We start from the raw sequence: 140,362 nt of genomic DNA, 5'->3' as shown, positions 1-140,362 counted from the left end.
TATCTGGAGGTTTTGATTCACACTGTATTGTATTGGTTACTCCACAGATCTTTTCCTTTTTAAAAAAAAATTATTTTTAATGTTTATTCTTGAGAGAGACGGACAGACAGAACATGAGCAGGGGAGGGGCAGAGAGAGAGGGGGAGACACAGAATCTGAAGCAGGCTCCAGGCTTCAAGCTATCAGCACAGAGCCTGATGAGGGGCTTGAACTCATGAACCACTGTGGGAGATGCAGGAGAGAAGCATCAAAGGAAAAGACTTCCAAAGGGAAGAGCTGGAGAAGGTGCAAGGCCTTAGGACATGTTTACACAGCTGAACATGGCTGCGGCTCATAAGGAATGCCTAGAGCTATTAACATTGTCCAGGGCCGGATCCTTCTTCACACCTGACCCTTTCTAGTGTTATAGAAACCAATTAACTCAAAATTCAACCTTGAAAAGCTAAACCATTAGATTGATTAACACACTTGCTTAGCTGACTTTATGCACATAGTCTTTAGCAATTATCCTAATAAAAAGAAGTTTCATTCTGGAGTCGGGGTCTCATTCCGACTCGAGTATGAGGACCTTCACTAACTGTATTTTGTTTGTGGACTCATCTTTTGCGACTCTCGCCATACTCCCTGCGACAAACCACGAGATCATGACCTGAGCCAAAGTCGAATGCTTAACAGACTGAACCACCCAGGTGCCCAAATCTTTTCCTTTTTTAAGTAATTCTTTAAAATGCCTGATCAATGATGACATTATTTCTGATTTTCAGGATTATTGTAGAGTGATAACATTTCTTATTCAGCCATCTTGATCCAATACAGCTTTAATTTGTATAACAATGTAATAATTGACACCATATGTCAGCCAAGTATTTGAATTTTTATTTTGAATTTTCATTAACTTTCAAGTTAATTAATCGTATTCTATAAAGAAAGGGTCCAAAAAGATTCAAAGGACAGAAAAGGGATTTTAAAATTTCTGAACACATGAGACTGGCATATCATTTGAATATATTTATATTTGAATATATATTAAATATGTCTTTGAATATATTTTGAATATATTCAATAGTCAAATGATATGCTCGTACTCGTGTGTTTAGATACCATATTAAAATACATATTACAAAAATAATGTTAACTGACCTATTCCTATACTATGCTATGCAGTTAAAATGCATCCGTGTGCTTATTTAAATACATTCTAACAACACTGTGCATCAAATATTAATGGTGCCTAGCAATATTTAATGTCCTTCTAGAGAGCCTACTGCTAGTGATTGAACTGGGAGTCCAGCCCAGGTTTTCTGAACACACATCCAGCACCACTTCTGTACAAACCTACCCTTTTCCATTTGCCCTCTATGTAACCCTATTTAGGGTTTAGCCATCACCTTGGGCTATTTACTGATAATACCAGGATTTATTTTCTCTTAATCCTGAAGCTACATACTCCTCTGGGCTCTGCCTTAAAACAAACAAACTCTACTGCTAACAATCTTACAACTCTTGCCTCATTAAAGAGTTTCTAATGAGCTAATTAAACAGGAATGTAGTTTGGCAAGGAAAGGCCCCCAGACAATGTGAATTCTGAGGCAGGGAGAGTAGGGATTTAACCCTCTGGAGAGCTCAGCCTAATAACCTAGGATCCTAATGAGCCTGGTGTGGCTCCCAACTAGCTCCCAGGAAGCCCATCTGATCAAACTGCATATCATAATGAATATGGTCTCCTGACCCCAGCCTCTAGTGAGCCAGCTTGGCAAGCTGCATCTTCTAAGGTATTTGCCAAATCAACACATCCAAAGTTAAGTCTCACAATCCATCTGTCCTGCTGAGCAACCCGTCCTCACACAAAGACTTCTTACCTGTCAAAAGTCTCAAAACACTGGGTTTTAAATAGTTCAGTATCTCATGGATCCAGAGTGGAAGAACATGGAACTACCCAAAATCTCATTTGGTCAAACCCCATCCTTTCATGAAGGAAGGATATGAGACCTAGACAATATGGGATCTGACTTGCTGTAGAAATTCAGAAAGCAAGCAGAAGGTGCAAAAGTAACAAAGAATACTAAATAGGCATGAAAAAGAGTAATAAATAGGCATTTTTTTCAGCCAGATGTTAACATTTATTTTAAAAGTAATGGTCTCTTATATGTTTTGCCTTGATGAACAGCCATTTTCTCTGTTAGCTGCCTGTTTGCATAGCTACCCACCCATAACAGACTGAAAATACCAGATATTAGCTTTCTTAGTGTCTCACAGCTAGTCTAGTTGTGACCAACAACACATGAAGGGAAACATCTAGAAAATACTCATGAACAAAAGAAGGGGGACATATACTCTTTGAAGAAGACTGATAATGCCTTTCAACATCCAATTCCTTTTATTATATTGTAATAGAATCCTTATTATTATCCTTATTATGATCGCTCAGAATAAAGACAGTAATTTTCATCCTCTCTTGCAATGTGTGTGGCCATATAACCAAGTCCTGATAAATGTAATACAGCAACAATTTTATTAAAGAAAAATTACTGAACTTTGATAAGAACAGCAAAGGCTATGTCATATTGACCTGGGCTTCTCCCAATCTCCCCTTTCTGGCCACCACGGGTTGGCAGCCTTGAAAGGCAGCCTTGCAGATACCAGAAGGGGAAGAGTGATTTTACAGGTTGTCAAAAAAACTTGTCCCTAGAGCAGTGTCACTGTTTCACCCAATCTGCCATCTCCTGGAAAGGCCACATTCACGTGGTAGCTATTTGGTCTGACCTAGAGCCCAGTTCTACCCCCAGAGAATCATTGGCATCACCAGCAATGAAGCAGATGCCAGACGCTTCAGTACCAGCATTACTGGGATAAAGAAGTGCTCAGTCAAAATCTAAAAGGAAGACCTGGGCAATAAGAGGTCTGGCGGGGGGAGGGGTTTGAAAAGCTCACACCTATCACTGGGGTCCTATAAGGCTGTATGCATCATATGGCCATGTGCATGCCCAAGGACGATTAGAGGGCCCCAGTCACTTGTCAGTGGTCTTGAGGTTCTGCACAAGCAGGAAGTGAAGGCTAAGACAGATGAGATGTGTCAGTTGCCTGAGCTTTGAAGGAATGCCTCAACACAGACAGATCTTAGCACAGGTTGGAAGATTTACTGGCTGAAGACATTTAAGAAAATCTGAGCAATCATTGACTATTAAGTTAGTCTGAGCAAGTATTGCATTGTTATATTATCCAAATTGTTAATTTATCAATGAAAAATTATGAAACACCCAAAGAAAGAGGAAAGTATGGCCACATTCAAAAATAAGGCAGTCAATTGAAACTGTCCTTAATGGGGACTAGATGGTTGGCTTACTAGACAAACATTCATGTTTTTGTAAATATATTTACATTATTTTGTAAATATATTTACATATAATTACATACAAAAAACATTCAGTTTTTGCAAATATATTCAAAGAACGGAAGGAAATCATATTTAAAGAATTCAAGTAAAGTATGACAACTGTGTTTTATCAAATAGAAAATACCAATAGAGGAAAAAATTATATATATTTATTTATAATTTTAATGTATATTTAATATATAATATATAATTTTAATATATATTTAAATATATAATATATGTTTATACTTTATATATATAAATTATATATTTTTCAAATAGAAATTCTAAGATAGAAAGTATAATAACTGTAATGAAACTTCACTAGAGGAGCTTAACTGTAGGAGAAAGAATCAACTGGAAGAAGAAAAACTCAGTGAACTTGAAGATAAGTCAATAGAGGTGATTCAGTCTGAGGAACAGAAAAAGAATGACTAAAAATGAGCAGAGCTTCAGAGACCTGTGGGACATTATCAAGCATACCATCATACACATAGTAGAATCCCAGGAGGAGAAAAGACAGAGAATGGAGCTGAGAAAAGATTTGAAAAAATAATGGCGGAAAATTTCCCAAACTGGATGAAAACATTAATCTGTACATACTGGAAGCTCAATGAATTCCAGTACATAAATCTGAAGATATCCCCACCTAAAAGCATCATAGTCAAAGGGTAGGAAGTCAAAGACGAAAAGAAAACATTGAAAGAAGAAAGATTAAAAATAACTTATCACATAAAATGAATCCTCGATCAGATTAACAGCTGACACCAGGGGCACCTTGGTGGCTCAGTTGGTTAAGCATCTGAATCTTGATTTCAGCTCAGGTCATGGTCTCATGGTTCCTGAGTTCAAGCCTTGCATTGGGCTCTGTGCTGACAGGACAGAGCCTGCTTTGGATCCTGTTTCCCTCTCTGGGGCACCTGGGTGGCTCAGTCGGTTAAGAGTCTGACTTTGGCTGAGGTTATGATCTCGAGGTTCTGAGTTTAAGCCCTGTGTGGGGCTCTGTGCTGACAGTTCAGAGCCTTGAGCCTGCTTCGGATTCTCTATCTCCGTCTCTCTGCCCCTCCCCTTCTCATGCTCTGTCTCTCTCTCTCTCTCTCTCAAAAATAAACACTAAAAAAATTGTTATAAAAAAACCTGACATCAGAAAATGTGGAAGTCAGAAATTAGTGGGATGACATCATCAAACTGCTGAAAGAAAGGCTCATTGACCAAGAATCAATATAGAGCGATCAATAAGGATACTTTGAATATTCTTCAAAAATGAAGAATAAGACATTTCCAGATTGAAAAAAATAATGTCACTGGCCTCTATGAGATATACTAAAAAGTGTCTTTCTGGTTGAAAAGAAAGAACACTAGATGGTAATTGAAATCATGAAGAAATAAAGAGTACTAGTAAAGGTAATTACATAAGTAAATATAAGGACAATATAAATGTATGGTAACACTTTTTTTTTCTCTTAATTTAAAATATAACTGCATAAAACAGTAATTATAAAACTGTTGATTGGCTTATAACATACAAAAATATAATTTGTGTGACAGTAGTAGGGAACTATAGGAAGGGAACTATATTGTAATAAAGGTTCTATATGCTATTGAAATTAAATCAGTATTTACCCAAACTGTGTTATTCTAACTTGAGATCTTAATCTAAATTACCATGGGAACCACTAAGAAAATTACTCTGAAAACATACTAAAGAGAAGGAACTAAAAGGGTACACTAGAAAATATTTATAAACATAAAGAAAAAAAAAATGGAGTGATAGAAGAGCCAAAACAAAAAACAAAAAAACAAAAAAACAAAAAACAAAAGACATACAGAAAACCAATGTCCCAGAGCACCTGGGTGGCTCAGTTGGTTAAGCATCCAACTTTTGATTTCAGCTCAGGTCATGATCCCATGGTTCAAGCCCTGTGTTGGACTCTGTGCTAAAAGTGTGAAGCCTGCTTGGGATTTTTTCTCTCCCTCTCTCTCTGCCCCTCCCCCCCATGTTATCTACCCCCCCTAAAAATAAATAAACAAACATTAAAAAAAGAAAAAAAGAAAATTAATGGCCCAATGGTAAGCATAAATTCTACCATATTAGTAATTACACTAAATGTAATAGATCAAACAAAAGCAAAGATTAGTAGAATGGGTTTTTATTTTTTATTTTTTTTATTAAAAAAAATTTTTTTTTCAACGTTTATTTATTTTTGGGACAGAGAGAGACAGAGCATGAACGGGGGAGGGGCAGAGAGAGAGGGAGACACAGAATCGGAAACAGGCTCCAGGCTCTGAGCCATCAGCCCAGAGCCTGATGCGGGGCTCGAACTCACCGACCGCGAGATCGTGACCTGGTTGAAGTCCGACGCTTAACCGACTGCGCCACCCAGGCGCCCCAGTAGAATGGGTTTTTAAAACACAGGATCTAATGAATGTACTGTCTATATAAGACACACTTTACATTCAAAGACACAAATGGATTAAAAATTTAAAAATGGAAAAAAGATGAAACATACAAACAGAAAACAAAGGAGAGCTGGATTAGCTATACTAATATCAAACAAAAAAGGCTTTAAAATGAACATTCTTACTACATATAAAGAAGATTCTATACTAAAAGATGGGTTAATTCAACAGTAAGATACAACAATTATAAATATAAACATACCTAAGAATTGAGCCCCCAAACACATGAAACTAAGAATGATAGAATTGTAGGAGACATAGCTCAACAATAATAGTTGGAGATTTTAATATTCTCAATAATTGATAGGACAAATGGACAAACAATTAAGCAAAGATAGAAAAGACTTGAACAACACTATCAACCAACTTGACCTAACAGACATTTATAAAACACTCCACCTAATCACAGAGTGCATATTTTTTTCAAGCCCACATGGAACATTCTTCAGGATACACCAATGCTGAGCCATAAAAAAAGTCTTAGTAAATGTAAAAGAATTGAGATCATACAAAATAGATTCTCTGACCATATTAGAAGTAAATTAGAAATGAATAACAGAATAAAAATTGGGAAATCCACAAGTATATGGAAATTAACAACATAGTTATAAATAGTCCATGTGTCAAAAGAGAATTTGTTGCAAGATAAATTAGAAAGCATCTTGAAGGGGCGCCTGGGTGGCGCAGTCGGTTAAGCGTCCGACTTCAGCCAGGTCACGATCTCGCGGTCCGTGAGTTCGAGCCCCGCGTCGGGCTCTGGGCTGATGGCTCAGAGCCTGGAGCCTGTTTCCGATTCTGTGTCTCCCTCTCTCTCTGCCCCTCCCCCGTTCATGCTCTGTCTCTCTCTGTCCCAAAAAATAAATAAACGTTAAAAAAAAAAAAAAAGAAAGCATTTTGAACTCAGTGAAAATGAAAATACAGCTTATCAAAATTTATCGGATGCAGCTAAAAAAGTACTTATAGGTAAATTTATAGCTTTAAATGCCTGTCTTAGAAAAGAAGAAAGATCTCAGATAAAAAGTCCTAAACTTCTACTTTAAAAATCTGGGAGAGAAAAAAGAAAGCAAATTTAACCAAAGGTAAACAGGAGGAAGGAAATAATAAAGATTAGAGTGGAAATTGGTGGACTACACAGCAGAACAATGACAGAGAAAATCAATTAAACCAAAAGCTGGCTCTTGGAAAAGATCAATGAAATTGTAAGACCTTTAGCTAGACTAACAAACAAACAAGATGAGAGGGGATACATAGTTCCATAAAAAGTGGGAGTGAAATGGGGTCAATTAGCATGGGCCCTTCAGAAATCAAAAGGATTATAAGGAAGTACCATAAACAACTTGATGCTAAAAATTTGAAAGCTTCAATAAAATGGACAATTTCCCAGAAAGTCACAAATTACCAAGTGGACTCAAGGAAAAAAATGTAAAATCTGGATAGACCTACTACAAGTAAATAAGTTAAATTAGTAACTTTACTTTTTGCCACACACAAAAAAAGGCCCAGGCCTAACTACCTTAGCTGGTCAATTTTATCGAACGTTTAGAGAAAAAATAATGCCAATTCTCCAAAGCCCCAGGAATATGCCCATGCTGACATGACCAACTGATTATTGAAAAGGGGGCAAAAGCAATTCAGTGGAGTGAAGATAGACTTTCAACAAGTGGAGCTGGAGCCATCGGACATCCAGAGAGAAAAGCAAACAGATCAGCAAAACAACTCCACCTGAATTTCCCACCTTATATAAAAATGACCACAAATGGATCATGAGCCTAAATGGAAAACTTAGAACTATAAACCCTGTGCATTATTTCTTACAGCGACATGCAAACCCACAGTTATCTCAAGGTAAAAACGTAATTGGAAACACTCCTCAGTGGGCTTGAGGACCAAACAAAACCTAGGTGCCAAACACCTCATAGGATAAAAAAATTCTACAGCTGTTCACGTCCTTGGCATAACTCTGTAAGGAAAAGGAATCCATTGCAGGGTTGCGTTGGGGGAGGAGCACACAGGCAAGCTTTCCCTGAACTTTTAGTCCTCTCATCTCGCTGGCATGGGAAAGTGGAACCTGGTCCCACCAAAAGTGGAGTTGCAGCCATCTGGAAACTTGTACTCAGGGGTCTTCACCTGCTGCAGGGGCCAGATGGCAATAGGCGAGGGGTGGGCAGAGAACAAGTTGAGAGACATCGGTCCTGCAAAGGGATGTACATGTGTGGGGCAGTGGGGCGTTGCTCAGAGGAACCCATCAAGAGGCACTCATGGCTCTTGGCCACAGAAGCTCAGAGTGTGCAGCTCAACTTGAACTCTGCAGATTCTTTCGTGTTGCAGCTAGGAAAGGCCGAGGGTGGGGCAGGGAAACTAAGAGATACCCCTCCAAGTCATTGCTGACGTTCCCAGAATGGACCACAGCACTCTGCCCTGCAGAGCTCCTTGGCACATTAAATATCCTTCGCTGGAGGATTTTTTAATTTTTTTAAATTTTTATTTAAATTTTACTTAGTTAACATACAGTGCAATGTTGGTTTCAGGAGTAGAATTCAGTGATCCATCACTTACATACAACACCCAGTGCTCATCACAAGTGCTCTCCTTAGTACCAATCACCCATCTAGCCCATCCCCCACTCTCCTCCTCCATCAACCCTCAGTTTGTTCTCTATCCTTAAGAGTCCCTGATGGCTTGGGGAGCCTGAGTGGCCTCGGTGGCATCTGTCTTCAGCTCAGGTCATGATTTCGCAGTTCACAGGTTTGAGCTCCATAACAGGCTCTCTGCTGTCAGCGTGGAACCTGTTTTGGATCCTCTGTCCTCCTCTCTCTCTGCCCCTCTCTTGCTTGCATGCACGTTCTCTCTCTGTCTCTCTCTCTCTCTCTCTCTCTCTCTCTTTCTCTCTCTCTCAAAACTAAATAAACATTAAAAAAAGAGTCTCTTATAGTTTGCTTCCCTCTCTCATTCTCCTGACTCCCATGTGCTCATCTGTTTTGTTTCTTAAATTCCACATTTGAGTGAAATCACAAGTATTTTGCTTTCTTTGATGACTTATTTCACTTAGCAGGATACATTCTAGCTCCATCCCTGTCATTGCAAATGGCAGGATTTCATTCTTTTTGATGGCTGAATAATAATTTGATGGCTGAATATCCATTCATCAGTCGACGGACGTTCCATAGCTTGGCTATTGTTGATAATGTTGCTACAAATGTTGGGGTGCAGTACCCCTTCAAATCTGTATTTTTGTGTCCTTTGGGTAAATACCTAGTTATGCAATTGCTGGATCATAGGGTAGTTCTAGTTTTTAGTTTTCTGAGGAACCTCCATACTGTTCTCCAGAGTGGCCGCACCAGTTTGCATTCCCACCAACAATGCAAGAGGGTTCCCCTTTCTCCTCATCCTCACCAACACCTATTTCTTGTAATTTTAGCCATTCTGACAGGTGTCAGATGGTATCTCAATGTGGTTTTGATTTGTATTTCCCTGATAATGAGTGATGTTGAGCATCTTTTCATGTGCCTGTTAGCCATCTGGATGTCTTCTTTCAAAAAGTGTCTATTCATGTCTTCTCCTTTCTTAACTGGGTTATTTTTTGGGGGTGTTGAGTTTGTTAAGTTCTTTATAGATTTTGGATACTAACCCTCTATCCGATATGTCATTTGCAAATATTTTCTCCCATTCCGTAGGCTACCTTTTAGTGTTGCTGATTGTTACCTTCACTGTGCAGAAGCTTTGTATCTTGATGAGGTCCCAATAGTTCATTTTTGCTTTTGTTTCCCTTCTCTCTGGTGACATGCCTACTAAGAAGTCTCTATGGCAAAGGTCAAAGATGTCACTGCCCATGTTCTTCTCCAGGATTCTGATGGTTTCTTATCTCACATTTCGGTCTTTCATCCATTTTGAAGTTATTTTTATGTATGGTGCAAGAAAGTGCTACAGTTTCATTCTACTGCACGTTGCTGTCCAATTTCCCCAACACCATTTGTCGAAGAGACTCTTTTTTTTCCATTCTTTCCTGCTTTGTCAAAGATTAGTTGACCATGTAGTTGTGGGTCCATTTCTGGGTTTTCTGTTCTGTTCCATTGATCTATGTGCCTGAGTTTGTGGTAGTACCATACTGACTCAAGGACTATAGCTTTGTAGTATAGTTTGAAATCCAGAATCATGATGCCTCTGGTTTTGTTTTCCTTTTTCAGAATTACTTTGGCTATTTGGGGTCTTTTGTGGTTCCATGCAAATTTTAGGATTGTTTGTTCTAGCTCTGTGAAAAATGTTGGTGGTATTTTGATAGGAATTGCATTAAATGTGTAGATTGCTTTGGGTAGCATAGACATTTTAATAATATTTGTTCTCCCAATCCATGAACATGGAATGCTTTTCCATTTCCTTATATCCTCTTCAATTTCTTTCATAAGTGTTCAATAGTTTTCAGAGTACAGATCTTTTGCCTCTGATTTATTTCTAGGTATCTCACTGCTTTTGATGCAATTACAAATGGGATCGATTTTTTAATTTCTTTTTCTGCTGCTGCATTATTGGTGTATAGAAATGCAACAGATTTCTGCACATTGGCTTTATATCTTGTGACTTTGCTGAATTCATGTATCGGTTCTGGCAATTTTTTGGTGGAGTCTTTTGGATTTTCTACATAGAGTATCATGTCATCTGGAAATACTGAAAGTTTGGCTTCTGCCTTGCTGATTTGGATGCCTTTTATTTCTTTTTGTTATCTGATTGCCGAGGCTAAGCTGAAAGATTTTTTTAAAATTTTTTAATGTTTATTCATTTTTTGATAGAGAGACAGAGTGGGAGTGGGGGAGGGGTGGGGAGAGAGGGAGACACAGAGTCCGAAGCAGGCTCCAGGCTCTGAGCTGTCAGCACAGAGCCCAACGCGGGGCTCGAACTCACACTGTGAGATCGTGACCTGAGCCGAAGTCGGACGCTCAACCGACTGAGCCCCACAGGTGCCCCTGAAGGATTTGTTTTTTTAATGGCAAAGGCAGGAAGGTCTCTGATAGCCCCTCCTCACCCTTCTCCCCTGAAACAGGTCAGAAGACATCCATGTGTGAGTTTCCCTCCCTGTAGCAGGAGGAGGGAAGACATTCTTTTCACCAGAGGTGAGGAATCAGGGGCCAAGAAATCTGTACAAACAAACCTCGTTAAAAGCACCCTTATCTTCCTACTTACTTTTTCACCATTTACATTTGCCCAAATCTTCACAAATTTCCCGTTTCCTTTACTGTCTAAATGCTTAAAAGCTGCAGGCTCTGGGCACTTGTTTGGGTCTTCTTTCTGTCACGAAGGTTCCCACGTGAAAATTCTATAAAGTCTGTCTGCTTTTCTCCTGTTAATCTTTGTCAGTTCACCTTTCAGACCCAGCCAACGACCCTAACAGGTGGCAGTGAATGCCACTGAAGCTCTCTCTTGTGGCACAGAAAACAGGCATGTGACCAGAGAACAAAGAGAAAAGTCCTCCATAACCCAGAATCCTGGGTGCTATGGTATAAAGCGGGAGGAGACTTCCCACAGTTTCTAAAGAAGGTGCCGACTGCAGGCCCCCGAGATCTTGCTAACACACAGACCCTAGATGCCGCTACCACCCTTAAACCATTTAAAGCCCGTGGGGAAGTGGATCAAACTAAAGCTGCCACAGGACCCACAGCTTGCCCATTTGCAGCCACACTGGCTCACACCCCACTTCGATACACCCCAGTGAAACTGCTGGAAAACAAAAACCAACAGCAGATCTGACAGCATCAGAGAGAAAAGACACATAACATAGTTGGAATGACGGCAAACGTTTATCTGGCTTCTTGTAAAAGACAGGTTCTAAAGACAGTGGAACAGCATCTTCAAGTTGTTGAAAGGAAAACACTGTCGGTGTAAAATTCTATATCCAGCAAAGCTATCTTTCAAAATGAATGAGGAAATGAAGACATTCTCAGGCAGAGGGAAGCTGAGATAATTTGGGAGTCTGCAGACCTGCACTATGAGAAATTCTAAAAGAATATCTCCTGGCAGAAAGAAAATGAAATGATGTAGAGCCCTGAGTCTTCAGGGAAGGAATAAAGATGGCTGAAAGAGTAAGAGTGAGCATATGGGAAAGATAAAGCCGAGTCTTAGAAAATATAAGATAACGAGAGCAAGACGTTCAGGAGGGGAGTGAATGGGGTCAGACAGATGGAGTGTGCATACTGCTTATGTAATAGGGTGGGATTGATTGGAGATAGATATGCTATATTAAAGAGACATGTTTCAATTTCTAGAATAATCCCTGAAGCTAACCATATTAGCTTCCTGTTGCTGCTGTAACAAATTAACACACCCTTAGTGGCTTGAACCAACATAAAACTAGTATCTTATGATTTTGGAAGTCAGACATCCAAAATCGGTCTGACGGGGGTAAAATCCAGGAGTACAAATGCCGTGCTCCCTCTGGAGACTCCAGGAAAGAATCAATGCCTTGCCTTTTCCTGCTTCTGGAGGTCACTGGCATCTGTGGCTTATGCTTCATGGCTCCTGCTGGTGACACTCTGATCTATGCCTCTAATCAGTAATCTTCCTCTCCTTCTGTCTTTGAAGCATCTAAGCATCCTAGTGATTATGTGGGACCCACGCAGATAATCCAGGATAATCTCCCTATCAAAAGAGATCCTTATCTTAATCAGATCTGCAAAGTCCCTTTGCAGTATAAGGTAATATTCACAGATCCTGGGAATTAGGATGTGGGCACAGTTGCGGGGGGGGGGGGGGGAGGGGGTGCATCATGTGGAAAACATCACTGTTATTCTGTCTACGACACTAACCAAGGAAGTAGAGCTAAAATATCCATACGGACTTCAAAATGAAACACTAAAAAATGCACACTTTGCCCAAAAGAGAAGAAGAGAGAAACAGAGAAATAAAGATGAAAGGGAATAGATAGAAAACATGATACTAATGTGGGACACTTAGAAAAGATCATGCACGTAATTATATTAAGTGTAAATGGAGCAAATGCTTGAGATAAAGTACAGAAAGTTGCCTTTGTTTTTAAAACACACGTCTAATTTCTAAATCAATAACCTTTAGAAAGGAAGAACTGTTTTGAAAGTGCTGTTCACTCAGTTTTGCTGTGCTTGTCCAAGAATTGCAAGATGCCTGTCTCCTTTGCTTAGTGGTTTCCTGAGCTCTGGCATATGGGGCCAGCATCTTTCTCCTCAAATAAATATCCACCGCAAAGACTGATGAGCGTTTAATTAGCATTTTCCTTTTTGGAGAAGGAAGGGGGAACATAGGCCAAGTAAAGTAAAAACTCTCTCCAAACATCCCTGACTGTGAAATTCTCAGCCCAACACAGGTTGAACTGCCAACAATTTCCATCCTGCCATTAGCTTCCAAACTCAAAGACTCTGCAGCCAAACCTAATGTGACCTGCGTGGTTAGATTCATATCACGTTGTTTCGAAAGGGAGCTGTTCCAGTAGGGCTGTCTCGTCTTCTAAGTCCCAGGAACCTAACATTGAAAGTTGATAGAAAGTAGTTTCCAAGGAAACTACCTGGACACTTTGCGGCACTCACCCATGTTCCTCAGTTTGGCATGCCTTTCCTTGTTGAAAACATGCACCCATGAGTGTGTGCTTTGAATGAATGCTGTCACTCTCTCGCATGTTCAGGATCTTGCTCACTCTTGTTTTGTTGGGGGAAGGCACTGAGGAGAAGTTGGGACTATCAGAAGGCTTCCCCAGGATTCTAAAAAACAGCCTTAGACAGGGGCGTTTGGGTTGATCAGTCGGTTGAGCATCTGACTCTTGATTTTGGCTCAGGTTGTGACACTAGGGTCATGGGATAGAGCCCTGTGTAGGGCTCCATGCTGAGTATGGAGCCTGCTTGGGATTCTCTCTCTCCCCCTCTCTGTGCCCTCTCCCCACTTGCTTCACTCTCTCTCTCTCAAAAAGAAAATTAAAAATAAACAAAATATCTTTAGACAGACCAGAAGAGTAACTCACAACTCCCCAGAGAGGTGAAATAAGAGATGTGGAGCATGGAATGTGTTGGCAGCGGTTTTCTGTTGTGCAGACAAAGACTCTGGCCAAAAAAGGTCATGGGCGGAGGAAAGCAAAGTCAGGAAATTGTGAGAACATCCCTGAGCCCTGGAACCCCTGAGACCAGCTGATCGTCTGCTCTGCCTGTTCTTCCATGAATGATCCCATGAATTTCCATTCTTCAATGTCTTAGCTACAGTTGAACTCCCAGCTTTTCGAGGTATAACCGCCCCCCACTCTCTCTTGTTTTTTTCCCTCATGGGACAGTCTTCTCCAAGCCACCACTGAATTTTCTCCAGCTAGCAGAGATTCTCCTCCAAGGAACACACAGTTATTCCAATTAGAGCTGATGGTCTCAAGCTGTAATTTGGTTTTTTTTTTTTCAATGTAATATAAACTTTCTAGCTTCTGAGCTTATAATCAACAATAATATTGCTTTCATTTACAGCAGGACTTCTAGATGTGGCAAAAAATGTTATTTTTTTATTAAGGCAATTTTAAAAAGTAAAATAAATATTTTCTATATATATGCATATATATTTTTATCTGTCTAAGTATATATATATATATATATATATATATATATATATATATATATATCCATCTATTTTACTGTATCAGTGACAGCTATTCTTGAAGATGTTTGGAATTGTAAGAATATTGTGCCAACAAATTTGACAATTCAGATGAGAAGTCCACATACTTAAAGATGCACCTTATCAAATCTGACACAAGGCATAATAGAAAATCTCAGTAGTCCTATTTCAATTAAATAATAGAATTTGTAAGCAAAAATCTTCCTACAAAGAAAATTCTATGGTTTCACAGAAATTGCTATCGAAACATAAAGAAGACATAAATAGAAAAGAAGACTGCAGACTAATCCCTCATTAACATACTCAGAGAAGTTTCTAAAAATATTAGACAAGAGACGCCTGGGTGGCTCAGTCGGTTGAGCGTCCAACTTTGGCTCGGGACATGATCTCACTGCTCATGAGTTCGAGCCCCACATCAGGCTCTGTGTTGACAGCTCAGAGCCTGGAGCCTGCTTCACATTCTGCGTCTCCCTCTCTCTCTGCCCCTTGTCCACTCATGGTCTGTCTCTCTCTCTTTCTCAAAAATAAATAAACTTAAAAAAAAAATTAAAAAAACTTATTAGATAAAATATCCGGAAATACAAAAAGTATCAAATCATGATCAAATAGGATTTATTCCATGAATTCAAGATTACAGAACATTAAAAAATTCACTACTTTAATTCACCGTATTAATAGAATTAAAAGGGGAAAATGTATGGTCTTCTCAATAAATGCATAAAAATAAATCTTTGACCAAAAAAATCAACACCCACTCAGAGTTAATATCTCAGAAAGTAGGAATACTCACTTGAGCTGAAAAGGGCATCTTTAAACTTATAGCTAAGATTATACATGATGGCAAAAAATGAAATGTTTTCCCCTAAGATTGGGAATGAGGCAGGGATATCTGCTCTCACTGCTTCCATTTAACACTGTGCTAGAGGTTTTAGCAAGGTCAAGAAGACAAGGAATAGAAATACAAGACACAGAAAATGAAGAAGAAATAATTAAAATGCTTATTCACAAATAGCATGAGTTTCTGTGTATACAAATATTCAGGAATCTACAATCCAGCTATTCAATTGAATAAGTGAACTTGGTTAGGCCACAAGATATACATATGCAAAAGTAACCATTTTCCTATACACTAGCAACAAATAACAGGAAAATAAAAAATTTAAAAGTCATTTAGAATACAACCATCAAAAATAAGGAGTACATTTAGTAAAAGTACCAGATGTCTGCACTAGAAACTGTAAAACCTTGAGAAAGGAAATTAAGAAAGTCTTAAGTCAATAGAGCCATGTACCAGACCAATACCATTCAAACGTCAGTTCCTTTAAATGATCCCAGATGGAAACATCAAAATATAAAAATTGATGAAGAGTAACGGAAGTGTAAGTGGGAGGATAAATATTACTTATTTTGGGTTGTGTTAAATAAGAGTAACAGCATGTAGACATTAAGATTTATGCAGAATTTTGGAAAAGTTGGGAGAGACTAAATGAATTTAGACTTTTAAAGATGTGGCAGTTTTCATGAAGCTATGAAAAGAGAATAATGCACGTTGGCTTGCACTGAATAAAGAAAAAAATAATAGTTAAGGAGCGTGTAATAATGTGGTAAAAGTAAAAATGAAAAACTGAAAATTTAATTCATTCAATGGCAAGTAGATAAAAGTAAACACAAACGGGGGTCAAATGAAAAACCAGCAATAGATGTCAAAGAAATGTTATCATTTACATTAAATGTGAGTGGACTAAACACCTATTTAAAAGACTCAAATTATCAGATTGGCTAAATAAAAACCCTATATGCTTTTTACAAGAGATCTACCATAAATGTAAGGATACAGAAAAGATGAGAGCAAGAGTGAGGGGAAAATGTACATCATGTAAAGTTAAACGAAAGAAATCTTGTGTAGTTATACTAGTATCAGGTAAGTGTACTTTAAGCAATTCAATAAAAAAAAAAGAGAGATTTTAAAATGATAAAGGCAGCTTTGTGTGGTGTGGAACCTGGGCAAGTTTACCCGCAGCCCCTTCTGAAAGATGGGGGTCTTAGTAGTTTCGTGGTAGTGGTAGAAACTCAGTTTGACCGCAATATCCACCTGGGCCACTCAATATCATCCCTGTGGTACTGGAGAGTGGACAAGGGGAAACTGATGCAAGTAAAAAAATCATTCTGCCTGCTGTGTCAAGAGTAATGAAAGTCTTTGTCTCTGATCCAGGAGCCTTGTGTTTTCTGCCAGCCTCCATGAAACCACGGCGGACCTAACTGTTCGCTTATAAGCTGGTAAAACCTCAGGTCCTTCAGTTCTCGACACATAAGGAGTGTCAACAAGCACGTGAAAAGATGTTCAACATTATCAGTAATTAAAGAAATGCAAATTAAAACCACAATAAAATACCTCCCACAGTCACTAGAATGGCTAATATTTAAAAGAATGGTGTTACTGTTTTCGTGCCAATACCACACTGTCTTGATGATTACAGCTTTGCAATACAGCTTGAAGTCAGGAATTGTGATGCCTCCAGCTTTGGCTTTCTTTTTCAACACTACTTTGGCCATTTGGGGTCGGTTCTGGTTCCATACAAATTTTGGGATTGTTTGTTCTAGGTCTGTGAAGAATGCTGATGTCATTTTGATAGGAGTTACATTGAATATGTAGGTTGCTTTGGGTAGTATCGACATTTTAACAATATTTGTTCTTCCGATCCAGGAGCATGGAATGTTTTTCCATTTCTTTGTGTCTTCCCCAATTTCTTTCATAAGCTTTCTAAGGTTTTCAGCATACAGATCTTTTACCTCTTCGGTTAGGTTTATTATTAGATATCTTACGGGTTTTGTGCAATTGTAAATGGGATCAATTCTTTGAGATCCCTTTCTGCTGCTTCATTACTGATGTATAGAAATGCAACTGATTCTGGACATTGATTCTATTCCTGGGATTTTGCTGAACTGTTTGGATGCAGGAGGCTGCACATCCCGTATCAGGGAGTATTGCTAACTTCTATGCATATCCAAAAGGAGACCATCCATTTTTGAAGAGGGGTCTGGACAACAGTAGGCTGTGTCTGAATTCCAAAAAAACAGTAGCTCGGTGGTTGCCCTTGGCCCTAATGATTCAGTCACACATGATTCTGGAAGGATCTGCGGCTCACACTCTCCCAAAGGAGCTCACGGCTAAAGCCCGTGAGTGCCGCCTAGCGGCAAACACTGGAACTTGGGACCAGAACGTTTCCAGATACCGCGATATGGTGTATGCCTTCTGAGAGACAATTACTAGGGTGATAGTGGCATTAGCTAAGAGCTAAGGCTGAGGATACAAAACAAACTCGAAACCCGAAATACCCATAATATCTTAGGTGGTGCCAGAGAAACGGTGATAAGAAGAGGAGTGCCCAGAAGAGTTCCACGACGGAATGGAAATGGTTATTCCGGAGCACGTTGTCCGGGGAGCGTGAGGAGGGCCTCGCATTCAGGAGCAGGGAGCCTGTTCCTCTGTGGCTTTAGAGCCACCCGATGAGATTCCAGATCCTACAGCCATATGGCCAGAGTCCTGTGAGCGCCTCTTTATTGGCCGGCCATGAGCCGATTAGGTTTAGTTCAAGGTGGGCAGACAGCATCCTGTTTCAAAGTTCAGCCACCCTTTGACCAACTGATGGAAAAGCCCTGATTGAGGAAGGTGAGAACCAGTCTGCTCCAAAGGCTGCAGAACATGCCACTTTCTTTGCAGGGATGGAAGGACTGAACAAGAAAGATCCGTGTTTGGGTGTTTACTCTCTCAGGGGCTGTGTGGCCAGCAGACGGGTGATGGGGACACTGGGCTAATTAACTGTGCAGGGCACAGTTCTACAGAAATCTCTACGGTGACCTGGGGGCCCATGAAAGTGGGGCATGTCGGCGCCCGTCACAAGAATCCCTCCAGGGTCGGAGGGCGATTGCAAACCAAATGGATATCCTGGTGTGTTCACTGGAGGGGCCAGTGGGGCCCATGGGACGAGTGGACATGGGGCCGCAGCAGTGCAGAGATGGGCTGACCGTCAACATATCCCTCTCACGCCCTCCGAGGCGCAAAATGCTGAGCAGAACTGACTGCAGATGGTTGTGGGGCAAGCAGACCACGACGGCCCACCGCCCGTCGCCCCAGGACCCCGATGGCCTGCTGCCCGTCACTCCAGGAGCCTTCAGAGGGGCCCTGAGGGGAGCAGACGCTTACTCGGACCAAGCTTTGCACACCGATGGTGGGTGAAAATGCCCAAGATGGTGTAGAAGGACTGGAGGAAGATGCTGTACCCATTTGGGCCCCAGAGTACATTTCTTACAGCCCGTGGTGTCCACAAGGGGCAGAGAGAGAACACATCACACGGACCTGTGTTTGCGCTCAGAGTGGTGGTTTGACAGGACTGGAGCAGGCAATGGTGGAGGATAAAGGACATTAGGGGTTGGCTCACACGCCTTCGTGAGTGTGGGCTCACACTCAAAATGAGGGACGCCAAGAGAGGATCTCCACCAGGTAGACCCCCCCCCACCTTTGCTGGGGAGTCACGGGGAGAGGGGTTGGGGAAGATGCATTTCTCAGCTTCCCTTTTCCCTACTGGGTGGTGGTCCGGGAAGCAGGGCTGGGTGACCGGAGGCATGAGAGGTAGGGACAGGAACTGGAAATGTGCTTGAAGTTGTTATGCCAGAATTTGTGAAGGCTGATGGGGTGGGTTGGGCCTCCATCCCTTCTGGAAACCTTGGAGCTGGTGGGGAAGGCAGCTGGGCCGACCCCTGGCTCTGCACCCGCGTGTCCCCACCCACGTGAGGGGAGACCCTCGCGGGACCACTGTCTTGCTACCAGCAATGTGGACCAGCTCAGAGGCCGAACCTACTGTCTCTGCCCAAGGTGGGAAAGTTTATGCATCAAGGGGATCCAGCCAGCCTTCGAGACAAGACATGGCAGATGTCTTTACGGCTTCTGAGAAGGCAGATGTCTCTTAAACAGGATGTTACAAAGTGCTGGCCTAAAGGAACAAATGAACCAATGAGACCGTTAACGGACCGTTAACTCCCTATTAGTGAGACCAGCTCAGGTCACACGTCTACCCAAAACTGAATTTCCAAGGCAATGCCAGGAGCCGGTTTTCTTAATTCTGGGTTCCTGTGGGTCCGTCAGGGCAAAGGGATGTGATAACCACCCATGGCGTAGAGGCTGGGATTGGTTAATACTTCTCCCAGGATGTAGGGATGGGCCACTTTGGTGTGAGCCCCACGGACCGGGTGGGGAAGGGGTGCACGCCCAGACAAGTCGGTGCCCGGGGTGGGGTTGCTCCTGTGCACCACAAGGAATTAGTGAGAGGGTGGACAGGCAAGACACGGGCCGGGAGAACGTACTTGTAATACGTACAAGCTCCAGAAAGACATCTGACGAAGTCAGTGAGGTGAGGAATTGCTACAGATTAGTGACAAAAGTACAGTGAACCCAGTTAAAACAAGGAAATGACTTGTATCCTCCTTGCGTCCCAAGGAGGACAGCTGATTGGCCCGCAAGTGTCTGAATGGGGTCCAGTTTTACCAGCGATTAGGGAAATGCGTACCGAAACCGTAAGATACGCAAGTGGACAGCAGGCACCTGCAAATGTGGGTTTCGTGCACACCGTGTTGCCGCATAGGATGCCAGCGGACGGCAGCACGGCCGCTTGCTTATCCGTTCACTTGTCGAAGGGCTCTGGGTCATCTCCAGCTTCCGGCGATTATGGACACGGCCGCCGTAAACCTTCGCGTCCCGGTTGCCCTGGGAACAGACCTGTCACTTTATAACATTGTAAGAAAGCGCTAAGCTGTCTTCCGGCCGGGCAGGACCGTCTCGAACCCAAGCTGCGGAGGGTGGGATCCCCTTGCCCGCTCGCTCCCCGGCCCCGGGTGAGGCCCTGATTTTATTTTAGCCATTCTGACGGTGTGCAGGTGTGTCTGCGGGTCTGATCTGCATTTTCCTGATGCTTGCGGCCACAGTTTTCTCGTTCTTGTTTGTCATCCCTTTATCTTTCTTGATGAAGTGTCTACCCATCTGCCTGTGTTGTGACTGGGCCATCCTTTTCTTCCTTCCTTCCTTCCTTCCTTCCTTTCTCTCTCTCTTTCTTTCTTTCTTTCTTTCTTTCTTTCTTTCTTTCTTTCTTTCTTATGTTTATTTAATATTTAGAGAGAAAGCGGGGGGGGGGGGGGCAGAGACAGAGGGAGAGGATCCCAAGCAGGCTCCGCGCTGTCCGCACAGAGCCCAACGTGGGGCTTGAACCCACAAACTTCGAGATCATGACCTGAGCTGGAGTCCGATGCTCAACCCCTGAGACCCCCTGGGCACCCCATCCTTTGCCCTTTCTATTGGCTGCTCTCCTGAGAGGAGGGGAAATGTGGGTGAGCTGGAATATTTGTTTATAAGAAGACACACGCTGCCACTGCGTCCTCCCCTGTGCCTGAGCTCCCTGACTCTTAGGACCCCGGGCCCCCTCGACGGCTCCCGTGTCTTCCGCTGCCCTGGGAAAGGTTTACAAGACAGACCTCTTTTGGCTTAGACTGGTCAGTGCTGTTCGGTTGGTTATATTTGCGGGAAAAGTTCTTGTCTTAGGCCAGCGCTTGAAGTTCTCTGTCCCCTTGTGAATAATAAGGTGAGGCAGTGTCTCCCAGAGTCCCTCTCCCTGGACCGGGCCATGGTCACTGCATCCAGAAGAGTCCTCTGTCCCCAAGCGGGACCTGAACCCCCCATCCCTGAAGGGAGGGGTGCCGGAGGCCCTGGTGGGGACAGTGCTGTGTGGCCAGAGACTGAGTGGACAGGGGAGGATGTTTGGTCCAGAGGCCTGGACCCTGGACAGCATGTGGGGGATGTTTGGACAGGCTCTGCCCCTCAGCCAGAGGCCGTCATCTGGGCCCAGGGGCCCGCGGACATGAGGTTCTGTGCTAATTGGCAGTGTGGGGCAGTCACGTCTCCGTGGCACAGTAATTGGACCCTGGGGTCCCCACATCTGTGCATCGGGGGAAGGCAGCCAACAGCCCCTTCGCCCTGGCACCTCCTTTATACCAGCAGTCACTCGGGGGCTGGCCAGGTGTCGCCAGGGGCTGCCCACTCAGGGTGTCAGGGAGCAGGGTGGCCAGTGACACCTGCAGCTGCCCCAGTAGGTCCCCCCGACACCCTTCCTGTCAGCGAGCTGGCCGTCTGGGTGGCCTCTGGACCTGGTCCCTCAAGGGCGGCGGCTGGAGGGAGGCCGAGCCCCTCACCGGCACTGGCCCCTGGCCCCTGAGCGGGCAGTGTGGGGACTTCGTCCCGCAGCGCCAGGGTGTGCCCACGCCCGCCTCACACCCACCCTGTGTCTCCAGCGCCCCCATCTCCCTCTGAGCTCAGAAATCCGCCACCGAGGGCCACGTTCTGCTGTGTCCGCCGGCTGCTTTCCTGCCCCTCCCGTGGTGGTGCCCGCCTGCCTGCTCCAGGATCGGAGACACGCCCCAGGCCTGCCTGGTCAGCAGCCCCAAGTGGACGCCACACAGGTGATGCCAGCGCTCTGCCCTCCGGCCCCTCAGCCTGCCCTGCCTGTCCCCCTCTGTCCCCTTGGTCCTTGTAAGGAGCCCGTGGTCTGCTGAACGCGAGCATTTCAGAAGGGGCCACCTTTTCTGTGGCTGTCAACAAAGCCAGGTCCCAGTAAAGCCAGAGCCGGGGGACCTGGCCGGTGGGAGAGGCAGGGTGGCATCTGGGGCTCCCTCAGAGCCCCGCCCCCCCCCGCCTTTGCCCCCAGTCGGGGTGCTGATGGGCTCCAGCTTCAGGGGAGGACTGCCCTGCCCACCTGCCCCTCGCCTCCCCTGCTCAGTCTCCCCTGCACCGCCCCCACGTCCGCCTCTCAGTCATCAGACCTCCGCTTACCCCGTCTTTGACGAGGCCAGAAGTGCACACGTTCGCTTTAAAATTGGGAAACTTGGGAGCTGCGAGAGGTGCGAAAGAAACACCGAGAGTCGCGTCTCTTAAACGCTCTGCCTGGCCAGGTGGGCTAAGGGTCAGGGGAGGTGACGCGGGACCGTTTCCCTGGCGCTGCCCCAGGCGTGCTGTGACCAGTGCACCTGAGCGGTGGCCTCCGGCGGGTCCAGCCCTAACTGGTAATGAGGGCTGAACACCCGTGCCAAGCTCGAATCCGGGACAAACTCCTAAACTAGCAGTTGGACAGAGCCCCCAACCCCACTCATCAGGTCAGGGGGTGACTCCGCAGGTCTGGGATTCGGGGAGGGGTGTGGAGAGGGAGGGGGCACGTTCGCAGACTCGAAGCCCCCAGACCTCTGTCTGCTCCCTCTGCCCTGCGGACTCTTCCCCGAATGGCTCGTGGCTGGGGGCCCGAGCACGTGGCCCTGACGCCCTCCCTGACCTGCCCCAGATCACCTTCCAGAATCACCTTCCAGAGGACCCTTGTTGAAGGGCTGGTGTTTAGATTCTTGCTCTGTTCAGTCCCATGCTGCCCCCCCAGGCGCTCCAGACACGCCCACTATGACCCCACGACAGCCACGCGGCTGGCACCCACCTCCTTCCAGACTGTGCCCCAGAGTCGCCTTCTCACCCCGGCCATGCCCACCCCGACCCCTCTGCCCCCATCCCCCTGCCTGCTCAGGAGTTACCTCGATGGTCAGCATTATCGTCCGTCTTGTCTGCCTTCGCAAAGGCAGAAGGTTTAGACTGCTTTCTCTCCCGATTTATCTGGGCTGCCTTGAAGCGGTGATGACCACATAGTAGGCGGTCGGGACACAGGACGGATGAATAAAGGGCGAGCCTCTTCCTCACGCCCTGCACCTCTCCCTGAGTCCGGGCACCACAGGCTCCTCGGGAGGCCCGCACAGGCCAGTCCACAGATGCCTCAAATCCAGCACATCCGAAACCACACTCCCCACCTTCCTCTCTTTCCGAGAATGTGCTTTTCCGTCTACACCCAAAGCCTAAGGAAGGCAGATGCCTGGAAGCCACCCTGGAATTCCCCACTTCTGGGGCATCTAGCGGCAGTGCTGGGGGCTCGAGGGACGAGGTGGGCTCCCTAGGAGGAGGTGGCGTCTGGACCAGGTCCTTCCCGGGGACGGGACAGCAGGGCACTTGGTCAGCGAGCTGCTCTGGGGGCCGGGCAGTGACTCCCCAGGGCGTGCCTGAGGGTGTGGCATTGATGGGAAGGACGCCGGATGGATGTGGCGGGACGGCGCTCCACGTGCCCTTCTCTGCCATGCGGACAACGGACCGGTCAGCGGCGGGAAAGACCGCATGAAGTTGGAGGCAGTGGCAGTAATCAGGTTGGGGACATGGAGCCTGGACGGGGGCAGGGAGTGGAGGAAGCCCGCAGTGTGGAGACGAGAGAACGGGTTCTGGGAACATGCGCAGGGGGTAGGACTCGTGCCCGCTTAGCTGACGGCAGGGAAGGGGGGAGCAGAAGCTCAGTTTCTGGCCTGGACAGCGGGGTAGACCGTGCTGCCATTTCCTGGGACAGAGAACCCAAGACGGATGTCAACGCCGTGGCCAGTGCAGGCGGCCTGTGGATGGCCGGACGCCGGGTGGAGTCTGCAGACAGACAAGGGAGGACTGAGGGGCGCCAGTGACCCTTGAAGATGGGGGCTGGGTGTTTGCTCTGAGCGTGGACAGTGAGAACACAAGGCTGGGGCCACACTGCCGAGTGCGGAAGAAGGTGCAGGGAGTGAAACACGGAAACCAGCGACAGGTGGGTCCCTGGCATCTGCAGGACAGGCAGACCGAGGTGCATGGGGACAGAATCGAGGCGGCAGGTCGGTGGCGGGGGTGGGGGGGAGGCAGGAACCAGGCCGTGGCAGGAGGTGAGCATTTATGTAAAAGAGGAGACTTCTTTTTTCCTGTAAGACACAAAGTCCCAGCAGAGCCAACAGAAAGGAGAGAAGGGGTCCAAGAGGAGGGTTAGAGGTGAGCGCCTGGGGAGTGCCGGGAGCAGGATCCGGTATCCTTACCATCAACGCCACACCCCTGCATCAGTGGCCGGGGAGCCGACAGGTGCCGCCCATGGAGGGAGGCAGGGGCTCCCGCGTGGGCCAGAGGGTCCTGCCCATTGTGGGCACACAGCGGTGCACGGCCACGTTGCCCCACATCTTCCAGAATTCTGTGCTTTTACGGTCCGATTTTCCTGCACGGCTCTTCCCATCTGTTCGTATTTTCAGACGATTTTAAGAATCATTTTGTCCCGTTTTAAGAAAAGTAAGATCTGGTGAGATTTCAGTGATAATTGAGTGAAATTTTGAAATCTATTTGTCCTGGGTTTTCTAGCCACCTTACGTGCAACAGTGACAGTTTGGTCTGTTTCTTTACCCCCTTTGCGGAGCGGGGGGTGACATGTTGTTTACCCTGTGGCGGCTTTCACGAGGACCCGGCTGCCTCTGTGACTCTCGTCTGTGGCTGCCGGGATGGGGTAGGCTGTTGGCTGAGACGGGGATTACTAATCACATTAAGTCAAATCACTTCTCCGGGGTGACAAATGTATAAACAATGGAATAGGTTTCCATCAAAGCTTTTCAGCATCGGCTGGGCTGTGGCTGTGATCACTGGAATAGATTTGCTGCCCATGATCCCCCCTTGCAGCCCGGAAACAAATCACGATCAGGATGTGGCATGTGCCTTTTTAATATATTCTTGGGCTCCATTTGCTGGCGGTTCATTGGAATTTTGTAACTGTACTAAACACAAAATTTAAATCGTGGACATCAGCTTTCCTTTTGTGCAGTGCTGGCCGGGTTTTCGTGGTATCAGGAAGCTTCGACTCCATACGACGGGTTGGGAAGTGCTTCCCCTGCCCGTGATGGTTTACAGAGCACGGCAAAGCCCAGCCCCCCACAGAACTGGAGATTCGGGCAGGGAAGGAGCATCTTCGAAACCTCTCCGGCAACTCCCAAAGTTCTGTTGTGATGACGGTGAGTTGTCTGTTTCAGGTCTCTCGGAAGGTCGCGTCTCTGCTCCAGAGTCGGACCTTTACTGTTCCACAGCTGCTTTCAGGAGCCGGGAAGCTGCGGGGGCGGGGGGGGGGGCACCACACGGTGGTCACATGGCGGGGACTTCAGAGACACGGCTGATCAGCCTTGTGGAATCTCTGTCTTCGGGGGGTCCTTTCTCTCATCATTAAAACGGTGCCTGTATTTCCTGTTTATTAGACTAGCTGGGGTTTGTCTGTCCCTGTCCGCCCCCCGGAGGCTGCCTCCGGGCCAGTTCTTGCCTCTATGGCTCAGTTCTATGCTTCTTCCTGATTAAAATAGCTGCTGTTCCCTTTTCGTTCCTCTACTTGTCCTCAGATTGGCTTAATGCATTTTCTGACTTTTTCAGGTGACCACGTATTAATTTTTTCCCTTCTTTCCGACTAAAAAGTGAAAGCACTTGGAAGCACAAAGTCGCCCACGCGCAGAGCCTGGCCGCGTTGGACACGCGCGGTGTAGTCGGCATTCTTTTCTGCACGGGTTGTGACTGCGGCTCTGATCTCCTCGCTGCCTTAGGAGTCCCCTAGCGGGGTGCTCCCTTCTTTTCCACGTGCTTGGGGTCGCATTTAGTCTGACGTTAACTAATCTCAATTTTTGTCCCTTCACTTTTAAGAAATTGGGGAAACCATGATGTCTGCTTTGGAGATATCGTGAATTTTTTATGTTATTCCGGATTATTTTTTCCACATTCTCTGTGGGCAGTTCCGCTTTTCCAAGGCACTGAACCAATAGCTCTCAAATCAGCCTGTAGGTCACATTATTCTGACGTTCAATCCTCACTCCCTCTTGCCGTCTTGCCGTGCGGGTTCTGTTGAGGTGTCGGCGGCGTGTGCTGAGGCCTGCTGCCTCCCTCCTTCTGGCTACCTCACTGCTGACTCTGTGTTGATGTCATACTGTGCGCTACAAGGGCCGTAAATAGGACCGACCATTCGAGGTCCCGAATGTTACCTGACCAGGTATTAATTCTGAAATCCTGTCTCCTCCTTGTTTGTTTGACATGCCTGAGCTACGCCTGTAACTTCAACCTTCCTGGGTGTTTCATTCTGCAGAGTACACACGCTGATTCCTTTCTCATACACGGAGAGTCCTCTCCTTTTGCCAAATTTTATGACGTTTACGTTTATTGTCACGACTGATGCATTTCTTTTCCTGTCACTGTCACACTTTATTTGTGCGCTCTCTTGGTGTTTCCTTTACTTCTCATTATAAACTCCAAGAATGAGGCACACCCGGGGCGCCTGGGTGGCTCAGTTGGTTGGGCGTCCGACTTCGGCTCAGGTCATGATCTCAAGCTTGTGGGTTTGAGCCCCGCGTCGGGCTCTGTGCTGGCAGCTCGGGGCCTGGAGCCTGCTTTGGACTCTGGGTCTCCCTCTCTCTCTGCCCCTCCCCCACTCATGCTCTGTCTCTCTCTCTCTCTCTCTCTCTCTCTCTCTCTCTCTCTCTCTCAAAAATAAATAAACATAAATAATGAGACACACTCATTTGGTGTCCTGCTCTGAAAAACAAGGCAAATAATACAGTTTTTCCCCATTATAATCATTGCCTCTCTTGGGTTTTCCCTGATGTGCGTCAACCCAGTTTCTGTCTCTTTTTTCCAAGGAACCGTGGCTATTATTCTGCTTTATATATCTTTTCGGTCCACAAGGACTGACATTCGCATTTGGTTCTGTAACTGTGTTGACCGCGGCTGCCGGGGGAAGTGCCGTGCTGTGTGTGTGTGTGTTGGCTCTCCTTCCCCGCCCGTCTCTGTGTGTGGAGAGCTGTGGCAGGGGTCGCCACTCGCAGGTGGACAGCTGTGACATGTGAGCTGCATGTGGAGGAGGGGTGGGTCAGCCCCACGTTCAGAACTGGCTTGTTCTGAGGGAGAACGCCTCGTGCGATGGTCTGGACACAGCATTCTCGCCCGCACCCTCTGTCCCTCTGTTGGGTCGACCGGCTGTCCCAGGCATGTGTTCGGGTTTTTCCATTGTTTTCTGGGCTCCAGTGACCTGGGGAAAAGTAAAGCTAACCCCGCCGATCTTCGATTTTATAAAAGTTATTTTATTCTGTCTAGATGCCTTTAGGATTCTTTTTCCTTGAATTTCCAAAACCGGTCTCTCCTGCGACCTGGGGTTGCCGGCACCCCGCCCTGTTACAAACTCCCGCACCCCCAGCCAGCTGCCACACTCGTGTGAGTCCTGCTCGTTTGCAGTGGCAACGAGTCCCCCACGAGCCGTACTGCTCGCTCTGTCCGGCCCTCCTAGTCAGAGAACCGGGGTCACGTTCCCGTCGTCGCCGTGTCCTCTGGGCTGTATCGCTCCCACACGCTCTGCAGGTAAGTCGACTTCATCAGTGCTTTCTCCTCTTCCACGTGCAGGGGTCTGGCGGCATACTCCAGACGTCAGGCGCGTGGCCTTCTGTCCTCCCCAACTTCTACATCAGAGGGTTTCTCTATTTCTGCATTTTCGAAGAAAAGTCTCTGGGATTCGAGGACCAGGAGGAGAGGCGAGGGGAGCAGCTGTCTGGGGGGGTCCCCACCTCTCCCTCGGCACTTTTGGCCGAGCTGCATGGGCTGCCACTCCTATCCGTCCCGGGCTTCACGTCTCCGTCCACTCCCCTAAGGTTCGGGGACCCCCCCTTCGGGTCCCACAACCGTGCTTGTGGCCGGGCCACTGGTGAGCGAGGGGGCAGCTCCTGCCTGGGGAAGTGAGGCCGTCAGAGACCAGGATGGCAGGCAGAGGCAAACAGAGGGAGTAGAGCCTCCATGCGGGGGGGGGGGGGGGTGTGGGGTGATGGGCCACCCCATCAGGGTGGCAGGCTGGCAGGACCAGCCAGAGCTGAGGGTGGGCCGGGGGCACCCCAGACATCAGGAACGTATGTGAGAGGCTGGGGGCTCTCTTTACACGGTGTTCCCCTGGGCTCCATTATGGTTTATATTTGGGTTTAACCAGTATATGGACGGGAGAACTATTTTATTATATTTCATGAATTCAGCTCCTGTGCACGTTACTACCACCATTTATGAAGTGCTCACTGCAAGCCAGGCCCTGACCTGGTATTTCCTATGCATTTTTCTCTAAAGATCTGTTAACTTCGTGTTCGTTATTTAGATTCTTAATAATGGACCTACTTATTCGTGCCCTGACAGATGCCATTAATGTACGGTTGACCTTTGAACAACACAAGTTTGAATCGCATGGGTCCACTTATATGTGGATTTTTTCCCCCATAAATACACTACAGTTCTGTAAATGTACCTTCTCTTCCTAATGATTTTCTTAATAGCATCTTTTCTCTAGCTGACTCTATCATAAGAATACGGTATGTAATACATACAACATACAAAATACGTGTTCATCAACTGTTCGTGTTATTGGTAAGGCTCCCAGTCACCAGTGGTCCATCGTAGTTAGGTTTTTGGGGTGTCAGAAGTTCTAATGTGGATTTTCGACTGCACAGGCGTCAGCACCCCTCACCCCATGTTGTGCAAGGGTCAGCTGTATTTCCATGACGTGTCCGGGGTTTCTTTTCTGTGTTTTAATTACTCTATTATTTTGGGAGGACCGATGCTTTTGTTGTGATCCTGTGGTTTTTCACTCAACCTCCTTGTTTTCGCCACGATGCTGTGTGATCCCGGATTTGAGGGTTTTGCCACGTTAGAGGCACACGACACCTTGTCTGATACGTTTTGCTCCCAGTGACCCGTTCAGTGTGTGGGTTTTCTGTATGGATGGAGAACTGTGGCTTAGGGAAATACCTACTTGCTGAATGTTTAATCCAGCCCGTAACACTTTCTTTTTAAAGGAGAGTTTGAGAATTCAAAAATATACCTATTTTTGAATCACTGTTTTGAATAAATAATACATTTACAGGAAACAAAATGAAAAAAGCAGCAAAAGTCTACGCTGTGTCCCTCCACCTCTGTGTCCCAGCCACCTGCTTCCCCCCTCCTGGGGCAGCGGGCACACCAGTCCCCCGCGTGACCGTCACACACGCTCCGCTCACATATGTGCCCTTACTTACACCGGGGAGGCGCATTGTACACGCTGCTAAGAATATCTAGAAAATGTAACTGTGTATCTCGGAATCACTCCATACCTACGGAGAGACGTGTCCCTTCTTGTCAGTGACCACACGGTGTTCCAGCACAGATGTGACAAAGCTTATGTAGCCAGCATTTCTTCCTTAAAGGGCATCGTCTGCCTCTTCCTTCTGAAAAATATTTTTATTTTGTGATCTCGGTTCATATAAACTATTAGGGTCTCGTGTCAGAAGGCAACTCCATCTTCGTTCTTGACAACTCCGGACTTCTAACCCAGGACCAGATGGCTTTGTTTTCTCTCTTGCTGCTCTCTGGGGGGAGGGGCTGCAGCCGTGGGGGGCGGAGGACCGGGGCTTGCGTCCTGGTTCTGCCTCGGTGTCGGGTAAGCCCGTGAGCATTTCGATTTGGGTCTGACTTCATTTGAACCTGGAGATGCCAGCCTTGTTTTCCTAGGGCCCTGGTGACGATGGTGGGACGTGTTTCATGTTACAATACTTGGTTCGTGATGAGGGTGATGAGGGTGACGTGGTCCTTTGTCCCATCAAGGCCGGCTCTGGGGACCCACACAGGGGATGGGGAGAGCCGTGCAAGGGCAGCCACTAGACTTTTCTGGAAGCAGACCGCATGTAGGAGCCCTGTTTTCACCGCCTCCACCTCCTCCCGTCACACCTGTCAGGTGCTGGGAAGATACAGGCCCTTGAGAAGATTCTAGATTCCTCTACCCTTGCTGCCCCGGGCACTTTCTGCCATCTGCTTTCTTCCTTCCAGAGTTGGGTGGAAATCTTTCCCTTGCTGATATTCCCCTCCTGGTCTCTTTTGCTGTCTCGATGTTACGGGTTTTTATCTTTTTACTGCTTTGTCATACTTTTAGGGGTTTCGAGATGGCACAAAGATAGACATGTGACTGCCCTCCCTCTCAGCCTGGGAGATGCCTGCTGCTCCCTAAGACCCCCAGCCCCGTGGGTGTGCCTGGGTCTGGGGTCTGGCTAACCTGGGGCACCATATCCCACCATCCCATGAGCCCCGCTGGTGTCCCTTCCTCTTATGAAATCAACTCTGAAACCAGGCGGAAGGTTCGGTATCTACTGATTTAGAGAGAAGGTGCGAGATGACGAACAGCGGACCAGGCGACCGTGGCGGGACCCTGGCTGCAGAGAACTGTGGATCTCCTTACTGGGATTAGAGTCTTTGGAGAACTCCAGGTTGTAGGGAAACGACACCCCGTGGGACAGGGGGGACGACGTGGGCGGGCACTGCAGGGCCCCCTCCTTAGCATGACTGGCCCCAAGGACACCGGGAACCTCGTGATGGGAAAGGCTTCATGTGGGGACTGTTTCTGTTCCCCCAGCTGCTCGTGGAGCGCGGCATCCGCTCTTGGGGCTGAACCTCTCCTGCGGGGGGAGCTCTGCCTTCTCCCGAGTGGCCCCGAGGCCCCTCACCCTGGAACGATGGTGTTTTGCAGGCCTGGGCTCCCGGCACACGGGAATGAGGGGACAGAACGGCAGCACGGTCAGCGCGTTCGTCCTGCTGGGCTTCCCCACGGCCCCTGGGCTGCAGCCTGTGCTGTTCCTCCTCTTCCTGCTCACCTACCTCTTCGTCCTGGCGGAGAACCTGGCCGTCCTGCTCGCCGTCCGGAGCAGCTCCTCCCTGCACAGGCCCATGTACTACTTCCTGGGCGCCCTGTCCGCACTGGAGATCTGCTACGTGTCTGCCATCGTCCCCAAGATGCTGGACGGTCTCCTCCTGCAGCGGAAGCGCATCTCCTTTGTCGGATGCATGACCCAGCTCTGTTTCTTCAGCTCCTCGGTGTGCACCGAGTGCGTGCTCCTGGCCTCCATGGCCTACGACCGCCACGTGGCCATCTGCCACCCCCTGCGCTACCACGCCATCATGACCACGGGGCTCTGCGTCCGGCTGGTGGCCTTCTCCTTCGTGTGCGGCTTCTCCGTCTCCGTGATCAAGGTGTACTTTATCTCTAGCGCCACGTTCTGTGGCTCCAACGTCCTGAACCACTTCTTCTGTGACATCTCCCCCATCCTCAAACTGGCCTGCACAGACTTCTCGACCGCAGAGCTGGTGGACTTCGTCCTGGCCTTCGTCATCCTGGTGCTGCCGCTCGTGGCCACCGTGCTGTCGTACGGGCACATCGCCCTGGCCGTCCTGCGCATCCCCTCGGCCACTGGCCGCTGGAGGGCCTTCTCCACCTGTGCGTCCCACCTCACCGTGGTCACCATCTTCTATACGGCCTTGCTTTTCATGTACGTCCGGCCCCAGGCCATTGACTCCCGGAGCTCCAACAAGCTCGTCTCTGCTGTGTACACGGTCCTCACCCCAATAATCAACCCCTTGATCTACTGCCTGAGGAACAAAGAATTTAAGGCTGCCTTGAAAAAGGTCTTGGGCTAGGTCGATTTTCACAGTAGGACAATCAGATGTCCTAAAGTCTCATGCATAGTGATAACAAAATGCTATCTCATGTCACACTTTATGCTTTCGACAGTCAATTTGCAAGTGAAATTTAGCAAACTGCAGAACCGTGCACAAATCATAAAGCTTCATCTGCTTTCGTTTTCACGAAAGGACAGCAGGCGGTTTGGTATTTTTGAGCTTTTTATGAACGCGGTCACGAAGATGCCGCTAAGTTCCTTTCATTTGCTAGGACGCTTGGGTGAATCCTTTGTGTTTTTGCAGGTAGCAGTGACTCGTGCGGATCGCCTGTAATATCGCCTTGCATAAACGTATCACAACACACCTATGCATTGACTGCATGGGCGGTGCTGTAGATGCTGTCTCTTACGGGCAGTGCCCCTGCGCGCATTCTGGGTCATTTCTTCTCAATATACATTCACTCTCCTGGGGTCATGCTGGGAATCTCACTGTACTTCAGTCTGTAGTTCCCCAGTGACAAACGCAGTGTCCCCGTGAGGTTAGCGGTCGGCTGTCCTGGAGGTGCACCTGCCCAGGTGCCCCTCACCATGTCTTCCCCTAGCTGCATATCTACTCGCTGCTTCTTTTCAACGTGCGGGCATTCTTCCACGTTCTGGGCACGTGCCTCCGTCGATGCATTTATTGCAAAAATGTCCTAGTTTCTGGGCTTCTGGGTTTGCCTTTTCCTTCTCTTACGGTGTCTTCCCAATAAGGAGGACCTGCTTTATTTTCACGTCCAGTTTGTCCGTTTGCTCCCTTTACAGTCAAGTTACTTCCCACTTAAGAAATGCTTGCCCGTTCCAAGCCATAAAGATATTCTCCTGTTTAATTCTAGGAGCTTTATTGTTTAAATTTTCATGTTTAGATTTACAACCCACCTGAAGTGGATTTTAATTTACGGTATGTGATACCGGCTAAAGTTCCTGCTTTTCTATCTGGATATCAAATTGACTCAGCACCTGCCATTAAAAACATTTTTTTTTAATGTTTATTTATTTTTGAGAGAGACAGAGACAGAACGTGAGTGGGTTAGGGGCAGAGAGAGGGAGACACAGAATCCGAAGCAGGCTCCGGGCTCCGAGCTGTCAGCACTCAGAGCCTGACGCGGGGCTTAAATCACGAACCGTGAGATCATGACCTGGGCCGAAGTTGGACGCTCAACCGCCTGAGCCACCCAGGTGCCCGGCACTTGCCATTTATTGAGAAGACCATGTCTTCCCCACTGTACTGTCACCCTTTCCATAAACCAAATTATCTATCATCTATCTATTATCTATTGTCTATCAATCATCTATCTATATATATATCTATTATATATCTTTCATCTATCTATCTATTATCTATCTATCATCTATCTTTCTATCAATTATCTATTATATATCTATCTATCATCTATCTATCATCTATGATCTATGTATCATCTATCTGTCAATCATCTATCTATCATCTATCTATCTATCATCTATCTATCTATCATCTATTATCTATCTATCTATCTATCTATCTATCTATCTATCTATCACCTATCTATCCATTCATCCATTCACCCAGCCATCCATCTCCCTGTCTGTCCATCCTCCTCTCTTTTTGGACTCCTAATTCTGTTCCACTTGTCTATGTGTCTATTCCTGCACTGGCCATGCAGTTGTAGTTACTATGGCTTTTTACAATCTTGACGTCTGGTAGTAAGCCCAGCATCTCTGTTCTTGTTTTTCAAGATTGCCTTGGTTATCTTTAGCCCTTCCCAAATGGGTGGTGGGGGATACATATTTGAGAATCAGCTTGTCAATTTCAACAAAATAAAAATTTGTTGGATTTTTATTGGGATTATACTGAATCTATATAGATCGATCTGGAGAGAACTGTCATCTTTAGAATTTTGAGACTCTTAATCCAAGAGCAAGGCACACCCCTCTGTTCACTTACAACTTCTCAATACTGTTTGTCATTTTCAGTGTATTCATCTTTCACATCTTTCTGGGCATATTTTAGTTTTGGGTTTTTAAAACTAACACAAATGGGGGCACCTGGATGGCTCAGTCGGTTAAGTGTCTGACTTCAGCTCAGGCCATTATCTCGAGGTCAGTGAGTTTGAGCGCCGGGTCGGGCTCTGGGCTGATGGCTCGGAGCCCGGAGCCTGCTTCCGATTCTGTGTCTCCCTCTCTCTCTGCCCTTCCCCCATTCATGCTCTGTCTCTCTCTGTCTCAAAAATAAATAAACGTTAAAAAAAAAACTAACACAAATGGTAACTTTAAAAATTTTTACTTTTTTAATTAAAAAAAATTAATCTCTATTCCTTTGTTGCTGGCACCTAGAACACAATTTTTAGAACTTTCTTTAAAAAAATTTTTTTTAACGTTTATTTATTTTTGAGAGACAGAGAGAGACACAGCACAAGTAGGGGAGGGGCAGAGAGAGAGGGAGACGCAGAATCCGAAGCAGCCTCCAGGCTCTGAGCAGTCAGCACAGAGCCTGACACGGGGCTTGAACTCATGAATCATGAGATCATGACCTGAGCCAAAGTCAGATGCTCAACCGACTGAGGCACCCAAGCACCCCCTTTTTTTAAAAATTGTTTTTAGTGTTTTTATTTATTTTTGAGACAAAGAGAGACAGAGTATGAGCAGGGGAGGCACAGAGAGAGAGGGAGACACAGAATCCTAAACAGGCTCTGGGCTCCGAGCTGTCAGCACAGAGCCTGACACGGGGCTTGAACTCATGAATCATGAGATCATGACCTGAGCCAAAGTCAGATGCTCAACCGACTGAGGCACCCAAGCACCCCCTTTTTTTAAAAATTGTTTTTAGTGTTTTTATTTATTTTTGAGACAAAGAGAGACAGAGTATGAGCAGGGGAGGCACAGAGAGAGAGGGAGACACAGAATCCTAAACAGGCTCTGGGCTCCGAGCTGTCAGCACAGAGCCCGATGCGGGGCTCGAACTCATGAGCCGTGAGATCATGACCCGAGCCAAAGTCGGACGCTTAACTGACTCAGCCACCCAGGCGCCCCTAGAACTTTCTTTTTGAAATAATTATAGATTTACAGGAGGTCGCAGGGAGACATAGAGGGAGGCTCTCTGCATCCTTCGCTCAGGCTTCCCTGATGACACCATCTAGTGTGACGAGTTCAGCATGAATAGCAGGGCATTGACTTCAGTGCAATCCACAGAAGGTATCTGGGTTCCCACCAATTCTGCGTGCACTCATGTGTGTGTGTGTGTGTGTGTGTGTGTGTGTGCGTGCGTGTGTGCACACACACGTGTACCTCTGTAGTTTTATTGCCTGTGTGGCTTCGTGGACGGCCACCTTCTAGGATGTGGAATGTTTCCGTCACCACAGGGGGCACACTCCATGCCCTGGCCTCTGGCAAGCGCTGATCTGTTCCATCTCTGTAACTGTGCCTTCAAGGATGTTATACAAACGGAATCACACCGGGCATGATCTTTTGAGATCGGCTTTTCCCGTTCAGCCTGATTCCCCTGCGGTCCACCCACAGTCTGTTTTTATTGCCGACCAGTGCTCTGTAGCAGGGGTGCCCCAGCGCGGAAGGACAAGCGGGGGGGGGGGGGGGGGGGGGGAGGGGCAGCGGCTGGCTGCGTGCGAGGCACGAGGGTGCGGTAAACAGTCAAGCACAAGCACAAGTCTCTCTGTGAACCTGTTTTCACTTCTCCGCAGACCAAGGGCCGGGTTGGATCTCAGCCCGTTTTTTAGCGCCAAAGGCACCTGCCGACTCTCCAGCAGAGCGGCCGCGCCGCTTCCCGTCCCCCCCCCCCCCCCCCCCCCCCGGCGGCGACCACGTGACCAGGTTCTGCGTCTTCTCCAGCGCGAGGGTCACGGCCGCGTCTCACTCCGCCCCTCCGGCAAGTGCGCGGCGGCGCCTCCTTGGGCTTTAATTTACCTTTTTCCGACGGCTAGCGATGCGGAACGTCTTCTAGCGTGCTTGGTGGCCATCGTGCGTCCTCTTCCGGGAAGTGTCTGTTCACATCTTTTCCCCGTTTTCTAGCTGGGCTGTTTCTGAATGTTCAGCTTTGAGAGTTCCTTATGGGTCCCGAACGCAAGGCCTTTGTCAGGCTGCGCGCCGCTTCTCCCCCTCTGCCGCTGCCCTTCCGTCCGCGTAGGGTCCCCGACGGAACAAACCTTTTTGATTTTGTGGGGTTCCATGAACCACCTTTCCCTTCCGTGCATCACGCTCTTGAGGTCAAGTCCAAGAAGTCCTTCCCTGGTCCTCGGTCCTGAAGGTAATTCTATCACTAGTGTCTATGACTTTGTAGGTGTACATTTACCTCCGTGATCATTTTGAGTTAATTTTCGCGTGTGGGGTGAGGGGCACATCCACGTTCAGTTTTTTGGGCCCATGGACGTCCGACTTCCGCAACACCGTTGTGTAAGAAGCCCCCCCTTCCTTCGCTGAATTGCATTTGTACCCGTGTCAAGTATGGGTTGAGAATATTTGTGTTGGTTTATTTATGATCCTCTGTTTTGTTTCGTTGATCTGTGTGTCTGTCCCTCCACCGAGACCACAGGGTCTTGAGAAACGTAGCTAATTGGTAAATCCCTAACATTGCAGGGATGATTGGCTCCTCCCACTTTCTTCTTCTTTTTCGAAATGATTGAAGGGCCTGTATGTTTCCTTATAAATTTTATAATAAGCTTCTTCATCTGCACAAAAAAATCTTGATGGGATTTTGTTGGGAAGTGCATTAAACTTACAGATCATTTAGAGGAGAACCGACATTATCGCTTTGCTGAGCCTTAAAGTCCGGGAACCGCAGCAAATCTCTCTGACGATTGATGTTTTCTCTGACTTCTTTCTCTGGTGGTTTGTTCCCAGCGTGCAGATCCTGGACGTGCTTTGCTAGAGTATCCCTAAGTATTACACTTTTATTCTGGAGAAATTATTAACGCTATTGCATTTTTAGGTTTCAGCTTCCACTTGTTGTTAGTATATAGGAATATGCAGATTTTGTGTGGACCTTGTAACCTGCAACCTTGCAGACCTCGTTTGTTACTTCTAGGGACATGTTTTGGTGTCTGGCTCTGGATTTTCTACATAGCCAGTCGTGCGATCTATGAATAAAGGTAGTCTGGTGTCTTCCTTTCCAATCGTATGCCTTTCATATCCTTTTTATTCCTACTTTGCTGTATTGTTTAGGACTTTCAAGGCTCTGCTGAACGAATGGGGAGAGCAGGTATCTTCCCAGGAAGTGTGATGTCAGCTGTATGGTTTGTACATAGATGTTCTGGGGGCACCTGGGGGGCTCAGTCGGTTGAGTGTCCGGCTTCAGCTCGGGTCTTGATCTCACGGTTCGTGGGTTCGAGCCCCGCGTCGGGCTCTGTTCCGACAGCTCGGAGCCTGGAGCCTGCTTCCGATTCTGTGTCTCCTCACTCTCTGCCCCTCCCCTGCTCATGCTGTGTCTCTCTCTGTCTCAAAAATAAATAAACAGTAAAAAAAAAAATTAAAAAAACATCTATCAGTGTCATATTTTGTCAAATGCTTCTTCTACCGCAGATGTTTTGATCACTGGTTTTCCTTATCTGTTAAGGGGAATCGCAGTGATCGATTTTTGAATATCAGATCAGCCTTCCAGCCTTTAAACAGATCCCATGGTGGTGGGGTCTTCACTATACATACTGCTGTACAGTATTCAATATGCTAACATTTTGATGAGGATGTTTGTGTCTAAGATCATGAGAGATATTGGTCTAACTGTTTTTTTCCCCCATTTTTTTGTGTATGTGCTTTGTCTGGGTAGCACAGACTGGGCTCAAGGGTGTTCCCTCTTCTATTTTCCGGAGGAGACTATATACAGTTAAATCTTTAAATGTTTGGCTGAATTCTCCAGTGAACGAGAGGGCCTGGCAATTTCCCTTTTTTGGGAGGTGGGGGAAATTTTTAATTTTTTTTAATGTTTATTTATTTTTGACAGAGAGAGACAGAGCATGAGCAGGAGAGAGGCAGAGAGAGAGGGAGACACAGAATCCGAAGCAGGCTACAGGCCCTGAGCTGTCAGCACAGAGCCCAACGCGGGGCTTGAACTCATGGACCGCGAGATCACGACGTGAGCCAAAGTCAGACGCTCAACCTCCTGAGTCACCCAGGTGCTCCCTAAATTACAAATTCAATTTGGATAATTTAGGTTAGCAAATCATTATTAGGGCTGATGTCTGGTTTTTTTTTCTTTCTTTCTTTCCTTTGCTCCTTTTTTCTTACCTTCTGGTTGGAAAGTTTTACATTCTTTAGAGAGCCATCTTGATTTAGATGTAATATAATAATAACAATTCAGCTTACTTCTGAGGTGATGTTTTGGGCAGTACGGTTCTGTATCGTGTGGTTTCCTTAGCGCTTGCTCTAGATATCACAGCAAGTGCTCGTGACTTAACCTGTCATATCACTGCTTTATCGTTTCTGGTGGGAGAGCGAAATGCTACTTTCACTGAAGTCCTTGCACCACCACCACCCCCCAGTTTCTAAATGTGCTTGTTTGAGTGTTTCCTCCACATACATTAAACACCATACCAAATGATGTTACAATTTTTGCTTCAACCATCCAATGTGATCTGAGAAACTCCCAAGGTGAAGGATGGTCTATTATATTTACCCCCATCTCACCCATGCCATGGTCATCCCTTCTTTCCGAAGCCCCCAGCCTCCTCTTGTTACTGTTTTCTCTCTGTTTGGAGGGCTCCTTTAGCCAGACTTTAGGGGTGGGGGCCTGCTGGAAACAGAGTCTCTCCGTTTTCCTTCACCCCAGAGTGTCTCTGTTTCCCCTTTCACATCTGAAGGACAGCTTTGCTGGGTGCAGGAGTCCCGGCCCAGGGGCTCATTCTTCCTCTGCGTTGTCGGACAGTCCCTCCAATACCGCAGGTGAGTCCGCTTGTGAAACAGGTTTCAGGGCCTGTCCCCGATCTCCTAAGGCAGACGCTCTGGCTTTGCGGAGTAGGACTCTGCACTGTGGATAAGCAGGATTCTCGCATCGGAGAAGCATCCATTGGCCGACCTTCGTGTTCACAACGGCATTCCCACTCGGGCATGCAATTCCACGATCGTTCCGAAAAGCCGAAGCCGAGAGGAGGTTAAACGATAGAAACGTCCGGGTGTTGAGAACAAGCCCGAGAGATGGGAGATTCGGACACCTTTCCGAACGGCAGGCGGGAAAGGTATTTCACGTGGAAGTCAACTCGTGCTAACCGGGGAGGCGAGCACCCGGACCCTCGAAAGGACTGCGGTGATGGAGCACCCACAGCGCGCGCGTGTTCCAGTGTCGTCCGAGGTGCCGCACGCCCTGCCAGACCCCGGGTCCCTCGGGGCCCGGCCTGGAGGACGAGGACGCCGGAAAGGTTCCTGGGGCGGCCAGGTCCGCCCGCAGCCCCTCTCCCTGCCCCGCCCCAGTCCTGGGCCACCTTCCCGGCCTCGGACTGGCTTCCGGCTCCGGGGGGGGGGGGGGGGGCGCCGGGGAGACCCGGGTGATTTGCAGGTCCGCCCGGGGCCGGCCTCGGGGCCGCGGGCGGGAGGGGGGAGTCCCGGGCGCAGCATCTGCCAGCGCCAGGGCGGCCTCGGGACCCCGGCGGAGTCCCCCCGACGCTCTCCAGCGTCTCTGTCGCAGCCGCAGGCCCAGGTCGGGCGGCCGGACCCTGCGAAGGCCGAGCGAGGCGCAGGCGCAGGCGCAGGGGGAGCCCAGCCGGGGCGGCCGCCCAACGGGAGCCCACACCCCGTCGCCCTGCGCCTGCGCCTCGCGCCCGGACGCTCCTGACAGGCGGCGCGCGGGCACCCCGGCCGTGACGTCACGGCGGCGCGCCGGCCGCGGAAGAGGACCCCGCCGCGACCGCGTCCCCTCGGGTCCTTGAGCCGGTGCGGACCGCGGAGCCATGGCCTTGAGGCTGCTGAGAGGGCTCCCCGCGTCGGCGGCGGCGCGGGGCCTGGCGGCGGTCGTCCAGCGCGTGGTGAGCGGCAAGCGGCGGGCGGGGGGAGGTGCCGGCCTGTCCTCCGGCGCCGACTCCCTCACCTCCCCGCGCCTCGGGGCCGCGGCTGCCGGGGTCACTCGCGGGGGGACACCCGCGGCCCCCGGAGTATTCGGTCCTGAGTCGCGGGCAGGTTTGCTGGGGGCCGGGAGCTTCTCCAGGCCGTGTCGCCTGAGCTCCAAGCACAAGGCTTGGAGGGGAGCGGAGGTGACTCGGCCGCCGGGCCGCCGTGGCGTGGGAGGCCAGCCTGCAGGTGCCCCGGGGGGGCCGGACGACGGGCGCACGAGCAGGTGCGGCCGAGCCTAGGAGAGCCCGGGGCCCGCGCTCCTCATCCACTAAGTAAGCGGCATCCACCGCTGCTCGGTGAAGCCCAGTTGGGGCCCAGCCCTTGCTGGGCGCCGCGGGGATGCGACTGTGGAGCAGAAAGCGAAGAGAAGGCGTTCGGTTAGATCTGAAGGGATTAGGACTCCCTATGGCTGAGAACAGTGGGATGACGTTGACGCAGAGAGAACCAAGGAAGCAAAAGAACTTAGGGAACCTAAGGGAACCTTAGGGAACTTTCTTTTGTAACTGTGGTCGCAGAGTAGCGTCTTTGCTTGCTGAAGGCTGGAGCTACATTGGTGTCAAATTGTAAAGGGACTTGCTTGACCTCCTTCCTAAAGATTTTGATGAGAGGATTTTAGATAGAACAGTGCAGCTGTCTTATCAAAGTCATATACGTGTTTTTAGGCGATAACTCAGGCCGCCAAAGAAAAGTGGTTATCTTTTTAATATCTGGTGTCCTGGGAATTGCGATAGCGGAAGTGAGGGACCCAGAATAAAGGAGGTGCTATTTTGCTGTTTTGCTGCAGTACACGCACTAGACAGATTGCTCCCCCCCCTCCCCCCGCCCCATAACCGTTCACTTCCTGGTGCTTCCCTGTACCACTTCCTGGTACAGCGGATATAGATGAACTTCAGTAAGTGGAGAAAAATGAGTAAGATGAAAAGGTGCACACCTTGTAACTTGAATACGCAAAGGAATGGGAAATGTGTCACGAAAGATCAGTTATTCCGTATGATTGTAGAGAGCAGTAAACGGGACTGAGGATGGGGAATTGTAGAGAGTACTACTGTAACTCTACCAAAAAAGCACTTCCTAAAGATTTTGAAGTCGGGAAATGGCTGATTGCTTGACCAGACATTACCGCGCACCTGCTTTGTGCCACATCGGTGCTATGTTCAAGTTGTGGACGCAAATGGAAACAGTTTGCGCATGGCTCATACGTAGCCTGGAGGAGGGGGTGATTAATGTCTAGGGTTCAAGGTACAATATGATCAACATCTCCTTATCATCTCCTCTGCTTTTGCCTGGTCCACTTGGCATGGGCGAGCCTGGCCCTGCTGGCTTTGCAGCACTCTGGCCTCCGGACATTTGTGCGAACAGTTTCCTCTGCCTGAAAGACCCTCTTCCACATGTCCACTTGGCCAGTTCCCTCAGCACCTTCCAGTCTTTGCTCAAATGTTACTCTTTCTTCAGAGGCTCCGTAGCCACCTGTTGTAACACACAGCCCGGCCCATGTGCCATGCTGCCCTCCACAGCACTTCATATGTTGTTGACAGTTGAGTCCTGAACAACACAGGTCTGAACCGCGTGGGTCCGCTTATTTGCGATTTTTTTTTTTATAAGTACAGTGTTGTGAATGTAGTTTGTTTTCCTTATGATTTTCTTGGTAATTTCTTTTCTGGCTTGCTTAATTTAAGAATACGGTGTATGATACATGTACAAAGTGTGTGTTCATCAACTTTCTGTGTTACCGGTAAGGCTTCTAGTCAACAGTAGGCTATTAATAGTCAAGTTTTTAGGGAGTCAGAAGTTGTATGTGGATTTTCAACTGCATGGGGGGGGGTGTCGGCACCACAAACTCCTGTACTGTTCAAAGGTCAGCTGTAACTTCTTCTCTGTTTTGTTGTCCTGTGGAACCCTTTTGCTCATATCCACATCCCCAGTTGTCTAGAAAAAGCGCACTGCATCGTGTGGGCTCCTAGTAAATACTTGCTGAATGAATAACTAAGTGAATGAACATTTTTTCATACAGTTTTTGGCTATTTTTAATACTTTGAAAATAAGCTGTGAGTTCCTATTCTTCCTTATTCTGTCACTATTCCTTATTGATCTACACAACTTTTATATACACTAAGGATTTTCTTAGTTGCTTGCCTTTTGATTGTGTTACTTTCTGTGAGCATGTGTTGTGTGCTGTGGAGAGTAGATCATGTGGCTTTTGAGCAGAGAACGGGTGTGTTGGAGACAGGAGACGAGAACGTTGCTCCGTAGATGAGAGATGTGAAGATGTCTGCACAGTCAGTGCAGTGGGGACAGGGGCAGGACAGTTCACTCCTGAGAGGTTTAAGAGTTAAGGTCAATAGGATTTTGTGAGTGCCTGTAGGGTCAGAAGGAGGAGGAGGCTATCCAGGGTGATCCTGTGTTTGCTTGGTTTTGCTGGTGGATAGCGGATAGGGAACTTGGGAAGGAAAGCAGACTTGGGGGGTAGGGTATGGATGTTAAATTTCGGTTTTAAGCCTGTTAGTTGTCAGATACCTTCAGGACTTCTGGATGGAGCTGTTTAAAGGCAGGTAGCCAGGTCCAGAGCTCAGGACAGGAATCTGGACTAGAAAAATGCTCTGTTCCCTTACTCCTGTCTTCCCTTCGCCTCCTCCTCCCTTCCTTCCTTCCTTTCTTCCTTCCATCCATCCATCCATCCATCCATCCAGCTTATATTGAACATGGTAAGCATATTCTGTTTCAGGCACTGTTCCAGGCCCTGAGGATTTAACAGTGAACAAAACCAACAACCCCCCTGTACTTATGAACTTATGCTGGGGGGTGGAGCAGGGAGACCGGTAATTAAATAACTAGGTAATAAAAATGTAGATGTTGGCTTTTTTTCAAGTTTATTTATTTTGAGAGAGCGTGCATGAGCGGGGGGCGGGGCAGAGAGCTAAGGGAGAGAGAGAATCCCAAGCAGGCTCTGCACTGTCCGTGCAGAGTTTTGAAACAGTTCCATCCTGCAGACCATGAGATCATGACCTGAGTCGAAACCAAGAGCTGGATACTTAACTTACTGAGCCACCCAGGTGCCCCTAGATGTTGGGTTGTTTTTCTTTTTTTTTTTTTTTTTAACGTTTGTTTATTTTTGAGAGAGAGAGGGAGACACAGAATCCGAAGCAGGCTCCAGGCTCTGAGCTGTCAGCACAGAGCCCGACGTGGGGCTCAAACTCATGAACTGTGAGGTCATGACCTGAGCCAAAGTTGGATAGATGTTGGTATTTTTATCACCAGAGGTCTTCTTGGCATTTTTACCTAATAGCTGCTGGTGCCTGTGGGAAGTGGAATGCTCACTCACGTCATGCTGTTGTGTTTTCCAGGAAGGAATTCATACAGGCGCCCAGTGCAGGCTACAGTATGGCCCTTTGGCATACATACTCGGCGAAAGAACAACCAAAAAATTCACAGAATACAGCAAAGTGATCACTGTAGACGGCAATATATGTTCTGGAAAAGGCGAGCTTGCAAAACAAATAGCAGAGAAACTAGGTACGGATGTATGTCACGTGGAGTTCCTTTCTCTCAGGTGCATCGTTGCTTGTTTGAGTTTGATTTTCCTTTCATATAGACTGGGTGGAATTGGGCCCGGGGTAGGTATTTTACATTTTTAAAATACACTAAAATCTATTTTTAATCTTTCGGATTTGGAAACATTTTTAAATCCATACTGGCTGTCAGTTTGCGTTGGAACTTTTTCTTGATAATGTCAGCAGAGCACGTTCACGTGAGCGGTCTCACCCGAGCTCTGTGACGGTCCTCCGGGGTGGGGCCCTGATCACTGCTGTCACTTGCAGACGGGTGAGCTCCGGAGGGGGCTGCTGTCGCGCAGCTGGTGAGTGCGGAGCTGGGACCCGAACCACATCTCCTGACTCCCGGTGAAGATGCCGTCGTACTTCCCGTGGTAGCTGACGGGCTGGTGCCCAGTCGCACGTTGGGGGCTCCCCGCGGTCGTGGGCCGCTCTCCTTTTCGGGAGGAACTCCCGCGAGGGTACCAGGGACACGCTGTAGGCCGGCCCTTTCGCTGACACACTGGTCTTCCACGAGTGCTCTGGACACGTCGTCTTTAGTGTCCAGTGTGGACGCAGGCGTGAGGGTAACTTGCCCGGGTCCTGTGCCACCGGCCTCCGCCCTGTATTCAGATGGGGCTTGCTTTCTGTGAGTCCCTGCTGCCCGCCGATGGCGGGGGAGGCGTTCGCATCACATTGCTTCTTCTCAGGCTTGAAGCACTTCCCCGAAGCCGGGATCCACTACGCGGACGGCGCGACGGGAGACGGGAGGCCCCTGGACGTGGAGCTTAGCGGCAGCTGCAGCGTGGAGAAGTTTTACGAGGACCCGAGAAGTAACGACGGCAACAGCTACCGCCTGCAGTCCTGGCTGTACGCCAGCCGCCTCCTGCAGTACGCGGACGCCCTGGAGCACTTGCTGAGCACGGGTACGGTGTCCGGGCGGCGCCCGGGCGTGTCCTGCACGGGAACCCCTTCTGCAATCGCCGTTGTAGACTGCCACGAAGCAGAGCTTTTCTTTAAGGGCGTTTGCGGGGGCAGGTTCTGTTTTTTTAACAGGATCATAAATTCCCTGAGACCCACGCTGCTATTGCTTCGGAATGAAAGTCCCCGACTTGTGTTTCATTTTCGCGTGCTGGAGTGAGGGGTATGGGTTGTGTGGAATTTCTGTGCCGCCGGTGTAGACATGGCGGTGAAATGTATCAAAGCCGTGGAAGAAAGAGAGAGCCTCTAAAGGGCTGTGAGGAAGTGGAGTCAGACTCCTGCACACGGAGCTGTGAGTCACACAGAGATGTGACACACAAAGTAAGCTCGTCCCTAGGGCCCAGAGATGGGCTGGGATCCGCCATCAGTCCACTGGGGAGCAGCTAAACCTGGAGGAAGTGCAGCGGTGGTGGAGGCAGAACACGCAAGGCCCCAAGGGCCCGGACGATTGGAAGGGGGGTGTGTTTCTGGAAGTCACTGGAAGCCGGCAAGAGATGGACGAGGACTGTATGTTGGGGCGGGTACCGTTTGGAGTCTGGGAGACCAGCAGCAGGGCTCAGGACATAAGGTTAGCACAGAGCAGGGTCCAGTCCAGGAGGGACTGCGTTATCCTGGGCACCAGCAGCGGGGGTGACGCTCGGCCCCTACCCCAGCGTGCCTTAAGAATCGGTAACAGACGCCGGGGTGCTCGGGCATAGCTCCCAAGCCTTGGTGGTGCTGAGTTCGCGGGTGGAGATGACGTGTGTGCACGTGAGAGAGGGGGTGCAGGTTGTATGAGCCCTGTGTCCGCCTCCTACGGCAGCGGTGGCCACGCCCGGTCGCCAGTTACCTGGTGAGCCATTTGCAGACCGCTCAGCTGCCGCCTGGAGGGCGTGCTTCGTGGGGTGTGAGGACGAGGAGGTACGGCATGTTTGACGGGGACCCCAGGTGACTGACGGAACTGGTTTGCAAAGCGGCATTTGGGAACCACTGCCAGGAGGGTTCCACGTATACGACACAGGCCAGGAGGTGCAGGATGCGGTCTTGACCGAAACGGTTACAGAGGAGTCTAGTTTTTGTCTTGGGTCTTCAGAACGTCGTTAGTGGTACTTTTCCTTCTATGACCGGAAGCCCTGATTTTCGTTGGTGCTGCTCCTAAGAAAAGATGCGGTCACCTCGTGATGTTCTGTACCAGGACCTGGCTCACGGGAACTGGTTGGTGGCTTGGGATTAACGCTGACACTTGGCTCATTCCAGATTCTTTCTGAAGCATACTTCACCTCTTGGGACTCTCCCTTTCTTAAAGTTAAGAAGAATCGCTTTAAACAAAAACTTACTCATCTCTGTCTGTGTTGTACTAACCGGTAAATGTTTTGTGAGTGCCCGTTGCGTGAGGTGCATTCTAGGAGCTGGGGTTCAGAAAGTGAAGCCCGCACCCTCCCGGAGCTTACGTTTTCCTGGGGAGACGAACAGTAAATGTGGGGGAGTTCAGTGCCACGTCAGGTCGTGAGAAGCTGAGGAGGGGTTTGCCGTGGGGCCGGGGCCCTGCTTGCAGGTGGGAAGGTTGGGGAAGGCCTCTATCCTGGCACTGCAGGGCTGAGCCCGGGGGGACCGGTGCTCGGAGTGGCTGTAGTCACAGGAGGCCCCTGTGACAGGAGTGCAGTGAGTGAGGCCGGAAGTGGACGGGATGAGGTCAGAGAAGTTGGCTGGGCAAGATGGGTTTTCCTCTGGAGGAGAGAGGAAGCCACTAGCAGATTTGAGCGGAGGAGTAACGCAGTCTGGCTTGAGTTTTGCAAATGCCCCTGTGTTGCTGTGAGAGCAGCCGGGAGCGAGCACGGAGGCAGGGCCTACTTGGTGGCGGTGGCGGGAACCTTGCCAGCAGTGAGGAGGCCTGGCTGCAGGGAGGCAGCTGTGGCAGAAAGGTCAGGTTCTGGATGTGCTTGGGAGGACGCCGGTGGTTTGCTGATGAACTGGGCACGGGGGGGGGGGGGTGGGGGGGGCGGGGAGAGTGGTGGGTGCCGCTGGGGTCTGGCACAGCAGTCGGGGTGTGTCGGGATTGCAGTGAGCAGGTGGGGTGGGAAAGCTACAGAAGCTGTGAAGCGCCTTCCTCGTAACTGGGGGTTTCTGCTGCAGCCGGCGGAATGAGATGAATGTTACGTTGCCCGAACCAGAAATGTTCTAGTTCTTGAAAACAGTCTCTCACTTACGAGCACACATACGTACGTTTGAACGGTATGGTAGAGAACTTGTCTCTTTGTAAAGTGAAGTTACTCGTTTCTGGGGCCTTGGGTTTTTTATGTGTCTGAACTTTGAATCTTGTTTCCCTGTTTTTAACCAGGACAAGGTGTCGTATTGGAACGTTCCATCTTCAGCGACTTTGTTTTCTTGGACGCGATGTATAACCAAGGATTCATCCGGAAGCAGTGTGAGTCGGCGTTGCGCTCAGGCCTTCCTGGACACGCTGCGTAGCTTCGCGAAGGCTCTGGTAGACTCCCCACGCGGTCCCTGCTCTTTCCGTGCACGTCTGTTAGGCAGACGGATAGAAGCTAGTACTTGTTAAATTTCCACAGGAAGAAAGCGGGTTCCTTCCACCCTCTTCTCCTCCTAAATTCCCATCTCCCAGTGGAAGCAGGGAAGCGTTCTGGATCCTTGAACAGCTCAGCTCCCGGATTCCACCCAACCTTCCTGAGCTGCCCTGACCCTCTTCGGTCTTGCAGGGTACCGCAGCCACTTTCTCTGATCCGTGGTTTAATTTCCCCGAACTGGCCAGTTTTTTAGTGTATCATCTTGGACATAATCGGGATGTCTTCTTTTCCTTGCGGCTGCACCTGCATGCCGGCGACACCATCATCCTTTCCCTCTGTCTGATGTGCTGCTGGTCTGCCGCGTCCAGGGACGGTAGCCCCGGTAGGGTGTTGTGGAAGGTCTGACGGTGGCAGACGGACAGGAGTGAAGGCCTCTTGGTTCAAGGTGGCCTGACTGAGCGGTTACGGAACCACGTCAGGGTGGGGCCAGGACGTGTAAGCAGGAGTGCGCCAGGGCGGGGCCGGGAGAGCCTGTGCCGTCTGCCTGTGGCCGTGTCCACCTGAGCGCTCGGCTGGCTGGAGCGGTGGTGGCTCACGCCTGGAGGGCAGAGCGAGAGCGCTCGGTGAGTGACTGTGGAGAGCGAAGCAGGCCAGGAGACGGCCTGGGATGGAGGCACCCGGCCGTTGGTCCGCCTGCCCGTTCTGCGGTTGGGGTGCCCGCCCGTGCTCGCGGGAGGGGCCGCGGCGCCCTTGCTTCTGGCCATGGACCTCACAGGCTATCCGAGCAGCAGCTGCGGGCAGTCAGACAGCCTTTCTGGGACGTGGGCTGCGTGCCGGGCTCCGTTTTAGGCATCGGGGATCTGGGGCGAGGAGACGGGGAAGCTCCTGCCGTCCTGGCCAGGGCGGGGCCGGCATTGAAGCAACGTGGACGCCGTTACTCCGTGACCCTGTGGAAGCACCCAGAACTCTGGCTGGGAGACGGGGTGCGGTCCGGGACGGCGTCCTGGGTGAGCCCGGAGCAGGCTGGCAGCAGGGCAGCGGGTGAGCGAGGTGCAGCGTAGCAGGGAGGCCAGCGCGGGCGGAGGACGGCCCGGGAGAGGCAGGTAGGGCGGGAGGAGGGGAGGCTCGCGCCCTGGCGGGGGGGCTTGGCTGTTTCCCGAAAGTGGCGAGGAGCCACCCAAGGTGTCGGGTGTGGGAAGGATGTGGTTGCATTGCGTTCGTTCGTCTGAAGTACGTGTTCGGTGAGGGGACATCCGAGGACAGGAGGCCAGAGGTGGGGATGTCAGAGCAGGATGGCACGCCGAGGCCACAGTGGGCAGGGCACAGACCCGGCGGGGCAGGGCGGGGCAGGGGCAGGCCCGGCGATCGGCCTTGTGAGCAGGAGGCCGGGGAGTAACTGGGCTCAGCAGGCTCCTTGCCACGTGAAGAGGACGGGGCGTGGCAGCGGGCCGAGGAGCAGGTGTCCCACACGGGCGTGTGAGCTGGGGACCCCTGAGGTGGCCAGGTGGTTGCGTGTCCTAGACGCGGTCTGGGGGATTGACGCAGACAGAGGATGCACTTATCCCGGGAGAGTCGGGAGAGGGAGTGAGGACCGAGGCCAGGGTCCTTGGGGCTGGCTTCCGGCTCTCTGGGGAGGGAAGCCCGCTGCGGAATTGCACCCAAACGGGGTCGGTGAGGTGGCAGGGGCACGGTCGTCACCGAGTGTGTGGGATCTCGTGGGACGAGAGCGGAGAAGTGACCCGGGGTGGGGGGCAGTGGCTTTCGTGAGTCAGTTCTGTGTTAGGCTGGGAGAACAGATTCCTTTGGGGTGGACGGCGCACGCACAGCCAGGGGTAGGGTCCCCTCAGCCGTGGGGACTCCCAGAACACGCCCAAGGAGGGGCACTTGGTGGAGGAAGCGGGAGGACGGACATCTTGCCTGGGGGTGGGCAGGACCAGACAGGAAGCCGGGATGAGGCCGAGTGTTAGAACGGTGCCCACGGTCCCGTGAGGTCCCGTGAGTAAGAGTCCCCACGGTCACTTACTTGGAGTGCACCACCGTCGTAGCCTGTCCCTCCAGCCCAGACCCTTGTGACCTTGGGTCAGAGGTCCGCCTGAATCGCCCCCAAAGCAGGCGTCGCTAGCAGTGGTCACCGGGACTTTTCTTTACAGCAAAGTAGTTGTCTTTCTGTGGCCCTTCGTGTGATCGCTTCTGGAAGTTTCTGCCATGTGAAAATCTGCAGATGGTCGTTTCTTGACATTGCTGCCGTGGCGGGTGAGGGTGGTGGTTTCGTTCCAGCGACCCAGACTGTGCTCTGGCTGCCTTTCCAGTGGCGTCATTGTGCGCCAGAGGACGTCCAGGTGCAGGGTGTTCTTGGAAACGGCGCGGATGGGGTTCGGCATCACCGGCCGTGCGTGGCTGTTGTGCGTACGGCTTGCTCGGTACGGCGACAGCTTCAGGAGGGTTTCCCCCAGCCTTCACTGCTTGCTGCTTTGTTTTCTCATTACTAAATCTGCTTCAGAAGGTCGGTCTGCGTAGCTGATTAAATTTACTGAAGTAGGTTGAACCCGAGTAAATGTAATCAGATGTTTTTCAGTTGAGTTTTTTGAAAAGTAAAGTATGTACGAGACGTCCACGACGTGGACACCCGCGGGTGACAGACGTGTCCCGCTCGTGTGTGGCAGGTGTGGAGCACTACAACGAGGTGAAGAAGGTCACCGCCTCTGAGTACCTGCCTCCCCACGTGGTCATCTACATCGACGTGCCGGTTCCGGAGATCCAGAGTCGGATTCAGAAGAAAGGAAATGTAACCAGCTCTTAAATTCAAGACCCCGCTCGTTTTGCGTGTCCCCGTTGTTGCGGTGCCGGTGCTCGCGGCACTTTGCTGAGTCGCCACCTTCCTTCACGGAGCCGGGCGGCACCCACAGCGGAGCCCCCGGAGGGTGGGCCCTCGTGCGGCGGACGGAGGGGGGTCCCGGCGCAGTCCCTGCTCTCCACCGGAGCCCCGCGGTCCCTGGCCCCATCTCTCTGTCCTCCCCTGTCCCCTAAAGCACCCTGTGAGGCCGGGTCAGTGTCCTGACCACTTCCCTGTGCCCTGCACCTTTCTGTTCTCTCGCGGGGTCTCCGTGCCCCGGTGTCTGGGCAGACTGAGTGTCGCTTTCAACACCTCTCAGTGCTTCACTCCCGTTGAGCCCCGTCCCTGTGTTCCTGCCTGCTGAGCCTGCAGCGGCTAGGCAGCGAGGTCCACGCGTGTGGCGCCGGGCGAGACTCGGTTAGGTGGCCTGGACACTGCAGATTGAAGGTGCCCACCGGCCGTGTGATGCGGGGGACAGAGGTCGTGAAGACCGTCGCCGCCCTTAGGACTGGTTCTTGGGAAGCACTGCTCCCGCTTAGGGTATTTGTTCCTGACACGTGGTGACAGTGTAGAGTTGTGTGAGGGGGACGCGTAGGCAGTGTATCAGGCGGAGGTAAATGCCACGAAGAAACCAGGGAACAGCGATGTGACTGTTCTGGAAGCGTGGCCGAACTGGAAGAGGTCTTAAATTCTGAAGCTTGCCGCTCGTGATTGGAGTTTTCAGTTTCCGAATTTGGCTTAGCACACCTGGAGGTGATAGGGGGGTGAGAGGTGGGGAAGTGGGAGCGGGCTGGGAGTGTGAGCGCGGGGAAGCGAGAAGGACGGAGGGAGTGGGTGGCGGAGAGGGGGGTGAGGGGGTAGGGGAGAGGTGGGCTGGTCCTCTCGTCTTGGGCGCGCAGCGGAGCGGGCAAGCCAGGCCCAGTGTGTGCGCACACATGCACACCGTGTTCTTTCTGAGCCTGTTCGAAGCACGAGTCTGAAGGCCTGTGCAAGGTCATGCCGTGGGTTCCCTGGGCAAACAGGTTAGTCCTGACCGATACCGAGGCCCCTTTCCTGTCGTCCCGACGACACCCACAAGTTGTTCCCAGAAAACCGTGTTTGTTGCTTTTTTCACGTTTTACGTGTGCACAAGTAAAAGAAAGAGACGCCTAAATGTTTCACGCTTGTTTTTTTCTTCTTTTGCTTAGCCACACGAAATGAAGGTCACCTCGGCCTATCTGCAGGACATCGAGAACGCCTACAAGAAAACCTTCCTGCCTGAGATGAGGTGAGCCAGGCGCACAATTCACACGTCTTCACACGCGGCTCCGTGTGCCGCGGCCCGGGGGGTTCACTCTCACTACAGTGGGTGTTGTGCGGCACGTTGTGCGCCGAGGTTTGCGAGGGAGCAGGACAGCACACGTTCCGGCTTGATCCGGTGGGGTCTTGTTGTCTCTTGGCTTGCTTGTTTCGTCCATCTTCCTTCTTTGTTTTACTTCTGAAATCACGGGAAGCCGGAAGCAGACCCTTGCCATGTTTCACGATAGGGTGTGAGCATCAGAGGACTCCTCTGACACCTGAGCTGGCAGCTGGATGTTCATGTCTACCCAGGATTGCTCGGCAGTGCCCCCTGCTGGTACAGAAAATTCAGGAGGATAAACAATCCCTACGGGTTCTAAGAGTTCTTCTGAAAGGTCACTTGGAATTTTAAATGAAATCCCACCAAACCCTCCTGTTTCTCTCTTTCCTCCTGTTCTCTTCCTTTCCTGAAGGCGCAAAGCGAATGTGTTTCTGCCCCCTCCGTGTGGCCCGTCCTCGTGTGGTCGTGGGCCTCCCTCGCGTCCCACCAGAATTAGGTTGTTTGATGCTTTCACTGAAGGTTTCTAGCAGTATTTCTTAAACTTTCGGAAACTTAACCCTCTTGGTACCTAAAAGTCTCATGCCTTTAAGATTTCAGAGTATAAAATTGTGAATAAAAGCTGTGATAACTTTGGAAGAAAAATCTGGTTTTTAAGTTGAAAACTAATTTTTTTAAGCGTGAGCATGGATGCTTACTGCCGCCGCCGTCTTGTGACAGGCCCCTTTCTGGCAGCGGTACAGAGGGTTGAGCTGCGGGCCCCCTTCGTCCCGTCCCGCTGCTCTGTTTGTAAGACCAGAGGTGCAGAAACACCTCGGTTTTGTAAACCTGCGCCAGGGCAACGTGTGGAGGTGTGTGAAGAGGCAGAGGGAGACGGTGGACCGCAGCGCGTCGGTTCCGGAAATGCCTCTGGAACATCTTCGGCTGCAAAACAACTGAGAACGGCAGCCCTGGCCCCAGTTGTTTCCCGTAGAACTTCGGCTCATAACGCCTGAATCCTGCTGCAGTCGGGAGGGGATTTCCTTTCACTTGGTGGTTATTTTGAAGACCGTCTCCTTGAGGGCTTCCAGATCACAAAGTGTGTCCGGCCGCCCCTAAGCGTCTACGACGTGGTCTGGCTACCCGTACTTGCTTTGTCCTGGGACCCCCTCCTGGGGCCGCACGTGCCACGCACGACAGCTCACGTGCGCCCCTCCCAGGTCCAGGCAGGTGCCGCTTCCGTCCGGTGGCGCCAGAGGCCGGGGCAGAGCAGAGCAGAGCACACACCCTCCCGGGCCGGGGCGGCCGTACGGTGTCGGGCTGTGTGGGCCTCGTGGATCGCTCACGGGGTCTGCACGTCGTCGCCCGGCGTTAGCATAACGGTTCCTCAGGGTGGATTTTTACCCATCTCAGTCACGGACCCGGAGCCTCAGGAAGCCACCAAGGCACACGGTGCACGCGCCTCAGGCCAGCGCGCTGAGCTGGCTGAGTTTATACACGGCGTCGCAAACGCTGTCCCAGGCCTGCCGGCGACTGCTCCTCCTCCCCGGCGTCCTTGCCCGCGGTCCACTTTCCGAGACGCAGGTCGGGGTGCTTCCCGCCTCACCGAGAGGCCCCAGCGTGGCGCTCAGGGACCTCGGGAGCCAGCCGCGCTGAGGTGAGGCGCTCTGGTGGGCAGGGCTGTGTTCTTGGGACTTGACCTGGGGCCTCGGGGCCTTTGCTAAGTCCGGGTAGGACAGTGCCGCCTCCCGATGAGAAACAGAGAGCCACGCTCTGGGGGGACGAGCTCTACCTCTTGGTCCTGCTGTGATGTCTGTGTGCCCTGTCTTCTGAACAGATACGGCCTGTGCATTGTCCTGGCTCAAGCCATGTGGGTTTATGGGACCCGCTTAAGTTGGAGGCCATTTGTCACAGTGAACACGTACGTGAGGTTTTCTGTGCAGTCTGCCTTATGTTAAGTGTTCACAGGCTCAGGTCACAGTGCAGCGAGGGATGTACGTGACTCCCAAGGTGTTCTCTTAGAAATTCACTGGACCTTGACTGGAACCACAAGTTTTATGTAAAACTTTAAGCAATCTACGACGAGTAGGTTATCTAAAGTGTCTAAGCGTTCGTGACTTAGAATTTGTCACAGACTCAGAGTCTGGAGTTCTCTCTTGTCCAGCAAGAGAGCGGACGCAGAATTAAATGCGAGAGAGGCTAATGTCCGGGAGGATACGAGTCTTGAGGAAGGGTCCTCGCTCCATATTTATTAGGGTCAGAAGGCTCGCAAACGTGATGGACGTGCAGAAAGAGACAACGAAACGGCGATCGTCAACTTGTGTGTGTCGAAGCTATGTGGTGTTAGGGGTCTGGGTCAAAATCATGGCTGCCCGAGCAAACTTGCCTAGGGGATAAGACAGAGCATGCTACCTCAGGGTCAACACGACACTTTTTTTGCGAATTAGCTCCGGGCAGTTTCACCCTGCTCCGTGGTCTGTAGCCTGTTTACGTGTTTACCTATTCTGGACCTTCCGTCCTGTGAAAGCAGCTTTCCGTTCTCATCCTCTGCTGGGGGTGCTTTGCCCTGTTGACCTAATCTCCGATGCTTTAGTCCTAAACCTTGTTAACGCAAAGCTGCAAGCTCGGGAAATTCCTAAACTTATTCCCCACAGGAGTTCAGGAGGTGTTTTCCCACATGAACAGTTTTAGGTTTCCCGGGCATGTTTATTCGAAGTCATTTGGTTCAATATTACGTATTTACAGTGACTCACCTGGGAAGAGGACATTATTAGAGTATCAGTAATTAAGCAATAAAATCAAAATTGCTTAAGAGAAATTTTTTTTAGCTCGAATGTCCGTATTTGAAGCAGAGTGGGTTTACCTGACTTGAGGGCAACTGCCGTCCGGGCTGGCTGTCCCGTCAGCTCTCCTCTGCCGAGCAGGCACGCGATGCTTCGCCGTGTTCTTACGTGTTGACCATGAAAGCGTGGGAAGCGTTGCAGCTCTCGCCAGGAGACACAGCTACCCACCACAGGAATACGTTTTCTGGCTTTGAGAACATTTATGCTTAAAATCATTGGAAGGCCTGTGTTTTGTCTTCCTTACCTTGATTATGAAACGTGTCGGGAATGAGTTTGCACCGTGGCTTGGCTTCACGCGCTCGTGAGGAGGCCTTTACGCTGCTCTGTTTGTAAATGTTGCCGCGACTGCTGGTGTCACGGGAGACACGGGAGGCACAGCAGTTCCCGAGACGGGGGGGGGGGGGGGGGGCCCTGAGGGGGTCCGCCGGACGTGAGTTCGCTCCACAGGCCTTGAGGGTGTCTCCGAATCTCTGAGACCCTCGGCCACCCTCCTGGTTCAGCCTCCCTTCACGGGCCAGTGGGAACGAGGGGCGGGCATGACCCAACGGCAGGACCCTCTGCCATCTGTCGCTCTGTTACTGAGGCATTTGGCATGGGACGCTGCTCGTTGTAGACACGCGGAGAATAAATGTCCGGTGTGTGGAGTCACACGAAAGACGGAGATGTTAGGTTATGAAATCGGCTCTGTGAGCCGTTTTCCGTTGACCGTCTGGAGTTGCCAGTTCTGCACGGGCGGGGACCTTGTCTCTGTCACCGTGTATGCCCCACACGGTGCCTGCCGCCAGCGGGGACTTAAGAGGTGGGCTCAGTTACGTGTGTCGAAGGTACGTGTCACCGTGTTCCTGATGTCTCCCGCGTACGCTCGTGACAGCTAGGTCAAGGACGCCAGACCGTGTCGCCGTGTGAGGAAGAGCCGTGTTGTTCCCATGCCAGCCTCCCTCCCTTCCTCATCCAGGGGAGGTGACAACCTCTGTCTCCTACGCACTTGGTTTAATTTTGACTTGTGGGACTTGTCGAGGGAAAGGACTCCCCTCTGCGTGCCTTTCTCCTCGTAGTGACAGTGAGAGGCCGCGGGCCCCTGAGGAGGGGCTGCGTGCGTCAGGTTCTCCGCTTGGGGGCCGCTCTCCCTCCAGCCACAACGGCCAGTGCACCGAGGTTGTGTTTCTGGCTCTGTGGGGTCATTATCAACCTGCTTATGGTTTCTGACCGTTTCGCTCGTCTTTGTGGCGATACAGGAAACGCAGTGACCTCGTTGCAGCAAGAAACACTTATCTCGTTGGAGGACGTCTTGGAGTGCGCCATGCAGGCCTACCTGCAATTTCAGTGCTTGGGGAGTTTTTTCTTACACTTGGAATGAATGTGAGTCCACAGTAACGATACGAATACAGACGCCTTCCCTGCACTAACTCTGCTCATTACACCGGTGACCTGTGGAAGGTGGCCAGCAGTTGGCGACGTTCGATGCCGTTGTGGAGGGTCGCACGTGGATTTCAGTTTGAGCGTAGCTCGTATGTTCTTGGACTCTCTGTCAGCGGGAGGGTGCTGTGGTGTAGACGTCAAAAGAGAGAATGGCCTCGTTTATGCTGTGCAGATGATCCTTGGGAAGTAGCAGTCTGTCCTTGACATCCTGCTGTCCCCTTTGCTGGATGGGGGTGAGACATTGCCTGTGGTGACAGGCCGTCCAGTGGACCTCTGGTCTGGGCGGCCTTGCTGGCCTCTGGCCGGGGTTGGGGCGTCAGGTCTCCCACTGGCTGGTCTGGAGGTGGCGGTGGGGGCAGACTTCCCATCTGTGGCTTGTGGTGGTCCAGTCGTCTCCTGGTTGGGCAGCTGGCCGTCCAGGTGGCAGTCAACGTGGCGGGGGGATAGGCAGAAGTGCTGGAAACGTCTGGGATCCAGTTGTGGCTTTGCAGTGTCCAGACTCAGGCCAGGGACCCGGGGGAGTGAGCTGCTCTGCCCTGCTGCGGGCCTGGGCTGATAAAGGTTATCCGGAGGGCTGGTTTGTCTCCTAGATTCTAGCAGCTCAAGTAACCTGTCCTTCCTCCTCCACCACATGGCCACTCTCTGTGCCCATGCCTCAGTGAGGCCCCGGGCGCCTTCGTCCTGTCCTGTAGCGAAACCTGTGGAGGTGACCCATGGACCCCGTCCCCCTTTGCCACTGGTCCTGGCGCCTGTGGGGTGGGGGTAAGATCGTCAGAAGGGAAGTCAGGAGATGTACCCGCTGTCCAGCCTAGAGCACGTTTCTGCTGCTAGTGGGTCCTCCTTAGCCGTTCAGACCACGTGAGCCAGCACGTGCCCAGCGTATCACCCTACCCTGTTCAAAGAATGGGAGGTTTCAGTGTTTGTGGTGATAGTTTTTAACGTTACGTATTCATTTGTGCATTAACGTAAGCTTGGAAAATTTACGTTGAATTCCATCTTGTTTTTTCTTGCAGTGAGAAGTGTGAGGTTTTACAGTATAGTGCAAGGGAAGCTCAAGATGCGGAAAAGGTAAGAAATCGGCCGAAAGTTTGTGATTATTCTTAAATTTGTTTCATGTGTAGGGTTCTTATCAATCAGATAATCAGTTCAGCTGCCACCAGTCTTAGAAATGTCTATATTTCATAAGTTTTTTTTTTTTTTTTAACATTTTTTATTTATTTTTGGGACAGAGAGAGACAGAGCATGAACGGGGGAGGGGCAGAGAGAGAGGGAGACACAGAATCGGAAACAGGCTCCAGGCTCCGAGCCATCAGCCCAGAGCCTGACGCGGGGCTCAAACTCACAAACCGCGAGATCGTGACCTGGCTGAAGTCGGACGCTTAACCGACTGCGCCACCCAGGCGCCCCATCATAAGGTTTTTAAAAGAGGTACTGAGCCAGTGTATCTCTCCCCTGGTCATGAGATTTTGATTTTTATTTGAATAACTTAGTTTCTAGGATCTTAAAATTGTAGAAAATACATTAGTAAGTGCATTTTGTAAAATTCGAGTCAATCTCAATGCAATGAGAACTTAATGAGTAATAACCAAAAACAGTGGAAAAAAATAATGCAGGAACATTTGCCTTCCCAAATAACAAAAACATATTACAAAATGATGGTAATGAAAGCCATGTGGCGTTAACACAAGAATTGATAAATGGCTAAATGGAGCAGAGCAGAGAGTAGAGAAGCAGTTGCATGTGCGTGTGCACGTGCGTACGCGTGCATGTGAGACTTTGGCAAAGGCAGTGCCTTAAAGGAAAACAAAACGTGACGTAGAAGAAAATTATTATTTCTTAAATGGTGTTGAAGCAGTTGATCATCCATTAGGCAAAAAGAAGGTCCCATGTTTTAGAAGTTAATCATAAAATACTAAAAGGCAAAACAAAAGGTACAAAAATTCTGGAAGAACAGGTTTTATGGTTTGGGGCTGAGGTACAGGTGGTGACATCAGACAGTACTGTGGAGTTGACCACTGCAGAGACAACGGGCCCGGTTGGCTCTGGGCACGAGAGGAGGAGAGGGTTATGGAGTGAGGTCTTGTCCACGGAGAGGGGGACGCTCCCTTAGGGCCCGGGGCCGCATCCGAGTGCAGCGCCGGGCCAGCTCCAAGGACTGCACGTGGCCCACTCCGCTTGGACTGCCTGAGTTCTGTTGACTTTTGTCCCTGGGAGGCAGGTGTGTTTGTCGTAGGCGGTTTTACGCCTGGACGGACCCATCAGATGCCACGTGTTCGAGCAGAAGGTTGCATTTGCTCCTAAGACCGTGCCATGCTTTCAGTTTATAATTGGAAGTACCCAAATTCCTGAGACTCAAGAGAGGACCCTGGGTGTGGCGTGTTTTGGGGAAAAGTGCATCTGAAAAGGTCGCCCCTCTGGGAGATCAGAGTACAGACTGAGGGTTTGGAGGCTGGGGACACAGATTGTTGGATCTCTTCAGGAAATGGATTAATTTTCTTGTTCTTTTGTTGCTTCCAGTGGCCAGGTCTCGTCTTCTAGAACGAAGTCCCTGGGGCGGGAGAGTCTGTCATGATCACTGTTTCCCCCGTCTTGAGGCTTGTTTTGTCCCGCGCCTCGTCTCCCGGCCCGACGTGTCATTTCTGCGCCACCCACGTGTCAGTGGGCCGGGCGCGCACACTGAGGGTCAGCGCTCAGTCCCGTTTCTTCACCGAAGGCTGTCTGTCCAACTTCCTTTCTTTTTGACTTCCATGGGGATTTTTCCTGCTAGGTGTTTGTGGCTTGCAGTGTATTAAAACGTGACCTCATTTAAATTTCCAAAATGGGCCTCTGCGTCAGGCTTGGAATCGTTTGTGTCGTAGGTGGTGGAGGACATCGAGTACCTCAAGTGCGACAAGGGGCCGTGGCTGGAGCAGGATGACCGGACTCTTCACCACCTGCGGATGCTGTGAGTCCCACGCTGTTGGGGACCACCCAGACGGGGCGCGGGGCTGGGTCTTTGAGAATAGTCCACGGCCCGCGGTAGAAACTGACAGAACGTGAAGGAGTTCTGTTTCAAGTTAGATGTTAACTGTGCCACCAGGAACGAGGTGTATTTCCTTTTTCCTTCAAACAGGCTCTTCCGTCCCCGAGTCGGACAGTTAATTAATTGATTGCCAATATCAACTCGGCAGATCCTTTGCTGCTTCCGTGTGCCGAGCCCTGAGCCAGGTGTAGAGGAATTAGAATCAAATAGCAGTCTTGCTTTCATCTCCGGTGGGCACTTTGTCCTCCAGCTCCAGGCAGAGGATGGCGGGGACGCGGCCGCGCGTCCCGCTACCGCTCAGCTTGCCAGACAGCCCGACCCTCGCGGACACACAGCAGAGGGCCTCCTCCTGCTGGTGCCCTCGCGTCCTCAGGGGACCACTCCCTTCAGGTCAGGCCAGCTGTGTCAAGACCGCAGATGTCACGTGCGTGGAGCCGTTGTCACATTTCTGTGCCACGGCATGAGTTCCTCGGTCAGGGCCACTTGGTGCAGATGACCCTGTGAGTGCCCTGGGGCTGCTGTAGCGAGACACCACCCGCTGGGGGCGCTGCACACAACGGAGGCTGCTTCTCCCGGTTCTGGAGCCCGGAAGTCCAGAGTCCAGGTTGCTGCCAGGGCGCCCTCCTCTGCGGGTCCTAGGAAGACTCCTTCCCGCCCTTCAGCTTCTGGTGGCCTCCGGCCATCCTGGGCTTTCCTGGGCAGGTGTCTGCGTCACTCCCACCCTGCCTCTGTCTTCACGTGACGTTCCTCCCTGTGTGTCTGTGTCTTGCCTACATTTCTCTCTTCCTGTCAGTTCACCAGTCACGGGAGGAGGATCCGTGCCAGTGCCCTGGGATCACATGTTAACTTAATCTCTGCAAAGGCTCTTTGCAAATAAGATCACGCTCACAGGTTCCAAGTGGACATGAATTTGGGGGGGACACTATTCAACCCAGTACACCATGTGTTTTAAGGGTCCCTAAGCCCGACTGCACACTTGGAAACTCACTGGAAAGACTCAGGAGTCTCTGTATGGAGTTGTACTCACGGCCGGGGTCACAGGGAATTAGCAGGTGCACGGCTGGGCAGTGAGGAAGAACCATGGCCAATCTGGAGCTGTCCACGCCCCGGCTTTCGATGCTCCCTCCCTGCCATGAGGGACGTGCCAAAGGTGCTACTTTGTTCAGGAAAAGGCAGTAACACGTGGGCAGGATCTCTGCCCACAAAGCCCATTGGACATCAGTGCCCAGTGTTTTTTGGGGCACTGGCACCTTCTGCCTTAGCAACTACTCAAGGCCTGACCTCCAGGCAAAAGGCCCATGTAAACCCCATCGTACCTTGGTGCGTAGGGTTCAGTGCCCTGGCCTTGGGGCGCTGTTTGGAAACAGAGCTCCCAGGCATGCTCTGTTTATGACAGCAGAAGGGATTCCATGTGCACGTGAACTGGGCTTCTCACAGAAACGTCTCGGGCGGGAAGGCAAATCTGAACCCAGCAAGTGGAAGTTTCTTGTGAGGGCCACTGGCTGCCCTCCATGATGGAGGGACCCCACGTTACCGACTTCCCTGTTTTGTCCCCCAGGACGAGCTATGCTGGGGGCTCAGCACTGGCCTTGCTGTGGCACGCTGGGCACACACAGTGGCAGGGCCACATCAGTTTTGAGGAGCGCTGGTCTCAGTGTTGAGCCCACGCGTAGCACCCGTCTTGCCCCGGTGACCAGTCTGCCCATCGGACTTGCTCCCGCGGAGCTGGGCCCCGAGCGCCAGACCTTCCCGTGTGTGCGGGTAGTTTGCTGGGTTGCAGTTTCTTTTGTCTGATAGCTGGATGTAGCCCAGCGTCGGCACACGTGGAAGGGTGCCATCAGCTGTTCACATCCTGTGCTTGAGGTGGGATTACTTCTCGTTTGAAGCTACTGACTTAGGTATTACAAATAAGGTAACTTTTAATGGTTTTTGTTTTGTTTTTTCTTGTTTTGTGCTTCAGATGGAAAAAGTAGCAGCTCATGGGAAAGATCCCGTGGTTGTAGGGGTGGGGTTGACAGGGACAGGGAAGGAGGCTCCCCGGGGGAAGGCTGGGAGTGGCCACTGAAGGCGAGGCCTAGCGCTCCGTGGCGGTCCGTGCTCCTCACGTGGCTCAGGGTGAGCGGGGATGTGCCCTGGGCCTGTGGAAGCTCTCTGCCGGCCGCCCCGTCTTCATGGTGAGATGGGAAGTGGGCCAGTGGCCATGAGTGCCAGTGAGGGTGCGGGGCGCGGGGGGACACAATGGAGGTTTGAGGAGGGAGGAAATGTCTCAGCCTCGGTGTGGGGAAGACCGTTGGGAGGACCTGAGAGAAACGTGCTGTGCGCGGCTGGTGGGGCAGCGGCCCTGACACCGAGCGGAGAGAGGGCTTTCCCGGCTGCTGCGGCCGTCCCCGGGCTGTAGGACCCTGGGTTCCAACAGGGTCGGGGTCTGGGGGTGAGTGGGAGAGAGGGCAGGAGAGCCGGGAGCGTACAGAAGTGAATGAGGGTCGTGGTGAGAACTTTGACTCGGGTGATGAGGCAGGTGAAGAACACGGAAATGACCATCAGCCCCAGTGGGTCAGGGGTGGGAGCTACACCACTCACCATAGAGAGGGAGGAGGCCCAAGTCCAGGATCACCTGTGATTCCTGACCGCGGACGGCAGGCTGTAAATGTGTGAGCTCGTGTTTCTAAATACAAGTTACCTCGTATGTGTCTTTGTATTCTAGATTTTGACACCATAAGCACGTCCCTCTCTTAGTGAAAACTTAAAAATTTGATTTCTTGATGGCTGCTTGGGGATGCTGTTTGAACCCTTTGATGGAGATACAAGTCAGCGGTTGGCAAACTGTGGCCTGTGGACCAAATCCAGCCCTCAGCTGCCAAGAATCGTTCTTACATTTTTAAAGGATCGTGAGAGAAAACTGGTTTATGCTACAGAAACTCTTTGAAGCCCTCAGAGGCTGAAGTACTTACTGTCTGGGTTTACAAGTAAAGTCGGTCAGTTCCTGAGATGCTGCCCTGATCCACTTATTGTTTCTTTAATTTTGATTTTCGGGTTGCTTTGATCCCTTCCTGTTCGTAATCAGCAAGCACGTTGCACGTGTGTCTGTTCCACACCGGGTGTGAAGGCGGAGGGACCGGGTGAGGTCGTGTGAATACAGCTTACAGCTCTCTCTCGCAGAACCGTTCTCCAGAAAAGGCGAGCCAGGCTGCACGCTCGACCATCCCCCAGAGTCCCGGACGGACCGCGTAGTTCGAACAGACAGCAGACACTTGTGATTTTGACACCAGAGATGAGTGGTTGCTTTATTTTGCATTTTATGAACCCTGAACTTCAAACAGTTTGTATTTCGGGTGCCTGTTTGTTGTTGGTGAATTTTCTCTTAATGTTTATTGATCTTTTTAAAGAACCAGCTTTTTGTTTTCTTGAACTTCTCTGTTGTCTGCTTTCAGTCTGATTTCTGCTCTGGCCTTTATTATTCTTTTTTTACTCTGCTTCCTTCAAGGCTTCGGTCGTCTTTTCCCTGGTCTCCTGGGGCAGAGGCCTGGACGCTCGACTCCAGATCTCCCACGTGCACTTGGTGCTGGCAGCCTCCCTCTGCTGTGCCTGCACTTGTGGTCTGAGAACACACTGAATTCTGCGAAGGCCTTTTGTATGCTCAGGAACGTTCCTGTCTGGATTCGTGCTCCAGTCGAGTGTGAGCACAGTGTGGATGGAATGTTCTGGAGATGTCAGGGAGAACGGGCGGTTCATCCACATCCCCGTGGCTTCTCTGCCTGTGGGTCTGTGGGCCGGTGAGGGGTGACCAGGTCTGCGGCCACAGGAGTGCAGGGGCGGGGGGCGGAGGCGGGATGGGGGCCTCGGCAGGGTGCTCCCCTCTGCTCCCCACCACCCAGATGGCACCATTGGCACACGCCAGCACCTCCCGGCGCACCGTTGCTCTTCTTCCAGAGCAGGTGGTTGGTTGTCAGGGATATTTGTTGTGCGGATGAGAGTGGGGACTTTCAAGCTTTTATCTGGAGCTAAAAACTGCAGTCTCTGGTTTTGAAAACTCCGGTTGAGTTTCTGTGTCGAGATGGTTGTATATTCAGGTGTTTTTGTACATTTACCCCAACGAGGTCACTTGCCTCCTACGTCATTCGGGGCCTTGCTGGAAATGCAGTGTCCTTTCTCTCAGCCGCTGCCTGGTGTCTCCGTGTAGGTCTGAGGCCTCGAGGCGTGAGCCTGAATCGCAGTTACGGTGTCAGCACTGTGTCCGGACGGTGTTCCGGAAGCGCTTTCCGATTCCAGCGCACTCCTGCCTGGTGGGGGCCCTCCTTGCTGTACAGGGGTCTGGCCCGCCCCCCGAGGCGACCGGGGCGTGGATGGGCTGACGCGACCCCGCCCGCGGTCGTGTGCACAGACCGTGCTGCCTTCCCTCCGCCCGGTGGCTCAGGCTTGGATCCCGGTGAGGCCGTCACCTCTGCAGCCGGCATCCCGCTTGGACCCTCCTTCTCCTGGCCGGCTGCCTCGCCCCCGCCGTACCCTAAGGGACGTGCTAGGGTCTGCGCTGTCTCCAGTGGTTTCTCTCCCTGCCCTTTTCTCTTGTGACTCCTGCTGCCTTGGCGGTTTGCCCCTTCGTTCTTGATCTTCATGCTGTGCTTAGTTATTTCTTCCCACTGCTTGTCCGTGTGCACACGCCTAGCAGGTTAATTTTGATGAAAATGTCATCGTGACCCTGCATTCCTTTTCCTCAGAATCCTTCAGTGGCTTATCTGTGTCTTGTCATGAATCCACGTTTAGTTTCTGGGAATCAGTTCAGGGTCCTATTGACGTCCTTCTGCCTCTTCCTGAATCTGCGGTCCCCCCCACCGGCCTGGTAACTATCTACGAGTCCTAGCCTTCTTCTGAGCCTGGCTGTAGCCACCTTTTCCCCCACCCCTGAGTACCTTCTCTTAACTTCGAACTGTAACAGCCACGTGCTAGCTTGTGGATTTCTGTGTGATTCTTTTCAGCGTTGGCCACTGCTGGACACAGACGTGAAATACCACGTGAGGGCAGGTGGCTGTCCCGGTGTCCCCACCCCCTGTGGCTGGTGATGTGCTAGGGCCTTTTGACTTGTTCCACTGATAACAGTGTCATTTTCTTTTTAACTTCACTTACTTATTTTGAGAGAATGAGCAGGGGAGAGGCAGGAAGAGAATCCTAAGCAGGCTCCGCGCTGTCAGCACAGAGCCCGACGCAGGAGTTAACCAACCCCCTGAATTGTGAGATCATGACCTGAGCCAAAATCAAGAGTCGGATGCTTAACTGACTGAGCCGCCCAGGCGCCCCCACAGTGCCATTGTCTAAACGTTATCTGAAATGTGTGTTAATTTGATTCTAGACTGTGTCCAAAATTGATGTCTTAAGACCATAATTTTTGTAGTTATTTAGTTATGTTGTTATTGGAGCAGAGAAGGATTCAGTAATTCCCTTAAAGTTTACAGATGATAGCATTCAATTAACTGGTAAAATAAATTTCATTTCATTTATTTTACTAAAAATGGCCTGTCCTCTCCTCCCAGTTTATTGTCCCCTGCCCCTGACGCCCGGATATCTCATCACAGTGTACCACGGTAACTGTTTATTTTCATTTGAGCATCATTTCTTAATTTGGGGGACTCCAGTGAAAATTACGACCAATTTTCTAAGTTAAGTACCATAAACATGCCACTTAACCGGTTACACCCATTTTGTTTAGAACCTGACCAAATTACTGGTTTAGAGCATTTTTGTTCCACGCCAGTTACGGATGCTGGTGTACAATTACGTGTGTGTGTGCTTATGCCGAGGGACCGCCGCTGTCTTTTTCAACCTTGATGGCATTCTGTGTTCATGTGCGTGGTCTGTAACTTGTCGGCGCCTGCCTCTGCTGCTTTCATTCCCATGCTCGAGACCCTGGTCACCAGGCATGGTTCCATGTGTGCAGGGCCCTGCTTCCCCAGAGCCGGGGCCTTCCCGCCCCCCCAGTTTGCTTCCTCATGGAGACTTCTGTTTCCTGTGACTCTAGGAGAAGGTCCTCGTGGTAGGAAGTTTCAGTTACAGAGACTGTGGGGTATGAGTTTGGTATCAGAAGCGTAGCATTCAGACAGAACTTTGCGGTTTGGGAGGGACTAACCAGTACCCTTTGGACATGTTTTAGGAGCAAGGGGAGACATTCTGTTGATTGGGAAACAGTTCGAGTCGTAAAACATTATCTACGGTTCATTTTTTGTCTCTTTTCCTGCCTCACTCTTGTAGAGTACGTGGCATAGCATCTTGTGTTGTAAACCAGGCTCGGGTACGCTCTCGCTTCTTCGGGCACTTTGGCTCGTGATGTTAAGAGGTTATATTATCCTCAGCCAGTTTTTGAATTCTCTTCAATTAGACTAAGTGCTTTGTGAACAGAATGTTTTCTGTCTCCGCTTTTTGCTCCCTGGGTCATAAAAGGTTTCCCGTGCCTCACTTCTCTTCCATCTGGAGTGAATCTGTGGTTGATTGGAGGTTACGACTCCTGGCGTTTGGTGGAGAGAGACGTGACACCGTGGGCTCTTCGTAACGGGCCCCCTTTAAGCTCACGGCGACAAGTGGACAGGCGCTTAGCCACGTTTCAGTGAGAACAGCGGCAGTGGGTATTTTTTTTAATGTTCCAAACCAGTTGGAAGCGTGTTTACTCAAAGAGACACCGTTTTGGGGGCTTTCGTGTAAGCTCTCCTTCGGCCCGACGGAGCCTAGATGGCACTGTCGCTCTGTGTGCTGCGGACCAGCTCCCGGGCCAGGAAGGTCTTTCAGGGTTTCCAGAATGTTTCAGGTTTTTGGAACTTACTGAGAAAACCCAATCAAACTCCACCTTGATATCTGGTAGCATTTAAAAATACTAATTTCATTTTTAGTGTAAATTGTTTATTGTGAGGTCACTTTAAAAATTATCCTTGTAAAATAAAAAGTAAGAATAATTCCACTTGTGTGAAAAATAAAGAGATGTGTACTTGGGCGTTATCTGCACATGCTCACAAGGCCACACGTTCTGTGAGCAGCTCTCTGGGAGAGGTAAGAAATAGCTCTCCTCCGAGCGTGTCTGTTGTGGCCACTTACACGATCAGTGGATGTCCACGTAAATACACTTAGGAAGACTCCTCGGGTAATGTTTGCCATTGAGTCATTATTAGTCCGTGTCTGAGTGACACAGTTTGTACTGGTGACACTCAGGCGCTGCCTTTTCCCACTGTCCACGTCCAACCAGCCGCGGGTTCTCGGGGTGTGTGGTCCTCCACGGGGGAGGGCCTGGGGGCGCTGGGCTTGGGGTTCGAATTGGGTTGTTCTGGTGGTGGCGGTGTGCCCCGGGTGCCAGGGTGCCCAGGCCTTGGGTTTACATGGGCCTGGACTCTTTATCACAAAGTAGCTGAAAGCCAGATGCATTTGAAGAACTTCCATTTGGGCCATTACGAACAGAAACGTCTTCTGCCATTATAACTCATTAATGGGAAAGTGGTCATTTAAAATAATTATTTCCTTGTTTTGAGCCCTTCAGAAAGGAGACTTTATTTAAGTGTTTCTTCCTAAAAGCCCTCAAAATGCTTTTCGCCTTCAAGGACAGTGGTCATGTTCAGACTGAGTTTAATTTGAAATAAGCAGTTAAAACACAATGTAAATGTTTTCGCAAGACAAAATAGTGAAACAAGGAGCGTTAGACCTTTATAGGCAAGGGTGCACCTGGCCGTCCTGCGTGTGGCTCCCCACCACGTGCTCCGGACCTGCCCGTGGCCTTGCTCTCCTGGAGTCTCTCAGGCAGAGAAGGAGGACGCTGCGTGGTGAATTTGGGGGAACTGGACTTCCTTGCCACCTTTCCTTCGGGATTCACAAATTGTGCACGCTTTTAACAAGGGCACACTGCACGGCCCTGTTACAGATGGCGTTGGGTTTAGTGTTTTTCTTTGGGCCATTCCTGTGTCTAAAGCACACCGTGGCTCCTTTTATGTGTCTCCCACACCTCCTCCATTCCCGAAAGGCCGTCCCTCTGTGGCCTTTGAGCCTTTTGGAAGACTCTCCCTCAGGTTCTGAAGGTCATTTCAGAAGAGCAGGTGCACACAGACCACATGGTCTCTGAGGTGAAAGTTGGCTCCCAGAGGAATGCTGGGATGAATGGCGTTTATTTGCACGTGTGAATTTTGTAACATGGGTGTTTTGAAAAGCCTTACGGCTTGTGTCTTTATTTTACAGTTTAGCGTGATCTGTGTTTGTCTTATTTTGTAGGGTTCAGAATAAGCTGGAGGTGCTGAATTACACAACCATTCCCATCTATCTCCCAGAAATCACGATCGGAGCTCACCAGAGTGACCGCATCTTCCAGAAATTCACAGAGGTGAGATTTTGAACCAGGAGCGCTGGCTGCTGGGCCCCCACGACTGTACCAAGGTCACTTCTCCAGAGAGTGGCTTTTGTTGGTTTTTTTGCGTGTTGGTTTCAGTGAAAGAGCTTCCCTTCCCTTGAAGTAATTCTCCTCCCCTCCTCACTCCGTCCAGAGCCGGTGAGGCTCCTCGGACGGCCCCGGCCGTGGGCAGTGAGCCACCCTGGGGAGCGCGTGTGGCACGCGGCCTTCCTGGGCAGCAGTTTCTCTTGATGTGGAAACGTTGTCTCCTCTTTAGCCCTTGTCTACGTTTCTCCAGTGTCAGATTTCCCTTGGGGTACCGCCTCACTCCTCACGGGACACACGTGTCCGCGGAGGACGAAGGCGTGTTTGTGCAGGAGGCCCGCGGGGCGGGCGTGAGGCCGAGCTCGGGGGCTCCAACTGGGTTTGGGATCTTACCGCTTTCCATACCTTTGTAGTGAATCACTTGTTTTCAGAACGGTTTGGAGAATCGTTGGCAAAATCCCACGAACCTAGAGGACACTTAAACCAGTTGTGTTCTAGACGCCGGCGGGTGAGGGGAGCTTCCCCTGGGGATCCTGACATCGGATCGAGAATAAGAGCAGGATTGTGTCTCCACCCACTGTCACTGGGTTTGTTATTGGCAAATGTGTGAAATGATTGTATTCAAATTAGCTCTTCAGGCTAAGCAGCCAGCATTTAGCTCAGTTGAAATCTTAGGTATTTCTGCATCTCTAGAATGCTAGAATGCTAGCTAACCCTCGCACGGGTTTCAAAAAGTGGCCATTATTATGGGTAGAACCAACAGTCTGTTGAAATTTTGTATTGGAAAGAGAGAAGTAAGCTGTTCGCTAGGTCGGTGGCCTCAGGAACTAGAACTTGAGTTGGAACTGGCATCCCACTGCTCACTGTCTTACTTGGGATACTTGGTATTTTCTTTAAGTACTTTTGGTTGTTTTGAAAGTGAGTTTATTCAGTGAGATTTGGGGAAGTACGCAGTAAACCCACGCAGCTGTCACTCAGCAGTGCCCACGCTTAGTACGTTTGCACGTCTCTTCTGAGTGTCGTGGCACCTAAGTGCGAGTAGCTCTGGGGGGCCATGGGGGCCAGGCTGGCTCCTCCCTGCTGCCTCTGTCGTGGCTCTTGCACAGGTGGGAGAGCCCGTACTTGCTGGTGGCTCCGCTCTGCAGCTGATGGCTCTCCAGGTCCTGCGGAGCCCAGGGCACAGGCGGCCTCCTTTTGTTCCGTGTCCTCAAGACTCCCACCTTCCAGGCAGCCGGCGCTGTGCTCGGATTGGCACCGTGGCTTCCTTTCTATCTCCCTGGGTCCTCTCCCGTGTCGCCAGAGCTGCAGGTGTGCATGCAAAACCTGGCCCCGCCCCCTCGGCCCCTCCCCTCCGGCCCCGCCCCTCCGGCCCCGCCCTGGCTCCCCTTGCCTGGGACACGCTCCCTCTGGCTTCCAGGGAGCCTCGTCCCCCACTGGAGCCCCAAGGGTGTCCACCGTCTCCCGGGTGTCGTGTGCTGGTCCATACCACTGGCGCTGTGGGCTTGAAGGGGGTGCACGCACAGGAAATTTAAAACCTGGGTATTAAGTTATCTAGTGAGAAATTTTTGCCCTTTTAAATTTTTAAAAAAATTCATCTGATTGTGTGAGCGTGTTGATTACTGATAACACGTCTGTAACATTTCTGTTACTTTTGACGACCTCACTTTAAAAAAATTTTTTTTCATTTTTTTTTTTTTTAACGTTTTTATTTTATTTTTGAGAGAGAAACAAAGCGCTAGTGGGGTTAGGGCAGAGAGAGAGAGGACACAGACTCAGAAGCAGCTCCAGGCTCTGAGCTGTCGGCACAGAACCCGACGTGGGGCTCGAATTCACGAACCGGGAGATCGTGACCTGAGCCGAAGTCGGACACTTAATCGCCTGAGCCGCCCAGCTGCCCCTTGATGACCTCACTTTTAAACAAGAAAGCAGTGGGCCGCAGGCTCAGAGATTTTGCAGTCACTGATACGTGGGTAGAATTTAGCAATAAGCCCTTTTTTATAGTTTCCTGTTGTGCTCTCTCGTTTATGGTGGGTGGTACTGGCTTTCCACTTGAATTACCGATACAAGTAAACTCTTTAAACTTACTGTGACAAAGGGCATTCAGTTTTTCTAAACGTAAGCAATAGATTGGGCACACAGCTGTGGCTGGAGCAGGGCAGGGGCCTCCGGTGAGCTGCGTGGCTGTGCCGCGCTCTGTTGGCTTAACGTTCCGTAGGCGTCAGGCGTTTTCACCTCGTCCTCCCGCACGTTCACTGCCTTTGGTCATCAGTTCAGTTATCCAGTCCACCGCGTGCTTTCCGGGTATGTGCGGGGGACCATCGCGGTGCACGGGATGGGCAAGAGCCCCTGCCCTCGTGGAGCTGACGTCAGGGTGGAAGGACCTAGAAAGTAAAACTGAGAGTTTGTTAAATGGTGGCAGATGCTGTGTAGAAACCTGAGTTCCCAGAAGAGGGCAGGGCAGAGCCTTGCCAGGTGGCGGCTGGATTTGGAAAGCCTGGGTCTTGCTCCCAGAGGCCACACTGAGAAGGTGGCCTATGAGCGGAGAGGAGCAGGGGTGGGTGCTGGGGGAAAGGCCCGGGAGGGGAGACGGGCAGATGCAGAGGTGAGGCTCAGTGCTTCCGGCACGGTGCCGAGGCTGGAGCAGGGGCAGGGAGGGGGAAGTGGTAAAGAGACGGGGGAGGCCAAAGAGAGGCCTCCTGGGCCAGTGGAAGAAGGTGCAGGAGGAAAATTGCATATTTTGTAATGGGAATATGGTGGTGTCGGATTTGAGAGTAGATTGAGTAGGGGTATGGACGGAAGCAGGGAGGCTAGTTAGGAGACTTAATAGGAAGGTAGACGGAGAGGTAGCATTAGCTCAGACCAGGGTGGTCCTCGCACGGGTTTCAAAAAGTGGCCATTATTATGGGTAGAACCAACAGTCTGTTGAAATTTTGTATTGGAAAGAGAGAAGTAAGCTGTTCGCTAGGTCGGTGGCCTCAGGAACTAGAACTTGAGTTGGAACTGGCAGATGTTGGCAAAACAGAGACACAGGTTTCCGTGAAGGATGAAGGATTTGTCGTTGGGGGTGTTTGAGATGCTTACGATCCCCATGAAGAGATGCTGAATGGGTTGCGTGCAGTGAGTTTGCAGTTTGCAAGTAAGTGGGACTTGTAAGTACACGTTTAGGGGTGGTCAGCGTGTGGTTGACGTTTGGAGTCGTGGAGCTAGTGGAGCTCACAGGTGGTGAGCACAGGTAGAGGAAGAGAGTGAGGTCAAGGGGTTGAGGGGGCAGCAGAAAACCAAACTTCATCACCGTTTTCACGGAGTGTACGTTGAGTATGTGTTTTATTCCGTTAGTTATTCTTACAAGTGGGGATTGGTAGTGCCTGTAGGAATTTTTCTGTTGATACACGTCTGTTAACAAAGTGTAGCTTTGGGGCGCCTGGGTGGCTCCATTGGTGGAGCGTCCGTCTCTTGATTTAGGCTCAGGTCATGATGTCACGGTCATGAGCGTGGAGCCTGCTTAAGATTCTCCCTCTGCTCCTTTAGCACTTGCGTTCACTCTTTCTCTCTCTCTCTTAAAAAATAAAAATAATAAAGTATAGCTTTATGTATGTTTCCTTGTGTAAGTGAGAAACAGCTGGATTATCCCAGCAAAGCAGGACTGGCATCCAGAACACATGAGACTCTCGTCATCCCGTGTGGGGAGTGGGCAGGGCAGTGCCCCGCTGTGGAGCATGGGTGGACCCCTCTGCCGTGCCATGGATGGGGCGGGGGGTGTCCTTGCGGTGGATGGGACCCCTGAGTGGCTTCGCTCACCACTGTGGTGAGACGCTGCTCAAGGCAAGGAGGCTTCTGGTTGACCCGCGGCCCCAGCCTTTGTAATGACAGTTGTGGGCAACACTTAAAAGTCCCAGCGTGGGAAAAGAAAAAGGAAAATGCGTGCCAGCAGGTAACGGCAGCGTCACTTCTTTCTCACCTTTATGCCACCTGTTTCCCCTTGGCTTGATGGGCTGGATGGATCTCTGGTTCATGGGCAAGTAGGCGCTGTGACAGTGGCTGATGTTTCTGACATCAGTAATTCACCAGTAGGGGTTATGCTGCTGTGGGTTAGCGGTAGATATTCTCCCTTAGGAGCTGAAGGAAGTTCCATTTGACTAGTAGTTGAATTTCCGTCCTGTGTGGGTGTCGAGTCTGATCACGTGTGTCTGCCCCAGACGATGCTTTTCTCCTTTTTTTGTTCGCGAGCTCAATCTTACCCGTTGATTTTCTAGTGGGACACAGATCTCGGTCTGGTGGAATCAGTCCCCCTGTTGTGTGTATTAACCTCTTCATCTGGAGCTGAACCCAACTCACGTACTTGATTTAGGACTTTTGTACCTGTGTTCCTGAGAGATTGTAGTTTTCTTGTGATGATCGTCCTCAGGTGTTGTCGGGGTCACACTGACACATGACACGGAGTTGAGGCGGCACCTTCACTTTTTGTTCTCTGCAAGAGTTTGCAGAAGGGGCACGTCACGGCTTCCTTTAGCATGTGCATGGGTTGACTGGTGGGGCTCTGTTGGAAAATTCCCGATTTTGGCTTCAGTCGCTTTGATAGACACGGAATATTCAGTATCTTGTCCCTTCTTGGGTTCGGTTTTGGAAGTTGTATTTATCACAGAATTGGCCCCCAATTCATTTAGATTTCCTAATTTCTTGGTGTGAAGTTGTTTACAATGTTCTGTTTTATGCTTTTAACTCGAGTGGGCTGGAGGTTGACCGCCATCCCCGTCCTCAGCCCTGTGGCCAGTCCTGGTGTCTCTCTCCTCCTCTGCTCTTGGAAGGAGCTCAGGATCCAAGGAACGGTTTGTTTGGTATCGTCCGTTATACAGTCTGGTTCGCTGATTTTATTCTCTTTTATTTGCTGCCTCTCAAACTTTTTACAATGAACAGATGGATCATTGATTTTTCAGCCTGTCTTGCTCTTGAACAGGTATGTGTAAGGCTGGACACGTTGCCCCCAGACCTGGCTTAATTTGAGCTCTTAAGTCTCTGTGTTGGGTTTTCCCTGTCATTAACTCAGAATGTTTTCGGATTTTAATCTGACTTCTGTGTACACCAGTAACTCATTTGAGTTCTACTGGATCATTTAAAAGCAGTTGAGATCTTTCTAACTATCTTTTTGTTCCTGATTTCTGGCTTAATTCCACTGTAATCCAAAACATACTTTTTATCATTCTGATCCTTGGATGTGACTGAGGCTCACTTTTCGGCCCAGCATTTGGTCAATCTGGTGACGTTTCGCAGTCCCGGAGGAGAGTGCCCCTTCCCCGTGCTGTGCGCGGCGTCCCGCTGGCATCCCGCGGTGACGTGTGTCACGGCAGGACTTGTGTCGCTGTCCTCCGTGCTGGTGTGCCGTGCGAGGTGCGTGGAAGTGTGCCCCTGTTGGCGAGGCGTCACGTCTGTCGGACCTAGGGTTGCGTCTCACGCGCTCCGAGCCTGTGTCGTCACGCGTCCCCCGTGTTGTGTGCTTGTCGCTCTCTGTGCGGATCCACGATGGTGCCTCGCGCCTGGAAACGCGTGTGCTTCAGCCCGTGCGGTCCATGCGCGGAAGGTGTACCCGCTCGCGTCTCGTGCCGCCTGCCGTGTCTGAGGGGCGCCTCTCACTTGGGGTTTTGTGTGTTTCTTACCTGCTTTTGATTTTTTTCCTTTCTTGCCTTCTTTCGGATTCAGGGTTTTGTTTGTTTTCATTCCATTTCCTCCCTCTGTTTGCTTCCTGGCTCTCATTCTCTTAGCTGTTAGTAGCCAGCCTGGTGGCGAAGTATGTGTCCTTGACTCAGTGGGGTCCACGGTGAACTAGACCGCATGGCCGGGACGGGGGCCCTGGGGCTCTTCCTCCCTTTGCCCGGCCCTTGGCTCTCCTGCCGCTGTCATCCTCTGTCCGACTGCCCGCTCATCGGTGCGCCGTCAGCCCCCGCGACGCTCCGGTCACCGCTTTCTGTGGCCGGCGCTCCCGCGGGTCTGCCCAGGGCCCCGCTCTCCGTGCTCTCGCTGCGTGTCCTTGTCCTGCCTGAAGAATCGTGGCTGACAGAAAATCTTCTCGCTGAGTTTAAAATGGTCTTTATGATCTTCGTTTTATCTCCCCTCTCATTTCGGGATGTGTTGAACTTCCAGAAATAGCAGGAATAGAAAACTAACTCGCGCTGAACCAGTGCGCGTGCTCCACCCGACGGCGTCTTGGCTGCAAACGCTTCGCGCAGAGATTTCCAGTGTGGTCCCTGCACCAGCATCGCTGGCTCTCCTTAGGAATGCAGGTTCTCGGGCCCCATGCCGGGCCTACTGGACGGGGCTTCTGGGGGCACGGCCCAGGAATCTGCTGTAAGGACAGAACCGTGGCTTTGGCGTGTAATTCTTGCAAACGAGGACGTACTCCTTCACAACCAGCGTGCCTCTCTCCACACCAGGAGGTGAGCGCTCGCGTCTTTCCGCCTCTGACGCAGAGACCCCTTTGAGGGTAACCGTTGTGCCTCTGAGAGCGATGCTCTTGCGAGCGGAAAGACCCGGTGCAGGCTCATGGCCTGCATGTGATTAGGGCGTGAATCGGATCCGTTCCTCAGGCTTTCTGGGACCCTTTTTGAGGTGACGGGACAGGCGGTTTTTGCATGCCCCTCCGTTTGGTTTCCCCGGAACCAGGTTTCAGTTGTGTGCCTTCTTGTAGGGACGTCCCAGGATTCGTCACGTCTTCTCAGACGGCGCAGTTCCCGTGGGCCCCCTCCCCACGTACGTCGACTTTGATCACTTGGCGGAGATGATGTGTTCACTGTCAGTCTCTTACTCCCTGTAACTTATGTAAATGTTTTCCGGGAAAGTACTTTGAAGCTTCGTAAACGTCCATTTTGTCATCAGACTCTCACCCAGTGGCTCTAACATCCGCCAATTTCCGTGGCTCAGTTACTAACATGACGGTTGCCAAATGGTCACCTGCTAATGCTGTCACTCTTCCTCCAGCGCTGGTTAGCGCTCCACTGTGTGCGAGTGCTTTCTCCTGTCCCTGTGCACTCACTTATTTGGCTGTGCCACAGGGGACACAGGCTGGGGGGGCTCCCGGGACCCCCGTGTTCGCCCGCATGCCTGTGCTTCACTCTCCTCCCGTCCCGGGTGCCGGCGACTCTGGGCCCCTAGCAGCCCTGCGGGGTCCGTCCTCCTCGCCCCCCACTCGTAGGTCCTCACGGAGCAAGGAGCTGGGCTCTCGCGGCTTCGGTCTCTGTGCTTCCCGAGCTGACCATTGTGTGTGACCGGTGTCCTGCCATGCCTGTCTGCCGCCTTCACCACTGACGTCCCCAGCCCCCGCCGGTGCCCCCGCCACGCACATCTCCACTCTGGTCTCTGCTTGGCTCGAGGTTCCTGACGTTGTCTGGAAAAGGTCTGCTGGTGCGTCTTCGGTGTGGCCTGTGCCCCACTCCCTGTCTGCCCCCTTCTGGGGCCCCAGTTAGCCCCGTGGGCCTTTTCCACACGTTCCGTGCCCTCGCACTCTTCTCTGTTTTCCGCACCCTGGTTTCTCTAGGAGCCTGGGTGTGTTCTTCTTGTCCGTCCCCCCAGTTACTAGTCTTTTCAGCTCTTCCCAGCCTGCCTCTAAACCTGCATTTCCTGTTTGTGTTTTTAATTTTAATCGTAGTCCTTCTTGACTCTAGAATTTCCATTTTTTTAATTTCAAGGTATTTGCTGAAATCATTTTGTTATCTGATTTCTTGAACATACCAGGTAACTGCACTACCTGCACCTGTTTTAGATCTGTCTACACTGCCTGGTTCTCTCCGTCCCTTCGTTTTCCTGTTTTAGATCTGTCTACACTGCCTGGTTCTCTCCGTCCTTTCATTTTTGGTCGTTCAGTCTTATTTTTGGTGTGCCTTGTTTTTTCTTTACGTTCCAGCCATCAAAGATAGCGCAAAGCTCTGGTGGTGTTCCCTTACTCTGGAGAGGACGTAGGTGTTGTCCCCTGGCACCTAAAGTAGGGCCGGGTCCCCGAGTCCATTGAGAAACCGCCAGTTGGTGCTGCGCTTAGGCTTGTGAGGGTCTGCTGTGTTCCCCCTTTGCCCTTGCTGATGGGAGTGCGTTCAGTGGGGCCCTTGCTCTGTGGTGGGTCCTGACCCACCGTACTGTGCCCACCGTCGCCTCCCCTGGTGCCCTCAGCTTCCCAGCAACCGCCTTTGAGAGCAGGCGAGCCCTGGGAGGGAGGCGTGTGGAGACCAGGCAACTCGCCTTTTCCCCTTTCTTCGCTGGGACCTGGAGCCTCCCCACCTTGGTGCCTTCGCTCAGGTGTTTCCCTCATGTTGCCTGTCTCTCCTGGTGGCTCAGGAGGGGCATGTTGTCCTCACTGGTCCACCGGGAGCTGGATGTGACAGCCATTTTAACCAGAGACATGGTGGCGGTATCTGGCAGTTTTTTATCGTTATTGTGTTTTGCGTGTTATTTAATTTGTGAGTATTAAGAGAATCTACTATATTGGACTTATAGTTTTAATGGGTTTTTTAATGTTTATTTTGAGAGAGAGAGAAAGAGAGCGTGAGCAGGGGAGGGACAGAGAGAGAGGGAGACACAGAATCTGAAGCACGTTCCAGGCTCTGAGCTGTCAGCACAGAGCCTGACGCGGGGCTCGAACCCACAAACCGTGAGATCATGATCTGAGCCAAAGTCAGACGCTTAAACGACTGAGCTGCCCAGGAGCCCCAGACTTACGATACTAATTAAATGTTGAGAAATGCTGGACGTTTTAATTGATTTTTAAAGTTTGTAAGCATTTTAAAAAATAACTCCATTTTTTAGAACAGTTTTAGATTTACAGAAACATCGTGGGGGCGCGGGGGAGTTCTCACGCACCCGCCCCCAGTTTCCCGTGCTAACGTCATGTTCGCGAGGCATGTTGTCACGGTGCATCAGCCAGCACTCGTACCTCCATACCTTCCTCGATTTCCTCACTTCTTCCCTAATGCCACGTTCCTGTTCCAGGATCCCATCCAGGACACCGTGTGACAGTAAGTTGCCATGTCTCCAAAAGCTCCATTTGGCCGTGACGGTGGGTCAGATCTCCGTTAGTCCTTGTGACGGTTCCGAGGAGGACCGGTCAGGTGTGTCTGCCTTTTTTCTCAGGGTGAGCCGGTGTTTGTGTTCTGGGGGAGAGAGCCTGCAGAGGCGAAGCACCGGTTCCATCCCTTCACGGATCGTAAACCTGCCTCCTCCCTGCTGGTGTCGGCCTTGACCCCCTAGCTGAGGCCACGCAGATGCACACACTCCCTTTCTACGGTCTCCATGCACACCGCACGCTTTACATCTGTCCACTGAGTAGGAATCGCGTGAACATTTAGAGGGATCCTGATGTTTTTGAAGGAAATTCAGTTGCTTGATATTAAAGCAGTGATCAGTTTGGGCACCTGGGGGGCTCAGTCGGTTAAGAGTCCGACTCTTGATCTCAGTTCAGGTCTTGATCTCAGGGTCACGAGTTCAAGCCCCGTGCTGGGCTTCCACACTGGGTGTGAGCCTACTTAAAAAAACAAAACACAAAACAAACGATGGATTGAATTTAGATAGAACGTAAATACCAGTAACTGTTGTCCTCGTTGGCAGAGTACTTCGTCTGGACGTTGAAGACATGGGCATCAGTTCTTCCCAGGTGTCCCTTGGACAGCACATGGCGGGGCATCTGGGGAGGAGCGGCAAAGCCCCTGCTGCTGATTTCTCCCGCAGCTGTTGTAGGACTGGAGAGATTTGTGGTTCCAGGAGGGGTCCCTGGCCAGGCTGCAGAACTGCTTTCTAGAAATGCCTGAGGGAGCAGCAGGTGAGGCCGGTCCTCCCCGGGACACCTGAGGCACCGCGTGGTCTGCTGCCTGGAGGACAGCAGGGTGGGGACGCATGAGAATTGTTTCCTTCAAGAGGAGGAACTGCTTGGTGTCAGAGCCGGGGGCGTCCTGTGGCCACGTATGTCCTGGGACACGTGAGTTGCTGGGGTGGGGGCCGTTGCACGGGAGGACCCTCAGAAGCCCACCACCCTGTCGGCCAGTTTCTCATTTTCCAGGGAAAACTAGTTTCAGTGTTGAAAATGTGTTTCGGCCAAAGTGCCTCGACGGCATGACAAGTTTGTATGATTCTGATTCAGGTAGTAAAGGTGATGAAGTTACCAAGGTCACAATCCTGGTTTCGTGAGGACCTCGCAAAGTGTGTGCCCTGTGCTTGTAGAGACGTGAGGAGCCGGAGGAGGGCCGAGCTCTGCGTGTTGCAGCCCCAGTACACGCTGCGCGTATTTCACGCCAGACCCTGAACTTGCTGGGGCTTGTGGTAGGAGGTTATTAGAAGCAGGAACAGGGCGCCGACCTTTTGTTTTTAGTTAAGTGCTGTGGTCCCCTCTCCCTCTGAGGGTCCTTCTTCTCTTCCTGTCTGTGCTGTTCTGGGTCTGTGTTTAAGTCTCTTTTTCCTTCTGCCAGCGCTTTCTGAATCTCATTGACAGGATGTTATTTCTTGCTTATGGTTTCATTGGCTTCTCTTTCTCGAAGCATCTCAAATATATAGTTCCTTGTATTCTGCACGTGGTAACGTCAGGTCTGGAAGAGCGTCAGACTTGGTCATTTCTCGTGTCCTCTGATTCTGACCCTTGGTGGCTTATTCCCTTCTGTGTTTGGAGACTTTGGACGCGAAGTTCATGCTCTGTGGGCATATATCTGTGGGCGTTTGGTGAGAGTCCATCCTAAATACAAGATGCCCACTTCAGTTTGAATTCAGATAAGCAACAGCTACTCTTTTGGTGTGAGTATGCCCCGAACATTCCGTTCCTCGGGGCAGCCGGGACTGTGCGGGGACTCTGGGCTCCCACGCCAGGGTGAGGACTGACCGTGGCCGCCCGGGAGCTGTGCTGCGTGTCCGTAAAGAATCCCCTTCCCACACGGCCCCGCGGCCCTGCCTGTTGTCTCTGGGCGGCTCTCCAAATGTCCCCGGGGCAAGGAGGCCACAGCCCGCCATCCTGCCTTCCGGTCTGCTCTTCGCTCTCAGCCCCTGTTGTTGCTTGCGGAGCTCAGCAGTGCATTTAAAGCATTTCCAGAGGTTTTACATCAAGAGCTTTCTCCTGGCGTTGGGGCTGTTGCCTTGCTGGAAATGGAAAGCCGCTGGGTTCCCACGGGATCTGAACGCCGGCTTTGGTGCCGGTGCTTCCCGTGTCCGTGCTCCGGGGCGTCTGAGTCGGAAGCTCCGTGTCTCTCTGTGCTCAACAGGTGTTTGCCTGGTGAACCCCCAGGACAGGACTCATTCAGTGCCCGACCCGCAGGGCATAGAAGGGAGACCTGGCTGGTGAAGGAACTCCGTCTTCTGTCATCATCCGAGAATCCCAGGCAGAGGGTGCCCTCGGGCATCTCGGGAGCACGAAGATACTGTGAGCAATGACGGCTTACCCCTGACTCTGGCTGCCGTCCCTCCCCCCAAACCGTCATCATTTTACGCTCACTCACCGCTCGGCAAATATTTATTGTTCCGGGCACTGTTGTAAGCGTTGGGGCCACATCTGGGACTAGAACAAAAGCTTGCTCGCAAGGAGCCTGCATCCTGGTTGGGGGAAGGCGGGACAGACCATAAACACGTATGTAGCGGGGCGTCTGAGTGCCGCGGGGCAGAGATGAAGCTGTCTCCGGTGGGAGCTGCGCTGAGAGAGGGCGCCCGCACGGGCAGGTGACCCCTGCACCTGCAGGCTGGGCACGGAGCCCCCGCCCGTGAAGCGGAGCCGGTGGGGCGGCGGGCGGAGCTGGAGGTGAGGTGGGAAGGTAGCAGGGCGGGGTCAGAGGGGGCTGGGGGCCGTGCTGTGAAGACTGGCCTGATGTGTTGGTGAGACCGGAAGCCAGCACGGTGTTTTGAGGGTGATCGCGTCTGTATTACGCGCGGGAAGGATCGCTCCGCTTGATGCTCTGGCCCTCGAGCGGGGGCAGGGAAGAGGGGTGTTTGAGGAGTCTGGGTGAGACGTGGTGGGGCCTGGCTCATGTGCCCTTACCCGAGGGCCCCCTTCCCCGCTACAGGTTTACAAGGAAGGACGCTGTTGTTGAAGGGTTCAAGTGCAGGAGAGTGGTCAAGGGAGGGCTGTGACCGCGGGGGCAGGCGCCTCGGGCAGGCGCTGGGCGTGGTGTTTGTCTCACTGCGTTTCTTCGAGCCGTGTTGTGGGTGTGGTGCCGGGTGCAGGTAGAGACGACGCTAGGACTCGTGCTCTGAAGCGGATTGGCGGTGACGTGCCAGCTGGGCGTTTGTAGGACACACACAGCTGCTTGTTTTGACAGCGGGCTTCATTGTGGGGCCTCGGGCACACTTATTAATGGATCCTGTGTTCACTGAGTGAACCCAGAAAAGGTGTCTCACTAGAGAACTTTCCAGGACCAGCTGGACACCGAGGACGCCTGTCCCCTCTGCATGCTGGAGTGGCGCTCTCGTGTGACTGCCTGTCGGTCAGGCCATCCTAGGGGACGCTCGTGGAAGCAAGTCCGCCCAGCTTTGTGAAGCACGAGGACCCCTGGGGGCACAGTGGGGGCACAGGGTTCGCCCCCGCTGAGCTCCTGTACCTGCTCCCACGCTGTGTTCTGACCACTCAGCCAAAGCATTTCAGCCCCGTTCTCCTTTTCAGGCTCACACTTTCTGTTTTCTTAACGTTCGATCGAAGTCTGCAGTTGCAGTGACAAGTACCATCGGCATGGCTGTTTGAACTGATGACCCGTTGCCCTCGGAGGGTGGGGGGCAGGGGAAGTACCATGGCCCCCGGAGGAGCTGCCCCTTCCCCGCAGCGTGTGGGCCTGGGGCCTGGGCCAACAGGAGCCGCCGTGGGAGGAGGGGCGGGGGAGGAGGGCTGGTGAAGCGGAGGAGCCCCCGGAGCCGGCCCAGCCCCCGCGGCCGAGGGCACGGCGCCTGTGTGGGTGCTGTGGGCAGGTCGGGGTGGTGTGGGCTGCTGGCCCTCGACCGAGAGTTTGGGCAGAGTGGTGGCAGTGGGCTTTCCCATATTTTGTTTTATCTCGAAAGGCCGAGATCTCAGTGTTTTTGTGGCACAAGGGCAAGAGCCAGCAGGAAGTGAGGGAGAAGGTATGGGAGGGTGGGCGCAGCAGGTGGGCAGAGACTGCAGGGGTGCAGAAGGGGTCGCCGGCTCACCGAGCAGGTGTGGCCGCCCTCAGGGCCGTGGGCACAGTGCGCAGGCGGGCCCCAGCGCCTGCAGGAGCGGTCGCCCTGAGCGGGAGTGGACACCACTTCGTGAGATCTGGTGGGTGAGGCTCTTTCGCGCCAGAGACCCCTGCCGATGGGCCGCTGGCCCAGTAGAGGACCTGCCTGCGGGGGGCGCGGGGCCCGACAGGCTCCGTCCAGCTTCAGGTGAGGACAAGAAGAGGTAGAAAGGACTTTCGTCAGTCCTTTATGCTGAACCACGGGCTTCACTTGGGATTACTCACTGTCTACAAGAAAGCCTCTGAGGTGAGTTTTAGACTCACCTTTCGGGAAAGGCAGGGCTCAGAGATCAGCTCCAGCGGCACCCTCCTAAGGAAGGGCGTCAAGGGCGGAAGTCTGGGGTGATGGTTCGGAAGACGCCGTCCTGGCTGGCGAGGGCCTTGGCGCCCTCCTGGTGGTCGGCAGTGAGAAGGAGAGGGGCTCTGAGGGGACGGCTGGGGTGCAGGCAGGAGGGTCCCGGGGCAGGGGTGAGAGCTGAGAGGGCTGACAGGGAGGCTGCAGTACGAGGGCGGCCAGTTGTGAGCTGTGGGCGAGGCCCCGTGCTGCTGCCCCAGGAAGGCAGCGTTGTCGTTATTCCCATTTGTAAACGAACCGCCTGGCACAGAGGTTATCTGCTGTTGGGGGCGGAGGTTCCCGGAGGACGCACTGGGGCTGCGTCCCGTCAGCCAGCCCTTCGGGCACAGCAGCCACACGGGGGCCGCCGGGGTGGCTGGCGTGCAGGCGCGTGTGCGTGAGCATTTCCGGTTTAGCTGTGTCGTGACCTGGGGGTGCAGACTAGTGAAGACAGACCTGAAATTTCACAGGAATAGGATTTTTTAGTTTTCGTCTGGTTTTGTTGATCCTGTGACCTCGGCGTTTGCTCAGCTCTCTCGCTGGCTGGGGTCCGGGTCCTTTGAGGTGCCTGCCACACTCCGGGTGACTGCCTGTCTCCAGTTTCTCCCGAAGTGATGTTTGCAGAGGGGCACGCGTGCCTGGAGTCTGAGAATATCCATCCGTGCTCTTTCTGTTCACCCGGTCCCCTTCGGTACTTGGAACGGCCGGGGCCCTCTCGGGGGGGTGCTGATGTGTGCGAAGCAGCCTACTAACTTTTGAAAGTCATTTTTCAGACACTGTATTGGGTCACTTTTTATTTCCGTGCAGCCCTTCCTTAGGGCAGACAAGCTGTGAATTGGTTTCCACTTTACCGATTCAGTGTCTTTTCAATTTAGGGAGGCCAGATGCTATTAAGATACGGCGCTCCCTCCACCAATCCGATTGTTCCAAGACAGTTGCTAGGACAACGGTCTTCTGCTTCCTCTCCTGCTGTTTCTGTTTCTCCACTCTCTCAAGTTGTCTTCACCGCAGCACCAAGTGACCATGTTTCAGAACAGAGACGGTCAGTCACTCCAGCATGCTAACACCGCGTGCTCTCGCTCCTGTGAGATTCCCTTTGATAAAGACAGACGTGCAGTGACCAGGAGCCGTAGCATCCGTCACGTGAACACGCTCGGGAGGAGGGGTGCAGACGTTTAATTGTTCTGCGCTTCCTCTCGGCACGTAAGCCTCAGTTAGAACTTACTCTGCTACGTGTGTTTGTCCAAGTGCAGATTCTCAGCGTGGACGTTGTTTAGTTGAGCGCGTAGAGTGCTCTTCAGCCTGCCCTTCGCCCGTCGGGGCTGGAAGACGCGCGGAGACGTGCGCTGCGAGTGCCCCTGCACACGCTGCCTGGAGAGCGCGTCCCCGAGACTCCGCATCGGTCCGTGTGCCCCGTGACTTCGAGTCCCGCGTGTGAGGATAACACGTGTCCCCCGGGGAAGACCGCTAGCGCACGACGCGGGCTTTTCACCAGGTGCTTTCCCCTGAGTGAAACTGCGGATTGTCACGTGTTATCTGAGGCTCTGCTGGTGGCAGGTCACGGGGAAACGCCTTAGCACGCAGCCTGACAAAGCCCGGGTGCCCGGACTTGGCGGTGCGCTCAGTCGATACTTTTGTTTTTGGGTTTCTAGAAAGAATACTGTTTTCAGGTATTTAAGCTAGTGCTTGAGTTGGGGCCTTTTCCACTCACTGCTCACGTGAGTCCTTGCGAACACACGAGTCTGTGGTGCCTCTGGCAGCGGGTTTGGCCGCTGAGTGTGGATGTGTTTGTAATAGGCTGTGGTGTTTGTGCTAAAGATAGAAGGCACTTGTTCTTTAAAAGATGGCTTTTGAAAATTGTCTTTGATAAAATGAGATTTTGAGGGGGGAGTTGATTTCAGAGTTTCATCCTTGATTTATGCTTAGCAGTCATGGAAAATCAGGGAGATTGTATATCAGAGAAGTGCCTCTACTAAATAATTTCTACCACGCTCTTTGAAATTAATGAAAAATTCTTAGAGTCCATTAGCATTTCTACGTAATAATGGGAAATAGACATCGGAAGTTGGAATCCCGGGGTCACTCCAGACTTACCGAGCCGGCAGTGCATCTGGAAAGAGCAGAGTCCGTCGTAGCCGGTATAACTCACGTCCCGGCTCTCGTGGGGTGAGGCGGGTCCAATACAAGGAGGGCTTCATTTGATCCTTTTAAAAAAATTCACCTCTCGACAGTAATACGACAAAGGATTTGAGGCCAGAATTCCTGCCTGTGTTCTAGTTCTCTGGAGAGCCGCTAAGAGACTGTGAGCCTCAGTGAGCGCCCTGCGGTGGCCACTGAGAGCCAGGGTTCCCGACCGGACTCTGCAGGAAACACAAGAGGAGGTGGGAAAGCCTGGGCGTCCACCCTCCCAGGCCAGCGTGGAGCGGGGACCGTGCCCCAACACATGCCCAGGCGTCTCTATTCTAGAAACTTGAGCGGCACAGCATGATACACCAGGACTGGCAGATAAACAGAAAATCGGAGGGAGTGAATAGAATTTGGTAAAACTCAGGAAAGGCAGCATGTGGTCGAGAGAGACAAAGCTACTATATCGTTTTCCAGAGTTAGCAGCGGGGAGGACTTCCTGTCTGCTAACCCACTCCCGGTGTCCCGGAAGATGATCCTGACTTGAGACCCGCGGTTCTAGCCTGCCGCTTGCAGCCCAGTGGCTCGGGCAGGTCACGTAACATCTTGTCAAGTAGGGACGGCGCCCGCCTGCCCCTCGTGGCGTCGGGACGTGTGAGGCGGTGCCGGCGGCGGGACTTGGTGACCATCGCTGGCGTCGATAAGTAGGCCGGTGACTGCCCTGGGCGTCGCTTTGAGATGAGTGCCAGGAGGAGAGTCTGCGGACGGGTGCAGGGGCTCCTAGGGGACAGGGAGGGCTCGTGGGGAGAGGGGCAGGAACCGGGGAGGAAGAGCGGCCCGGGGAGGCACCCCAGAAGAGCAGGAGCGAAGAAGAGGCAGAGGCCCGGACAGCCAGTTGTCAGCTGCTCCCTCGGGGAGGTGCCTGTGCGGGAGGTGGGGCCGGCTCTGTTCCCCGAGCACCAGTGTTCTAGTCTCTGTCACAGACGGGGGCCAGGGCACTTCCTTCCCGGGAGGTGGTGATGGAGCAGGCCTGGGGGAAGGGGGAAGGGGGAAGCGGGGGGGGGGGGGTGGGGGGGAAGCAGGGCTGCAGGAGCCAGAGCCTGGCCCAGAGAGGGCCGCGCAGTGAGCCACTGGGGAGAGGCGAGGTCTCTTCCTGCTGGGAACCTGCTCTCCCGCGCCACGCGTCGACGCTGTAGCAAGTGAGGGTCAGATTTGCATCGTTTTCTCTTTTCCTGCTGCTTTTGGCTTGGTTGATAATGGTCTGTACTTCTGTTTTATTTCCGCTGTTGACTCAAACGCTACACCCGTCTCACCATTAATGACCGCTCCGGGCCGCTCCAGCACACGCCTGTCCCTCGCCACGTGAGCGGCCCGTCCTGTCCTGCCAGGCCACACGGAACGCAGGCGCCTCACGGGGGCGCCTCCCGCCCAGCTCCTCCCGCCTCTGCCGGGTTGCTCCCCTGCATTTCACATTACCCGTGTCGGTAGCCTCGTGACCTGTTGTTGTTATCTCAGCTTCAAACGGTCAGTTCTCTGTGAGAGAAGTGAGAGGTTCTTCGTGACCCGCCACCCGCCCCGTCGCTCCCTTCTCTGTGCTCTCGCGCTTTGTGGTCCCAGGCTTCCGTCTGGCGGCTCTCTCGTGTGGCCTGAGCCCCCTCCGTCGCTGGTGCTTACGGCACGGGTCTGCGGGCAGCACGTCCTGTGAGCTCTTGCTTGAAGAAAGAGAAGAACCAGCTTCAGCTGCACCTTCACAGACACGGGCGCCCGGAGAAGAATCCCGGGTTGGCGCGCGTCCCCCCCGACCCGCTGAGGCCCCGTGGATCCTGGCCACACGGCTTCCGTGGACGAGTGTGAGGTCCCGCTTGCCCGCGGCCCTCGTGTCTCTTGCTCTCTGTCTTTGTCACCGCTTCCCAGCCACTTCGTCGCGACGCGCCTCCGCGAGCTGTCGTGTCCCGCCTGTGCGCGGCGCTCGCTCGGTCTCTGTAGCATCTGTGAGCACACTTGGGCCCTGTTGCCCCGGGTGTTGTCTCTCACCCCTTCTGGGGGCTCCGTGCACAGACGTTGTCCGACTTGACGGTGACCCAGAGGTCACCGAGATTCTGTTTGGGGCCTTTTTGTCTCTGTGCCTTACTTTCAGTTCCCCGTTTCCTCGTGTGTGTGAGACACGCTGGCAGTTCCCTGGTGTTCGTTTGGGTCCTCCGAGGAACAGAAGCCAAGATGGGATTAAATTGTCCAGACTGTTGGGAGACACCCATGAGGAGTAAAGGGCAGAGATGCGAGGTGCAGGGGGAGCCTTTAGTCCTCCGCTGCATGCCGTCCGTGACCGGAGAGGGACGGGAGGAGCGTGGTGTAGCAGCCGTGCAGGATGGACCTGGCCAGGTGGACGAGGGAGAGTCCCACGGCCCCCACAGACAGGCTGGCCTGGACCCTCTGTGGCTCTGAGCTGAGGGCCGAGCGCCTTACCAGGGCGTGGCCTCGGTGCGAATGGGGTGGTGGACCACAGGGTCGGCGCGGGGGCGGTGGGGACATCTGAGCCACACGCTGCTGTGACCACCACCCCCGTCAGGTGGAATCTTATTTCAGAAATCCTATTTTCTTTTAACCCTAGGATTTTTATTTGTTTCTTTTTATGTTTTCTAGTTTTCTCATTATTTTCATTTTTCATTTAATTCCTTGAGGAGGTTGAATATTTTTATAATAGCTGTTTTAACGGTCTTGTTTCCTAATCCGTCATCGTCATTGTCTGACGATTTGTCTGAGCCTGATTTGTTTTCGCCCCTAATTTGTTTTCCCCTGGTTACAGGTTATGTTTTCTTTCCTTCCTTCCTTCCTTCCTTCCTTCCTCCCTCCCTCCCTCCCTCCCTCCCTCCCTCCCTTCCTTCCTGTTTATATTTGAGAGAGAGCAAGCGGGGAAGGGGCAGAGAGAAGGAAAGAGAGAATTCCAAGCAGACTCCACCTTGCCAGCACAGAGCCTGATACGGGGCTTGAACTCACAAACCAGGAGATCACAACCTGAGCCGCAACCAAGATTCAGACACTCAACCGACTGAGCCACCAGGCGCCCCAAGTTACATTTTCCCTTCACGTGTCTAGAGACTTTTCAGTGGTTGCTCTGTGTTGTTAGTTCTACGTTTTTGAGTACTAGATTTTGTTTCATTCCTCTGAAGAGTGTTAGAACGTTTACTCTGCCAGCCGGAGGTAACTGCAAATCAGTTTAACAAGCTTAGCTTTTTGGTGAGTCTCAGGTAGCCTGACTTCTAGGGAAGGATTAGCCCGATACGTGGGCGTGGCAGGCCTTGGCTGCCTGGAGCTCAGTCACTCACGGCCTGAGGGGAGCACCTTGCAGCCCCCAGAAATGCTCTTTCCCTCGGATGGCCCTCTGCCTGCCTCCGGGAGCGTCATCTCACGCGTGCACGGACGTGCCCAGCCGCAGACCCAGTGGGTCACTGCGATGAGCCTCTTTCCTTGCCCGGGGCCTCCCTTCTAGCTCTCTGCCCACAGATGCCAGCCACCCTGACCTGTCTGTCCTGGTGTGGATTGGTCCGGTGGCTCTCACGTGGTCCGTCCTCAGTGGCAGAGCACATATGGCTGCTCGCCGGGCCCCTCACCGGGCCCCTCCCCCGGCCCCTCCCTTGGGCACATATCCCCACTGCCCCCCTCTCCTGGGCACATACGGCCCCTCACCCGGCCCCTCTCTGGGCAGAGAGGCGCCACAGTCAGTCTGCAGACAAGCAGCATGACCGACTTCCAGCCAAACCGTGTTTTCCCCGAGCACAGTCGTCAGGCTGGAGGTGGTCTTCGGGTCCCGGCACTAGGCCGTCCCCGGCACTGGGCCAGCAGCCTGTGTTAAGTGCACAAGGACACGTGGAAGCCCAGAATCGCCCCCGTGGGGCAAGCCGTGGCGTCACAATCTGGGCCGGCGGCTTCCGCGCCTTCTGAGTGCTGTGTCAGCATCCGTCTGCTCACCGTTTACTTGCCCTCGAGTGAGCAGCCCCCCTTCTACAAGTGTACCTGAAACACGGAAACCTGGAGGCACGCATCGAAGATGGTTTCTCTCCAGGAAAGCCTCAGGAGCAGGTTGGCCCACGGGCTGCACACGGGAGGCAGTTGTGGCCGGCGGCCTAGTGAGTGGAATGGAGTCCGAGCCAGAAGACGTGGGTTCGGATCCTAGTCCCGTGCACACTCTAGCTGTTTGTCCCTGGGCTACTTAGCCTTTCTTTTAGAGAGAGAAGAGAAAGGACTGCACGTGCTATGAGCTTCAGAAGGTGTGGAGTGTGCAGTTAGCTCAGCTCTCCTTCCTTGGCCCCCGGCCCCTGGGCCCCTAAGAGGCAGCCTGTGAGAAGTTTCTTTTGAACGTCCCCTTCCAGGGGTCGTGTGCTAGCAGTGCATGCGTGTGTGCGTACTTTTGTGCCTGTGTGCGTGCACGCGTGTGTGTGTGTGTACGTGCGTGTGCCTGTATGCGTATATGCATGCATTTGCGCATACATGTGTGCGTGCAAGTGTATGCGTGCGTGTGCATGTGTGTACGTGCCTTGTGTGTGCATACGTGTGTGTGCGAGCGTGCATGTGTGGGGGGGGGGGAGGCTGTCCAGTAAGCTGTCATGTGCTGTTTGCCAGGAGGGTCAGGGATCTCACAGTTCTCACCGTTATAAATGTTAGTTTAAATTACACATGACCGTCTGACACGCAGATTTTGCACAATTAAATCATTTGGGGAAATCGGGAATGATTTTGCAAATACATACTTTGGTATTCGTGTCTTTTCCCATCTCTTCCGTGCCAATCAAGATGATGCCAGTGGGAACAAGACCTGGGCCTGGGGAGGAAACCACTGAGCTGCGGACAGCCTCGGATGCCCACGTCCTCGGTCTCTGGACTGCGAGGCTGTGCGCCCCCCAACACCCCGAGGAGGGCTGCCCAGGGGGAGCTCAGGTGGAAGGCCACCCTTCTGCCTCCTCCAGGACATCAGTGCCCGCTCTGTGCCACTCAGCCGAGCCTCCTGCTTGTTCCTGGCTCTTCCCAGTGCCCAGCCCTGATTGCCAGGTTTACGGGGGCACTGAGCCCACTCATCACGGAGAGCCCCAGAGGTGGGCCGGCTCACCACAATATCGGGCACCGGGCAGCTTGGCCACTTTTCTGGAAGAGTTTGTGTTTGTGGTTTGCTGCAGTGTTTTCTTAAGGAAATTCACTTTTTGATTTTTTTTTTAACGTTTATTTGTTTTGAGAGAGAGAGAGCACGCGTGCACACGTGAGCAGGAGAGGGGCAGGGACAGAGCATTCCAAGCAGGTTCTGCGCTGTCAGCGCAGGGCCTGATGTGGGGCTTGATCTCAGGAACCTTGAGATCATGGCCTGAGCCGAGATCAAATCGGATGCTTAACCGACTGAGCCCCACCCTCAGGCGCCCCTAAACTTTTTGATTTTTAATGGTAAATGGAAAAGGTGGGGAAACAAATTCCTGAGAGTATTAAACCGGCACAGCGCCGTGACTTCAGAGGACAGGTGTGTGCAAGATTATCCTCAGCTCACATGTCCCACGTGGAATTTCGGAGAGGGAGCCCTGAAGGCTTGAGTTCCTAGGTCGTCTTCCTTCCTCCCTCGCCCCGTGCACACGCAGCGGTCCTCAGGCCCGGTCAGCAGGTGGCCCCCCCACACTTCACAGGTAACGCTTCATGGGATGTTTTCAGAGTGAAGAGGGGGCCTTCCGCTAGTCAAAGTTTCTTCTAAGATATTTTCCCGTGCATGAAGAACAAACTAAGACCAGAAGTAAGTTCAGCTGGGAGAACCAGAAAACAGACCGGAACATCAGCGGCTTGAGGAAGATAGGTGGTCATTTGTCCTGTACAGGCTGGAGGTTTATACTCGGGAGGCGCTGGGCAGCTCCTGTCTACAGAGTAGTCCGGCTAGCGTCCCCGTCACCGAGGGGGTGGCCCTCGTCCGGGGATGCGCACCTACAAGCCTGTGTGCGCTAAGGGGTGGCCGGGCCCGGGGAGGTGTCGCTCTGGTGCCGGTTCCTGAGCGGTGCCGCTGCGGGGCTGTGTTTTCTCACATGACGAATGTGAACTGGGTTCTGCTGGTTTGCAGGTCTATTTAAATGAGCAGACGCAGCTATGAAGTAACGTGTAAGCAGCTTATCTTGTGCTCCCGCGGTGTGAAATGTTCCGAATGGAAATCCTCCCTGGGGTCTCTGTTGGCTTACATGCACTGGAAAGGGACCCTGAGGATCTGGAATCAAAGGCCAGTGAAACCGCGCCCTGAGATGTCCGGGGAGCAGGCTTCACGAGGCAGTTAGCAGATACTGGCCAGACTCAGCAGGTTTGACGTTCTGCTAGTTTTTGTTTGCTCCGTGGTGGGAAACTGGATTTGCGAGGAGGAGGACAGAGCCAGCTGTCGCCTGCCCAGCCTGTCCTCAGCAGGTGCTGCCATGAGGGCCCGTGTGGCAGATGCCAGCACGAAGGGACACCTTGACCTCAGAAACCCGGGGGCTCAGCCGCGCGGGTTTGCCGCGGGGTCGGGCGGGTCAGCGCCTCGGTGCTCTTGCGCGGAGACGCCGGCGCTGTGTTGTTCGCCTGTGGCGCTGCGGCGGGTGCTCAGAGAGAGGCCGTCTTCCGGCAGGTGCGCTCTCCTTTCCTGCTGCGGCTTGGTGCCCGGACGGCCGTTTGCTGGGTGTTTCCGGATGGCGCCCGGCCTGCCCTCCCTCCTTGTTCTTGCTCTCAGCGGGCCACCTGCTGGGTGGCGGGGGCCTGCCCTCGGATCTCCGCATGGCCCTGTCTCTGGAGCCTCGGACCCAGCCTTCCAGGGCCCCGCACCATCTCCACGAGGTGCCCCGGGGCTGCTCCCGTGCGGTGTCCACAGCCCGGCCGGGGCCCCCTTCCCCGGGGACATCGCCTGTCCTCCCCCTGCTCCCCTCTATTTACCCAGGACCTTGAGCCCTTCGGGCCCAAGGAGGCCAGAACGGCATCGGTCCCTGCGGCCCTCGCCCGTGGCACTCTCTGCACCTGTTCCAGCCCAGCGACCACCATACACCCAAGTGCTTGTCAGAATCAGAGAGCAGAAGAGCTCACCTCTTCCTGCCGCTTCCGAGTCCTGTAGCTCGCACAGCGGCCCCGGGCGCCCGCCTCTCCCCGGGGTGTCCCCCGTTCTCCGTGCTGGGCTGGCCCGCAGCGCCGCCATGGGCTGTGGGCGTGTCACGCGTGCTCCCTTGCCAGTCTGCCCCCGAGACTCTCAACTCCTGGAGAGCTGGGTCTTGTCCTTTGTTTTCCTCTTGTGTTCCCGGAGTGCTCGTGGCACCTGGGTAGGGCCCCATTAGCAGGGTGCCCCGGGCCTGAAAGTAGAGATGGCCCACGCTTGTCTCCTCTACCTGTGTGCCAGCTCCCTGCTCACCCCTCCTGCCAGTGCCCCGGTGGCCGGACCTCCGCTGCCCGCTACAGAATCCCCCCGCAAACCTGAGGCTCCAGTAGCCAGGAGAGAACATGGGCCGGGGGCCTCAGAGCTGGTCGTCAGGGCTGTCTGGCCTTGGGAGTGGTGTTCAGGGCCTTCACGGACACGCTGCCCACATGCCCCTCTGTGGTTCCCCTCGCTGTGGCTGCAGGTGGATGCCTTTTGCTGATCAGGATAAAGGAAAGACTGATTTATTTATTTATTTGTTTGTTTAAGTTTATTTTGAGCGTGAGAGTGATCAGAGGAGGGGCAGAGAGAGAGGAAGAGAGAATCCCAGGCAGGCCCCATGCCGATAGCGTGTCAGGCTCGAACTCCCGAACCGTGACATTATGACCTGAGCCAAAACCAAGAGTCAGACACTTAACCAACTGAGCCACCCAGGTGCCCGTGGTTTATTTATTTTTTAATACTTTAGTACTTATGTGCAAAATTTGGAAGAGTTTTGCATGTAGCGTGTACAGATCTTTCCACATCGATGTGAAAATATGAAAAAGAAAATTCAGTATTTTGTTCCCATTTACGTAACTTGAAAAACATGCTGTATCTGAGTGTTTCCCTGCCTGCGCAGCGCGTCCCTCGGGTCTGGGTGAGCCACACGCTGGTGCTGCCCTTTGCAGCCACTCGGGACCAGCGAGCCCTGGTCTCGATGCAGACTCCTTTGCCCGCGGGGCTGGGCTCGTGTCTGCGTGGCACGGTCTCTCTGCCCTGCATCCCCCGTCTGTGCCCCTGACTTCCCTCGGGTACACGGCGGGCGGGCCGGCAGGAGACCTCCCTCCTCCCGGCCCCGTTGCTCCCCTGACAAACAGCCCTCCTGGGTCCAGCCGCTCCCCCACCCCTGCTCCTGGAGGTTCCCACTGAGGTCGGGCCTGACAGTTCACCCGCTTCCATAACCTGCCCACATAGGTGGCGGAGGGCGGAGGGCCCCGCGTTAGCCTCACCCGAGGACTCACGAGAGTGTGCTGGTCCAGACTGTGCCCCCCGGAGGTGTGATTTCATCGGCAGGTTTTGCAGTGTCACCGTGTTTTTAAATCATGGCCGTCAAAGCCAGGCCGGAGGCCGCCCCCAGGCCTGCTGGTTGCCGGAGCATGCCAGCCGGCCGAGCTCTCACCGGGGGCCTGTGTGACTCCCCTTGGAGCAGCACCCGTCATGGGGCGGGCCCCCTGGTCCTGCTGAGGAAGCTCGGACTCGAACAAGCTCTCGGGCGGGTGAGCCGGGGGCTCCGTGTTCCTTGTAAAGCATGTGACCGTGGCTTTCCCTCCCACAGCTGCCGGGACGCAAGTACTGCCCCGGGTACAATGCGGACGTGGGTGACAAGTGGATCTGGCTGAAGTGACGGACCCTCCTCCGTGGCCTACATCGCGATGACGAGGACACTTCCGGTCTGCCTCACTCGTGGGGTCCCTGCAGCTTACTCGGGGGGAGGGGTGGGTGAGCCGGAACCAGGCCGCCTGTAGTGTAGCTGCTGGGGGACCGGGAGCCTCTAGTGTTTGGAAGGCGGGAATCTTGTAGCTTTGGGAATGATCCAGAATTATCACTGGGGAAATAAATCTGCTATTAAAGACCGATGTTACTAGATGTTTCTAGAAGAATTCCCTTTCATTGCAGCCGTGTTCAGTGTCATGCAGATTTTGTACCTGTCTTCACACTTCGAGAAATAAAAATAAAACTGTTTCTGTGGCATTTGCCTCCGTCACATGTCTGCACACGCACACGTCACATACATGTACGTGCACACACGTGTCTGCCTGCACTTCACCGACCGTGAGCTTTGATGCGTCTGGTTTATTCAGTCAGAGGCGAGGACAGAGAGGGCCCCTGAGGCACTGAGCCGTCTGACCGGCCGTCCAGCTACTGCAGGGGGCACAGGAAACAGGCAGGGAGGAAATCACCGCCTGCTTCTAGAACCACCCGTTTCTTCTAAAAGACATGTCAGGAGACACACAGGAGGACCATCGTTGTAATTCCTCCGAAAGCACAGCAACGAACTCTGTGTTGTCTTCAGAAACGAACACGGAAAGGGAAAATCCCACTTCTCCACTGAGACGTGGAAAACTTCTTGCACGCTTCTTGTAGAGTTCCGCGCGTCGGGGCCGCCGTGGGGCAGGTGCAAGTCGTGGATCCCGTTGAACCCAGGGCTCCCTCCTCAGAGCTGCGCCCCGGCCACCTGCCACCTTTGAGACGTGGGGGACTGAGGCGACATGCAAGTTAACGTCCGGCTCCTGGCACCCCTCCCACCCGTCCAGCCCTGCCCACCCCTCGGGTGCTCGGCGGGCACGCAGCCTGCCGTCCCGGAACTGGAGCCTGGGCAGTGCTCTTTGGGCCTGGTGGCCAGAGATCTGCTCTCCGCCCTTCCCCCCTCCTTCCCCTCCTGCTCCCCTCCCTTTCTTCCTTCTTTTCCCTTCCCTCCTTTCCCCTCACTTCCCCTCCCTGCCTCTCTCTTCCCCTCACCTCTCCCCTCCTCCTCCCTCCCTCCATCTACCCCTCTCCCTCCCCTCCCCTTCTCTGCTTTCCTCTCCCTCCCTCCTCACACCTCTCCTCTTCTTCCCCTCCCTCCTCCCCTGCTCCCTCCCCTCTTCTCTGTCCTTCCTTTCCCCTTCCCACCTTCCCTTTTATGGGGGTGGGAGGGGGTTAACAACTGAAAATAAAGTTTCCCAGCAGCATGTGACTTGGAGTCAGACCTCGGTGTTGAAGCTTCGCGGTTCCCTGAGAAACGCCGCCTTCGTCGCCGCTCTGAAGGGTACGGGGCCAGTTGTGGGGCGTTTTCTGGACGAAGTGCCTCACAGACCAGTAAGGAGAGGAGGAAGGAAAAGAAAAACATCTTTAATTATCTTGGCCGTCCCTGGTGGCTCGGCCGTAACGAGCCCGTTCACCACGTCGGCCTCCGCATCGCGCCGCCGCATCCCCAGCTGGTGGCGGGATCCGCTGTGCGGTCAGGCTTGGGTGGGAGCCGGCTCTCCACACGCGACGTGCCCTTCCCAGCTCCTGTGACAGCACTGGCCGGAGTCCGCGTCTGGCCCCGCGGGCTGCGCGTGCCCTGCCGGCCCGCGCACCGGGGCGTTGTGCTGAGCGAGGACCCGGTTCGCTTCTGGCGTCTCCTCTCCTGTGAACAGGCCGGAGAACAGCAAATAAACAGTGTCCAAGCCTCCTCTCCGGACGGAAACCCGGGGGAGGTTGGCAGACGCCCCTGTAGGATCTCCTGACTTCAGAGCACCCCATCATTTCGTTTCACAAAAGATGCTTACCGCCCCCGAAAACCCCGGAGTTGAAATAAAACCCTGTGTTTTAAATACCCCGTGTCGGAATATTTGCCGCTTTGGGGACCAGGGCCTAAGTGTTGCAGGAACGTGGTTTTGTCTGCAGTTTTTCTTACGGGCGTGTGCGCGGACCGGAGAGTTTTGTGTTACGGAAAAAGTGCTGCTTTTTCTCTCCAGGACTTGCCTGTTCTACCGGCTCTTATAAGCAGAAGGTTGCAAACACTGAGCTTCTTAAAGGGGGTCGGAGATACTCCTCACGTCCTCTCTGCAGCCGCTGCCTCCGCCAGCCCTGCTCCTGCACGCGTGTGTGGCCGGAGCAGCAGGTGAGGGGACGCAGGTGTGCCAGAAGCCCCCGGTCACGTGCTTCCATTTCAGAGACAAAGGAAACTCGTGTCTTCCTCGCCAGAAGCCACTGTGTTTGTCAGAGTCCCATTTCTCCCCAAAGCCTGCCGGCTCCTGACTTGGCTTGGGGTCCTTCTGGGTCCTGTCTCCCAGTTGCCCATTTCTGGATTGCTTGTCGTTAGCGGTACACATGTCAGAACAAAGGGGCCAGCCGGCAGCTGCTTTCTCGTAGGAAGGCACAGTCCGTGCTCACGCTGGGGCAGATCTGCAGGACGTGGGGGGTTGGCAGGGTGGGGGTGGAGAGAAAGCCACAATTACTGTCACGCATTTGGGCTTGCACAGGGAAGGCTGTGTAGGCAGCAGCCCCTGGCTGGCTGGTCAGGACCCGATGAATGGAAGAATGTACCCAAGTAATTCTAGGCTTTATACCTGGGTGGAAATAAAAGCTGGGGACCTGAGGCTTTGCTTTAGGAAAATCAGGAGCCCGAAAACGGAGGCAGGGATTCGCAGCAGTCACCCCCATCGAGAGGGAGCATCTCGTACCGTCTGGGTTTCACAAGGGAAAGGGCACTTTGCGGGAACGTGTCCACGACGTGAGTGGCCCTCACCCTCAGCCCTCCCAGCGCCTGCCTGGGCTCATTCTGGTGCCCCGTTGTGTCGGGGACCCCCACCTGGACTCTGCTGGGCTGCACCCGTTAGAAACTCCTCCCCAGAAGCCCCAAAGAGCCTAAAACTCCGTGCAAGATGTGGTCGTCTGGCCTGCCACCACCACCGGCCCCGAAGTCACCGAAGGCAGCTCAAGTTAGGGCTGTTCCAACGGGAAGCCGATGAGACACAGTCAACTCTTTTCTTTAAATGCGTACATATGTTTTGTCGGCCTATACTATTGACTTGAAATTCTTAATTAAAAAATGGTTTTAATAAGAACGGTAGCAGATTTTCCTAAGTGTTCCTTCCAGAGTTAATGTGTAGCTTCGAGGTTAGACCCACCCTTCAGTTGCATTCCGGGAAGCAGTCTGTTCAGTGCTATGTAGTTTTCGGGGGATTAATTTTTTTAATGAGGCTGTGCCCAGCGACTGTTTCCAAAATCCCTCCTGTAGTTTCCACAAAGGCATCTTCCTCTGTATATTTAGTGCGGTAATGAACCCACTCGCAGTGGAGGCCCACGGAGCCTGCGTCCCGGCCGCCGCACCGTAGCCCCGGACGTGCTGAGGTGATCACGGCCATGGGGCCCGGCGGCGGGGTGAGCGCATTGTCCCAGCAGGTCGGGCCCGACCCTGGGGCGCCCGACTCCGCTTCCGGAGAAGAGCAGCGTGGCTTCGGGGGGCGCGGGGCGTGTGGCTGTTCTGGTGGATCCGGATGGGACGCCATGGGGACACAGTCTCAGAGGGCGGTGTGTCGCGGGTGCTGGAGGCCTGGCGGGCAGATCCGGGGCCCGGGAGCAGGGACAGTAGGGTGGAGGCGCAAGCTGGAGGGAGAGCGGGGTCCTTTCCGGCCAGGAGCTCCCTCCGGAGAGCCGCGGTCCAGCGTCGCTCCTGCCAGAAGCAGGCTGGCATAGGCGCTTCCCCGCTCCCGGTGAGCCCCGCTCTGTCAGGGAGCGGGAGAGGGACACCTGCTGTGCCGCCCGCACTCCTGGAGGGGGGGGTCACTGGCGCAGGACGCCTGCTCCCTCTGACTCGGAAGGACGCTCAGGCGAAGGGCAGCGCGTGTCTCTGAGTGTCGCAGCACAGAGGGCACGACCTGAACCCTTCTGGAAAAACCGGGAGCCCGAAGGATCGTTTTAATCTTGGTATCCGACACGCACGAGGTGAAGCGGGGGCCCAGGCCTCGCACCACGATGGACGTGGTGTCGGACGGGCCCCGGGGTGGAGTCCGTGTCTGGCCCCGCGGGCTGTGCGCGCCCTGCCGGCCCTTGTGCTGAGCGAGGACCCGGTTCGCTTCTGGCGTCTCCTCTCCTGCGAACAGGCCGGCGAACAGCAAATAAAGTGTCCAAGCCTCCTCTGCGGATGGAAACCCGGGGGAGGTTGGCAGACGCCCCTGTGGGATTTCCGGATTTGGAAGCAGCCCGTGACTTGGTTTCACATCAGGGCCGAGCTCGGCCTGGACTCCTGTCCGTGCTGGCTGCTCACGGGCCCTCGCCTTAGAGATGCCGCCACCCGTGCGCGGTGGAGAGGCGGTGTTTTGTCGGGCGCGTGTGCACCTCGCCTGTGATGCCGTGACGGCCCGTCGTCAGCCGGTCAGGGGCTCTGCGGGGGCCCAGTGGGCAGCGCATCCGCGGCTGGGCTCCCGGGCTAGTCCTGGTGTTGGGGCTTGGGGAGTAACTCCGGACGCTGACCTGAGGTCGGGTTGCCCTTCTGCTCCCTCCTCTTCTGAACCTGACTCCGGGCAGCGGACCGGCCCCTGACCCTGCACCGGGGGCAGCTCCGGGGCCACTGCAGCATCTGCCCCTGGGGTTCCTCCGCCCTACACGGTCCTGCTGCCTGCCCGCCTCCCACCCTCCCCACCGAGGAGTCAAGGCGGGGGCAGCAGTCGTGTCCGGGGCCAGAGTCTCGTGCACCTGGCCCCAGGCTCAGAGCTGTTGACCGCCCCCTCCCTAAGAGCCCGGGCCCCTAAGGGCACAGTTCTTGGTCATCTCCCGGAGCCCCGGCAGGCCCTCTAGCGGAGTCGGCACAGAACCGTGCCGGATGTGAGGGCCACGCCTTGTGGGACACCTGGGGGGCCGGGGTTCTGAGTAGATGGGTAGTTCTCCCCCCGCCCCAGCTGCTGTGCCGCAGAGCACCTTTGGGAGAGGGCAGCAGGCTGGACCTTGAGGAGGAGGACAGAGTGTGTCCTAGTGTGGCCGTGGGACAGCACTCTTCTGGTCACGTTGACATGACCTCTCCGCTGTCTCTCGGCCTGAACACCCGCACTGGTGCTGCCCTGCGCTCGGGTGCGCTCGGAGGTCTCGCCGCCCTTCTCTGCCTTCCCGTTCTGTAGAAGGAACGGGGGGCGGGGGGGTTGGCCACGCGGCCCCCAGCGTGTTGCTAAGACGCGCCCGATGGCGGGTGTCCGTGTATTTCCCGTCCGTAGTATTTGTGTCCTTAATGTGCAGCCTGCTTTCTCAGTGGACAAACGTAATAGACTCGTTTCTGTTCAAATGAAAAGCGAAACGAGCTTGCTACGCACCGGCCAGAGCCGAAATTAAAACGAGCCCCTCCCGCGAGGGGGAAACAGTCTTGCTGAGAGGGTATAATTTAGATGCAGAAAGAACTCCAGCTGGCTGCCAGTCCCAGCGCAAAGAGCTGGCGAAATGAGCCATTTGTCTGAGGCAGGCGCTGCTGTCCGCGGCGGGAGGAGGTGGAAGGGAGAGGGCTGCACTGTGTGGTACTCAGAGTCCGCTAGCCACTCCCCCCGGCGCTGAGCGCTGAGTGCAGAGGGCGGGCCTGCGCCTGCCGGCTGTTCCCAGCTGTGAACTGCATGTGCAGCTACAAAAACAACAATCGGATGATCATTGTTACCTGGTCGGAAGTAACTGCAAAGACCCCAGACCTTTTTTTTTTTTTAACGTTCGCCCCTTTCTCTCTTCCGGCAAACGTTACGTTTTCTCATCTAGCGGCATCATCTAGCGGGCGTCCCCGCAGCCACCGCCGTTCACGGCAACACTGAAGGGTCAGTGACCCGGGCTTCTCTTGCCCTCCTTGAAATGGGGCTTTGGTCCCTAGGTGCCCTCTGCGCTGACAGCTGGTCGTCCGTGAGCCTCACTGGAGCCAAGGCGTGCCCCTCGGGGATGGTGTGGGGGACACGGGGGGACAGAGAAAGAAGTGGCTTTCCCTGCAGTGATCGGACAGGAGCTGGCCTCGGCGCGCCTCCCCGGAGATGCCGGGGCGTCCAGTTGGCGGAGCGAGCTCCGTGTTTGCAGGCCCCGAAGCGTGTGCTGGCGTGCTGTGTCCCCGTGGGTACGGCCTCCCTGCTTTTTAGAGGCCAGCGCCGCCTCCTGTTCGGAAGGTGGTTGGTTTCTGGAAGCTGACAGGGTAGAGGGGCACGCGGGGCCGTGGGCGCTGCACGAGGGGGTGAGCACACCAGCCAGGCTCTCGGCGTGGGCTCAGATGCGTGCCTGTGACAGCCAGCCCCCGCCCCAGCGCTCCCTGCGTGCACTCTGCCTGGTGCCCTCGCCAAACCGACCCCTGGGGCGAGCCGTGCACACCTCCCCGGGCGGGACCATCGTCCACCCCGCGAGCTCCCCGAGGGCTGGGACCAGCCGCCGTGGGCCTGCGCCGGCTGTGGAGGTCACGGTGCTGCCTGCTGGAACCTTCCGGAGGCTCGGAGGGACCCTGCTTCCTGGCCTCGGCCCCTTGGCTCTCGGACCCCCTCGCCCCGGCTGAGCCCTGCTTCTGTCCCCACGTGTCCTCTGTCTCTCGTAAGGACCCTTGTGATGACGTCGCCCTGCAGAGTGTCGGGACCGTTCCCACCCCGACATCCTTACCTGCCAAGTAAGCCCTTGTGCCGCCTGAGGTCACGCAGTCACCGGTCCGGCAGTCAGGGCCTCAGGGGGCTGCCATCTGTCTGCTGCAGGCGCCCGAGATGGGGCCCCTGGAAGGCCTGTGGGTCTGCCGGGCCGTCTCTGTACCTCGTGTGTCACCCCCTGCGGGGCCCGGCCAGGAGGCCCTCCGAGGAGACGGGGCTTCATGTTACCGACGGCACTTCGCTGTCCCGGCAGCTGCTGGCGGGCTCCCCCCGCCCCCTCACCGCCGTGTGACTCAGTCCCGCCTCCTCCTGCGGAGCGGTTGCTCTGTGTCCCCATCCCAGGGCTCACCCGGGACGAAGTGACGTCGGGCCACCCCGTCTCGTAACGGAAGTGAGGGGAAGCCAGGAGGGCCCTGCCTGCACCCGGTGCAGCCCGTGGTCAGAGCCCCTCTCGCCTCGCGGGACTCGGGGCAGGACCTGTAGATGAGCTCCCCTGATCGCGGCTTCCTCCGGCCCCCACCGTGCTCCCCAGGCACCCGCCTCCCACTACCCCACGGCCCGCACACAGCCTTCCCCGTGTCTGGGCCTCTGCTGCCCACAGGCCTCCCCACCCTGACCTCCACCTTTGGCCCGTCCCTACCGACTGGGAAAGCGGGGCCTGTGCTGGCGTCTGTCGTGGGCCCGTCTCAGTGGGTCACTGGACGGCTCGTGTGACCGCGAGCTGGACCAGGAGGGTCTGTGGCTGGCAACTCCGCAGAGACCACCCGCCAGCCTCCTGCCCTGGCCGCAGGAGGCTGCCTGGACGGCAGCGGGAGGGCCCCGGGCGCCGCAGCGGGAAGCGCGCCCACCAACTCTGGGCACCGTGCATGTGGCAGACCCCTCCCACTGGGCCGCCCCCCTGCTTTGGTCTGGGTGTGTGGACCCCTCCCTGCAAATGAGCACGGAAGCCCCTCCCCCGCTGGCCTGGGTTCCTGGTGGCCCAAGGGCGGTCTGGGTGTGGCCTCCTGCCCGGCCTCCTCCACCCTGGACGGCGCTGGCCCCTCGTGGGGGCCCCTTCACCCCTGACAGCCCTGAGCTTCAGGGACGTTACGCCTGCGTCCAGAGACACGGTGAGGAAGTACGAGGGTCCGGGTACGGGGCTGTCTGACCCCGGCACCTGCAGGGACCTTGCTCTGCCCTTCCCGAGAACCAGACGGAGGGCACGAGTGTGGTCTTGCCGGATGCCCCACGGAGCTCTGGTTCCGCTGGCTGAGGGCTCTCGCCACCCGAGGGGCCCTTCGAGCGCACGGCCTCTCTGGGGACAGCCAGAGGAGCACCCACGGAGCCCGCAGCCACTTTGGATGGGTGTTCACGCCTTCGGGAGGCGCGGCCCGCCTGCGGACGCTGCACAGACACGGCGGGGGGGCAAGGCCTTCCTCTTCCCCTTCGGGACCCCCTCAGAAACCCCCCTCTACTCACGTGTCCACCTCCCTCCCGCCATGGTGGCGGAGGGCAGAGCTCTGCCCGTGACCCCCGGGTCCCCCGGCCACCGCCTTCTGTGCCGGCGGCTCCCGGGAAGCGGGAGAGCCTGCCAGCTGGCCGAGGGCAGCTGAGGTTCAGGTCACTCAGTGGCGGCTGCTCCGTCCGTGAGCCTGTGTTTCTGCCGCAGAAGGGGGGTCGTGACAGCGTGGTTTTCGTGGTTTTGTGAGCGCAGTGACCTAGTGCTGCAGAGTGACTGGCATTTATCCGAGGAGCAGGTGACCTTGAGCGGCTGTCATCACCGGGGCGTCAGACCCGCCCGGGGGCCAGCAGGGCCCAGGGCTCCGGTCCCAGTGCTCGAGAAGACAGACTTGGCTTCGCGGAGGAGGGGCGCACAGGTCTGCGGTTCCATCACCCATGCCCCGCTCCATAGAGAAGGGACGGGCCTCCACGGGAGCCGTCTCAGGGTCTGCCCCAGGTCCCGGGGAACCGTGGCCCAGGCAAGTGTTCCCGGAGGCTCTGGGCGCGCAACGGGGGGGCTTGCGAGGGGGACACCCTCAGAGCCGCTCTGAGCCCAGAGCAGCAGGCAAACCCAGCTTGGGGATGCTTCCTTCAAGAAGTCAGCATGGCCTCGGGCATGGGGAGCGGGGCGACAGGTGTGAGGGCCTGACAGACGGACAGAGTGTGGCCCCGGGCCCGCCAGGGGACCGTGGAGCCGCCTGGAGTGTGGTCTCTTTTCTGGAAGCCCCAGGCTTCTGCTGGATGGCAGATCCTGTCTCTTGATGGCTGAAGCCCCCCACGCGGAACCCCCCCCACCCACAGGTGTGGCGGGGCCCTCTCCCGGGACAGGCGTGGGCCTCAGGGCGCTGCCAGGCAGGGGGGCTTGGGTCTCCAACTCCTCCTGTCTTTCCTCAGGAGCCTGGCTCTGGCTGGCCGGAGGGCGGCTCCCGTGTCTACCCCTTCACCAGGCTGGCAACCCTGGAGGCATCGATGGGCTGGGGTCGCCAGCTCTGGGGGCGGCCCGTTCACAGGGGTCGGGGGCCGTGGGAGACGGCTGAGTCTACCCCCATCTCCCCCAGCTGTTCCTTCCGTGCCTGAGCCTTCCGGAGTCTCTGTGAGCAGTCGCTGCCCCAGCACCCGACAGAGGAGGTCCCTCCGGGCCAGGCGGAGGGCACGGGGCCCAGCCCGAAGTCAGGCCCCTGGCGGACGCTGTGTGCCCAGGGACCTCAGTGATCTCACACATCTCCACTAGTGCATTTGGATAAGAGGGGCTTGGGAAAGGGGTGCCAGGGCCTGGGTGAGGGGCCTGTAAGTGGTGGGGGGATGGGAAGGGAGGGGGAAGGGGGTGGGCACAGGGACCTCCCAACTCCCAAGTCCCTTTTCTGGAGCCTTCGAGTCCTCCTCCTCCAGGAGGGGCTTCTGGGTTTGATTGGCCCAGTCCTGAGCAGCTGCCTGGAGCCCTGGCATCCGGGAGCCCCGAGGCGGGGCCGGCTCTGCCGTGGTCATGGCTCAGCCCACGAGTTTTCACAGCCCGGTGGGAGTGCGCAGGGCTACCGCCCCCTTTGTGGGAAGCATGGGAAGCCCGTCAGAAAATTCCCTCCCGTCCCGTATGAGTGACGACAGCTCGGGGAAAACCCCGTGGCCGCGGCGGCTCCGGTCCCTGTGTGGCCGCCGCGGCTCCAGGCGCGCGCGCTCTCAGGTGCATTTTCCCGTCGAGTCTGGGGCTCTCACCGTGGCGACCGGCGGTCCGGCTTCCCAAGCAGCTTTGCAAAGGAAAGGCTTCGATGATTAGAGCAAATGACGGTGAGACAGGAGATTTAACAAGTAAGTTTTTATGAAGAACTTCACAAACTGATCCGTATTAATAGACAAGACAAGCCGACATGATGATAACTGGAGCTCTTGAAGAGGTGCTTCCAACAAACGGAGCAGGAAAAAGTGTGCACACGTGGTGTGTGTACGTGTGTGGTGTCCCCGTGGACTGTACCCGGAGGCCACGGCAGAGGAGCCCAGGGGCCTGGAGCCCGGAAGCCCCGCTTCCCCGGCCGTGGGGACTCGCGGCGTTTTAGGTCGGGGGCTTGGCAACGGTGGCCCACGGGCCAGCTCGCGGCCTGTTCCCACCAGTGGAGCCTCACCGGGGCGCGGCTCCCTCGCATCCCTGTGCCCGTGGTCTTTGGCCGCCTTTGTCCTGCGGGGCCGACTCGGAGAGCTGCCGGAGGGCCCGTCTGGCCCAAGGATTTAGCGCCTGGCCCCCCGACAGGAGAAGCTTGGAGAAGCTCACCGGCTCATCTGCATTGCTGCTGTGGATGGCGGGGGGGGGGGGGGGGGGGGCTCCATCAGTCTGTCCCCCCCATCTCAGCGCAGGCTGGATCCCCGAGCGGGCCGCGGTGACCCGGAGGCTGCCCCTGGCCAGCTCTGCCCACAGATCGCAGGCTTCTCAGCAGAACCGAGGCTCCCGTCTGCACCCCAGCCGGTTCCGTGAGGCCCCCGCGGCCGCTGCCGGGTGGAGCCACAGGGAAGGCCTGGCCTCCGTTCGTGGTTTTGTGTGTGCGAATCTGTTGGCGCCTTTGCTTCGCGGTCTCGACTCTGGGGCTTCTTCTGCGCCTCTCTGGCTGCATCATCCGCTCCGTCCTGGCCGAGAGACCCGTCCGTTTCTTGTTGACGCAGAGAAATCCCTTTTCTGTTGTGGAAATCGTGGACGTTACAAATACCTTCGACCATTTCTTGCATTTTTCTGCACGGCTCTGATCCTTTATAATGAACTCACACAGCGTTTACACCCCATCAAAATGTGATTCTTTTTTTCCTCTTAGAGATGCAGGGACAAACAGAAACGCTTTAAGCAACGGCAGAAACACTGGAAAAAGTGAACGGCCACCCGGGGACGCCTGTGAACGTAGCAGTGTCACTTCCCCGGATGTGAACTTCACTAGTTCGTGTCTGTGTGTTGTCACCCCGTAGAGGGCTGCACGCCTCCTCCCCCAAGCCACACACACGTGCCGGCTGTCGCCCCGCTGGGCCGGAGTCAGTAAATCACCTCCTCGGTAAGTTGCCACAGGATGCCGGGGCGTCTGTCTGGGGCCCGCCGAGGCCGAAAGGCTACGGACCCCGATCGGCCACCTCTGTTCCCACTCAGCCGGGAGCCGGTGAGGCCAGTGAGGCTCTGATGATCCCCCGGGGGGGGGGACGGTGTCCCGTCAGCCGGGGTCCTAACTGCCCACAGGCCTCAGGAGCCCCTTCTGGATGGATACCTGGCATCCAGCTTGCAGTTACCGATGTCCTGAAACCATTAGCCGTCTGCTGGCAAAGTCTTTCCACCGAGCAAATTTCTCCCAGCCTTATGGCCCAACGGGAACCAAGCGGTCAAGGAGAGACACTGCCACCCGCGTGACGCCCTGTTTGTGTGTTTGAGCGGCTCACGCGCACTTCCCGACGGCTGCCGGGACGCACGTCCGCGGTTCTGCCTCCTCTGTGCCGTTTGGGCAGCTCTCGTCCCTCCCGACAGGCCCCACGCGGCCGGCCTCCGCTCCCAGCCGCCCCCTCCATAGGACTGGCACGGGGGCCTCCGTGTGGGGACCTGGCGCGCCACCGTGTGAGTCGCGCTGAGCAGAGTGTCCAGGAGGGGCCCCGCGCCCGCCGTGGTCGCCGGGCGGGGCGTGTTCTGCTGCACACGAACGCGGGCTCTTCTTCAGCGACTCACACAGCCTCTACAAAGCAGGAGCGCGACGCGAGTCACAGAGGCACGCACAGCCCCCCCCCCCCCGCCCCCCCATGTGCCCCCGACCCCCGCAGGCCCTGTGGTTCTGGCCGGTCTGGGCGGTGTGGCCGGAGGGCGCTGTGTCACGTCAGTGGCAAACGCAGGCACGGGGCGCCAGGCCTGCCCTCGGGTTTCCCCCACTTTCCAGGTGCGGAAACCGAGGCCCGAGAGCAGACGTAGGGGCCTGGGGGCACCTGGGCGGCTGGGTCACACCTGAGGCCGGGCACGGTCTCTCTGCAGCTACCCCGGCCGCACGCAGCACACGGGGACAGAGACAGTTCCGGGGCTCCTCCGGGACCTGGTACGGAAGGCTGGGAAGCAGGGGACACGAGGCAGAAGCCCGTGGCCGTGTGGGCTGCCCCCTGAGACTTGACCCGCAGCTCGGACGGTCCCTCCGGGGACCATGTGGGGAACTGGGTGCCATGAGCAGCTCCGGGGTTTGTCACAGTTTCTTGCAGTCACCGTCGGCCGGCTTGCCCCACGGTGACTTACTGCAAAAGGCGGGCAGGGACAGGTGTCCGGGCACGGGGGGCGGGGGCGGGGGCGGGTGGGGGGTACTGTGCGTGCAGCCCAGAGCCCTCCTGCACTGCTGGTGGGAATGCCGTTCTGGAACCACGCGGCGCATCCCCCAGAAGGCAGACCTGGAACAGCCGCGTGACCGCGTCCCTCTCCCAGGCGTCTGCCCAGGAGGCGTGAAAAGCCGCATCCGCACACATTGGCGGTGGTGCCGTTCACTGCGGGCAGAAGCAGGAACACCCCAAAAATACCCGTCCTCGGCGGAGTGGCCGGACGGGCGTGGCGACCCCGCTGCGGCGTGCACGGGCCCCGGAGAGCAGGTGCTCAGCGGGGGAGGCCGGTCAGACCGCGTGCCCCGTGCAGGGTCCACGGCCAGGACGGGGAGGAGCCTGGTGGGGGAGGGGAGCGGGGCCACCGAAGCGGCGCACAGTGGGATCGCGCTGACGGCCACAGCCCCGTCCCTCGACCAAAACCTATCACACCGCGCGCGCCCTTAAAGTGGTGAATTTTAGGGTGATTTATGTCCATAAAGTTGTTAAAAACTGAGTTGCGAAACACGGTTAAGGGTTCGTGTGCTACCACTGCCCCCCTAGATCACAGTGGCGGTCTGGGCTGAGGTCCCTGCTCTGTCCCTGCCCTCTCGTCACCGGAGGGGTCAGCTGGAGGGGCACGTGACCCCGCTGGCCCTGGAGGCTCTGGGAGGGCCCCCTCACTCTCCGGGAGGCACCGGGCCAGACCCCCACCTCCGCCTGTGGACATCCTCACGTCGGCAGGTGCGGCCGGTCTGCAACCAGGAAGAAAACCAGCAGAGACACGGGCAGAGCCTGGGTTCTGGAAACTTCCTCCTCGAGTGGGTGTGTGTGGGAGAGTTCTGCTGCTCCCACCAAAATCGTCCTGCCTGTGTTTACTCACTCCCATCCCTCTCCTTCCTTCCCCCGGCTGCCTCTCCCCTCCCTCCCCCCACCCCCCTCTCCCTCTCCCCTGCTTCCCCCCCACCTCCCTCTCCCCTCCTCCTCCCCTCCCTCTCCTCCCCCTCCCTCTCCTTTCCCCCCTCCTCCCTAGCACAGTCCCCCCTCCCTCTCCCTCCCCGCACCCTCGTGAACAGAAGAATGGAGTCTGGACCCACAGTCAGCATTTTCAGGGCTGCAGGAACGCACTGCCGAGTCAGCCCCTCGGAGCCCAGTGAGCAGGTGTCGACATTTCCCTTTATCGCGGGGCGATTTGCAGCTACAGCAACGCCGGAGGTCTCTGAAAGTAACAGGGTCCCTCCCGTCAGGAGACAGGGTCCCGTCAGGAGTGCCAGGGGCGGGGGACACCTGTGCAGTGAGGTCATGGGTGATTCTGCGGGAAAATGTGGGTGCCGTGAGCTAACCGATGGGGACAAACGGGGAAGGAGGGAGCGCGTCAGTCCCACGTGGCAGGACGAGTGCGGAGCGGCCACTCGTGTCCCCGTGGGCAGCGGGGTCCAGGGCATCGAGGGAGACGGCTGTCTCGTTCCGTCCCCGGTTCGCGGTCTTCCTACCCTGCGCCACGTCAGGGCAGCGTTTCTCCACTGGGGTCGCACTTACAGCTCAGTCCCCAGAGTGTTTGGCGGCTGTGGGCTCTGACCTCACAGGATCACATGACAGCCCTGCTCGGAGGCGCCTGGCCCGGGGTGAGCGCAGGGAGGGTTGGGAGGACAGGTCCGCGCGGAGGAGGACACACCGAGGTCGGGGAGGGCGTGCAAGGACCGCGCACAGGACGCGGCGGTGCACAGGTTCCCAGGTGGGAGCCCAGCACCCCCGGGGGGAGAGGGCACGCTCTGGGGGCGGGGGATGGTCGTGAGAAGGCCAGGTCCAGGGGACACCACGGGGACCAGGGTCCAGAGGCGGGAGACGGCGGCAAAGGTGCCTCCTGGGCTCCCGGCCTCGGGTCCCTGCCGCCTCCCTCCTCCCCGCATTTCTCTGTCGCTGGCATTCGGGACGCGCCCAGCATGGCATCCGTGAGCGCACACACCTGCTCCCAAGGGAGTTACAGATCCGCCGGCACTGGGGGCGCCCCCCTCCCCGGGCCAGGTGATGAGGGCTCAGCGGCTGGAGCATCCCCCACCCCGGTCCCTGTGGGGGCCGTCCTCCCCCGCAGCCCCCGCCCTCCCTGCCTCTTCCCCAGTGAGGACTGTCTGTCCACCCCGTGCCCCGGGGGGGGGGCTAGAGCTTGGAGATCTGGAGGGACCTGACGGGGGACTACTTCCTGATCTGTTGTTGGCCCCGGAGCAGTGTGGCCACAGGACGGGGCACCCGCCCCCCGCCCCACCCCCGCCGCCCCGCTGCCCTCGCAGCCCCTGCACCACACCTGCCGAGGACGCTCAGACCCCCAGGCCGCACCCGCTGCTGCAGCTGTTTGACCACGGGCCTGCCTTCCCCACTGAAGGAAGCTTCCAGAGTGTAGGGTGGGGTCACCGACGGTGTAGACGGGGACAAATGGATTCATGAAATCAATTGCATGCTTTGAGCAGAGTCTCCCTTTTGGAAACAGATCCCAAAGAAAGACCTTCTTCACTCTCCCTCGCGGCCTCAGAAGGAGCCGGTCCTCACGGCCCCTCGGGTTTGGGCTTGTGTCCCCCAGATGGAGAGGGCAAGCGTCTGCCGTTTGAGGCCAGCTGTGGTGCCTTGTTAGGGCGACCAGGAGACCCCACAGTGGCAAGCAGAGGAACAGACAGGCCAGCAGGGCCTCGAGGGGCAGGGCTGGGCCGGGCGGGAGGACGGAGGGGGCCCTCGGCCGGCCATGGGGAAGAGGCGCCCGGGCAGAGGCGGGGCCGGCCTTCCAGGGGAGGAACAGCAGGCTCGAGGCCCTGGGGTGGAACACACGTGTGTGCTCAGAAAGCGCAGAGGTCACAGGGGCAGCAGGGCCCCCAGGGCCGCGGCTTCGGACCTGCGCACTTTGAGGGGCAGCCCGTGGAGGGTTCGGAGCGGAGCAGTGACCGGTCTGACGCCTGATGTTGGGGCCCAGGCCCTCCTTGGCGACACAGGTCTCCCCGACTGTCCTGGTCGCTGGAGATGCAGCTTTGGCCTTGGCCGCGGGCGCACGTTGACAAAACGCTGTGGCTCCTTCGCCCCTGCACAGGGTGGGCTGTTTGCTGGTTTACCCGTTGCACGTGCACCGTGAATTCAGAGTGACAGGCTGGGGCGAGCTCTAGAAACCCATCCCGGGAGTCCTTTCCTGGGAGGAATGTTCCAGATATTATTCTAGAACGGTCCTTGAAAACACCAAAGAAAACTTAAAATCCCAGTGCTAGATGGAGCAGCTGAGCGGGACTTGAGGGCCGACCCCAAGGGGAGGTCAGAGAGCGCAGGTCACATCCCGGGTCACAGGAGGGGACACGGGAGACGGCCAGGGTGAAACGGCAGTGAGCCCACAGAACCCGGCGGCCCAAGGAGACCCTCAGCAGGCGGCCCCTCGCGGAGGGCGGCGTCCTGGGGCCCCCGTCCGGGGAGGGGGTGCCCTGTGGTACGTGGGCACCTGCCAGGCTTCCAGGCCACGGTCGCTCCCATCTCTGTCTTCTGACCCTCCCGCTGCCCTGGGTGGTGCAAACTGCAGGGGAGAGGGAGGCTCAGGGAGAGAGCACTTCGATGGAGGTCCTGCAGTCACCGAGCGTTGTCACGTGACGCGAGCTCCAACGGAGAACAGGCGCCCCGCGGTGGGGGGGGGGGTGGGGGGGGCACCTGGGATCCCAGCCACACGAGCCTCCCACGTGGCTGGCAGAGGGCCGCTTCCCCCCAGCGTTTGGAGGAGCCCCAAGCCCCGCGTGGCGACGCCTGAGTCCCGCCGCCCGCTCGCACTGGCGAAAGAGCGGGGCCCAGGCGGGTCCGGGAGGCGGTGGGAGCGTGACCCGGCGTCCGAGCTCTGGCTCCAGCCTGGTAGCCCAGCGGCCGTGCCCTTCTCTGGATTCACTCTGCTCTGCGAGGAGGCAGAAGGGCCCGGCGCACAGCCGAGAAGCTGTTAAAACGCTCGTCAGAAGTGATCCCTGAGTGAGCTGTCTGGTGCTCGTACAAAGAGGGGAGGATGTATGTTTAGCCCCCTTTAGAGAGCACACAGTTAGCGTGTTTGAGGAAGCAGGAAACAGCCAGGTTCACAGAGGGGGCCGCCCACAAGTGGGCACTTCTGTAAACCCGCTCCTTAGTGATCCACCCAGACTGACTAATCCCTTTGAGAGTGGAAGGCGTAATTGCCCGTCTTTGGCAGGTAAGGGCACCTAATCTCTGGTTTGGCTGCAAATGTGGCTCTCTCCTCTGTGGGCCCTCAGCAGCTGCCGCGGGCCCACGTTTTCCCCCAACCCCGGTGTCAGAGGGTCTGTCCTGTGGGTGGGTGTGACGCTGGGGGGGGGGGGCGGCGAACAGGCGTCAGACCAGGGGTATTAGGAAATGAATGGGTGACCACCAGGCCCAGCGGGGGAGCGTGGCAGAGCCCGTGGCAGGTGTGAGCCGAAACTGGTCCTGGGGCCCCGGTTCTGACCCGCCGGGGTCACCTGTCACTGCATGCGACTGTCTCCAGATTTCCTAACGGGTGGAGAGTTTCCCTAACGGGTGGGGCCCGGGGATACGAGGAACAGGAGATGCCTCGGGTCTCTGGGTCCGAATCTGTGGGGGGAGAGATGCGGCCCGCCATGAAGGCTCCTCCCTTGCCTCGGGCCACCCGTCCCCTCCCTGGCCACAGGCACCTGTGAGGGGACTGCCGCCCCGCTCCTCCTCTTCCTCCTGGCGCTGTGGGCTTCCGACCCGCAGGGGGTCTGTTCAGTGTCTCCTCTTGTCGTCCCAGGACCCAGCAGGAGCCCGCACGCCGCAGCTGTTTCCACTCGTCGAACGAATCAAGCGTGGGTTCCCCAGAGACACAGAGACCCAGACAGATTTAAGTTTTACGGGACTGGCTCGCACAACCGTGCAGCGGTCAAGTCCGAGATCCGCGAGGCAGGCTGGCGAGGCTGGGAATCCGGGCGGGAACTGTTGCCACAGTCTTAAGGCCGGCTTCCTTTCCTCCAGGAAACCTTGCGTTTTTCTGAAGGCCTTCAACTGATTGGACGAGGCCCACCCACATAACAGAAGGCGAACTCTGCTCAAAGGCTGCTGATGGTGGGTGCTAACCGCACTTGCCAGATACCTTCACGGCAGCACCGGCGTCAGTGTCTGGTTGAACTGTGGGTACAGCCGCCTGGCCCACGTGGCACCCGAGCTGACCCGGGGTTACGCACGAGATCCCAGGCACCAGGGTTGGAGTATCTGGCCTGGCCTGGGGAAGCCAGGGAGCTTGTGGGTGGCGCAGGCCTGGAAACAGAGGCCCCGGTGAAGACCGCCCCCTCCACTTGGCGCCTCCCCCCCCCCCCTCAGGCAACAAGTGCCAGACCCCTTCACCCGGCTGGGGGAGGCCACACCCCCAGCGACCAGGTGGGAACGGCCGGGACCCCTGGGGCCTCCACCACCACAGGAAGGGACCCGGGGAGGAGCTGGCCGGGACACTAGGGGTCTTCCGTAGGTCAGGGGGCTGAGGATAGAAACCCAGGGAAGATAGCCTTGGAAAGAGGGGCCGGACTAAGATGGAGGGAAAGGCCAAGTCTGGGGGGGGGGGGAGGCCAGGGCAAATGGAGGAGGGGCCCGGCTCGCCCGTCCCCTCCCCCACCCCAAGGGAGGGCAGCTGTAAAGGGAGCCCCAGGGCCCAGCACAGCCGCCCTCCCTGTCTGCCTGTGGGCCCACGGATCCAGGCCACCATCCAAGGGCGGGTGGCCGGCGGGTCCTTCACGCGATCGGCAGGATGTGGAAGTGGGAGAGAGGGGAGGCAGCAGGGGGAGCGGCAGTTCAGGAGGAGGGTTTGGTGTTGGGATAGGGCTCTGGCTCCCGAGGATGGCCCGGGGGGAGAGCCGCTGCAGGCGCAGCTGGAAAGGGAGAAGAGACACTGGCCTGTGACAGCATGACACTGTGCCCCCAGCACCTACCGCGTGCCAGGCCCTGGGCAGCCACTATAAATGGCCACGGAGTGGGTGTAACCTGGTGGTTTCCCTCCCCAAGGCCCCTGCAGTCGGTTGGTGGGAGGGCTGGGGGAGCCTTCCAGAAGATGGGGGAACTGCAAGTGGAGGGCAGGAACGCGGTGCGGGGGGGGGGGAGGGAGGGAGGCCGCAGAGCTGCACAGGGTCAGATGCACTGAGGGAGGAGCACCTTCTAACCGGAAGGAAAATCACTGTCGGTTAAGTGCTGTTTCCAGACGGGGAAACTGTGTGGTCTCGGGTTGCTTCTTCCTCAGGCCCCGGGGAAGGGGGACGCGTGAGAGCAGGGTGAGGCGGCAGAGGGGGGACCTGGTATCTGCACAGGTGCCCTCCTGAAGGCCCCGGTCTACCCTGAGTCACCCCCACCCCCCAGGGCCCAGGCGTCCATCCGTTGTCTCTCCCGACCCCTCCTCCCGACTCCGGGGCAGGTGGTGGTCATGTGGCCGCCGTCCTCCTGCGGCCCCGGGCAGCCCCCCACCTCCCTCCAGCCCCAGCCCCATCTTCCCTGCTTCACACCTGCTTCATCCAGGGGGGATGCTCAGAGTGGATGCTCTCTCTGCGCGTTTATGAGGAGCGGGGAGACCTCCCCACCCCCCACCACCCAGGGGGCAGCACGTTCTTCGGGCGGGGGGGGGGGGGGGGGGGGGGAGGGGGGCGGCGCAACCGAGAGTGAAATGCAGGTGGGTGGTTCCCCTGACCCCATCCTCAGGGAAAGGCACCCAGGGTGCGGGGGGGGGGGGGGGGGGGGGGCTGGGGTCCCTGACTCGGTCGGGGGAGGCGCCCGGGGTACAAGGAGCAGACCAGCAGGGCCCCTGACCCCGACGTCCGGTGGAGCCCGGAGGGGCAGGGGCAGAGGTGGCCCAGACCGCCTTGGTGGCTTGAGGAGGGGCCGGGGGGGGGGGGGGGGGGGGGGGAGGAGGGGCGCCCCGGGGCACGGGCTGGCAGGGGCCGGGGCACCAAGCGTCTGGAGGCGTGGCTGGCGGCGCCCGCGGGGCGGGGACCCAGGCAGGACCTCCGAACCCGGGGTGTGTCTGTCGTCGCTCACAGAGGTGGCCCGGGGCTCCAAGCGGCAGACCGAGGTGAAGAGTCGCGCCCCGGCTGGGGGGGCGCACCTGGGGGGCGGCCGGGCTGCCGCGTGGCTCCCCAGGAAGGGGCAGAACCGACGGCCGGGCTCCCGGAAGCGGCCCCCGGGGCGGTGTGCCCTCAGGGAGCCGCGCACGGGGGCGGGGAGGGAGGCCGCCCGCGCGCCCGGCCCGCCGCACCCCTGCAGCCAGCCGCTCAGGGGCGGGGGCGCCCTGGGGCCGCCGGGAGGGGCGGGCGCACAGGAGGGGGTGTTACTGGGCCCCCTGCGGAGCAGAACCGCTTTCGTTTTTCCGTGTTTTCCGGCCGGTGTTCTGGGCTCTCGCTTGCTCTCTTGGCTCGTGATGCGCGGACTCGCCGCGCTCGGATTTCCCTGGCACATGAGAGTACCTCGGGTGTAATTTTTCTTCCCTTTCTGGAATAGTCGTGTCTTCCCGGTGGCCCCTGGCCTGCCTGTCTGCCCGCACGTTTGCTGTTCCTCGTGCCGTCTGGCGCAGACGCCCTTCCGCGGGGCCCGGGGTTGCAGGGGAGCCGGGCGGGGGGCGCTGTCCCAGGCCGCGTGGCCGGGCCTCCTGGGCCCCCAGCGCTGCTCACCTGGGGACGGTGCTTTGCTTGCTGGCTTCCTTTGCATGGTGCAACGGTTGTGGGTGCACAGGACACGGCGAAACCAGCGCACGGCGTGGGGGGAGGGGGCGCACGGACCCTCCCCCAGGTGCCGTGAACCTTTGCACACAAGTGTGTGGGTGGACATAGTTTTCACTTCTCTGGGATTCGTGCCCAGGCGTGAGGCTGCCGGATCCGACCCTGACTGTAGGTTTGGGTAAAGCGACCCCAAAACGTGCCCGCGGAAGGGCCGCCACCCCACCACCCCACCTGCGCTGGGGAGAGACCGTCTCTCCGCCTCTGCCGGGGTCCCAGTCCTTCCTCCAGTCTCTGCCCGGTGAGGGGCGGGCTCGACTTCACGGGGGTCTTAATTTGCATTTCCCTGGTGCCTGAAGATGTTGAACGTCTTTTCACGTGCTAATCGGCCTCCCCCCCCCCCCCCCCCCAGCATGTCTGCTCACATCCCTTGCACATTTTTTAACTGGACTGTTTGTATTTTTTACTTTGAGATTGCGGCTCTTCACGCGGGCAGAAGTGAGTCCTCTGTCACCTGGCCTGCACGCGGGGGTTTCAGGAGCAGAAGTTTGTCATTTTCACAAAGTCCAATATTACCGTTTTTTTTCTCTTACGGATTGTGCTTTGGGTCACGTTTCAGAGCACTTTCCCTCTCCTGGATCCCCAGGGTTTCTCCTGTGCTGTTTTCTAAGAGTTTTAGAGATGTACATTTTACATCCAAGTCTGTGGTTGGTTTTGAGTTAATTTTGTATGCGGTGGGAGACTCGGTCCCATGTCCCCCCTTCTGCCCGCGGATGTCCACGTACTCAGGTACCTGCATAGAGACGACATTCTCTTCATCCCCCTTCTTCCCAGAATCCCTTCTTTTCTGCTTTATTTCTGAAGGCTACTTTTACTGGGTATAGAATCTGGGACTGGTAATTCTTCTTTGGAAATCATTGTGCCAATTTTTTCTGGCCTCCGGGCTTTCGGATGAGAAATCTGCTGTAATCTATTTAAGTCCCTTTCCCCTCCAGGTAATGCCTCGTCCCATCAGTACAGACTTTATATTTGAACATTAAATATTTATTATTTTAAATAGTTATTAAATATTTTAATATATCATATTAATATATTAAATATGTAATATTTGAATATTAAAAAGAAATTTTTACAGGTTGGTAAAGCACACAGTTGCAAAAAGAGCCATGAGCCTTCTCTATGACTTATACCGGGCTGTCGGTGGTAAAGAGTGGATGTAATCAGCAATATGGTTTATTGTCAGCATGTTGTGGACATAATCTAAGGGCATTTCCTCTCAAACCTGAGACCCTTAAAAAATATCCCTCAATAAAGTCTCATGAACAGCTGCCCATGTGTGGACCAGCCACAGGATACCAGGCCACTGTCCCTGCCCCCCGCACGCCCAGGTCAGGCCCCAGGGTGCTTCTTTTGTCTGGCTGCACCCCCTCCCAGGTGGGCTGGGGGGCATGAGTGGCTTGACAGGAAGCCTCTCCCCGCAGGTGGCCCCGGGACAGGCTCCAGGGCTCCTGGGACGGGAGGCCAGGGAAGAAGCTCAAGGTTTACACAGCCCAGGAGTCCAGGTAAGGGGTGTGGGTTGAAGGGTGAGAGGCTTCACAGCCCCATGTCCCCAAGCCCAAAGCAGCTCAAGTGACTATGGCACCCGCAGCTGCTCCCACACCCTGGTTTCCAAGGCCCCGTGACCCCTGGGGATTCTATCCCGTCCAAGGAGCAGCATGGACTCTCTCTCAAGAGAGGTCTCCAGGCTTGGGGCAAAGGTCTCTGTGCCGCTGGCCTGGAAGGTGGAGGTGGGGAGGTCCCAACGGCCCCTCCGTCCTGGGGGTCCACTCGCCTGGTCTGGGCTGCAGCTCGCCACCAGACACATCCTGCAGACTTTGAGGTCAGGCCTCCAAGTAACAGGCTGCCTTTCAGAACAGCTCCCACACTATCCAAAGATGCTGGCACCTCCAGAGCACAGAAGAGGTTGGGCAGGGTGGGGCACCCAGTGCACTTAGCACGGAGTCATGACAAACTCTGTTAGGGGCGATTGTTTATAATCGAGGGAGAGTGAAAAACGGAAGGAAGAAAGGGAGGAAAAGCAGAGGAGGAGGGAAGGAGGAGGGAGGGGGAAGGGGGAGGAGGGGGGAGGGAAGATGGAGGAAGGGGAGGGAGGAGGGGGGAAGAGGGAAGGAGGGGGGAGGAAGGATGCAGGAGGGGAGAGGGAGGAGGGGAGAGAGGGGAAGCAGGAGGAGGTGGAGAGGGAGGAGGGGGGAGGGAGGAGGGGGAGGAGGGAGGAGGGGGGAAGAGGGAAGGGGGGAAGGATGGAGGAGGGGAGAGGGAGGAGGGGAGAGAGGGGAAGCAGGAAGAGGTGGAGAGGGAGGAGGGGGGAGGGAGGAGGGGGAGGAGGGAGGAGGGGGGAAGAGGGAAGGGGGGGAAGGATGGAGGAGGGGAGAGGGAGGAGGGGAGAGAGGGGAAGCAGGAAGAGGTGGAGAGGGAGGAGGGGGGAGGGAGGAGCGGAAAGGGAGACCTGAGCAAAGAGTAAAGCACCTGCCCTGCGGTCAGGCCTGTCCTAGCTTCGAGAGACCCACCTGTAGAGCAAGATCCCCACTGTTTGGTGTCCCTGGGGCCCCAGGAGTGTCTGACCCAGCATGGTATCTGTGTGGCCCTGAAACCCTCACTGCAGGACAGGACTCGGGGCCTGCTGCTGGCAGCTGTCCCGGGGTGGGAGTCCCATCCCGCAGACACTCCGGGGACTCCGGCCTGCATCAGAGGAGGGGCAGCCTGGGCCTAGTAAGGTGGCCTCGGCCACGTTGGAAGATCAGCCTCAGAGGGCGTGAGGCCCCGCTCTGGGGCGACCGGGAGCCACACACACCCCAGCGGGCCCAGTCTTCCTGCACGAAGGCCTCCCCGGTTTGCTCTGGTTTCAAGTCCGTGGTCCGTCACGGCTCAGAGGCCATCCGGACCTGAGCGGCACCCCTGTAATGTGTGTCTTTCCGGGGCAGGGATCCCCGGTGCACAGGGTGCAGGGTGCAAACGTGGTTCCGCTAAGGACATGAGGACAGACCCACCTGGAACATCCCACATCTCCCCTCCCTGGACAGCAGTGGCCCCAGGTGGCCCAGCACTGCGGCCCCTGAGTGGGCACCACCCTGCTCCCGTCTCCAGAGGCTTCCAGTCTCCCTGGGGAGGCCACTGACTCCTGGCTCTGTGCTGCCCCTCTGGCTGCCCTCCTTGCCCTCTGCCAGCTGACCTGTGCCCTCAGCCCTCCGGCAGCCGGGCAGTGTGCTGTGTGCCTGCTCCCCTCCGGCACCGTCCGTGCACCTGCTCCTGTCCCTGTCTGTGCTGAGTGCTCCTCTCCGACACTGTGTGTGGTGCTTTCTCAAGGGCCTGGATCCTCTGGTCATAGGCGGGGTAGGAGCTGACCAGTGGGTCCCCAGTGCAAGTCTGAGCCTTGTCTTGCGGCCGTGGCCTGGATGAGACCTCGGTTTCCCCTCCTGTCAGGACCGTACCAGGACTCACACTGGGGCATGTGAGGCCTGATCAGAGCGAGGGTCCTGCACACACAGGGCGTAGGGATGAGACCGCATGGAGGCCTCACTCTGAAAAGCATAGCAGGACTCAGTGGTCCAGCCGTGACCCCAGGTTCCTTCCAGCGAAAGCCTCGTGTCCTTAGCAGAAGTCGAAGGCCGGGGTGGGCATAGATACCTGTCATAGGAACGGGGTGACCTTTCCCAGAAACCGTGAGGGCGACCGTGAGGGTTGGCAAGTGGCAGGGTGCTGGGGAGGCTGAAGCAATGTAGCCCCACAGCCAAGATTTGGGGTCCCACCCCATTCCCGGGTGGGAAGGCAGCAGGGCCTCCCCAGGTGCTACAGAAATGCTGGCCGGGGCCACTTGGGCAGAGAGAAGAGCTGCCACCCATCAAGGCTACCCCATGGGCTGGTGACGGCTGCTGCTTTCCTGATACTGGGGTTTCTCATCGAGACTCCCTGGAACAGGTCCCCGCCCCGCCGGCTGCAGGCTCCCCAGAGCCCTGGGGTTAGACAAGTGCCTCTCCCTGGGGCAGGAAGGCCACCTGGGTTTGCCCAGGACTTCAAGGCCATGAAGTGCACCCCAGCCCCGACCCTGGCGCCCCTGCATCTGAAAGAGAGACCCGTCTCCCCACCTCCTTGCCCCCGTGATCTTGTTTTTGCAGGGCCTTGGAGGAACCGGCAGCTGCTCGCTAAGAAGGGGCCATCGGTGAGCAGGGGAGAGACGGGCTCGCGGGCAGCTTGACAGCAAGGAAGGACACCGCAGGGAGCAGCAAGAAAGGTCAGACCCTGGGGGCGCCTGGGTGGCGCAGTCGGTTGAGCGTCCGACTTCAGCCAGGTCACGATCTCGCGGTCCGTGAGTTCGAGCCCCGCGTCGGGCTCTGGGCTGATGGCTCAGAGCCTGGAGCCTGTTTCCGATTCTGTGTCTCCCTCTCTCTCTGCCCCTCCCCCGTTCATGCTCTGTCTCTCTCTGCCCCAAAAATAAATAAACGTTGAAAAAAAAAATTTTTTTTTAAATAAAAAAAAAAAAAAAAAGAAAGGTCAGACCCTGGACCAAACCGCAATGATTTTCTGACCATACGCCGAATAATTTCTGTTGTCTTCCTTGTGAAGTGCTCGCAGATTCTCTTCTTTATTTCTAAACAGGGCCCTGTGTGGTCCTCTTTGAAAGATGTGCTTCTTATCTGCGGCCTTGCGGAGCTCACCTTCAATCTGGGAGTCTCGATCCAGAAGGCTCTAGCGCTGCCTGGTCACAGGTGGTCACGGGGCGTGCGGGACCGACGTGGCCAACACCCTTCCGGGTCATCTCCAGACAAGTTTCACAGGTGTCTCCCTGCTCCGTGTTTCGGGCACAATAAAGAGCGTGGGTCCCTAGTTCCTGTGTTCCCGGAAAGCACATCGTGAGGTTCAAGGCATCCTCGGGAAGCCTGCTTTTCCAGAGATTCGTCATAGCTCCGATGAGACGAGAGTGGCCTGGGTCAGCTGAAAGGGTGCTCTCCAATCCCACTGCTGTTGATTGCCACGCCTCTCAACGCTGGGCCTCGGTTTCCCCGCGTATAAAACAGGCACGTGACTGCCCTGGGAGAACGTTGTTTAGACTGAATGGAATGACCGGCTGCACCCCAGCATTGGCTGGGCTTGTGCCGTGTCTTACTTTGGGCTAAAATCAGTCAGATCTGCCTCAGGGGACCCCAGAGCCCTCCCCAGGGGTCCTGCCTGTTTCCAGGGGTTCGCCCCCAGGGTGCCTCCAGGTTTGACTCCCGAGGCATCGGTCCACACCAGGGAACGCCTGGCCGGCCACGTGCAGCTGGCTCAGTCACATCCTCTGTGGCCCCCGAAGCCGCTCTTGACAGAGCAAGGACATTCACACAGTGTGTCACAAAGCATGACCCCGCCCCGTGTACCCGTGCTCTGTGTACATGTGCGTGACAGAAAAGTCTCTTCACGGGACAGCCCCTGCTCTGAACTGCGCAATCTGGCATCTTCTGTGTCGTTATGTTCCAGTCTGTTCTACTCGTTAGGAAGAAAACGCTAGTTGTGAGCCACCAGATTGACTTCCTGACCCATCTTATGAGTCGCAGCGCCCCCCCCCCCCCCCCACTCAGGCTTGAAGAGCCTGGTGGAGAAGGCCACAGTGAGGGCTTTGGGTGAACACAGTATTTATTTTTCCAAAATGTGAGCACAGAAACGTTCGGCATTAGATCCAAGTTCCTCTGCTGCGTCTGCGCCTGGGGTTCAGGCCGAATCCCTCACTGCCCCCTCATCGCCTCCTTCCTCCAGAGCCAAGAAGACACCGGAAGCCTGTGCCGGCTGGCTTTGGCGTGATCCCGGTGCACACCTCCCCCCCACCTCCCCCCAAACATGGGCTTCTCCCTTATGTGGCATCTGAGGCCCCGGAGCCTTCTCTGCCCCGCGGGGATGGGGCAAGGTGGCCGGGTGGTTAGATGTCTGGGCTCTGAGGCCCACCGGCCTCTCCAGCTGACCTTGGTGAGTTTGGAGACTTGCTTTCTCCAGAATGAAAGTTACCATCTGCCAGCCACCTCCAGGGGCCAGGCCCGCCGGGTTCTCCTGCAGTGTACGTCCGCTGCTGCTTTCTGTGAAAGGGGATCCTCATGGTCCGCCCCCACCTGGAGAGAGGGCAGACAAATGACCAGCGCAGAATAAATGTCAGCTGCGCTCGCTCTCGAGGACTCCTGTGCTTTTCGCGGACCTCTCACCTGATCTGCGGGGGCGCGCCTGGTTCTAGTCTTGCACATGCTGAAATGTCGCTAGAAATGCCCACGAGCTCCACGTGCAGAGAGAAGGGAGTGAAGGAGGGAAGTCTTTGGTCCTGATGTTGGCCACCTGCCCCCTTGGTGCACCTATTAGGGCCTGGTCTCTTTGGGGGTTAGAAACCCCCGGGGTTCAAGTTCACTGGGAGCAAAGCTCCCCTAGTCTGCAGCATCAGCTCCTAGTTCTAGAAATCCAGCCAGGGGGAGGGGAGCAGAGGAAAATGCAGTGTCTGAGATGGCTCCCTCGGGGTGTCTCTGGGGGGACCAACCTTTCTGGGCTCCGGGTGCTGGCGCGGGGAGGGGAAAGAGGAGGGGGAGGATGGCAGACGGGGAGGAGTAGGGGGTTGGAAGGCAAGGCTCAGGCTTCGGTTGGTTGCCCTCCTCTCCCCTCCCCTCCCCACGACACCTGGGGGGACTGATGGCAGCAGAGGTCTCTGATCTAGGAGAGGACTGTGGAGCCCAGATGTCATGAAGTGATGACACTCTGGCCACGGGAACCCGTGTTCATCATTTTGAGTACCTTTGCACCAAAGGAGGGCCCCCAGGATGGCGCCTGCATGCGGTTTTCAACCCTGCTGCCTTCTTGAGCAGCCTGGAGGGTTCAGACCAGGGAGCCCGGCCCGGTTCCAGCTCCCAGGGAGGGACTGCTCACCGGGGTCGAGGCTCATCAGTAGAGTAACAGAACAAAACTGGGGCCTAGAAAGTATCTTTGGGGCCTAGATACTGGATCCCTCTTGGACTCCCTCCCAGTTATCTTCCAAAGCCAGGGCTATTAAGCGCCAAACAACACCCTGACTCCACGTGCACAACCCCAGCCCCCGCCCCCGGCTCAACCCCCCCAACCCCTCAAACTCAGCCCCCATCCCGCGGCCTACCCACCAACCCCCGGGCTCAGACCCCGCCCCCCGGGCTCAAACCCCACCCCTGGGCTCAGCTTCCCCCCCCACCGCCTCACAGGTTCAGACCTCGCCCGCAGGCTGAGACCGCCCCCCGCTCGGCTCCCCCCGCCCCCAGGCTCAGACCCCGCCCTCTGGGCCCAAACCCCACCCCCGGGCTCAGGTCCCCCCGCCTCCCAGGTTCAGACCCCGCCCCTGGCTCTGTTCCCCCCGCCCCCAGGCTCAGACCCCGCCCACTGGGCCCAAACCCCACCCCCGGGCTCAGGTCCCCCTGCCTCCCAGGTTCAGACCCCGCCCCTGGCTCGGTTCCCCCCGCCCCCAGGCTCAGACCCCGCCCTCTGGGCCCAAACCCCACCCCCGGGCTCAGGTCCCCCCCGCCTCCCAGGTTCAGACCCCGCCCCTGGCTCGGTTCCCCCCGCCCCCAGGCTCAGACCCCGCCCCCTGGGCCCAAACCCCAACCCCCGGCTCAGCTCCCCCCGCCCCCCAGGCTCAGGCCCCACCCCCGGGCTCAGCTGCCCCCGCCCCCAGCCCTCTGCCCCCTCCTCCCCACTACGGCTCAGACCCCGCCTAACGGGCCCCGCAGAGACCAGCCCTCCGCTCCTGCAGAGCCCAGGGCTACGCTGACGGAAGACACTAGGGACCTGCCGAATTTGGGGTGTCTCAGGAACATTCCCGCCCCATATTCAGCGTGGACGAGGGCACCGCGCTTGGGGGTCGGTGGCCCGCGCGTTTCGGCCGTGCTGTGAGGCAGTCGTGACATTATCAAGAGAGGCGTGGGGCGGGGGCACTCGGCGCGGCTGGCTCATTCTCCGCAGGTGCCACCCGCTCCACCCCTGCATCCGCCTTCACGTGGGGGCTGCCATATTGGCACACTTGCCGCTTCTCCTGGTCTCAGCCGATTGGCTCAGGGATGGACACGTGATCCAAGCTGGGCCAATCAGGGTCTTCTTGTGCGGATACTCCCAATACCAGACAGGTGAGGCAGGGCTTTGCCACCCGCTTTCTGTGCTGGCAAGCGGGCCAGTGTGGCCAACGTCAGCCTGCCTCCCCCTGGGTGTCCCCCTGGGACTTCCACTTCCCCCCTGCGTTTGGCCTGTTGGGGAGCGCAGCAGGAGATGGGGAGGAGGGGGGCCAGGAGTCAGGATACCTACCGTTCCTGCTGGCTCCCCGTCTCTGGCTGTGTCCCCGCTGAGGTCACAGACCCCAGAGGCTGCCTCCTGTCTTCTGGTCCCTTGTGGTTCCCTTACTCTCTCCCTGCTGGCACGTTAGTAACTGGTCTCTTTGTTAAGCCCTCCTGGAATTACCCTAATGGACTGTGTCATCTGATGTCTGCCAGGATCCTGGTCCCCCCTTGGAATTGTGCGCCAGAGCCCAGAAGGAGAAGTCGGAATTTGGGTGGGGGCCAGAACTGAGAACTCGACCATCGCGTGGCTCCGGGGGCCGGGGTCAAGCAGATGAAGGGGGAAGCCGTCTCCCTTCCCTGATTGCACGCCTCCCAGCCCCGTGCTCACAAGCTGTCCCTGCAGCCTCAGCATAAATTTGCTTTTCTGCTTAAACTATCGCAGGGTCATTCTGTTACGTGCAGACAAAAGTCCCAACTGATACACCACCAGGCAACATAAAATCTTGTCACTGCTTCAGACTACTTTTAAAAAGAAACAGAAGAATTTTCATTTCCTTCCAGCCATTAACTTTCCCACAAACCCAACACCAAAATGTTGATTACAGGTGCTGTTAGAGGAGAGTCGTCTTTAGCAGAACCAGGTAGGGATGACTCGGGCCACTGGAGAAGGGCTGTCCTGTCGCAGAATGCAGGCGTGCCAAGCAGTGAGGGACAGAGACCCTGACGGTGGGTGACAAACCGGGAACAGGCCAACTACCGGCTTGTGTCGGGACGAGATGCTTCTCGGCTGAAGCTCTGGGGCCCACCTGCCTCCTCCTTCCGGCACCTTCCAACCACTGGACAGTCTACGTGCATCCTGGGCCCTGCTGACCTCTCAACTGGCCCACCTTGTGTGGTAGGCGGAGAAGCTGAGCGCTGGCCCCAGAGGGAAGGCAGGACCTCCTGCGAGGCAGCTTGGATCCGAAGGGCCCATGTCACAATGTGTGACACCCAACTTGGACAGCGAACAGTTTCATACGAAGTGCGATGCATTTGGTTTTGGGTTTTCTCTTGGCCAAACTTTTTTTTTTTTTCAGGTACACAAAAGACTATCGGGAACGTTGGTTAGCTGGAGTTCCGATTCATGTGAAGATACAACGAACACAGATACTTGTGCACAATCCCGGGGGTCCTGGGCCGTCCCCCGAGAGCTGCGTTTTGATCAGTGTCTCCCTGTGAGGACCGACCGCGAGGGAACAGCTTTCCTCAGTCGCAGCTTGCGTTGGAGGGAGGGTGTCTCCAAAGACATTAGGCGTACGTATTCATGAGCCACAATCGACTCAAACATTAAATGGAAACTTCACAAATTCTGTCCCCGCTGATGTGTCCCAGACCAGCTTAGGAATCGGTAGAAGCCCTGCCCTGAAGAGACAGACAGTTGGAGCCAGCAGGGACAGAAGGTAAGGCAACGAGCCGGCAAGTGAGGCCAGGTGTTTAAACACACCTGCACGAGCCGTTCGCGAGTGCCGGGGACAACAGAGGACTGTCCCCCGGCTTCCCTCCTCCTTTGCTCGCTTTATTTCAGTGCAGCCGTGTGCGATCGTAGCAGACGCTGGATAGTATCTGAAGTAAAACGCACACCCACTTGTCCTCCAGCTGACGGAGGTGACCTGCCGCCTGCCCCCTTTATCCCCAGCGGTCTCTTGCCCACCCCCCGTGTCATTCTCAGCCACTTCCAACATCTCCTGTTTCCTGCGGGTTCGCTGACGTTAAAATGCCTGTCCGGGGTTCGTGTCAATTGGCCTCTCGGCGCGGAAGGCCCTTCACTCTGCTTTCACCGATGGAGCGCCATCTTGGGTTCTAGATCACTTTTCTAACAGCGACAGTGGTTATTTGGCTCCCGAATTAGCTCTTGTGGCGATGGCGAGTTACCCGTTTTACTTCGTGGCCTAAGACTATCCGCGTAGCCTTCATCGGCAGCAGCATCATTCCCCGGGTGGGAATCCTCTGTCCACTGTCTCCGGGCCACCTTCGTGCTCTGCCCACTGCCGGTGGGCGCCTCGGAAAACAGGCCGGCCCAGGGCAGGCCTTCCCGACCACCCCGGTTGTGCCCACGCTGGCTGGGACACGGGAGTGTCTGACCTCGGGGTGTGGTCAGCAGGCTCCCTTTGGGCTCCACCCTGCTGCCTTTTCAGTGTTTCGTCCCAGGGAAATGTGAACTTGATCTCCGGCGCCCACGGCGGGGAGACCCGGCCCCAGGCCACGCCTGTGTCTCCACCACTGGTTTTGGAAATCCGTCTGATGTTTTTTTTTTTTTTTTTTTAATTTTTTTTTTCAACGTTTATTTATTTTTGGGACAGAGAGAGACAGAGCATGAACGGGGGAGGGGCAGAGAGAGAGGGAGACACAGAATCGGAAACAGGCTCCAGGCTCTGAGCCATCAGCCCAGAGCCCGACACGGGGCTCGAACTCACGGACCGCGAGATCGTGACCTGGCTGAAGTCGGACGCTCAACCGACTGCGCCACCCAGGCGCCCCATCGTCTGATGTTTTGAACGAGATGAGCTCGAGGCAGGCCCCAGCCCACGGGCACTGGGCAAGATTCGCATAGGTAGGCTCCTGAGCTGCTGTCTGATCTAGACCCCACTCGGGAGGGCGGGCGCCCAGAGCCTGCCGTCTCCCGCTCCTGCTTGGGGACAGGGTGACCAGTAGGGTGGACCGCAGTGTGGACACAGCTGGGACTCCGACCGCCACCCAGAGTCCAGTGGAACCGGGACCCTGGGGCTGGGGATCCCCTCACGCAAGGCCGGTGAGAGGCTGGGTCAGACGCTTGGCGGGGTCCCGTGGAGCCGGGCTCGGCTAGGCCTCGGGCGGGACGGCTACACGTGCGTTTTGTTCTTTCTCAGGCTAACCCCTCTCGGAGCCGAAGTCTGCCCGCCTGGGCTCGCGCTTCTGAGTCACTTCCTGGCGTCCTTGTCGCCCTGTAGCACTCTCAGCAGGCTCTTCTCATCTCTGCAGGCACGAACGATTTTCCCATTTGTGCTTTGCTGTGTTCTTGGGGTGACATTTTTGTCGTTTTATTTCTAAGTATGCAATTCAGTGGTTTTTAGTATATTCACAGATACGTGCAGCCGTCACCGTGGTGAGTTTTAAAACCTCTCTTTCACCCAGGAGGAAACCCCGGCCCTTAGCACTCACGCTCAGTATTCCCCCCCGCCCCCACCCCGAGTCACGGCTGATGCACTTTGTGTCTGTGCACTTTTGCCTGTTCTGGACCTTTCCTTCGTGTCTTCTTCTCTCACCGAGCGTGTGTTTAAGGTCCATCCAGGCTGTAGCAGGTGTCAGCACGTCTTCCCTCGTCGTGGCCGAATAACGCCCTGTGGGGGATAAGCTTAGGAACCCCCCGGGCTTACACCAGTGGGTTAACAAGGCACAAAGAAATACAGTCAATATAATGCGCACACCTGAGTTTGGATAAACCAGGTTGGCACTCCAAGAATAGGGGGTGCAAAGACACCCTGAGAGTAGGGAGGGGGTGCTGAGCCCCCAAAAACAGAGAGAGAGAGGCCAAGACCTGAAAGATAAATGGCACAAAGGTGCCCAATACACAGGAATAACAAGATTAGATATTCAGGGTGAAAGCACCCCAAACTTAGTACTATAGCAGAAAGCTGCTTTCATAGGAGAATAGGGCCAGGTTCGGTAAATCGGTGAATTGGACTTTGGACCGCCGCGCTTTAGGCAAAGCAGCCCTGAGCTGAGATGGTTAACAAAAGAAAAGATGTCTTGTCAACCCTGCCCTAGGCCAGCAAAGACAAACAGGCACGGCGCCTCCTGTCCTCTTAACAACCATCTGCCCATCTGCCCGGCGCCTGGATTTTGTTTTATGTTGACCCAAGCCCCAAACGCTGTATGTCTTCGAAATCCCCCTTTCCCCCTCACATCCACAAGTTAACACGTTCCTGGTTTCTTTGTCTCTTTGTACACGCCCATCGCGTTTGCAAGCCTCCTGATCTGAATAAAGACGGGGCAAGGAGCCTCATTCCGGGCTCTTGTCTTTTTCCCGAACAGCAGCCATCTCTCGTCTGAATCCTGCGTCTGCTCTTTTGCTGGCCAAAAGAGAACTTCGGACTTAGAGTCTACGACACGCCCCTCTGTGTGGCTGTGCCACGTGTGGCTCTCACGGGCATCAGTTGATGGGCGTCGGGGGTCGGTTCCACCTGTTGATCTGAGTGTCCGTGCACAACTGTTCGCGTGGCCGCGTGTTTTCACTTCCGTCGAGCGTCTACCCGGGAGGGGTCGCTGCGCCACGCGGTAGCTCTGATTCACCGAGGGGCTGACGGGCGTCACAGCGGCTGCTCCGGTCGCATTCCCACCTGCAGAGCGCCAGCCTCCCGGGGCTGCCGTCCCCACCAACACGCCCTTTCCTTTACAGCCCTTTGTGTTATTGTGAGGTTGGTGGTGGTGGTGCCTCTTTTGGAGTCTCCTCTCTTTTCTCCTTGGTCAGGCTGGCTAACGGGTCGTCGCTTTATTGAACTTTCCAAGGAACCGGCTTTGGTTTCATGGATTCTTCTGTATTTTTTTTTTTTTTTCATTCTCTCTTTCATTAACTTCCATTCTAATTTCTACGAGCTCTTTCCCTCTGCTTCCTTGACATTTATTGTGCTTTCTTTTTCCGGTGTCATCAGATGGCAAGTCAGAAAGACTTGAGGTAGGTCTCTTCCTTTCTTACGATTTTATTTTATTTTATTTTTAAGTTTATCTTGAGAGATGGCCGTGTTCCCAGGTCGGCATCTCACCCCCGTTCACCGAGGGGGTCACAGGAGCTTGGAGGCACCCCTGCCCTGCCACCTGGGTGTCTTGCCTGACTCCGAGTCCCGCACTTTGACAGCTCCTACGTCAGCTGCCGGCCTGCCGACGCCTGGGGTGAGTTTGAAGCCCCGGGTCCCTCGTGCATGTTTTCTCATCTGGTTTTCACGCTGCTCGGCGCACTAGGCCTGCTGCCTGCCTTTCCAGAAGCACAAGCTGAGGTTCGTGGACGCAGGATGCTCTGCTTGGGGCTCTACAGCCAGTGGGGAGCGGGGGGCCTGGCTCCAGGCCCCGCCGCCTGGGCGCCGCCCCGCTGGGCCAGGCCCGCATCGCAGCGACGAGACGGCTCGGCACCGGGGGGTTTCACTCCCAGGTGCACGCACTGTGGCGGAGCCCCCCTCCCGGACCCCTGTCCCCGCACAGACGCTCAGCCCGGCCGTGGCCCGGCCGCTCCAGTCTCTGGCACCTCTCCGTCGTGCGGCGTTAGGAGGTGGGGGAGGTCGGGCGCCGGCTCCTCTGGGCTTCTGGGTCCCTGTGCCTCTTCTTTCCGTGGCCCAGCGGCCAGAGTCATTGACACGGCAGCGCCGTCCACAGGGTGCAGGGGATGGGGCTCGGTGGGTGCCCAGGGAAGGGGAGCCCGACACCGGGGTGCTGGCCACGTCCCCTGCGCCTGGGCTGCCAGGAGCGAGCACTGGATGCAGCAGTTTTGAAGGGACTTTCTTCTGATTTGACGAAGAAACGCGGTGGTTTCTTCTCAGTTTCCCACGCGGTGACAGGCCGCTCACACAGCTCGCACTCGGCCGGAGGGAGGGGCGGCTGCTCGGCCTGGCGGTGGCTTCACAGCCTGGCTGGGCAGGTGGCACACCATGGTCTTAGAACCGCCCCCCCCCCCCCCCCCCCCCGTGGACTCTGCTCCAGCTTAGCACCCCTCCCCTCTCGACGCCGCTGTCCACGCGGGAGCCAGGGTTCTCTAGCCTCCAGCACCCTCCGATGACCCTCCTGTGTGGCCACCACCTCCAGGGGGCGTGGGGCCCTGAGTGGGGCCGGGCAGCCAGCCGGGAAGAGGCGGGAAGGGGCTGAGCTCCCAGCTGACTGGTTGCCCTGGCGAACTGGGCGGGGAACGTGGTGGGTGGGGGAGATGCCCGTGGCACCTGGGACGCTGGCTCAGGGCTGGCGGCCAGGCACGACCTGCCCCACGGGGAGCCGCTTCGGCCAGTTGCCTTGCCCGGGTGGCCTGCACCCCAGGGAGGGCGGGGCCCCGTCCCCAGAGCCCCGGGCCTATGGGCTGCTGGTCCCACAGAGATGCCCTCGGGGGGGATTTGCACGCCACGCTGAGGGCACGGCAGTCCCCTGCCTGTGTCCTGTGGGTCCTGCATGCGTCACACCTGTGTCGCACATGAAGCCACAGCCTGGGAGAGGAGGGACCTAGCGATCTTCTCATCTGTCCACCTCTGTTTTAGCCAAGAAAACCAGGACTCGGAGCATGGTCTCATGAGGAGGTGCCACGCGGGAGGGGAGCCGAAGTCCGGTCACCGGGCACGCTGGTGGTTCTGGGTGTCAGGGGACAGCAGGTGCTGCTCAGGTCCACGAGCACAGTCAGCGCCTCCACAGGTGGACGTCTCTGCTGGCCCTTGTTGCGATCAGCTTCTCTCTGTCCCTCAGCTCTGCCCAGAGCCGTGTGGCCTAGACCCCGGCTCCCTGCTAATGCAGGTTGCGAGGCGGGGCAGGGGTGTCTCAGGCTTCCAGAACAGCAGCACCCACCCCCCCCACACACACACACACGCTGCCCTGTCCTCCTCCGGTTAGCCCTGAGCTTTGCGGACATCCCGCGGGTGCCAGGGAGTTCTCTGGCCCTGGAGTCCCCTCTCACCTGCTGGGAAACGCCAGGACCTCGGTCCCTGGGGAGCCGCTCTCCAACGATGCAGCCGAGGTCCAAAGACTCACAGATGACTTCCTTTCCAGTTACAAAATATCTCACACACACACGACTGAGGACGGTAGTGACCCTCACCTGTGTGCCCACACCCACATCAGCCAGACTGGCAGCGGAGGGTCTCCAAGATGTGTCCTGGCCTTCTCGGGGTCGTGGGGTGATGGGGGCAGAGCGACCACAGGAGCGTCCCCTCCCGGCATGTACGGCCTGCAGGGCCAGGCATCGGGTGGGATGCGGGGCTCCCCGTAGCTGGGCACGGTCACCCTCACGGACCACGGGGCACCGGGGCTGCGTGCTGCCCGCCTCCCGACCCGATGCTTCAGAGAATGGGGAGCTGCCGCCATCCGCGAGCGTGGCCTTCCCTCTCGAGTCCGCTGGTTTGTTGCTGCCCGCTTGGCCGTTGCGGGAGAACGCTGGCATTGGCTCCCAGAAATTCACTCTGGGCTGGTGGCACCTACCCACCCCCCCCCCCCCGGGGGGCTGGCTTCAGGGAAGTCAGACCGGCCTGGTCGTGATTAATGGACACAGATCTGCCCCAGAGAAGCTAATGTAACAAGAGCCTCTGCCTCTGCGCTCCTGCCTCGGCCGCGGGCGCACGCGTGTGTTTCTGTTGGCCGCGGCCCAGATACCATCGAGAGGTGGAAAACAATCTGGAAATCTGAACAGTGTTGAACAAGGAAAGAAAATGCTCTATCGACCCAAACAAACAGAGATACGGTCTCTCCGCCCCCGGCCCCCCGACGTGATGCTCCGCTGGGTCTGGGAGGAAAACAATGAGACGCTGAAGGAGAAACACGTGAAAACACGCAGCCTGTGAAGACAGAGCAGAGTGCATCCGTCCCTCGGCCGCAGCCCCGGACAGACCCTGGGACCCCGGGACAAGCCCCCTGGGGAAGAGGGACCTGGCGAGCGGGGCAGGGCTCTCCCGGGGCTCCCGGCCCGGCCCAGGCGGCCTCTCTGCCTGCTCTGTGGACAGCATGGGTGTCCGGGTGCGATGTGAACACCTCTCCACGTGTCACCCGCTTCCCTGTCACGGATATGTGAGTGATCTTCCCGCAAGGATGCGCTGCGCCAGGCACAGATGGGCCTGGGACACGGCGGCGGGGGGGCCCGGGGGCTGTCACACGGAGGTGAGAGGGTCGGGGAGCCCGAGGGGCGGCGCCGGGGTCTCCGGGCGGAGCCTGGTCGTGGATCATGAGGACCAGGTTGTAACTCCACCTTAGGCAGCAGAACTGCTGCCCTTGGAGGCCGTGTTCTGGCAGGTTCCACATCCGGTTGCATGGGGGTCATGGGAAAAGCACCGGGGCCGACACTCTTGGTCCTTCTGGAAGGAGGGAGCACAGAGCCAGGTTCCACATGTGCTCTCTTCACGGTGAGGGCGCCGGGGACCCACCGTGGGCAGCAGGGGGACGTGCACACACAGGCAGTCGCCTCCCCCTCAGAGCCTCGGGCGTGGGCCAGGGGACCCTGACGGTGCCCCCGTGCCAGGGCCGTGAGGCGTGCGCTCTGGGCGGGCTGGGGGGAGGAGGGCTTCCGAGGACGTCCCCCCGCTGCCGTGCAGGGACCGCCCCCCCTTGCGCTGTCCTGACAAATGGTCATGTGGCGAAGGTGCCGCGTGAGGTGCTGACGAGGAACGGCTTTTGGAAGGATTGGGGTTTGCGGGTCCAGGGCAAGGCCCGAAAGAGCTCTGCTGTTCCTCCGAGCCCTGCGGCTGCGCCAGGGGCCCACGGCCCCCCGGGGTGACCGAGGCCCAGGGGGGACAGCGAATGAAGCGATGGGAACTCACGGCCGTTCACCCAGCTCCTGGCTCAGCGTCAGGCGTGTGGCCCACCCCCACCCCCCCCCCGGGGCCGAAAACTGCACGGCCCGGGGAGGGTGAGGAGCCGGAGGGCCGCCCTCCTCTCTGCAGCCTGCCCCCCACCACCCCCGGCTCTGCCTCGAGGGCTCCGCTCGTTCTCAGGTCCTGGGCAAGACCGCAGCTCAGTTGTGTCCCTTTCATCTTACAGAAAACTTAACCTTTTTACCCAATTATGGAGGACAGGATTCTAAAGGGGCCCCAACATTTCCCCGCGTGGGGCACCTGCCTGGGACACTTTTCCCCGTGCAATGGGGCGTGGGCACATCTGTGGACGCTTCACACGGCCAAGAGGACTTCGTGAGTATAATTCAGGCTGCGGGCCAGTGCACTTGGACGTCAACCAAAGGGAGGTCGTTTGGGTGGGCCCGGCCCAGTCGCTGGAGCCTTTTACGTCTGAGCGGGGAGGTCGGATCAGAGAGCGCGTGTGGTCCTGCTGGCCTGCAGACGGTCGCGTGATGCCGCCGGCCCGAGGGCCACCAAGCAGGGGGGTGCGGGCAGCCTCCACAGGTCAAGAGAACGAGATGGTTCTTCCCCAGAGCTGCCCGCAGGGGACACAGCCTGGTCACGCGTCGGTTCCGGCTTCGTGAGACCCCGAGCAGAGAACCCGGTCACGCCGTGCTGACTCCTGCCCCACAGAACCGTGGGCCAGTGAAGCAAGCGTTGGCCGAGCTACTAAATCGTGATTATTTAATACGCAGCAACAGGTAATCATACAAAAAGCAGCACAAACGCATGGTTGCAAAGTTAGCAAAACCAGACGCAAAAAGAAGGGAATGAAAACCACTGATGGTGAGTCCGCCCAGACGGGCCTCTGGCTAACGTGGCTGAGCAGCCTTTCGTGTATTCTCTCTGTCTCTCTCTCTCTCTCTCTTGCACATTTACCAGCTGTATTGGGCTGCGGTTGACCTACACCACGTTTTAATGTTTTTAAATCATGGTACGGTTCGTCAGGTGGACGTGCGCTTGCTCCCACGAAGCCTGCCCCTCAATCAGGATATTGAACCTGTCCTACTCCCCAGAGTCCCTCATGCCCCTCTGAGGCCCCTTCTGCCCACGCCCGCCCATCCCCGCCACCCCCAGGCGCGTGATGACACCGTTCTGTCACCGTGCAATGCAGCAGTCCCCCCACTTAACTGTGGTCCCAGTGACCGGCGCTCAGCCGTGGTCCCGGAGCAGATGATCCTGCATCACAAGCCCTCGTCACTGGCCCACCTCACCGTGTGGGCGTTCTGTCACCTCCCAGCCTCCCAGGAGGAGGGGCGAGTGCAGGGCAAGAAGACATTTCGAGAAGAGAGAGACCACATTCACGTACCTTTAATTATAGTGCATGGTTATAATTGCCCTATTATTAGTTATTGCTAATTTCGTACCGTGCCTGAGTTTAAAGCACACTTCACCGCAGGTGCATATGTGGAAGAGAACAGTCTCTGGAGGGTTTGGTGCTGTCCCTGGCTTCGGGCATCTGCTGGGGGACTTGGAAGCATCCCCTGCAGATAAGGGTGGGGGGCGCTTCTGTGCTGTCACGTCCAAGAACCGTGTGTCGGTGGAATCATGCAGTCTGTGCTCCTTGGTTTAGTGTTTTGATCTCCGTGTTTCCTCACGCTGCCTTCAAATTCAGTAAGTTCAAGTTCACCTGCAAGATCGGACCTTCTGTTGATCCCATCCAGCCACTTTCCATATGAGACTCCCAGTTCTTGTCTCTGGGCCTCTGATCTGGGTCCTTCTGGCCTCTCTCCACCCTGTTTAAGGTGCGCGTCTCCCCCTCCCTCCTGGAACGCACGGAGTCAAGTTATGACGGGGGCCACAATGTCCTGTCTACCAACACATTCATCTGTGTCACGTCACCCTGTCTCAATCAACTTGTCCTAATGGGTCACACTTCCCTGCTTTGTGGCACGCCTGGTGGCATTTCACTGGGTCCAGACGTTGTGTGCTTTACCTCGTCGGGGGCCACGGAGTTTCGTGGTCGCGTGACTACTGCTCTCCTCAGATGCGTGTCCTGCTCAGCGCTCCCCTGTCCTGGGTCTGTCTTAGCAAGCTCCCCACATTCCAGGCCGGGTCCCTTGTCCCCGGGTGGTGAGCCGGCACCGGGGGGCGGGGGGCTCAGCTGGGCTTTGTTCCCATCCTGCAGCATGATGTCCTTCATTTCCTCATGCCCAGCGTCTCCAAGAGAGCCCTTTCCTGTTTTGTCCGGTGTTTTCTTGGTTCAGACCAGAGGGTAACTCTAGTTCCTGTTATTCCGTCTCAGCCAGACGTACAAATATTGGCATATATTTTGAAAAAGAAACAATCAAGCCAGACCCGGTGTTTTGAATCCTGGTCACCATGCCTGGAAATGGTCAGTCAGTGGGGTTTGGGCTATGTCCCTGCAGAAGGCCCGGGGAGGTTGGCTGCAGCAGATCGAGCCCCACCCCGTGCCCTCGGGGTTACTGCTGGGCTCGGGTCCCCGTCGGATGTACCCATGGGCCCGTCTCGTCTGTGGGAACCCCCGAAGTGAGCTCTGGGGAGCCGGGTCCTGAGACGCTGACCAGGGTCAGAGTGGGGCAGGGGGACCCTGGGTGAGGACGGGCTGCCCGTGGAGGAAAACTCACACGCGAGCAGGAGATCCTTGTCGGGACCTGGTTCCCGGGGCCGAGGCGGGGAGGCAGCCGCGTCCACAGGGCCGGCCTCCCGGAGCCGACACGCTCACACCGTGAGTGTTGAAGGAAACCACGACCTGTCGTAACGGTGTCCCCCAAACTTTTTTAACTTAAATTTAGTGGGTTGAACCTATCGGTCTCCTAACTAGAGCGAATCCTTCTGTCCGTCCACACCCAAGTTCCCGTTCGGGGCCCTGAGAGCTGGCCGCACCCCCACCCCGTCCTCCGGTCCAGGACCCGGGAAGGGACAGGGCGCTCGGAAATTCTCTGCCAGGGAAGCTCCGCGCACACGTCGCCGTCCCGGGGATGTCCGTCCTGTCCGGCGTCAACCTGAGCGATGGTCCCCTAACCACAGCAGTGACACCAAACGGGAGGAAATTGCTTTCTGCGAGAGAGCCCAAATATCGCAGTTTCTGGATCAATAGAAGAGACGTGTTGAGTAGAGTGACGGGAATGTTCGATTTGCTCCGTCTAGAAATCACATGAGATGGGAGCCATTTACTAATAAGATTCACACGTGTGGAACGAACACATAAAACACTACCCTGAAATTATAATCTTACCAGGTCTCTAAAACATGGCGTAAACACTTAGTAATAGCAATAAAACCAAAGGAGGAAAAAAGTTGAATTTATTTTAGAAGACAAAAATCTGGCTGTGTGTCTGGGTTATTTTAGTGAATTTATTGGCAATAATAAAGATCGTGTAATTACAGTACTTATAAGTAGGATAAAATGTAAGAATCTCATGCAAGAGTTATTTAAATACTCCGCAGTTGTAGAACATTGTCTAAAAATTATAATCTGAGAGGTTGGAGACATTGATTAATCACTTCATGGCAGTAAGACTAAGAGAAAAACCAGAATTAACTTTAGCAGAGAGGAAAGTGTCGTGCTGTGGTTTTGGGTCTTCAGAAGCCTCCTTGGAGGAAGGGGACAACTTGGAGGCAAGTCACTTCTGCTTTGAGGCTGCGTGGACAGTGCTTGGTGTAGACACATCTCTGGGCACGTCAATGGGCATATGCATGTCGGGGAGTCCTGGGGTGGGGCCCCAGGCCCCTAGGCAGTTTCTTCCTCCCGTTCTGGAATCTGGGGAAGGACCGACCCTCTGCTGTGAGGCCAGGGTGAGGGAAGGAGGGAGCCCAGGTCGGCGACACCTTGTTCCATGGGCAGGCTGGGTCGAAAGAGTTCTGTCTCCCGCTTCTGACTGTGATTTTCTGCTGTGGCGAAGCGTTCCCAGGGCGGTGACTTCCCCGCGTGATCTTTAAGGGCATGGACTGTTCTGGTGCGTCCATTAATCCCGCGCACATTTGGGTGTTTTCTTTATGTTTAACTCAGCCGCATCAATGTGTCCTTGGAACCCCTTTGGGTCACCGTCCAGAGGGCCCCCTGAGACCCGCTCTCTCTCCGTGTTCCCGAGCTTCTTTCTGCTGACGAACTAGGTCACCAGGCCCCCCTGCGTGCCGAAGCTCGGTTGGGGGCTCCCCGTTGTGGAAAATGCCCGTTTTCAAAAAAATCTTTATTGCAGGGGCGTCTGGGTGGCTCAGTCGGTTAAGCGGCCGACTTCGGCTCAGGTCGTGATCTCATGGTTCATGAGTTCTAGCCCCGCGTCGGGCTCTGTGCCGACAGCTCGGAGCCTGGAGCCTGCTTCGGATTCTGTGTCTCCCTCTCTCTCTGCCCCTCCCCCCTCTCGTGCTCTGTCTCTCCAAAATAGTGAATAAATATTTTAAAAAGTTATAAAATGGGGGCGCCTGGGTGGCTCAGTCGGTTAAGTGTCTGACTTTGGCTCAGGTCATGATCTCGCAGTTTGTGGATTCAAGCCTCACACGGGACTCTCTGTGCCAACAGCTCGGAGCCTGGAGCCTGCTTCAGATTCTGTGTCTCCCTCTCTCTCTGTCCCTCCCCAGCTCGAGCTCTGCTTCTCTCTCTCTCTCTCTCTCAAAAATAAATAAACATTAAAAAATGTAAAATAAAATAAAATCTCTATTGTGAAGTTCACTCTTTTGAAGTGAGCAATCTGATGGTTTTTAGTCACTTGACTGTGTGGCACAACTGTGGCCGTAAACAAGTTGGAGGTTCTGTTCATCACCCACTAAGATCCCCTCAGGGCTGGAAGTTTGGGTGAGTTGACAGCCTGTCCTTCACTTTCTTTCTGATTCCGGAGCCCCTGTCTCCTGCCCCAGGAGACCCTGGCACCCTCTCTGGGGCCACAGGCAGCCCCGTGGCGAAGTTTCGGGAGAGTCCCCAGGAGGGTGTCCTGCACCACGAAGCTGCCGCTGGGACGGGGGCCACTGGCGGGCTGACCCCGAGAGCCCGGCGCGGGAAGGGCGGTGTTTGCTGGAACCTAGTTTGAGAAACACTGACGGGGCGACTCGAGTCCCGTGTCCCCAGCTGAACGCCCTCCCGCATCCTGCCTCCCTCGCTCCACCACCCTCACGTGCCACCTTTCGCACGTGTGGCCCCGCACTCCGCCTCCAGGAGGCGCGTGGTCAGCACTTGCTTTGTGCCACATACTCTCAGAGCCCGGACACAAGGCGCAGAGCAAAACGTAACAGGACCCCCCTGTCCTCCCGTAGACGTGACACAGTCCAGTTGTTGGGATTTTGCTTTGGCTCCCGAACAGCTGCCCCTTCTTGGGAAAGGAGGTGGCGGTTTTCAGGGCCGCGGTGTGTGAGATGGCCGCTGCTGAGACTTGGTGCGTTCATGCTGGTTAGCCACCTGCACCGACCCCTGGCCTCTCCTGTGTCACCCGTCACTCGGCCTCCCTGGACGCATCTTCATTCTTCACAGGTGTCTCCAGTGGAGGAAATACAGCTGCTGGCAATGTCCCGCCAGCATCGTGGGGGCTCTGGGTCCACGGACGTCCATCTCTGTCTCCCCTGCACCGTGACCATATCTCAGAGCAGCCTGGCTCAGGTTCGGTCGAGGAGAGTGTCTTTGCCAGTGGGTGTGGGGCGTGAGTGTATGTGTCATGGGAGCAGAGACTCCCCTGGGTTCCTGGCCCCCCAAGAGGAGGGACAGGGCATTTCAAACAGTGTTTATTTTATTTAAAGCAGGAAAGAAACATGACATTTTATGCAACTCCAGGATCTCGGAACTACCATATTTATATTACATAAGGAACCAGCAAACAAGGCTGCCTGGGGCTCATTTGGCTGCATATTGGGTAGCACAAGAGCTGTTTGGGCACAGAATCCAGGACACCGGGCACCAGCGGGGACATCAAGTCTGCACCCCGGGCCACTGTGTTGAGGAGGCAAACACTTCCCCCTTTGCCTGAAGGTTGGGCCACCGTCAGACTGGCTGCTGCTGGCTGTCCCCAGTCTGGGCGGCCGCTGTCTCAGGCTCAGCCTGGCTCCCGCCGTCCGACGGCCTCTCCCAGCTCGCTGGGGACCCCTGTGCACCTTCTCCCTGACAGCACCGCGCCCTCTCTGTGCTGTGTCACACCCTCAGCCACCAGCTACGCGTCTGGACAGAAGACACACGAAACCAGCGCCGTGGCAGTTGACATCCTGTTCCACGTGCACCTGTCTGTCTTCTTCCGTACTCTGGGCTCCTTACCTTTAAGTAGGACCCGGGTGACAACATCCGCACTTACTTACTGACAGACAGGCCTCCTCCGGCCGGACGGAACGTGCCGGCCTCAGGGGATGCATGTCGACGTGCATCCCAGAGCTGCCCATGGGGTCTGGCACACAGTAGGCACACAACACAGACTTGCTGGATGGCTGGATGGCTCCGCGATCTCTCAAGGTGGTGGGAAGCGCTGTGACCACTTACTGAGCGTGCTGCTGTGTTCCAGCATCTCGACTGTGGCAGATGACCCTCGAGCAATGCAGGTTGAACTGCTTGTGTCCACTTACCCGTGGCTTTTTTACAGTACACACTAAATGCATTTTCTCTCCCCTGTGACTTCCTTAAAAACGTTTTCTTTTCTCCGGCTGACTGTGTTGTGAGAATACAGTATACAAGGCATACAGTGTACAAAATACGGATCAATCAGCTGCTTATGACATCAGTAAGGCTTCTGGTCAGTGGTAGGCTACTTGTAGTTAAAGTCTGGGGAATTCAAAGTTCTCTGTGGTCAACCGTGAGGGGTAGGCATCCCTCACCCCTGTGTTGTTCAAGGTCAACTGTGTTGTCACCGTCACGAGGGAAGACTCTCTGTGCTTCTCTGAAACTCTTATTTAAGTATTGCCCTGCTCTGCTGTCGGCTGGTCCTGTCACGTACGCGCCTCTGTGACCCGGGTCATGGGGGGCGGCGAGGAAAGAATGAGGTGCCTCTTCTCAGAAGGTGTTGACAACAGAAGGGATGAAATCCGTGTCCCCTAAAGTTGCAACACGGCAGCAGGAGAAGTGTGGGAAGGGGCCAGGACTCTTGAGGGCCACCCCAGAGAGGGGCAGGAGGCAAGGGCAGTGACTGCCCTTGCTGGGAGGCCGCTGCCTGAGGCTCTGACCACCCCCCTGCACAACCATGCCAGCCACTGACAGGAGGGACGAGGCCCATGGGCCTTTCCAATGCTTTCCTCGTCCTCTTTCATTTGATGTTTAGTTTAAGCTTGTTCATTCTTACTTAAAAGTTCCCAAGATTTTTTTTTCTTTTCTCACCATCTTTGATGACTTCTCTCCAGATGAAATTCATTTCCAAAAGTGCATTTCTTTTTCATTCCCCCCCCCCATTTGTTTTATATCCAAGAAATATTCACTCTTTGGCTAGTGTATAGAGATTATTAAGGCAATGCCATGGCTTCCAGAAACACATATATTAACAGGGGGACAACCTCTCTGCATTAACACATGGTAAATCCCATGTAGATTGTTCTCCTTCCTGCCCACTGTAACCCCCTGAGGCCCATGTAACCCTTGGGTGCAGATACATTTGGTGAAGGAGTGAATAAGAGCTAGTTAGGGGCACATACCGTATGCCAAGTGCTACTCCTTGTGGTGTTTGTACTTTATCGTATTAGATTCTCGCAGCCACCCCAAGGCAGTAACACCATGCAACAGGGACTGCCATGGGAGCACTGACAGGTGACCGTGTGGAAGGACATTTGAAGAAGAGGAGCAGAGAGAAGACATTTGAGCAAGAACTTGAAGGGTGTGAAAGCAGGATCTGGGGAAGGGATGAAAGTCAACCAGAGTCACCAGCAGGGTTAGATGCCCCATCAAGTGACTGACACGTTCACCATGATATCATTTCCTCCCCTCTGTCCCAGGAGGACTTTCAGCTCATTGATGGGCTGGACCACCCAGAGAAAGGACCTGAGCTCCTGAGAGTATAGGGTAGGACTGAAGCATATATGACTAATTACACTCAAGTTAAGAATGAGATCTGGGGGCGCCTGGGTGGCTCAGTCGGTTAAGCATCCAACTTCGGCTTGGGTCATGATCTCATGGTCAGTGAGTTCTAGCCCCACTTCGGGCTCTGCTGACAGCTGGGAGCCTGAAGCCTGCTTCTGATTCTGTCTCCCTCTCTCCCTGACCCTCCCCTGCTCACATACACACACTCTCTCTCTGTCAAGAATAAATAAACACTAAAAAATTTTTAAAAATTAAAAAAAAAAAAAAAAAAAGAATGACACCTGGATGCCTTTTGGTACCATTTAAGAGAGGAAGTCAGCATCAACCTTGAGAACTGTTTGAATTTCTAGAACCTATGGGTTTGTCCAAATATGATCTTTTTTTTTTTTTTCAACGTTTATTTATTTTTGGGACAGAGAGAGACAGAGCATGAATGGGGGAGGGGCAGAGAGAGAGGGAGACACAGAATCAGAAACAGGCTCCAGGCTCTGAGCCATCAGCCCAGAGCCTGATGCGGGGCTCGAACTCACAGACCGCGAGATCGTGACCTGGCTGAAGTCGGATGCTTAACAGACTGCGCCACCCAGGCGCTCCATCAAATATGATCTTTTAAGCACATTTCTGTTTCCTTGAAGGCTAGAGAACATTCTCAAAACATTAAGGGCCCCCGACCTTGCATCTTGAACAGCAGGCAGAAGGAGGGGGTGGATTGGTGCTGGGTGCTAAGCGGCTAAAGCTGCTGGACAAGTGGCCTGAGTAGAAGGGAGCACCAGCAAGAAATAGCACCGCAGCTCTAGAGAGGAGGGCACCGCATGTGTCCTCCTTGAAGTCTGTGGAATTAAGACATGGAAGGAGGGAAGGAAGTTCTCACCAAATTGAGACATAGGATTATTTCTATTATATATTTCCTCTTGAGTAAGTTTTGGCAGTTTTTGTCTTTCAAGGACTTTCCCCATGTCCTCCGAGTTATCAAATATATTGGCATAAAGTTGCTCATAGTATTCATTTCAATATCTGTAGAGTCTGTAGCGATGTCTCCCCGTTCATTCCTTATGTATACAACTCGTGACTTCCCCTTTTCCACCAGATAATCTCGATAGATGTTTACCATGTTTATTTATGTTTTCATAGAATCAACTTTTAAAAAAAATATTTATTTATTTTTGGGAGAGTGCAAGAGGAGGAGGGGCAAAGAGAGGGGGACAGAGGATCTGAAGCAGGCTCTGCGGTGACAGTCTGATAGCAGTGAGCCTGATGTAGGGCTCAAATCACAAACCATGAGATCATGACCTGAGCCGAAGTTGGATGCTCAACCGAGACACTCAGGTGCCCCAGAATCAACTTTTTGATTTGTTTATTGCCTCAATTTTTATGTTTTTGTTGATTGCATGGATGCCTGATTTTATTTTTAATTCCTTTTTTATACTTCCTTAGAGATTAATTTTGCTATTTTTGGTGATCTTCAGAATGGAAGTTTTGATCATTAATTGATCATTCTTCATACATTTTAATGGTACAGATTTCCCTCTAAGTGAAGCATTAGGTGTGCTCTATAAATGTTGATATTTTATGTTTTAATTTTTATCCAGTTCGTGATATTTTCTAATTTTACTTGTGATTTTTTTCTTTGACCCAATGTTTATTTAAAAGTTTGTGTTCACTTGCAAATATTTGGAGATTTTTAAGATTTTGTGGGGAGGGTGTAGGATTCTGGTCTAAGTTCGTTGTGATCAGAAATCATACTTGCATGATTTGAATAGTTTTTAAAATATTGGGAAATTTTAATGATCTCTCTAGATAAATATTCCATGTACAATAAAAACAATATGTATTCTGCTTTCATTGGGTGGACTGTTCTGTAAGTGTCAAATAGGTAATATTGGTTTATATATTTACTCAGGCCTTTTTATCCTTACTGATTTTCAGTGTACTTGTGTTACAGACACTCACATTCAGCTGCCTGTCACTCGAAAGGCCAATAGTCAAGAGATGAGTTTTAACATGAAAACTTCTCCACTTGGGGAGAAGGCAGACTCTTGTCCACAGGCCAACTCCCAGGTCTCAGTCTGACTCAGAGACTTTTTAAGGGGTTTAACCAGTTAAGGGAGTGCAGTCATCTGTGACATTTCTTGATTATGTGCAGACTCAGTGATGCCAGCTACAGAATTATCTCTGTGCTCAGAGGTCGTACAAGGTCTTGTTCCTTGGTGCCCAGGAGAGGTTGTACAGGAATACTCTGTTCTTTCTACAAAGGAGGGCAAGGTCTACAGGTGTGAAAAAGGAGGGCAGTAAAGTCATTTGTGTGACCTTAAAAAAGAAAAAAAAATGCTAAAAGATCACTGGGCTAATCAGAAAGCTTAGGGGGCATCAGTAGACCTGCTGGCCTCTGTGGCCTGGGGATGCTCTGGTGTTTTATTCCCCAAGGCCAGTAGTATGCAAATCTCAAACAAAGTAAATTAATTCTGTTACAGATCAAGGGCTTTAAGTCAGGGAGCAAGGAGTGTGTTACCTTGAACAAGTTAACCCTTTAGACTGGCTGGAGGGCTGTCATGCTTGTTCTATTAATTATTGGACAGGAGTATTGAAGTCCTGACTGAAATGGTGGAATTTTCTGTTTCCGTTTAGTTTGAGCATTTTTTGTTTTATGAATCTTGACCTCTGTTATTAGACATATTTAAGATTTTTCTCTCCTTTCGATGGTTTAACTTGTGAAATTAGGGTTATGAAATATTTCTCTTTTTCATCAATGATTTTCTATTCTCTAAAAGTCTTTTTTATGTGATATTAATATAGCCAGTCTAGTTTTCTTTGGAATGTTACATACTTGATGTATATTTCCTATCCATTTTAAGGTCATGTGTTAACAACCTGCATTCCATCTGCAAACTTAATTCCTCTTTGCCATGTAAATGAGCATATTCACAGGCTCTAAGGATTAAGACGTAGACATTTTGAGGGGACCATTATTCTGTGTACCACAGATCAGACTTCCCGGAGATTTGTCATATTTTTCACCTTTCAAAAAATCTCTTTTATTTTTCTCTGCTTTCTGGTTTTGATTTTATTGATTTCTGCTCCTTATTATTTCCTTCCTCTTGTTTGCCATGGGTTTATTTTGCTCTCTGTTTTCTAGCTTCTTGATGTAGGACGTCAGGTTATGGACTTGAGACTTTTCTTCTTTTCTAATGTATGCATTTATTGCTATAAATTCCCTTTCAATAATGTTTTTAGCTCTGTCCCACAAATATTGATATGTTGTATTTTAATTTTCATTTAGGTCGATGTATTTTTTTTTTAATTTTCCTTGAGATTCCATTTTAGACCCATGGATTACTTTGGAGTGTTGTTCAGTTTCCAATTGTTTGGAGAATTTCCTATTGTCGTTCTACTGTTGATCTTTGATTTGATTCCATTATGGTCAGAGAACATGCTCTGTATGATCAATTCTTTTAAATTTGGTGAGGTTTGTCTTGTGGCACAGGATGTTGTCTATCTGGCTGTCTGATCCTTTGGTACTTGAAGTGAGTACATATTCTGCTATTGTTGAGTGGAGTGATCTGTAAATATCTGTTGTATCTGTTGATTATGTGTTGTGAGTTCTTCGAAATCTTGGCTGACTTTTGTCAAGTTGTTCTAGTTTTTTAAGTCTCTACTTCTAATTTAGGGTTTGTCTTCTTTCATTTCTATCAGTTTTTGTTTCTTATGTTATACAGCTCTGTTCTGGCTGGGTGTATACATATTTAATATTCCTATGTATTTTTATTTTTATGTGATGTCCCTCTCTGTTTCTGTATTTTTCTTTGCTTTGAAATCTACTTTAGGTAATATTTATGTAGCCATTCCTGCTTACCTTTGATTAATGTTTGGATGATACACTTTTTTCATTATTTTACTTTCAAACTTTCTACATCATTATGTGGAAGTGAATTTCTTATAGTCATCTTGTAGTTGGGTCCTGATTTTTTATCCACTCTTCCAATCTCTGTCTTGTAATTGGTGCGGAGACCATTTGCGTTTAATGTAATTATTGATATGTGAAGGCTATGGTTTCCATTTAAATCTTTGTTTTCTGTCTGTTTTGTTTTTTATTTTTGGTCTCTTCTGTATTTCGGTGGGTTACTTGACACTTTTACCATTCCATTTTGATTTATCTGTAGGTTTTTCAGTGTATATGTTTGTATAGCTTTTTCAGTGGCTGCTTTACATGTTATGTTATGCGCACATAACTTAGCCTACTGGTGGCATTAGTTTG

At 54.6% G+C, this 140,362-nt stretch overlaps 2 protein-coding genes and 1 long non-coding RNA gene across 5 annotated transcripts; all 3 read left to right on the top strand.

Moving 5' to 3' along the window:
* Positions 1-30,860: 30,860 nt before the first annotated feature.
* On the top strand, positions 30,861-31,851 carry LOC112848504 (olfactory receptor 6B2-like). The gene has a single exon (XM_025912239.2). The coding sequence runs from the start codon at positions 30,909-30,911 to the stop codon at positions 31,827-31,829; it is 921 nt and encodes a 306-aa protein (XP_025768024.1). The 5' UTR covers positions 30,861-30,908; the 3' UTR covers positions 31,830-31,851.
* Positions 31,852-39,635: 7,784 nt separating this feature from the next.
* Positions 39,636-91,467, top strand: NDUFA10 (NADH:ubiquinone oxidoreductase subunit A10). 3 transcript variants are annotated; one of them, XM_025930677.2, is made up of 10 exons: positions 39,636-39,792; positions 43,219-43,387; positions 44,115-44,330; positions 46,703-46,789; positions 49,553-49,674; positions 50,910-50,989; positions 56,313-56,367; positions 58,158-58,243; positions 66,554-66,662; positions 91,061-91,467. In XM_025930677.2, exons 1-10 carry the CDS (start codon positions 39,718-39,720, stop codon positions 91,127-91,129), a joined length of 1,068 nt encoding a protein of 355 aa, XP_025786462.2. In that variant the 5' UTR covers positions 39,636-39,717; the 3' UTR covers positions 91,130-91,467. The 3 variants fall into 3 exon arrangements, with proteins under 3 accessions (XP_025786462.2, XP_086576242.1, XP_086576243.1); XM_086720116.1 differs by lacking the exon at positions 91,061-91,467 and adding an exon at positions 81,488-81,526; XM_086720117.1 differs by lacking the exon at positions 66,554-66,662.
* Positions 91,468-112,383: 20,916 nt separating this feature from the next.
* Positions 112,384-121,841, top strand: LOC147578777 (uncharacterized). Its single transcript, XR_015255659.1, has 3 exons — positions 112,384-112,857; positions 115,468-115,583; positions 120,669-121,841. It is a non-coding gene; the product is annotated as an uncharacterized LOC147578777 (long non-coding RNA).
* Positions 121,842-140,362: the final 18,521 nt, after the last annotated feature.

This window comes from Puma concolor, chromosome C1 (genome assembly GCF_028749965.1).
Source record: "Puma concolor isolate L17-30 chromosome C1, mPumCon1.1.hap2, whole genome shotgun sequence".
NCBI lineage: Eukaryota > Metazoa > Chordata > Mammalia > Carnivora > Felidae > Puma > Puma concolor.
The sequence above is the reverse complement of the archived record's forward strand: the minus strand, read 5'-3'. Positions and strand labels throughout refer to the sequence as shown.

Excerpts from the sequence above, each read along its gene's own strand:
- NDUFA10 (XM_025930677.2), top strand. The coding sequence starts at position 39,718 with ATGGCCTTGAGGCTGCTGAGAGGGCTCCCCGCGTCGGCGGCGGCGCGG. Across the intron at positions 49,675-50,909 it reads GGATTCAGAAGAAAGGAAAT|CCACACGAAATGAAGGTCAC; the intron begins GTAACCAGCTCT and ends TCTTTTGCTTAG. Across the intron at positions 56,368-58,157 it reads AAGCTCAAGATGCGGAAAAG|GTGGTGGAGGACATCGAGTA; the intron begins GTAAGAAATCGG and ends TTTGTGTCGTAG.
- LOC112848504 (XM_025912239.2), top strand. The coding sequence starts at position 30,909 with ATGAGGGGACAGAACGGCAGCACGGTCAGCGCGTTCGTCCTGCTGGGC.